Genomic DNA, 144179 nt, shown 5'->3' on the forward strand with positions numbered 1-144179 from the left:
ATTGAATCATAACCCCTTGGCTTTTTGGTCACCTTAATTTTGTGCTCTGAGATCAAGGTAAACGAACCATCACGAGTCCATCACCAAGTGGACCATGACATTTAATTGGCGACGAGGATGGGATTCTGGGAAACAGAGGGCTGTAGGTAGTGTGTGGTCTGCACCAGGGGAAGGATGTTTCGCTTCAGCCGCACCTAGCCTTACACTGATTTATCAGTGGGAAGCGTCTAGAATGCAAGGGAGGCGATTCAGATTTGCCGCACACCATACACGCCTTGTCATAGAGCACCCCAAACTCGAGTTGAAGGTTCTGTTTCCTGGAATCTAACACAAAAGATCTCAAAGTGCAAAAGGGGTATTTTTCTCATGATGATGAGTATTGTCTGCTAGGGAGAGTGAAAGGGCTATCTCGTGTGTCTGCGTAGCTAAGTTTGGTCCTCCCATAGCAGATTTCTAGACCCCTTCAACCACTCAGGAAAGAGAAGGGTGACACAGTTGTTGCTGTGGTTTTTGTAACTGAGTTGTGCCTTCCTAGATTATGTACCGCCCCTTCGTAGTAAGAATGACCAGAAAAGCTGACAATCAGGATTTATGGTTAGTAAAAGATCGGGACTCATTCTACGCGCTTTTAGCAAAGTATGGAGCTCGACCCTCCGTACCCAGAGAAGACTGGGCTTGTGATAATTGGGCTAATTTACAGAGTGTAGTGGACTGAGTGATTTCTTTGCAGACTAAGTCTAAGTTTAGATCAAACAGAGATAAGACAGTTGTCTGCGCTGTTCTAGCAGCGAACTGAGTAGCAGCAATAGAAGATCGCTTTATGCGACGCAGTAATGAAAGTAAAATAAAAGAATCCCTTGAAAATCTGGTCTTGCAAAAAACAACCTCCAATTTAGAACAACCTGGAACCTGGGGTTGTTCCCGCCCAAATGCAGGACTCTACACTTTCCCTTGTTAAATTTCATCAGGTTATTCCCCGCCCAACTCTCCAGCCTGTCCAGGTCCCGCTGGATGGCAGCACAGCCTTCTGGCGTGTCAGCCACTCCTCCCAGCTTAGTGTCATCAGCAAACTTGCTGATAGTACACTCAATTCCCTTGTCCAAATCGTTAATGAATATATCACAGTATCACAGTATCACAGTATGTTTGGGATTGGAAGGGACCTCAAAAGATCATCTAGTCCAATCCCCCTGCTGGAGCAGGAACGCCTAGGTGAGGTCGCACAGGAATGTGTCCAGGCGGGCTTTGAATGTCTCCAGGGAAGGAGACTCCACAACCTCCCTGGGTAGCCTGTTCCAGTGCTCTAATATTGGCCGCAGTACTGACCCCTGAGGCACTCCACTAGATACTGGCCTCCAACTGGACTCCGCACCATTGACCACCACTCTCTGGCTTCTCTGTTTAATCCAGTTTGCAACCCACCTCACTACTCTATTGTCTAGACCACACCTCCTCAATTCAACTGTGAGGATGCTGTGAGAGACTGTGTCAAACGCTTTACTGAAGTCAAGGTAGACCACATCCACCGCCCTGCCATCATCCATCCACCTTGTTACATTCTCATAAAAGGCCATGAGGTTGGTCAAGCATGACTTACCCTTGGTAAAGCCATGCTGACTGCCCCTAATAACCCTCTTATCCTTGATATGCCTTGAGATGACACCAAGGAGAAGCTGTTCCATTACTTTCTCAGGGACACAGGTGAGGCTGACCAGTCTATAATTACCTGGGTCCTCCTTCTTGTCCTTTTCGAAGAACGGATTGACATTTGCTTTCCTCCAATCCTCAGGCACCTCTCCTGTTTCCCAAGACTTGGCAAAAATGATAGAGAGTGGTCCAACAATGGCTTCAGTCAGCTCCCTCAGCACCCGCGGATGCATCCCATCTGGACCCATGGATTTATGGATGTTCAGACTATTTAATTGCTCCCTAACCCAGTCCTCATCGACTAAAGCAAACTCCTCCATTGACCTGGCTTCATCTGGGGTCTCAGGGGTACAGGGTTCCCCAGGACAGCCTCCAGCAGAGTAGACAAAGAAGGCATTCAGCAATTCTGCCTTCTCTGTATCTTCTGCCACCAGGGCACCCACCCCATTCATCAGTGGACCTACATTGCCTCTGGTATTAGTTTTATCTGCTATGTATTTGAAAAAGTTCTTCTTGCTGTCCTTGACCCCTCTCGCCAGCTGTAATTCAAAGGAGGCCTTGGCTATCCGAGCTGCCTTCCTACATCCTCTAACAGCAGCCTTATATTCCTCCCAAGTGGCCAGCCCCTGCTTCCATGATCTGTAAACTCTCCTCTTCTGCTTGAGCATACCCAACAGATCCCTATTCAACCACACAGGCCTCCTGGCTCCCTTCCTCGACTTCCTACGTGTGGGGATGCTCTGATCCTGAGCGTGGAAGAAGCAATCTCTGAATGCGATCCAGCTCTCTTGGGCCCCTTTTCCTTCAAGCAGTCTTGCCCATGGGATTTCCCCCAGCAATTGCTTGAAAAGGCTAAATTAGCCCTGCTAAAGTCCAGGGTTGCAATTCTACTAGCTATTCTGTTCCTGCCACACAAGATGCTGAACTCCACCATCTCGTGGTCACTGCAACCCAGACAGCCCTCAACCTTTACTGCTTCGACCAGACCCTCTTTGTTAGTGAGGATGAGATCCAGCAGTGCACCTCTCCTAGTCGGCGCCTCCACCATCTGCATGAGCAAGTTATCATCAATGCACTGGAGGAACCTCCTGGACTGTGGCTGGCTGGCTGAATGGTCCTTCCAGCAAACATCAGGGAAGTTAAAATCCCTCACAACAATCAGGACCTGTGACTGTGAGGCCACTCTCAGCTGCGCATAGAAGGCCTCATCAACTTCCTCAGCCTGATCTGGTGGCCTATAATAGACACCTACAACAGTATCACCCCTGTTAGCCTGCCCCTTGATCCTGACCCATACACTCTCAACTCGCTCCTCATCCGCTCCTGGGCAGAATTTCGTACATTGCAGTTGCTCTCTCACATAGAGAGCAACTCCACCACCACGCCTGGCTGGCTTGTCTTTCCTGAAAAGGGCGTAGCCACCCATGACCACATTCCAGTCATGTGAACTGTCCCACCACATTTCTGTGATTGCCACCAGAACATAATCTCCCGACCGAACATAGGATTCTAAGTCCTTCTGCTTATTCCCCACGCTGCGTGCATTGGTGTACAGGCAGTTCAGGGAGCGAGCAGAGCACATCAGTTTCTCCCTAGGGGCACAGAAGACCACCTGGTCCTCATCCATTTTAGAATGCTGCCCCACTGGGACAAGTCCAGCTACAACCCCATCCCTCTTTGAGCCTAGTTTAAAACTCTCCAAATGAGCCCTGCTAATTCCTGCCCCAGCATCCTTTTGCCCCTGCGAGATAAGCCTTTCCCGTGTAACACTGTCCGGACTGGAGTCTTATAAAACCAGCCATTATCAAGAAATCTGAAGCCCTGCCTGTAGCACCAGTCTTGGAGCCAAACATTTATAGACTGAATTTTCCCATTCCACCCCACATCGTCACTTGAAGAGGGAAGGAGTGAAGAGAAGATCACTTGAGCCCCTGAGTCTTTCACCATCCTTCCCAAGACCTTGAAATCCTGGCACACCTGATCAATTGTTACAGAATGTACACAAAGCCGCTTGTTTTCAAATGATAGATGAAAGGAAATTAATTCCTGAATGTGAATCTCCAATGATGTTGCCAGTAAATCCAGACATGATGACTCCCTTAATAAGGGGACTTCCAGAGTCACTAAAATCTACTGGAATTAACCTTCAAAGGACAATCACACTAATGAGCCCAGTAGAAAGATTGGAAAATGCGATTAAGAGCCAGGGTAACAGAAGTGAGAGCCAGAGGGAAGGAACTAATACTAGCATGGATTCCCCTTTCGCTCCTCCCTCAACTTACCCCAGTCAACCAAATACTCAAAAGGTATGGACGTGGGTGGAAGTAGCACAAGAATTGATAGATTACAATAGGAAATATGGCCCAATAAAAATCCTAGAAGAGAGGTCGAGAGGAATCCATCATATTGAAATAAAAAAGCTGCCCCTCTCTGCCAACACTGCTGCTGTTACCGGTATCCCAAGAAAGGAACATCCATGCAATAAAACGGTAAAGGGAGAACAGCCTAAGGCCTGACAACAATGGTGGGGTTTGGGAATTAAAAAGGGAGTTCCCAGAGACATAATGGAAGGCTTACCCCTTGATAAACTTAGTAAACTAGCATCAAGGTGGCAAAATCCAAAAAGCCTTCACAGAATGTGAAAGAAATCCTACCTGTTATACCTTCAGCTCCCTCCCCTGTCGAGGATGAAAGTCTCTCCCAGAATCAGAAAAACTAGAACCTCCATTCCTTAGTAGTGGGCAGGGGAATGGGAGATGGATTTATATCTGACAGCTCACACATACCAAAGGGGGAGATTTGTTAATCACAGCTATAGTGGGCCCTAAGCATGCACCTGTAACTTTTTAAATTGACACTGTTAGCAATCAGGACACATAACCACGGGCGTAGTTATATGCGGTGCTTTATTTCAGCGTTGGGAAACCAGGGGTTCGCACCCAAAGCTGGCTTCAGCGGTCAGTTTAAGTTGCACAGTATTTATACAGTCCATTAACATACATTTTCATATATTCATTTAGGATCATTAGAATATGTAATAGTTACTCAACATTTATTGCAACATCGATTGCAACACCTTGGAATTACTTTGATCATGCGCAGTGTCCCCTGGTGGTCTTTCAGGGGGTCTTCAGGATGAAGTAAGTAGTCTTCATCGCTTCTGTCCTTTTCACCTTTGGGTACTGCACATGCGCACTACTCTATAATTGCATAACTTCTGACTAGCTTAATTTCCAGAGATACTGTGTATATTTCTTCTCATTCTAGGCATATTTGGGCTAAGATAAATGCTAGGTTGATAAGATAAGAATATACTCAAATCCCTTATTTGGTAAAACACGATATGCAAAGGATGAATCAGTTTTGCACCTGTTCCAGAAGGGAACATCTTGTAAAATTGATTCTATTACTAACATTTTCCCCCCTTTGAAAATGCTTTTCTATTCTTAGACAATGCATTTTCACCTCAATCAACTACTTAGATTATTGATTCATTTACTACGATTTGATTGGTAATTAGGCAGATGTGACAGTTCGAGTCGCGCTTCTTCATAAGCTGGAGGTTTATCAAATATAGGATGAACATAATTCCTACTCAGGACACTAAAAATGCGATCATTCCTAGCACTTGTTTGACTAATTACACGCTTAATACCTACATACAATAGGCAAAGAAGTACAATCACAATTGCAAGTACAACTACACTTTCTAGTAGTGAATGTAGGTGAAGAAGGCACTTTTCCTACCGAAATTCGGTAAATTGTTTGGGACAGGGCCACTGAATTTGAGAGAAAACTCCAATCCTGGTGGACTTTGGTAAACTTTACCTATAACCCCATCACGAACACAGCCACAACATTTGTGTTAACCGTACATAATGCTTCAACATACATAATTTACCCAATCATTGCATTAGGGCTGAACCACAACGGAACTATACTCTATCCTTTCAAGCATAGAGTATGGGCCCGAAAAGTAGATGAAAAATGGCAAACTGTCAATTTAGAACCTTGCATTGTTTGAGAACAGCGAGGATTCATCTGTGAAAGTAATACAATCAGTGCACAAGACATCTGTCTGGACACTGAGCAGAATGTTTGTCATTTTGAGGTTCATCCTGACAATCGAGAAATGGTATTAGTGTATATTGGCAAAGGTGGTGTGTGCTTGAGGATTGCTTGCAACTCTATATTAGTAGATATCTTTGGTGCCATCTCAAGGCATATCAGGGATAAAAGGGTCATTAGGAGCAGCCAGCATGGCTTTACCAAGGGTAAGTCATGCTTGACCAACCTCATAGCCTTTTATGAGAATGTAACAAGGTGGATGGATGATGGCAGAGCGGTGGATGTGGTCTACCTTGACTTCAGTAAAGCCTTTGACACAGTCTCTCATAGCATCCTCACAGCTAAATTGAGGAGGTGTTGGTCTAGACAGTAGAGTAGTGAGGTGGGTTGCAAACTGGCTTAAACACAGAAGCCAGAGAGTGGTGGTCAATGGTGCGGAGTCCAGTTGGAGGCCAGTATCTAGTGGAGTGCCTCAGGGGTCAGTACTGGGGCCAATATTATTCAATATATTCATTAACGATTTGGACGAGGGAATTGAGTGTACTATCAGCAAGTTTGCTGATGACACTAAGCTGGGAGGAGTGGCTGACACGCCAGAAGGCTGTGCTGCCATCCAGCGGGACCTGGACAGGCTGGAGAGTTGGGCGGGGAATAACCTGATGAAATTTAACAAGGGAAAGTGTAGAGTCTTGCATCTGGGCAAGAACAACCCCAGGTTCCAGTATAGGTTGGGAAATTACATATTAGAGAGCAGTGTAGGGGAAAGGGACCTGGGGGTCCTGGTGGACAACAGGATGACCATGAACCAGCACTGTGCCCTTGTGACCAGGAAGGCCAATGGCATCCTGGGGTGTATTAGAAGGGGGATGGTTAGTAGATCGAGAGAGGTCCTCCTTCCCCTCTACTCCGCCCTGGTGAGACCACATCTGGAATACTGTGTCCAGTTCTGGGTCCCTCAGTTCAAGAAGGACAGGGAACTGCTGGAGAGGGTCCACCGTAGGGCAACAAAGATGATTAAGGGAGTGGAGCACCTCCCTTATGAAGAAAGGCTGCGGGAGCTGGGTCTCTTTAGTTTGGAGAAGAGGAGACTGAGGGGTGACCTTATTAATGTTTATAAATATATAAAGGGTGAGTGCCACGAGAATGGAGCCAGGCTCTTCTCAGTGGCAAACAATGATAGGACAAGGGGTAATGGGATCAAGCTGGAACACAAGAGGTTCCACTTAAATTTGAGAAAGAACTTCTTCTCAGTGAGGGTGACAGAGCACTGGAACAGGCTGCCCAGGGGGGTTGTGGAGTCTCCTTCCCTGGAGACATTCAAAGCCCACCTGGACACATTCCTGTGCGACCTCACCTAGGTGTTCCTGCTCCAGCAGGTGGATTGGACTAGATGATCTTTCAAGGTCCCTTCCAATCCCAAACATGCTGTGATACTGTGATACTGTGAAGAAGCATAAGAGATGACTCCTGAATGGACACTGTGGAGATCTTCCCACCAGAGAATCCCAAACAACGACGGAGGACTGGCAGGACTCAATGGGCCTGGAGACCAGAGGGATGCCTCTGAAGCTCTGCTGGTGATAAACGCAATCTCACTTCTTATCTTTACTTTTTCCCTGTTTTTTTTCCCTTTTCTTACTCTCTATCGCATGCCGCTTTACGGGCAAATTAATAAAGTAACACTGTTTTATTGAATCATAACCCCTTGGCTTTTTGGTTGTCTTAATTTTGTGCTCTGAGATCAAGGTAAACGAACCATCACGAGCCCATCACTGAGTGGACCATGACAGCATACCCTCTCCTACCTATCTCTCGCTGTACAATCCCTGCAGGAGGTGGGATCCCAGCCAATATTGGCTTTAGGACCTTAAAAAAGGCCCTCTCAAAATAATTGGTTGTTGTCTTATGACCTTTTCAGCCTCTTATAGGCTTAAATTGACTGTAAAAAGGCCTTTTTTCACAAATCAAATCTCATTTTTCCGGATCTTTAAAGCTTTGTGAGAAGAAACTGATAGACTGGGTTGGGCCTTCAGGTCCACATTGCCACATGTATATTGACAGCCCATGAATGGCAAAACCCCACTTGACATGGAGAGGATCTGTTGGGTGTATTTGCCCCAAGGCCTGATGTACCCCAGCCTCAAAAATCAATAGTTTTACGCCTTCCTCATGGACAAGTGATCCAATGCCAAGAGGCCCTTTTCCATGTTAGATCATGTAGGGGTTGGGCTATGATGGAGAAATCTGGGATGTGCTTCCTCCAAAACACCAGCAAACCTACCGCATGTTGGAGTTCCTTCTTGTTTTCAGGCATTCTTACTTGTTCAAGGGTGGTCAGAGTTTCGGGGGGAATACACATTGTTCCGCCCCTCTGTTAGCAATCAGGACACATAACCACAGACGTAGTTATATGCGGTGCTTTATTTCAGCGCTGGGAAACCAGGGGTTCGCACCCAAAGCTGGCTTCGAACAGCTGATTCAGACCATACCTTATTATACAAGTTAGTCACATACATATTCATTTCACCCTTGACAACCATTAGCATATTCCACACCTATTCTAAAACAAACTTTCTATCTAAAAGATGCTACAATTATCAGTTATTTTCTACGGTACGTACTTTAAAAGAATATATCGTAAATCTATGTCCACCTGTCACAGAGGCACCCCGAGGCTAATTTAAGGGACAACAGGGTCCAAAACAACTTTTATTAAACCGGTGAGAAACAGGGTTTTAGCACTCCAAAAGTGACTTAAATATAGGTTCGGGTATCAGTTGAGGAAAATTATTAAGGGGCAGCAACTGGTACAACAGGCGGTCCACAGAGTGCATGCACGTGGCTTCACCCAAACCAATGCCGGAACCATCCCCGAGTCCCAGAGGAGTACACACTTGCCTGAACACGGTGCGGGATTATTCTTAATGAGATACAGGTAAAGCGTACACTCGCGATTCCGCGAGGGTAAATTTATAATACACTCGCAATTCTGCGAGGGTTAATTTACTTACACGTGCGAATGTGCACGGAATACTACACGTGTTTATGTGGAAGCACGGGAGGAAAATACACTCGCGATTGTGCAAGGATAAATTTATAATACACTCGCAATTGTGCGAGGAAATAAAGTTACACTCGCGATTCTGCGAGGAAATAATTTAAAGTACGCGTGCAAATGTGCACGGAATATAAATACACTCGCGATTGTGCGAGGAAATAATTTTATACGTGCTTATATTAAGCACAGGAAGTTACACGTGCATATGTGCATGGAATAAAGTTATATACTCGCAATCCTGCGAGGGGTTTTACTCACACACGTGACTGCAAGGCAAGCGGAGTCTCCATCCTGGGGAGGGGGGGTCTCGGCGGCAGCATCTTCCTCGTGCTCCGAGAGACCGGCGACAATGGGCCCAGTCTCGACAAGAGTCCCGTTTTTATACTGGTTGATCAGACCTGACTGTAGGCAATCTAGAAGCTTCTCCGCACCCCCACACCGTGTGTGGGGTGCCCCTGAAGCCTCCAAACATGCCCCACACGGGTCACAGGTGCCCAGCGGCTCACTGGCGCCTCGGCAATCCCTTCTCCTAATGGCCCTGGCCAGGGTGCTCTGGGCCAAACAAAAGAAGCTGTTAGCCTCAAGTAGCAGAGAGAGGGAGATGTGCCTACTCCCTCCACACTGAAGGAGGTGGGGGGAGAGAGGGGGGTTTGCATTCTGCCATACCACCTTAAGAATAAGGCTCGGTTACAGTTACCTGCCTTGTAAGAATATACCATAAATCTATGTCAGCTTTAAGAACAGAGTTTGGTTACTGATTACAAGAGTTCTATGGCTACAGGGCTGGTTGCTATCCTAATGTTAAACCAACTGTAACAAATTCAGCGGCCAGTAAAGGCCTTGTCCTGTTCTTCAGTTAAGGCCTGTCCTGTTCTTCAGTTAAGGCCTGTCCTGTTCCAAAAAGCCAGTGAAGGCCTGTGCCTGTTCTGTTCCATGAAAGAAGACATCTCGTAAGGTTGATTACTAACATTTGCTATCATCTTCCCCCCTTTGAAAATCCTTTTCTTTAGACAATGGATTTTCACTTCAATCATCTTCTTCGATTATTGATTTGATTGATGACTTGGCAAATGTGACAGTTCATAAGCTGGATGGCTGTCAAATACAGGATTAGCATAATTCCTACTCAGGACAGTGAAAATGCGATTAGTCTGAGCATCTGTTTGACTAATCATGCGTTTAATACCTACATAGAATAAACAAAAAAATATAATCACAATTGTAAGTACAACTAAACTTTCTAGTAATGAATGTACCCATCCTCCTAAATTTAAACCAAATGAATCTAGCAGAGCTCCTATCCAGCTCTGTTCTGCATCCTGCTTTTCCTTTTGCAGCTCCATCTCTGTTTGGGTCAGCTGAGAAATGTCCTTCTCGACCTCCAACGTTACATTTGGAATATGGATGCAGCAATGATCAATTCTGTCTTTCAAATATCCACAGACACCATTTTCTTTTAATAACATTATGTCGAGTGCCATTCTATTCTGCAAGGTCATTTTAGTCGTAGCCTCTAATTGAATATTAAGTTCCCGAAAACCTTTCTTAGTTATTCTGGCCAATCGATCCATTTGCCCGATCAATTTATCAATCATTTCTCTGTTTCTGTATGCCGCAATTGGTGCAAAGAAAGATTCTAGTGCCCAGCCGAATTTAACACTGCTTGATGGTTCGTGTCACACATCATCTTCATCTATTTCTCGTTTGTGCCTAACATGTAGAAGTTCTTGCCCATTTTTCAAGGGAGACTTTTTCCAAATAGGACATAGGGTTGGCAGTCCCAAAGTAATTTCCCTTACTGGTCCTGCTATTGGTAAATGCATTGTCCAGGTCCCATCACTTAAGGTCCAAACCAGATGTCCCACACTACCTATAATGCCTCTACAATCAATTCTATCTCCATCGATACCTACCTTGGTTCCTTCCTTTGGATCCAATTGTTTCTGACAAATGCAACCTGCAATTACTGCAACCTTAACGATGGATATAGGTATCTCCCTCATATCTGTCTGACAAGTTATTACTCGTGAACAATTCCACCATGGTACTGTTGTTCCTCCTGTTACATTGGACCACCGTACACACCATGGAAATGCTTCACTATATTGGTATTGTTGTACAATACTCAATGTCCACATGTTACTCCATGATTCAGTTATATTTTTATTACCCTGATCTTTGCATTCCCAGTAGGTCCGTTCAACCGTTCGGTTTACTACTTTGGTGGTCCATGTGTCATAATAACACCAACCTATGTGTTTGAATGGTCTGGTCGTTCGTATTTTAACCCATTTCGCCCCTGGTAATTTTAAACAATCCTCCCTTGGCCCTGGTGTTTTCCATTTTCCTTGTTCTTTTACCTTTTGTTCTGTTGGGACGACTTCTTGTCTAGTGCGGGATTCGCATGCTATTTTACCAGTTCTATTTATTTCTGGTAGGGTGGTAGATATTATTCCCCACTGTATTGGGTCTTCGGCTGATTTTGGAATTGGAAGGCAAGCAGTGATGCTACTGGTATTCTGAGTCAGTGCGAAATCTCAAATTAATACTATCATCAGATTCTCTGCCTGATTCTGTATGCTTTGTACCACCTGTGGTATCTGGGTACTTCCGTTATTGCCTACTGCTCTTCGTGGCCTAATTTGCGATTTCGTTTGAATAGTCTCATTTTCCCACTGTCCATCAGAGGCCTTGTGGAATAGAGTGGCACTTCCCTCTCCAGTTTTCAAAAGTACAAACACTCCAACCAACATCAGAATTCGGTAATGCAAACCAGACATTATTGCGATGTAATCTTGAGCGAGGTAGGACCCACTATCTGCGATTTCCACAGTCTTGGAACTCTTTTCACTCGGGTATAGTGTATCCAGGAGTCTACTCCAGCAACTTTGACTGCGGTGAATGTAGTTAGGAGTACTTGATAGGGTCCGTCCCAACGCTCTTTTAAGGGTTCTTCATTCCAAGTTCTTAGATACACCGTGTCTCCAGGCTCTATATCATGTACCGGATTCTCGAGCACTAGTGGGCGATTCCACACTAGTGCAGATCTGAGTCGATTCAATGTCCTGCCAGGAGACAACACATAATTGTACAAGTCCTGATTTCCTTTCACATGTACCTCTGGGTTTGGGTTTGGTGCTTCATATGGTTTGCCATACAAAATCTCGTATGGACTTACTGACATTCCACTCCTAGGTTTAATCCTAATACGCAACAATGCTATTGGCAAGGCCTGAGGCCATTGAATTTTTGCTTCCTGACAGATCTTGCTAAGTAGCCTTTTTAGGGTTTGATTCATTTTCTCCACTTGTCCACTAGACTGGGGTCTCCATGGGGTATGTAACTCCCACTTAATTCGCAAACATCTGCTGATTTCTTTTACCAATTGTGCAACAAAGTGTGGTCCCCTATCGGAGGATATCCCCAGTGGTACCCGAAATCTAGGGATTATTTCCTTTAGTAACCATTTTACAGTTTCTTTCGCCTGGTTGGTGTGACAAGGGAAAGCTTCTGGCCATCCTGAAAAGGTATCTACCCCAAATAGTATATACCTGAATCCTCGGGTTCTGGGGAGTTCCGCATAGTCTATTTGCCAATAATCCCCAGGTTGTATGCCTGTCTTTATTTTCCCCATTTCTATTTTTCTTCTTACTAAAGGATTATTTTTCAAGCAAATTTCAGACTTAGCTGTAATAGACTTTGCCATTGTTAACATCTGGACCGAAATAATTCATTTTCTTAAATAAGTTACCAATGCTTCTGCACCCCAGTGACACTTCTGGTGTTCCATCTGAAGTATTCCTCTCATAATAGTGGTTGGTACCACAACTTGTCCATTGGTGGTTACATACCACCCAGAATTATTCTTGCTGGCTCTTACTAGACTTGCCAATTTTTCATCTTCTGTAGAATATTTAGGTGGTTCTGAAGGTAATAAATCAATTGCTCTTACCTTCTGGGAGACAAGACCCACCATTGTCCTCACTTGCCGTGCTACTGACCGAGCTGTTTGATCAGCAAGCTGATTTCCCTCAATGATTTTTGATGTTCCACTTTGATGAGCTTTACAGTGCATTACAGCAACTTGTGATGGTTTTGAATGGCCTTAATCAGGTTCAGTATCTCCTCCTGGTACTTAATGTTTGTTCCTTGTGAAGAGAGCAGTCCCCGCTCTTTCCAAAGGGCTCCATGCACATGAACAACTCCGAAAGCATATTTTGAATCAGTCCATATATTAACTTTCTTGTTTTCGCTGAGTTCCAATGCCCTGGTTAAGGCAATTAACTCCGCTTTCTGTGCTGAGGTGTTTGGTGGTAAGGGCTTAGCCTCAATTACTGTCTTGGCAGTAGTAATCGCATATCCGGCATACCGCATTCCGCTCTCCACAAAGCTGCTGCCATCAGTAAAGAGTTCCCAGTCAGTTTCTGCCAGCGGAGTGTCTTTCAAATCAGGGTGACTTGCGTGGGTATATTCGATGACTTCCACGCAGTCATGTTCCAGGTCTCCTTCTTCAGTACCTGCACCCAAAAACTCAGCAGGATTCATTAGGTTAGTAGTTTTTAGAACAACATCATCTTGTTCTGTCAGAATTACCTGGTATTTCATCATTCTGCTTGGGGAAAGCCAATGCCCCCCCTTTTATTCCAGTACTGTTGTCACCATATGGGATACAAACACTTCTGTTTCCCATAGTTAATTTTCGGACCTCCTGGATCAGTATCACTGTAGCAGCTACTGCCCGTAAGCACGCCGGCCACCCAGCACTTACCGGATCTAGCTGTTTAGAAAAATAGCCAACAGGTCTTTTCCAGGATCCCAGTCGTTGGGTTAATACCCCCAAGGCAAGTCTTTGTCGCTCATGTACAAACAACTGGAAATCTTTGCTCAAGGCTGGCAGGCCCAAGGCAGGTGCCTACATCAAAACCTGTTTTAGCTTTTGGAAGGCTTCACGTTGTGGTTTTCCCCACATGAACATCTTATTCCCTTGTGCTTCGTATAAAGGTTTAGCTATCAACCCATAATCCATAATCCAAAGTCTGCACCATCCTGTCATTCCTAAAAAGGATCTTAATTCATGTAAGTTTCGTGGTTCTGAAATAGCACAGATAACATGCACACGGTTTGTACCTAATTTCCGCTGTCCTTGAGAAAGCTCGCATCCTAAATAAATCACAGTCTCGGATGCAATTTGATCTTTACTTTTCGATACTTTGTACCCATTCATTCCCAACTGGTTCAGTATTTCAATCGTTACCTGGATGCAGAGTTCTCGTGTCTCAGTCGCGATCAAAATGTCATCTACGTATTGTAGCAACAGGTACCGTTGTCGAGGGATTACGATGTGGCCTTTCGTAGTCCATTCCTCGAGTTCCTTGGCCAACTGATTTCCAAAAATAGTTGGACTATTCTTGAATCCTTGCGGAAGACGTGTCCAGGTTAACTGAGTTTTCCTTCCATTGTGTGGATTTTCCCATTCAAAGGTAAATAGCTTTTTGCTTTCCTGGTCGAGGGGTATGCAGAAGAAGGCATCTTTTAAATCAAGTACAGTAAACCATTTATATTTCTCCTTCACAGATGTTAACAAGGTATATGGGTTTGCAGCAACCGGATAAATATCCTTAGTGATCTGGTTTACAGCCCGCAAATCTTGGACTAATCGGTAACTACCATCGGGCTTCTTTACTGGAAAAATTGGAGTATTATATTCTGATTCACATTCCTCTAGAATTCCATATCTCAAAAACTTTTCAATTAGAGGAACTATTCCTAACCTAGCTTCTAGTTTCAGTGGGTACTGTCTCAACTGTACTGGCCTGGCATCTTCCTTCAATTCCACTTTTACGGGCTGGGCTGTTTTCGATTTCCCAGGTATGTCAGTCGCCCATACCGTGGGGATCACCGCCTCCTCCACAGCTTGTGGTATTTCTACTTCCGGGTTTTCTTTTAATAGCAGAATTTGTCCTACCTTGGATTCTGGAATTTTCATTACCAGGTTTCCATTCTCAAATGTTATCACAGCATCCAATTTGGTCAATAAATCCCGTCCTAGAAGGGAAACTGGACAATCTGGAACATATAAGAACTCATGGGTTAATTCCTTTTCTCCAAAACACAGATCTAAGGGTTGCAGGAATGGCTGTACTTCTTCTCTCCCTGTGGCACCAACAATCGTTGTTGTTTTATGACCTATTGTTCCCTGTAAAGAATTTAGCACAGAATAAGTAGCCCCTGTATCCACTAAAAATCTCACATCCTGGTCCCCTACTTGTATTGTCACCAGGGGTTCCTTATTCTGGGTATCTGTTCTTGTGCTGCCATATAGTCAGCTGTTATTATTACTATACTCCCCCAACACCACAGTTTGTATTGCATTCCCTGCTGCACTTGGTACCTGACTCGTGGAGCCCGGACGGTTCGGGCATTCATTTTTCCAGTGTCCTTCCTCCTTACAATAAGCACATTGATTTATACCAAGCTTTACAACAGGTGGTCTTAAAGGAGTTCCCTGAACATTCTGAAAAACGCGCCCTCGGTCACCTCTAGTTCCTCTGCCACGGACTTCCATTCCTATTCCCCTACCTTGCCCTTGGACCAGGGCCAACAAGTCTTGCTGAGAACACCTCGACTGTTCCTTTTCTCTATTATTAGAAACTTTCCAAGCTGTTTCTAACATAACATCCAGATCTCGTAATTGTGCCCCCTCCAATTCCTGTAATTTCTTCCGAATGTCATCCTGAGACTGTCCCAAAAAGATTAAAGCCAACTGAACCCTTGCTTGTTCTGTTTCAATATCTAAATCCGTATATCTCTTTGCAGTTTCTTTCAGTCTTTCTAAAAAGGCTGAAGGGGATTCATCCTTTTCCTGCCTAACATTATACAATTTTGACCAATTCATTTGTTTTGGCATAGCAGTCTGAACACCGATCAACAGCCAGTCCTGATACCTCCGGAGGCGAAGCTGACCACCTCCAGTATTATAATCCCACCGAGGATCCTCCTTTGGAAAATTTTCATCAACATTGCCACCCACTATTCCATTCCGAATATCCTCCCTTACTTTATCTCTTGCTACCTGTATAACCATATCCTTTTCTGTAGAATCCATTAAAGTGTCAAGAATCACTTGCAAATCATCCCAATCAGGATTATGTGTTTTAATTATCATTTTAATTATCCTTGCAACTTTGTCCGGGTTTTCCCGGTAAGGATCAGCTGATTGTTTCCAGATCATTAAATCTCCTGGCAAAAACGGGACTTTTACATAAACCAGCTCTCCCCCCACTCCTACCGCTTGTCGCAGGGGTGCTATTACAATTGGCAGTCCACCCCCCTTTTGGTTTTCCTTTCCTCTGTTCCTAGTCCTGTGGGATACTGGTGTAGTTGTTACTCCTTTTACACCGGTTGCTGCCCCCTCATCCCCACTGGAATCGATATCACTTTCAGTAAGACGCACAGGTGCCGAGGGTTTAAGGGATTTAGGTGCAGAGGGTTCAGTTTCTGAAGACGCAACGTCTAAACACGGCAGACCTAAGGCATTACCGCGGCTACTTTCTATTGCCAAACACGTCATGCATTTCTTTTCTGCCGTACAGCCCATACATTTATCATTAGTACCGCTCCTCCGGACTAACATTAACCCACATTCCTTCCTCCAGTCCTGTTTTTGTGCAAGATAGAAAAAGAGATCCACGTACTGTACCTCATCCCATTTACCTTCCCTTTGACAAAACCTCATTAATTTACTAATAGTTCCATGTTCTGAAGTACCCTCCAGCGACCACCATACTTCATTAGGCAAGTCATATTCAGGCCAGCAGCGAGTACAATATTCAATTAATTTCTTTTTCCTCATTGATTGTCCAAACCCAGCCTCCTTCCAATGTTTCAGCAAAGAGTCTAATGGTGACATCTTTCTATCGCTCATATCAACAGAAAAAGCGTAACACACAGACGATTAACACAGAAAGGTAACACACAGATAACTTTATCAGAACAACACTAAAGACGGATCAAATCACCAGTTTCAACAGCAAATACAGATCAAATCGCTAAAACTGTAGACCAGGTCCTGAACAGCATAGATAACCAGATCAGGTGAGCGCAAATAACCAGACCAAACCAGGTGCCGAGTATGCGGCGTAAATAACCAGAACCAGAACCAGAACCAGATGCCGAACCTGCAGAGGTTTCCCTCTGTCTAATGGACGGCTGCCTAGGCAATACCTCGGGAGCTCCCTGCCCAACCGAGCGTGGCTTTCGCCGCGTCTGACCGGCAGGCTACCGGATGCCTGACCAGCAGGCTACAGGACCAGAACAGAACCAGACCAGATTAGTACCCAATAATCCAGGTAAAACAACAGATAAAGCACCTTCTTACCAATCAGAGGTCCGTCGTGAACAGCGGAGAGCCGGTCGCGTCCGATGCACTCCCCAAGAATACCTCGGTGCTGGCCGGAGCAGGATCGAGATGCGATCCGTCTCAACAATGCCCGCGAGGTCCCACCTGGGTTGCCAAAATGTTAGCAATCAGGACACATAAGCACGGATGTAGTTATATGCGGTGCTTTATTTCAGCGCTGGGAAACCAGGGGTTCGCACCCAAAGCTGGCTTCGAACAGCTGATTCAGACCATACCTTATTATACAAGTTAGTCACATACATATTCATTACACCCCTGACAACCATTAGCATATTCCACACCTATTCTAACACAAACTTTCTATCTAAAAGATGCTATGATTATCAGTTATTTTCTACGGTACCTACTTTAAAAGAATATATCGTAAATCTATGTCCACCTTAAGAATAAGGCTCGGTTACAGTTACCTGCCTTGTAAGAATATACCATAAATCTATGTCAGCTTTAAGAACAGAGTTTGGTTACTGATTACAAGAGTTCTATGGCTACAGGGCTGGTTGCTAACCTAATGTTAAACCAACTGTAACAAATTCAGCGGCCAGTAAAGGCCTTGTCCTGTTCTTCAGTTAAGGTCTGTCCTGTTCCAAAAAGCCAGTGAAGGCTTGTGCCTGTTCTGTTCCATGAAAGAAGACATCTTGTAAGGTTGATTACTATCATTTGCTATCACCTCCACCAGATATCCAGGAACTTTACATCTGAGGATGGAGGATGCACTTTTTCTGTTGGGATCTATAGCCCCAAACTCTCCAGATGAGTGATTATTTCTGTTTGTGTCTGCCCCACCACACCAGTGTCAGGGCCACCAATCAGTATATCATCAATATATTGGTATACCTTAATTCCCTTTTCAGGGATAATCTGGGCAAACTCCTCTGCCAGTGTGTAGTGGGCGATGATCATTGAGCGGCAATATCCCTGAGGAAGGCGTGTAAAGGTATACTGCACCCCTTCCCAAGTAAAAGCAAAACGTTCTCTATCCACTTCCTTTAAGGGAATCATAAAAAACATATCTTTCACTTCAATAGTTGCTAAGATTAGGTGGGTTTGCTCCTGTACGGTGGGAATTAGTTCAGTTATGTTGGGCACAGCAACTGCTAAGGGACCAGTATTGGCATTCAGGCACCGATAATCAATTGTTAATTGCCATTTCCCGTGTTGTTTACGGACTAGCCACACAGGGGAGTTATAAGGTGAGTGAGTTGGTGTGGCAGTTACACTTCCCCCTTCCCCCCTCCCCTCCCCCGAGAACTGATGTGGCAGTTGCATGCACATCCCACTCTCCTTCAATGTGGCATGCACATCCCCCTCTCCTTCAATGGGGCAGTTAATGGCTTCTTTTGTGAGACCCCTGAGCCCATTGACCAAGGTGGTTAGGAGAGGAGGGGAGCGCAGAGAAGCCGAGAAGTTTCTGGGGCGCCCACAGCCACAGTAGGGGGGTGCAGAGAAGCCGAGAAGTTTCTGGAATGCCCACAGCCATATCTGATCAGACTATAAAATGGGATGCCCACCGAGGATCCCCTTTGTGTGGTCTTCTCGGAACCACAGGTCTGCCGAAACCAAAGAGCCCTCCCTTTAGACTGGGACGCCGTCTAAGGTAACTTCCCGGGACTGGGAGCACCTCACCTCCTCGTGTGGGTGAGTGATAACTTACTAGATATATCCTTGAATAATTCCTTGCCGGACAGGCAAGTGTACTCCTTGCTGGATAAGCAAGTGTATTCCTCACTGCATAAGCAAGTGTAATTCCTTGCCTAATTCAGGCGAGTGTAGTATCCTGAAGTCAGAGAGCTCTGGCTTTGTTTCTTGTGAGTGTGTGCATGTGCACTGTGGATCTCCGTTATTCTTATTTGCTGTACCCCAATAATTTCCTCAACCGATATACAAACCTGTATTTTATATTACCGGAGTGCTAACTAATTGTATAAACCCTTTTTCTAGTTGGTTGTTTTGCCAGACTCTTCCGGCCAGAATAACAGTCTGTTTTGGACCTTGTTGTCTGCCTAAAACTAATTTTGGGGTGCCTCCATGACAGCTGTGTTAGTAACAGAATCAGTTTTACAACATGTTCCCTTCTGGAACAGGTACAGGATGGGCCTTTGCTGGTTCTACCCTGGAGATCACTGGATCTGTTACAGTTGGATTAACATTAAGATAGCAACCAACCTTGCAACTATAGAATCTTTGTATAAGCAGGTAACTGTAACCAAGCCTTATTCTTAAAGTTGACATAGATTTATGAGAGCTGACATTTGAGCACCCGTGTCAACTAAAAAGGTAACTGGGGTCTTAAAGGGACCGAGAGAGAAGGTGATAGTCAAATCCCCCTTAGCAGTTTCTGTGAATCTTCCAAAATGAATCCACTGGCTATCCCTGGGCTCACTTATCAGGGGCAGCACATCTTGTTTCCCACTCCCAGGTCAATCAGATCTCTCCCAGGAGCAGTAGGTGTCTCAGGGACAATTGCTGTCCCCTCAGCTTGAAGAATCACCTTCATGCTCCCTTGAGCAGGCGGTTCATTTCCATGGAGTGTCTTCCATGTCCCGATAAGCTTTTCCAAGGACATGGTAGGCATTCCATCCATTAAATCTCAGGGAACTCCCATGTGTATTCCCTCAGCCCACAATAGGTTTCTCCTTGTCTCTGAGACACCTAGGGGAGGAGTTCGATTTCCCTGTGGCTCCACTCTCCACACAGCAGCTTTTGTTTTCACCACTCCCCCGATCAGACCCATTTTCCTGCCATAACTGATTAGTTCCTGAGCCACGTCCCCCCAAGTCATGGCCTGGCCGCTTTGAGAACTGCGCCTTCCACCTTCCTGTGGGGTTAGTGTGTCCCTTAAGCGGTCTTACAATTGCACTGCATACAGTTTCAGTGAGTCAGGAAGACCCCAGATCAAGGGGGTCATCCTTTCAGGGTCTGCATTTAACAGCGTTGGGGAAGGCTGTAGGGGAACCAGGCGTCTGGTGTGCATGGCAGGTAGACTTCTGCAAACTTTCAGTTAGGTGATTTATAGTGGGGGTTTCAATGCACACTGGGTCTCCCCTTTCTAAAGGGTCCAGCCCCCCCACCCAATAGGCAGCTCGTTGAGTTAATGACCATGGCTTTCTGTGATCATTAGTTGTCAGAAACACTCCAGGCCCCCAATACCCTTGTGCTTCCTCTTCTGAAAGCTGAATTCGGTGTCCCTGTTAGCAATCAGGACACATAACCACGGGTGTAGTTATATGCGGTGCTTTATTTCAGCGCTGGGAAACCAGGGGTTCGCACCCAAAGCTGGCTTCAGCGGTCAGTTTAAGTTGCACAGTATTTATACAGTCCATTCACATACATATTCATATATTCATTTAGGATCATTAGAATATGTAATAGTTACTCAACATTTATTGCAACATCGATTGCAACACCTTGGAATTACTTTGATCATGCGCAGTGTCCTCTGGTGGTCTTTCAGGGGGTCTTCAGGATGAAATAAGTAGTCTTCATCGCTTCTGTCCTTTTCACCTTTGGGTACTGCACATGCGCACTACTCTATAATTGCATAACTGCTGACTAGCTTAATTTCCAGAGATACTGTGTATATTTCTTCTCATTCTAGGCATATTTGGGCTAAGATAAATGCTAGGTTGATAAGATAAGAATATACTCAAATCCCTTATTAGGTAAAACACAATATGCAAAGGATAAATCAGTTTTGCATTGCATAGATCAGTTTTGCACCTGTTCCAGAAGGGAACATCTTGTAAAATTGATTCTATTACTAACATCCCCCCCCCATTAATGAAATACTCCAAACATATTGTCAAGGTTTGATTGCAGGGTGACAATAAACCATGGCAGATGTTTAGTTAACCCCCTCTTCCCCCCAACCCCCCCCTTTAATCCCCCCTCCCCACTAAATAAAGGTGATTGGAAGGGAAAGAAGGACAGAGAGAAGAGAGTTGGAAAATATTAAAAATGTTTTACTAATGCTACTAATAAAATAGAGAATATAATACAAAATATACAAACACAATCTTGAAAATCCCGACAAAGTTCAGCACTGCTCCAGCAGCAGCAGAGCGTGCTCCCCGGCTAATTTCCAATTCTTTATCTGGGTACAAGGGTTTAAAACCTTGTTTTTCAGCCATTTGTGCTGAGCTGGTAAATCCAGGGTCACTGTCCAGAACAGAGTCAAGTTCGATCTGGTCATTTGAGCCCCGCACATATTCTTCCAATTCAGGCCATAAGATTTTTTTCTCGGTCTCATGCATCTGACAGAGTTGCAAGGAACTGCTGACTGTTAGTGCATTCTACAAACTGGTCCTGTAGGACCTTTATCATTTTTTGCTCGGTTTGTTTGTCCAGGTGCCTGGACCTCTGAGCTGCCACCAGGGCCGCACCCAGCACAGCACATACTATGGCTTTTCACTTCCCTCACCACAGCTTTTTCTCTTTAGCAAGTTTAGTAATTCTTTCCGCCACTGCTTTTCGGTCATGCCAATTACTATCAGCCATGGCTCGCTACTCCTTGAACCTCTCTCAGCAAAAATGTTGAGAGGTCACCTCCAAACTCTCCTCGCCTCTTTCCACGAGGTAGAGAGCTGGTACTCCCTGTTTCCCAAAACTGGGGAAGCAGCCGAGCACAGATATATCACAGATATATACAAGGTAGAGAGTTGGTACCCCCTGGATCTCTCCTGGCTTGTATAGCTGAGAGATCCTTTCCCAGCTCCCCCCGCCTCTTTTTATGAGGTTGGTGACTCCTAGTGGACCTTCTAAGAGAAGGGGACCCTACTTGCTATCCCAAAACGATGTCGTGTCCTGCCCAGAGCCATGAGTTGGGGGGAGGGAGAGGTGACTCAGATTTGTGGGTCCCCCCAATTGGAAAACAGTACACACAGTACTTAAGGTCTATAAAAAAAAAAAAAGCAATTTGCAACGTGGCCCAATTTATAGATGATTCAGCGGCAGAAAGATTTACCTTACTTAGGTCTAATTAGTGAATAGCTTAACAGAGAAGGGATTTACATAAAGGAGTTTGCAGCGCAGGTAGGGTTGTGAGCCTTATGTTATTACACCACTCACAGGAGGAGAGGCAAAGAAATAGGGATATAGGAAGAGAAAAAGAGAAGGAGAGAAGAAAAGAGCAAAGAGAAAGGAAGAAAGAAAAGGTGAGGGATCCAGCCACTCTTAATGCTCCGCAGCATGGATGATGGGACTTGTCTGATGATGTATGGCCTCCGGTGTCCCACGGAGTTTGTAGTTCTGGAGCGTCCTCCAGTGTCTGGTCCAGTTCCCAGGGCAAGGCTGGTGGGTGTAAGGGTCCTCAGGGTAGTGGGTTCTCTGCCAGTGCTGGTTTAGGTGAGCTTTTTATAGCCCTCTGGGTCGCTTGCTTGCATAAGTTTTCTTTTGTCTTCTGCAAAGGTGTTATTGCAAAAAGTCAGGGGTGGGGGGGTGGGGGGTGATTGCGAAAAAATGACAAGTTTTGAGCCATTTTGAAGAGTCTCAGCTTTTCCTTTTATGCCATGCTGGGTGTATCAGAAGGTGGGGCTATGTGCCTTCCGGCACGTCCCCCACCTCCAACTGTCAGCCAGCCAGCATTGTCTGTGGCCCCTTAGTGAACTGTTGGGATGTAAATTCCAATTCACCTTATCACCTTATCCTGAGTGACCCATCTCCTGCTACCATGTTTGAGACATGATTCCTTTTAGCCTTTGACAATCCTGGGGCTGGAGGAACCGGTTTTTGGCACAATGTTTCAGACAACTCTTTCCAGTCTCTGACAGTACTGGAATTGGGAAAGCAGCAGCCAAGTCCCTCAGCCTGATGTTCTATTCCCTAACAGTGGGCAGAGACCAACGGGCACTGAACAGGGTTCCAGCAGCAGGAGGAGTCCCAGGCTGGAGGAGGCAGACACTCCTAACATCCCTTAATAGTTTCATAGCCAACAGGATGTGGTCAAATTGTGAGTACTCCCAAGATTACCCATATATAATTCTTATGTGATGAGGGGACTGATATTTTGCTAATGTGCCTAGCATTAAATTTTTAACCAACATTTTGAACTTTAGTTCAAAAAAGTACCTGGCACCCAAACAGAACCTGTGCTAGTAAATCCTTGGGTTAATTGGATTAATTGGGTTTAAAAGATGTTTACAGAACATTAGAAAGACAATAGGAGGTGTTAATGGCTCAAGCTACAGACCTAGTGACTAGGATTTGTAGTTTGAGAAATGACAAGAGAGGCTTACCAAAGTATGTACAAGACCTCCTGTACGTAACAAATCACTTCCACCTATGAAATAAATAATAATATTGACAATAAAGTAGGAGAAAACCTGAGAGGATCAGGGTAAGGTTGAACTCTCTACAAATCGATTTTCCATTTTTCTGAAAAATCAAGTAGAAAAGGTAAATTCACAGTGTCCCGTCCCAACAGATGGGATGAGGGATGAGTTAACTCTGAACGCAACACATGCCCTGACTCAACAGATGAGATCAGGTGTGAGTTAACTCTGGGTAAATCTGCGCGGCAATGCGAAGTGAATGACAGACAATCACTCCGGGGGTCCGATTATGAATTTACTAAAAGTACATTGTCGTATACAAATTACAGCAATCAGTGACTTGGCAAAAGTATATTATAGTACCACAAAACTTATCAATACATTGACAGCAAAAACCCTTCTAAAAACGATGGATTGACAACAATTAATAACTGTAATGCAAAACTTAACAAGACTTTAGCAGCAGAACTTACAATGATATTACTTTGTATGTTTAAGAAAAAGGAAGAGAGAGAGAGAAGAGGAAAACTAAGATATCAGAAAGAGAAAGGGAGAGAGAGACAGAGACAGAGAGGGAGAGTAAGATATCACCACTCCACAGGTACATCGGTCCCCCGACGACCTCTGGAGGGGGGGACACATTGAAGATTTACACGCCGCCAACCTGTATCATACATGAGGTTGTTTTATAACCCAGTTCATTTACATGCGAGATAGGAGAAGGCGGTTTGTCTCCTCCCTCTGCTCGTTCTTCATGCTAATTAGGAAGACTCTTCTGGAAATGGGTCTGGGGTCTTCAAACTAGGGGAAAGTTCACGGTATTGACCAGAAGTGAGTTGTCTTGCCTGTCAGGGGTAGCTGTTGGTTCGTGTTTTGTTCTCGTAGTTGGTTGTCCGACAGATGGTTCATCTCTATCATCCCAATTAGGCCATGAGACCTTTTACAGCAACACTGTTAATTGCCCTTATCTTCCAAGGTGTCTGCCTTCATGGCCATAAAACTTCGGGAAAGATAAGATGAGGTGTCATCTATCGCTTCCTCCCAAAGTAACAAATACCAGACGTTTAAGACATAACAAGGTCTTTGTTCTGCTAAGCATGGGGGGAGTGCTTCAAGGTTGTCACACACAGTTGCAAAGGAATGGTTTCATCTTAGAGAGATATAAACGTGGTAGAGCTGACTGTTACAAAGGAAATCAGTGAATTATGGGGGAACAAATATCACTTAACTCTGTAAATAATGAATCTAGTGGAAATGCAAATCTCCTTAGACAAAGGCATACCATCCCGCTTGTAAACAAAAGGTGGCTGGACAGGACAGTGTGTCCAGCTCAAGACTCCACCGAAATGGAGCAGAAACGTGAACGGGTCTCTGTCTCTGTCCCCAGGTGGAAAATCCGACTCTCCTTAAATATGAAGCATGACACTAATGGCTTGGAATATTCTTACTGATCAGTCTGGATATCAGTCAAGGTCTACCTCATCTATGCTCCCCTTCCTAGCTGCCTCACACCTGGAGGCAGAGAGCTCAGAAAAGTCCTTGGCTCCCAAACAACAACAACTAAGATAACAGCAAACTCTTACATTATCTTTGTTCCAACTGAAAGACACTGGTCCTTGAGAGAAAGGAAACTCACAAATGAGTTTGCCCCCTCCCAGACTACATAGAGGATTTGCTTGGCAAGGGTCAGATTGATTAGTAGATCCTGCTAAATTTGCATCCCAGTGCTTGAATGTCCACCACCCATCACTCTCAGTATAGTTTTTAACAGTTCATTGTATTGTTAAGTCTTCCAGGAGGTTGGTGTGTGATAGGGGATGTGATCAATGCTGTGTTCTTCATTCCAGGTGTCTATGAGGTTGTTTTGGAAATTAGTTCTGTTGTCTGATTCAGTTCTTTCTGGGGTGACATGTCATCACAGAATTTTCCTTTCTAGGTCCAGGATGATGTTTTGGGCAGCGACATGGTTTGCAGGGTATGTTTTAAACTATCTGGTAGTCACTTTTACCATGGTAAGCACGTAGCACTCACCTTGGCAGGTTTATGTCGATGTGATATAATTGATCTGCCAGGCCTCTCCATATTGATATCACAGCCACCATTCTCTGTGCCAAAGAGGTTTTACCCACTTGACTTGCTTATGGTGCATATTTCACATTCATGGATGACCTGTGTGATGGTCTCAATGGTAAGGTCCACCCCTCTATCACAAGCTCATCTGCATGTTGCATCTCTCCCTAGATGTCCTGATGTGTCATGGGCCCACCTTTACAGCAATGTTTTCTACCCCAGCAGCAATGCAGTGCAACAGCCCAGATGGATTTACCTCTGTGCTGCTGCCTTATCTGCATCCATTGTTGTTGCCACCTCCAACAGGGCATTTGCCACCATCCATTAGTCAATACAGAGTACTGGCCACTTTTCTTGTTCGGCAATCTCTAGGGTCAGCTGGATGGCTTTCACTTCTGTAAAGTTATTCAATTTGCGCTTTCCTTCAAAAGTCTCTGCAACTTGTCATGTGGGGCTCCATACAGCAGCTTTCCACTTCTGATGGTTCTCCCAATACAACAGGACCCATCAATAAACAGAGCATATTGCTTCTCATTTTCTGGTAATTTATTATACAGTGGGGTCTCTTGGGCATGAGCCACCTCCTTGGGCAATGCTCAAAAATTTTCTCTTCTGACCAGTCCATGATCTTTTCCTGAATTCCTTGGTAGTTGGATTTCCCCATTCAAGCCCATCGTGTGATCAATGCTATTCACTCCACATAGTGTTGGTCACATGATGCATAGAGAGGCCCCTTCCTTTGAGCATCCATCACATCACAGGTAGCCAAGGTGCCAAGAGAAGTTGTACCAACCGTTAGAGTAAAATATATCACACTGGATCCAACAGCGTGAGAGAGGCAAGACTGCCACCACTCCATGTGCCCAAGTCCAACCAGTCGTAACACTGAAAATGTATTCCCAGCAGGCACACACTAAAAGCACACATGTATACTACAGATACAGGGATATACAGATACACATGACTGGCCACACAGATCACAGACAGACACTCAGAGCACCCACACGAATACAGACAGCATCAATGGCTTCATCCTGCTCCTCTCGCTGGCTGGACAGGATGGAAGTCCACTAGTGAGAATATATATATACGTATGTACAAGGTGCATGCCTCCAGCAACTGGTCTCAGACACTCAGCCTGCTCAGTGGCTGGTCCCTGGATCCCATTCTCCCCAGTTGCTGGCACCTGGAAATACTAACCCCTGAGGCCACAACCTCACAGTTGCTGGTACAGATATTCTTACACACACACACAGCTGGTCAGGAGGACTTTCTGGGTCCCAACAGCTGATACCCCTCCATGTTTTTGCCCTTAGACACATACAGGCATTCTCACACCCAGAGTTTACCAGGACTTCCCTGGTCCCGTAGTCAGCCTCCCTGTGTTCTCACCCTTAGAAATATACAGGCAGTCTCACACCCAGAACTGTCTCTAAGGGAGACCCCCTCTATCCATTGCTCCCAGACCACTTCACCTATTCACCAGTTTGTCTGGCTTGATCTTTGCTAGCAATCACACACTCGCACACTCACTCCAGTTGCCAGCACCAAGGACACACAAGCTCTCCAACCCGTGGTCTTGTTAGCAATCAGGACACATAACCACGGGTGTAGTTATATGCGGTGCTTTATTTCAGCGCTGGGAAACCAGGGGTTCGCACCCAAAGCTGACTTCAGCGGTCAGTTTAAGTTGCACAGTATTTATACAGTCCATTCACATACATATTCATATATTCATTAGGATCATTAGGATATGTAATAGTTACTCAACATTTAGAGCAACATCGATTGCAACACCTTGGAACTACTTTGATCATGTGCAGTGTCCTCTGGTGGTCTTTCAGGGGGTCTTCAGGATGAAGTAAGTAGTCTTCATCGCTTCTGTCCTTTTCACCTTTGGGTACTGCACATGCGTACTACTCTATAGTTGCATAACTGCTGACTTGTTCAATTTCCAGAGGTACTGTATATACTACTTCTCATTCTAGGCATATTCGGGCTAAGATAAAAGCTAGGTTGATAAGATAAGAGTATACTCGAATCCCTTGTTAGGTAAAACACGATGTGCTTGAACATCCTTTCAGGGACAGTTTACAAAACTGATTCATCCTTTCAGGAACATTTTGTAAAATTGATTCTGTTACTAACAGTCTGACCCTAGTTACTAGCATTCAGATCCCTGTATACACATATGCACACAAACTAGAGAGTCCCTCACGCAGGAAAGAGTTAAAAAGCAATTTAAGAAGAAGATAGGACAGACTGTACTGATCAGACACAAGACATAGCCAGACAAGCTGTAGTGGGTTGACCTTGGCTGGCCATCAGGTGCCCACCAAGGTGCTCTATCACTTCCTCTCCTCAACTGGACAGGGGAGAGAAAATATAATGAAAGGTTCGTAGATCGAGATAAGGACAGGGAGATCACTCAGCAATTACCATCATGGGAAAAACAGACTCAGCTCGGGAAAATTAATTTAATTTATTGCCAATCAAAATCAGAGTAAGATAATGAGAAATAAGAACATATCTAAAACCATCTTCCCCCCACCCCTCCCTTTTTCCTGGGCTCAACTTCACTGAATGGTATATCTCCTCCCCCCAAGCAGCACAGGGGGATGGGGAATGGGGGACTGCAGTCAGTTCATAATGTTTGTGTCTGCTGCTCTTTCCTCCTCACCCTCTTCCCCTCTTCCATCCTGGGGTCCCACCCACGAATTTCTCCAGGTGTGGGTCCTTCCCATGGGCTGCAGTTCTTCACACCTCCACAGGACCACAGTTCCTGCCAGGAACCTTCTATCAACAAGAAAATCAACTAACTTCATAGAAAATTACCTGAGTTCAGCCAAACCAACACAGGAGATCATTCAGGACAGGAAAGATGGCATGCTGTGTTGGCTTGCTGGATGCCAAAACCAACTCAGGTTGGATTATCATTGCACTTGCCTCATTCCTTATGAGGTTCATCCTCCATTGGTTCAGGTGGCTCCTGCTGTGGTACTTTTGACATTCAGTTGAATGAAATTATGCGACAATGGCATTATAGAACTCAAGTCATGGGTTATTTTCCCCCAGGGTTAAACGTCCTGGAGGTACATATCAGATATCCCCATCATCCCTACCAAGTACACCCAGATCCTTGAGCAAAAGCAGTCCCAAGAAAGGATGTGGTGGGTTCACCTTGGCTAGCGGCCAGGTGCCCACCAAGCCACTCCATTGTCAACATGACAGGGGGAAGAAAATACAATGAAAAGCTCGTGGGTCAAGATAAGGTCAGGGACATCACTAAACAGTTACCGTCATGGGCAAAACAAACTCGACTTAGGAAAATTAATTTAATTTATTGCCAAACAGAGCAGGAAGACATGAAAAAAAACCAAACAAAACCAAAAACAAATCTAAACCCACCTTTCCCCCACCCCTCCCTTCTTCTCAGGCTCAACTTCAGTACTGACTTCTCTACCTCCTCCCTCGAGCAGCACAGGGGAATGGGGAATAGGGGTTGCAGTCAGTTCATAATGCTTTGTCTCTGCCATTCCTTCCTCCTCACACTCTTCCCCTGTTCCAGCATGTGGTCCCTCCCACTGATATAGTGAACTAACACTTAAAGAGTTAACCACATAGCAATTGCCTAGCTTAGAGCTTTCTGTAACTTATTGTATGAGAAACAGGGGCTTGCTGACGACTTCACGGGCCTTGCAAAGATAAAAAAACCCAGCTGCATCCTTGGGTGAACAAGATAATGGGAGTCTTGGGTGAACAAGAAGATAAGCCAGTTCTAACCAGTTCATCAGTTTGAGCCCTGGCCAAATCAGCATACCAGGCTGAAGGTTAAAAGTGCAAGCAAGGAAGACTGTGGGCTTTCATCCAAAAGACCCTGGCCCATGATCACCAGGTGGCACTGCACAGGCACAACTAGGAGGGGCTAAAGGTAGAGACTATGAAAATGTTTTCCCGGAACTCATTGTAATAAGAACTGCCTTCTCAGGGACAGGTTATGAATATGTATAGGCGTTCCTATAATTTTAATGAATATGTAATACTTTACAGCATTTAACCAAGTTGGCGGCTGCTGGGGATTTGCCACACTTTGGAGGAATTATCCCCATGTGTGCCCACCACTGAATAAACATACCTTCTTTATAACCTCACAGGTTGTGAAGTGGTTTCCGCGTGTCACCACGGGATACAGTCTTTCATTAACTGCTCCAGCATTGGTCCTTTCCACAGGGTGCAGTCCTTCAGGAATGGACTGCTCCAGCATCGGTCCCCCATGGGGTCACAGGTCCTGCCAGCAAACCTGCTCCAGTGTGCACTCCTCTCCACAGGGCCAAAGTTCCTGCCAGGAGCCTGCTCCAGCGTGGGTTTCCCAGGGGATCACAGCTTCCTTAGGGTTCATCTACCTGTTCCACTGTGGGGTCCCCCATGGGCTGCAGCGTGGATATCTGCTCCAACATTAACTTCCATGGGCTGCAGGGGGACAGCCTGCTTCATCATGGTCCTCACCATGAGTTGCAGGGGAATCTCTGCTCTGGTGCCTGGAGCACCTCCTCCCCCTCCTTCTTCACTGACCTTTGCATCTGCAGAGTTTTGCTCTCACATATTCTCACTCGTCTCTTCTGGCTGCTGTTGCACAACAGCTTTTTTTCCCCTTCTTAAATATGTTATCACAGAGATGCTACCACCGTCACTGATTGACTCAGCCTTGGCCAGTGGCGGGTCTGTCTTATAGCGGCTCTATCAGACATAGGGGAAGGTTCTAGCAGCTTCCCACAGAAGACACTCCTGTAGCAACCCTCACTACCAAAACCTTACCCCGCAAACCCAGTGCTTAGGCTCACCTCAGCCTCCAACAGAGACAACCGTTGGGATCCCCCTGTCAGGATCCCTCTCTCACTCCAGAAATCCAGATGGGTTCCACCTCCTTGTACCCTGATGGCATTAGTGTACACTACACTGGTGTCCACCAGAGCCTTATACTCCTGTGGACCAAATGTGCCAGGCCACTGAATCATCAAGAGTCCAGTAAATCTGGTTGTCGCTTTCCTCTGACTGGCTGGAGTCAGAGACCCTCTGTTCCTGGTCAGAGCATTCATTACCTGACTCCTGTAACTGCAATGCAGAAGTTTCTTCATCAGGACCAGAAGTAGGATCAGCTCTTCTACTGTGTCTGGGGAATTGCTCAACAGGAACCGGAGCAGTAATCTTCCTGGATGGAACCTTTTTGGTCACTATTTTCCTTTGCAATTCATGTACGTGAGCTTCTAGGTTCAAGGTAGGTGCACTGTCCCACTTTCTCACGTCCTCCCTGTGGTTCCACAGACAGAACCATAGAGTGGCATGTAGCATGCGCCCGTGGTTCCCTTTTCCTTGAGCAGGAAAAGGCTGACTCCATATGGTAGTCAATAGCTAAGACACCAGCCTGTAGGGGTGAGGAGGAAGAGTCATTCTCTTTGAGTCTGTGGATCTGTTGGAACAGTTTCTCCACAGCTGAGATGCAGGCCCACAGGTTTGGAGAGGAAGAGAGATCCTCCTCAAACTGCCAGAGCTGACAGACCAGTCTATGCACAGTTGATGCCTTGATGTCTGTCCAGTCCAAGGTGCTAGCATACGACGTTAGCATGTTCCATACAAACTTCCATCACATGGACCACATGCACTGGATTTCATCCGGAACTTTTGAGACCTGATTGTTGATCAGGTTCCTGAAGAACACCTTCACCACTAGTTCCCTCAGATACTGGATGCCTTCCTCAATGGTGATCCGCTTGCCTTGGTAGTTTACAAAATCTTCCTTGACACAATACCTTGATTTCGTGCTTGACAGGAGTTGCCTCCAGAGGCTGAGGATATTTAACTTCTTACTGAGTGGTTATAGAGAAGAAAGAGCCAAGCTCTTATTGGAAATGAAAAGAACAAGGGGCAATGGACACAAGCTGCAGCAAGGGAAATTCTGGTTATATGCAAGGAAAAAAATTCTTCAGAGTGAAGGTAGTCAAATATTGGAACATGCTGCTAGAGAAGTTGTGGGATCACCATTCTTGAAGATATCAACAACTTTATTGGACAAAGACTAAGCAAACTTATCTAATTTTGAATTTGGATCTAACTTCAAAGCTGGCTTCATTCTCCAAAGGCTCCTTGCAGCCTAAAATAATCTATAATTATCTCTGTATTTTCCAGGTAGTTCAAGGGAGTGTATATTATTTACAGTTAAACACGTTAACCTTGCAGTTTACTATGGATTAATAGCTTTGATTGTGTCAGTATAATTATATTAATGGAATTTTCTTAAAGTAATCCAGCATTCAACCCAACAATTGCAGCTAAATGGTTAACCTGTTAGAGTTTTAGTGATTCTTTCAAGTAACCTATGAGCTACAGCAAATTCTTATCCCACGGCCCCATGACCTCTGCTTGAATTACCACCTAGCTTCCTCATCTACTCCAACTGCACAAGGAAGACATTGCTAAACTTGTGGGGTATGAAGACTAGTGAAGTGTTCTGTAGAAGACAACTACTCAGTGTTGACTTCCAAATGTGGAACTTGTGAGTTTTGTGACATCTAAACCGTTCATAGAATGGCTATTTTAAATAATATACTGAATTTTAAAAGAAAATTAAATAAAACCAACCATTATTTCATTTTTGAGAGGAAAGTTGCAAAGTTACTACAAGACTCTTATGGTTTAAACACCTCAAGTTGGTGGTCTTACTGAGAGCTGCAAGTACCATGTGGCATTGTATCCCTGTCCTCAAATTCCTTTATTAGTTTCCTATATCTTGCTTCACTAAATATGCAATCCTCCAAACAAAATTAAAAAAAAAAAATCTAATGGTTTTGATTTTGCTGGGTCTCCTGACCTTGTTTTCTCCAAATTTTCTATTGCTCCTTCCTCATAAAGGTATTCTCTTCCTGCTTTTCCTTCTACTCCCACTATTTTGCACCTCTGGCAATGCTTTTCCCCTAAACATATATGGTATAGAATTACAACGCGCAGTTAATAATAATTCTTTCTTGTTCCTCTTTCATAAATTTACTTCTTTCTTTTTTCCCCTTCATTCCCATATTAAAATTGTATATTTTTCCCTTTAGCTTGTCATATTAATCTTGAATTCAATAACGTACAGAAATACATAAATAGTACTATAATATCTAAATAATATCTAATTGTTAAGCACTGTTTTGATGTATAGAACTGTGTATTTATAATCTTTGTAATCTCTTAATTTTCTTCAACTGCAGCATAGAATTATCTATACATTAAAAAAAAACTTCATTGGGGCCAAGCGATTCTCCCTCCCATGAAATGTGGAACATTAATTATGAGAAAGATGCAATACAGGCTCTTACTGCTTCTGAATTTGTAATGTAATACATTGTCTACTGTTTCATAGGTTATGCATTAGGAACCCTCTTATATCTGTTGTTAACAAATTTAACATGTATTTGCATGTACTTAAAAAGGTATATTCGTGATACAGATTTTTAATGTGACAGCATGATGAACAATTTCCTTCAGATCACAGCAAGCAAGCAAGTCAGATAACAGCCTGAAACTATTTTGTACTTTCCCTGGTACATGATGTGCCTACCATGCCAAGACTGAAATTATGCCATGTAGTAAGAGAATCATAGAATCATAGAATGCTAGGGATTGGAAGGGACCTCGAAAGATCATCTAGTCCAATCCCCCTGCCGGAGCAGGAACACCTAGATGAGGCTACACAGGAATGTGTCCAGGTGGGTTTTGAATGTCTCCAGAGAAGAAGACTCCACAACCTCCCTGGGCAGCCTGTTCCAGGGCTCTGTCACCCTCACTGAGAAGAAGTTTCTTCTCATATTTAAGTAGAACCTCCTGTGTTCCAGTTTGTACCCATTGCCCCTTGTCCTATCATTGGTTGTCACCGAAAAGAGCCTGGCTCCATCCTCATGAGACTCACCCTTTACATATTTATAAACATGAATGAGGTCACCCCTCAGTCTCCTCCAAGCTAAAGACATGCAGCTCCTTCAGCCTTTCTTCATAAGGGAGGTGCTCCACTCCCTTAAATCATCTTTGTGACTTTGCGCTGGACTCTCAAGCAGTTCTCTGTCCTTCTGGAACTGAGGGGCCCAGAACTGGACACAATATTCCAGATGCGGTCTCACCAGGACAGAGTAGAGAGGGAGGAGAACCTCTCTCGACCTACTAACCACCCCCCTTGTAATGTAATCCAGGATGCCATTGGCCTTCCTGGTCACAAGGGCACAGTGCTGGCTCATGGTCATCCTGCTGTCCACCAGGACCCCCAGGTCCCTTTCCCCTACACTGCTCTATAACAGGTTGTTCCCCAACTTATACTGGAACCTGGGGTTGTTCCTGCCCAGATGCAAGACTCCACACTTGCCCTTGTTATATTTCATTAAATTTTTCCCCACCCAACTTTCCAACCTGTCTAGGTCACGCTGGATGGCAGCACAGCCTTCTGGCATGTCAGCCACTCCTCCCACTTTGGTGTCATCAGCAAACTTGCTGATAGTACACTCTATTCCTTCATCCAAGTCATTGATAAATATATTGAATAGTACTGGTCCCAGTACTGACCCTTGAGGCACTCCGCTAGATACAGGCCTCCAACTTGACTCTGCCCCATTGACCATGACTCTCTGGTTTCTTTCCTTCAGCCAGTTCAGAGTCCACCTCACTACCTGATCGTCCAGACCACATTTCCTCAGTTTATCAGCTTCTGCACCCCACAAGGGCATATTGTTTACTCATGGTCGACCTGCTGTCGACCAGAACTCTGAAGTCCTTCTCTGCAGAGCTGCTTTCCAGCAACTCCACCCCTAACCTGAACTGGTGTCTGGGATTATTTCTCCCCAGGTCCAGGACCTTACACTTGCCCTTATTGAACTTCATTAGGTTTTTCTCTGCCCAGTCCTCCAGCCTGTCCAGGTCTCACTGAATGGCAGCACAACCTTCTGGTGTGTCAGTCCTTCCTCCCGGTTCGGTATCATCAGCAAACTTGCTGAGGGTGCACTCAGTCTCTTCATCCAGGTCACTGATGAACAGCTTGAACAGGACTGGACCTAATACTGACCCCTGGAGAACCCCACTAACTACAGACCTCCAGCCAGACTTTACACCATTCATCACAACTCTCTGAGCTCTGCCATCCAGCCAGTTCATGATCCATCTCACTGTGCATTCATCCAGTCTGCACTTCCTGAGCTTGCCTATTGGTATAAGTTCCTGTTGATATAAATGAGATTAGATTTAAGGTCAAATAATACAACTTTATTCAGCTAACTATAAAACAAAATAATTAAGATAAAAATCTTTGGTAGTTAAAAACTGATCTGGACATTTGGGTATGTCCTGGTTTTGTTAAAAACAGGACCGGTTCTCTTTTAGTGATTTTTCTTTCAGCTAAGTTCTTCTAGGTGGCTGTACTTTTCTGAGTTTTAGCCTGCATATGTTTCCTAGGATGCTGTACTCGGTGCTGATAAGAGACCAACGGAATGCTGAAGAAGCTCATGTTTAGATTTATTACTATGGTAGCTAAGAAAAGACTGATAAGTTTTCCCATGTTCCATTGTGAGAGGGGCGTGTTTGAGGAGGGGTGGATGGAACAGGTGACTAGAATTGACCAACGGAAGTATTCCATCCCATAATCGTCATACCCCCTATATAAGAGGATGTTCGCGAGGGTCAAGCTCTCTTCGACCATGGCCGGCATCTAGACAGGACCCTGTCTGTCTGCCTGTGATTCACAGGCCTCAGGCCCTGCATCCCTGCAACCAGGTTCTGGTTTGCTGTGAAGTCACATCCATTACTTCCGGGGGCCTGAGCTGCACCTGCTGGAGCCACGCCAGCTCTGCACACCCGGCTCCGTTGCTGCTGGAGTGATGCCTACTCCACATCAAGCACTTGAAATTGGTTTTGTATATTTTGTATATATATTCTCTATTTATTAGTAGTATTAGTAAAACTCTTTAAAACTCTTCAACTTGAAGTCTAAGTCTCTCTCCTTTCCTCTTATCTTTCTTATCATCTTTCCGATCTAAAGGAAAGGGGTGGCAGGAGGTAAAGGGGATAACAGAGAGCGTCTGCCACGGTTTATTACCGCCTTGCCTTAAACAGTGACAGATTTAATTGGTGGCCCGTACGGGGAAAACGAGACCATACAGAGAGAGTGAGTGTATGGGGATGAGATAAGAGAAACAGTGACAGGTTTTATTGGTGCCATGACTTGGATTTGCGTGAGAAATCATGACAGATTTTATTGCACCGAAGCAGGGATGAGGTTTTGACTGAAACGGGCTATGAGCAGTATCTGAGAATTAATGTAAACAGCTTACCGGGTAGCGTAAGTGAAAGAGCATTGGGCTTTGATGTGTGTGGCCTGTGTTTGAATCCTCTGATGGGAGGAAACTTTGGGAAACGATAGATCTGTGTGCTTTACCGGTCATAAAGTAGACTGTGGTTTGAGTTTGTTTCTGATTTTCAAGGATGTTGTTGCAAATCTATTTGGATTTAATAATGCCTTTTTGGGGGTTAATTCTTCTTGTTTATGTTTTTGTGCAGAACATTACTTTTGGAAGTAAAGATGAAATTGTTATAATAGCTGTGGTCCTGGGTTGTGTATCACTGATTTATGTGATTTTAGTTAAGTCCATGATGTATTTCTACTCATTGTTATCATACTTTGGGAGTATGCATTTTTGGAATTCTCCTGTAGAAGCAGAAGAAATTAAAGAGACCTGTGCCTTTTGTTTTCTCACTTTCAGGAGTGAGATTTTAGGAGAGCTATTTAACTATTCTCTGCCTGTGTCATTAGAGCAAATTACAGATGCTTTTGGGAATTCTGAATATCCATGGACCTTTGAGCGAAGCTTGTTGGTATTATTGGGTCTCTGGAATGTGTGTCAGTCTTTGCTAGTGATAAAACTAAGGACTGTAGCGATTCTAACTCCTGCGGCAGGAGTTACCGCTTTTAAAGCTACAACATCCATGACAGCTAGTGCATCCTCCTTGACAGACTCTGCAGCAGCTCCACTTCCTGACTTTGATAGAGCAGCCACTAAAACTGCAACGTCAGTTTCTGCATCTACTCAGACCCCCACAACATGTAATGTGGCCATTCAGACTTCAGCAGTATTGGTTGCCCCAACAATGAGGAAGCAAAAGAAAGCATAATTGGAATCCATTGTGGAGGAAGATGAGGAAGAGGAAGCAGAGGGTCCTTCTGCCACAGAGCAGGGAGAGGTTGTTTCTGGAATAGAACAAGGTAATGATGAAGAACAATCAGAGGAGGAAGAAGAGGGCCCTTCTACAGCTCCTCCCATAGCCCTTTCTAAACTCCTTCCACCACTATCCCAGGCTACTACAGCAAAGTCACCAGCGGGTCCTTCTAAAACAAAACGACCAGCAAAGGGCAAGCTAATAGAATGCTCCTTATCTCTGAAGGAGCTGAGGACTGTGAAACAAGACTTTAGCTGTCATGAAGGTGAGCCAATTGTCACTTGGCTCATTCAATGCTGGGACAATGGGGCTAATAGTTTGGACTTAGACGGTAGTGAAGCCAGTCAGCTGGAATCCCTGGTCAGAGATGGTGGCATTGATAAGGCAATTGCAAAGAAGAAACAAAGTCAAAGCCTCTGGAGAAGAATTTTGTCGGCAGTAAAATCAGGTACCCTTTCAAAGATGAAATCATATGCCGCCCAATCAAATGAACTACTATGGAGAGAGGTATTAGGTATTTGAGAGAACTGGCTGTGCGAGAGATAATTTACAGTGACCCACAGACAGTTATAGATCCTGATGAAGTGCCATGTACCCGAAGTATAATGCAGAAATTTGTGCAGAGCACACCACCATCTTACACCCGCATTTTAGGGTTACTCACCCTTTCAAAGGACGATCTATCAACTGTGGGTGAAGTAGCAGACATGTTGCGGCAGTATGAAGACACTCTTCTCCCCTACAAGCCTGTGTCGCAGCTGTGGAGAAACTGTGTGACAAACTGTCCAAGAAGGAGGACAGATCCTACTCATCACATACACAGGCCTGAGCCACAGCTGTTGGGAAGAGATACCCTTCTGCAGCATCAGCCCGAGAGAAATGCAACGTCACGAGGTGAATTATGTTTTTTTCTGCATGACCAGGGAGAAGATATGAGTAATTGGCATGGCAAGCCCACTGCTGACCTAGAGGCAAGAGTACATGAGTTGAAAAAGAAAGCTCCGAAGAGAAAAGTTGCTCCAGTTTCCAGTGGGAGGCTTTCCAGACAGAGTAGGAGGGATTCTTGTGTCTCCCTACCAGAAACTGTGCAAAGCACCAATTAGTGGGACCCTGCCTCCAGCCAGGTAGAGGAGAGGGACAATGACAACAGAGCTTATTGGACTGTGTGGATTCGGTGGCCTGGTACATCAGAACCACATGAGTATAAAGCCCTGGTAGACACTGGTGCTCAGTGTACAATGATGCCATCGAATCATAAAGGGTCAGTATCTGTCAGTATTGATGGAGTGACTGGGGGATCTGAGGAATTGACTGTATTAGAGGCTGTAGTGAGCCTAACTGGAAAGGAGTGGGAAAGGCACACTGTTTTGACTGGTCCAGATGCTCCGTGTATCCTTGATATAGACTACCTAAGGAGTGAGCATTTTAAAGACCCAAAAGGGTATCGATGGACCTTTGATATAGCAGCTGTAGAGACTGAGAACATTAAACAGCTGTCTAAGTTGCCTGGTCTTTCTGATGACCCTTCTGTTGTAGGACTGTTTAAGGTCGAAGAGCAACAGGTGCTAATTGCTACCATGACGGTGCACAGACGACAATTTCACACCAACCGAGATTCCCTGATCCCCAGTCATAAACTGATCCAACAACTAGAGAGTCAAGGAGTGATCAGTAAGACTCACTCACCTTTCAATAGTCCTATATGGCCTGTTCCAAAGCCTAATGGAGAATGGAGACTGACTGTAGATTATCGTGACCTAAATGAAGTTACACCACCATTAAGTGCTGCCGTGCCGGACATGTTAGAACTCCAATATGAACTGGAGTCAAAGGCAGCCAAGTGGTATGCCACAACTGACATTGCTAATGCATTTTTCTTTATTCCTTTAGCAGCAGAATGCAGGCCACAGTTTGCTTTTACCTGGAGGGGTATCCAGTACACCTGGAATCGCTTGCCCCAGGGGTGGAAACACAGCCCTACTATCTGCCATGGACTGATCCAGACTGCACTGGAACAAGGTGAAGCTCCAGAGCACCTGCCCCATTGTGGCAGGACATTGCTGCATGACTAGAGAACCTGACTGTAAAAGTACGGCATGTGGATGGCCATGTGCCTAGAAGTCGAGTCACTGAGGAACAACAAAACAACCAGCAAGCAGATCAAGCTGCTAAGATTAAAGTAGCTGAGATGAATTTGGACTGCCAACATAAAGGTGAACTTTTTCTAACTCAGTGGGCCCATGATGCTTCAGGGATTCAAGGACAGGATGCAACATATAAATGGGCTGAGGACCAAGGAGTGGACTTAACCATGGACATTATTTCACGAGTTATCCATGAATGTGAAACATGTGCTGCAATCAAGCAGGCCAAAAGGTTAAAGCCTGTGTGGTATGGGGGGTGCTGGTTGAAATATAAATATGGGGAGACCTGGCAGATTGACTATATTATACTCCCTAGAACATGCCAAAGCAAGCGCTATGTACTTACAATGGTGGAAGCAACCACAGGATGGCTGGAAAAATATCCCGTGTCTCATGCCGCTGCCTGGAACACTATTCTGGGCCTTGAAAAGCAAGTCCTGTGGCAACATGGTACTCCAGAAAGAACTGAGTCAGACAATGGGACTAATTTTAAAAATAGTCTCATAACCAACTGGGCCAAAGAACACGGTATTGAATGGATATATCATATCCCCTATCATGCACCAGCCTCTGGGAATATTGAATGACATAATGGTTTGTTAAAAATTACTCTGAAGGCAATGGAAGGTGGAACTTTTAAAAATTGGGAGAAGAATTTGGCACAAGCCACCTGGTTAGTTAACACCAGGGGATCAATCAATCGAGCTGGCCCCGCTCAATCAGAGCTTTTACATACAATGGCAGGGGATAAAGTCCCTGTGGTGCATGGAAGGAACATGTTAGGAAAAGCTGTCTGGGTTATTCCTGCTTTGGGTAAAGGCAAACCCATTTGTGGGATTGTTTTCACTCAAGGGCCTGGATGTACTTGGTGGGTGATGCTGAAGGATGGTGAAGTCCGATGTGTACCTCAAGGAGATCTGATTCTGGGTGAGAATACTCAGTTTCAAACTGTATGAGGGAAATTGCTGCATGGCACTAACAGTGTTCCATAAGTGTCTTTCAGGTTGATGCAGTGGTGGTGATGAACCCTGAGCTAACCTCATCGAGTGGTGTCCAGTAACTTGCCTGAGACTGATATCTCTGTCTTACAATTCCTAGACACAAACTGCATCAGATTGCACATCATCTCTCCTGCCTAGAGAGAGCGGACTGCTGTGATAGACTTGCACTCATGAACTAGTGATATACATATTTGTGTGTGTGTGTGTATATACATTTGAAGACAGGCAGAAAGCAGTAGTGATTAGGGTATGACTCAAATGGTATGGAACGAGGGGTGGAATGTCCTGGTTTTGTTAAAAACAAGACCGGTTCTCTTTTAGTGATTTTTCTTTCAGCTAAGTTCTTCTAGGTGGCTGCACTTTTCTGAGTTTTAGCCTGCATATGTTTCCTAGGATGCTGTACTCGGTGCTGATAAGAGACCAACGGAATGCTGAAGAAGCTGGTGTTTAGATTTATTACTATGGTAGCTAAGAAAAGACTGATAAGTTGTGAAGGGGTTTCTGTTAGATGGAGATTTATTGTTGAATTAGTCAGGCCCAAAGGAATCTCAAGGCCACTTCAAAAAGCTGAAAACAGGACCTGCTGTTGGAGAGAGGCATTTCTACAATAACAAAACCTCAACATGACGTAAATCAATGGACCTATCATCAGTGAGACTCCAGCGCGTGGACAGCTCATGAACATAGATAATATCCAATCAGTGAATGCATGCTTGAAGCTTGGACGCGTGATCAGAGAATAGTTGCATATATAAGGAGGCTTGTTTCTATAATAAATGGTTTTGCATGATTCACATTGAATCGGAATGCTGAGTCCTTTATCGTTCCAACAATAAGTTTTCCCACGTTCCGTTGTGAGAGGGGTGTGTTTGAGGAGGGGTGGATGGAACAGGTGACTAGAAATGACCAATGGAAGTATTCCATCCCATAATCGTCATACCCCCTATATAAGAGGGTGATCACGAGGGTCAAGCTCTCTTCGACCATGGCCGGCATCTAGACAGGACCCTGTCTGTCTACCTGTGATCCACAGGCCTCAGGCCCTGCATCCCTGCAACCAGTTTCTGGTTTGCTGTGAAGTCACATCCATTACTTCCGGGGGCCTGAGCTGCACCTGCTGGAGCCACGCCAGCTCCGCACACCCGGCTCCACTGCTGCTGGAGTGACGCCAACGCCACATCGAGCACTTGAAATTGGTTTTGTATATTTTGTACATATATTCTCTATTTATTAGTAGCATTAGTAAAACTCTTTAAAACTCTCCAACTTGAAGTCTAAGTATCTCTTCCTTTCCTCTTATCTTTCTTATCATCTTTCCGACCTAAAGGAAAGGGGTGGCGGGAGGTAAAGGGGATAACAGAGAGCGTCTGCCACGGTTTATTGCCGCCTTGCCTTAAACTGTAACAGGGTTTAATTGCAAAAATGAGTATAGTTCATTTTTACAGCAGTAAAACCTATGGGCTGTAATATTTTTTGGCAGATTTAAAAAAATACTACATATTTATCTGTTAAATCCACTTCTATAGACATCGCAATATTCTCCTGATATTGCAGTTCCCTTGCATAAGGTGTGACGGATGCACTCAACCCCCATCCTCCCTGCCCAAACCAGCAGCAGTTTCATACAGACTCCAAAGGAGGCAAAAGCCTGAGCTGTAGCCAGGTCAGGAACTCCTTTTAGGAAATACACAAGGAAGTAGAACAACACACTGAACAATGATAAGTTGTGGGTGCAAGGAGTCTCATGCATACCTTTCCCACTGTATGCAATTTGACTATGAGCCAATCCCTTTTTTTCATAAATGCAACAGCCTGGGTGAGCCTACTTTGAGCTCTCTCTGCTGAACAAGCGTGGCTGTATGGCGATAATCTTTTACTACTCACGGATCACTGGATAAGCTCAATTTAAGTTTCATATTAATCATTTAGCTTAAGTAAATGCATATTAAATAGAATGAATCACTTAGAATTATAAGGTCATGTGATTTTTAATATACTGTCTGCCTCACGTTACTTTTCTGAAATCTTAAACTGTGTGTTGTAAAGTTCTGCTCATATTCATCAAACTTTTATCTACTTAATGAAAACAAAAGCAGCCACCAACCATCATGGATACCTGCAAGATAAGGCTTGTTTTGCACTTTGCTGAGCAAAATAGGATTCATTCAGACAAGACACCACCTTCAAGACTGGCACAAAGTGATTATGGACGATAAACAATGTCTACAGCTAAACAAAACAAAGGCTTGTCTGAGGTCAGAGAAAGGATCCAATGAGAAGCAAGAAGACCCCAGACTCAAATATTGCTATTGGACTGAATTTTGGTGGGAGGGGTGGGTAAATAGTCTGTAAGGGTATAAATACCCAGGGACTTCCATGCTCAGCTCCACACTTCTGCGAAGGCACCCAGCTCGAACTGACGCTGCTGCTGTACTACTCCATTAAATTTTTTATTTCTGCGAACTTCGATGCCTGAGAGTTTGCTTCGAGAGACCTAGGATCCCATCCTCATCATCAATGATCTTCGATGCCTGAGTGCTCACCTTGAGAGAACTAGGATCCAGAATTTGGAGTGACCTAATCCCAGGCCCCTGGAGGTGAGGAAAGCAGGTTGAGATGCGGAATGATGAAACTTTGAAATCCTAGCCAAGGGATATAAAGAATCAGGTGTGCACATATAATCCTTTGGCCATAAACACATATCCCTTACCCTGTATGTCTCTTAGACTGAGCTGTTTATCAAGTCTGGCACTAAGTTTGGATCCAGTTGCACCTAGAGTCCTCTCTGAGAAGGAGTTTAGAAAGCAAGTGGGTCCATTCTGAACGTTGTGACTCAACGGGATAGCCTCCCTCTACCCTTTCACATCTGCTGTCTGTGGGGGACTATGGTGGGTCCTTGGATTCCCTGACAGGGCATGGGAACAGAAATTAGCCTTGAAGATATTAAGGCCTACCCGTGAGAAAGATGGGAGTAAAGGAGTATCTGGAGATGTTAAGGATGTACCCGTGAGAGAGAAGGGAGTAAAAGAGTAACACTGATGATAGCAAAATTAGCCAATGAGATGTTACTGCTGTAACTTGTAACCAATAGTGAAGAGACACATGAACTGGTAAAACTGTATAAAAATGCACTTGTAGCAATAAATGGCATCTACTACTTTCATCCTGGAAGAACTTGGTCTATGTCATTTGTCCGTCTCAACCATGACACCTGTCCCCATAGAAATCACTCTAAAACAACTCTCTCCAGATTCTGCTTGGCATATTGCCTCCAATCAGTAAGTAATAGAGTGAACCTTACCATCAAACTCTGTTAAGTTGCACTTTTCTTTAAGTCATCTAAACACTGCTCTGTGGCAAACAGGACCCTAAATCCCTCATTCACAACAAATTGACTTAGTCGGCAGGATGGCAGGTGATATCACTGGTTACTTACGGCAATATGGGATGAGTCTGAGTCCTAAATTCTCAGAATGGGCTCATGATAATTGGCATGATTGGACTCATCCACGGCATAAGGTAGTTCAAAATGACATATTGTTCACTTCAGTATCAGATAATTGTCAGAATGCACATGAAGTTAATTGCTATTGCTGTGCCCTCAGTCCTCCTTTTCATTCAGACTGATCTTCCGTCACATTTTTCTTGAGTTGAGCCTGGACATTGTAATAAATTTTGGAACTCCTAATATATCTCTTCACTTGCCCCCGCCCAGTGATACTGGTGTCAACCACCTGAGCATCTCTTTTTTAAGCAAAATGAAAACATTCTGTCTTCACTTTTCTCCTTGCAAACAACATTTCAGTAATATTTTTCCTATGATTTTCACCTTCTTTCACTCTTCAGCATGTTGCATATTATTTGCTGTACTTTTATCACTACCTTTGGCCTTGAAATATATGGTATTTGACAAAATAAATATTTTACAAACATCTAAATGTATCCTCTGTCCCCTGCACGACTAGTCATAGAGTTTTACCTAGTAATTTCCTGTCTGGGCTGCATAATTTGTGGCTAAATCAGAACATCTTATTTAGAGAGATGTTCAGACTTGCACTTAGAGGAAAAATCAACCCCCATGTTCTCAGTTTTAAAAGGCTGAGCCTCAGAATCAGTTTGTCAAGTGTCAATTTTCTTTATGTAAAAAGCACACAGCTCTGTTCTTCATAGAATACAGGCTAGAAGCTCTGGTGCCGGCGCATTCCGCAGCAGAGTGCTCTAGTGCAGTGTACAGAGGGGTTTCCTGAACTGGGGAAACCTATGGGGGAGCCAAGAGTCCCGTCAGGAGCCCGTAGCTCCCGTGACAGCAGCTGACAAGACCTGGGTGGGGCCAGGAGCATGTGTAAAAGAAACTCCTAGGGAGCACTAGTAACCAGGAGCACCATGAACAGGGCAGGCAAACAGGGTGTGGCATGACAGCAAGGGCGTTCATGCAAAAGGGTGCTGTAACTCTGCCAACTTGACCAGGAAGCAATCATATCCACGCTGCAGAAGGTCAAGGCCATGGCCTCTCTAAATTCTGCACCCGTCCCTTCTGCTTATGGCTGACATTAGGAGAGGACCTTGCTAGTTGTCCCTGTGAACTGAGGCCTAGTGAGAGACTGAATCCAGCTCCAGGTTGGCTACAGAGTCCAATCCAGGACTTTGGGTGCTGACTCTGCAGTTGCTGAGACTTTCAAGATTGGTTTTGTATATTTTGTATTATTTTCTCTATTCTTATCACTAGCATTAGTAAAACATCTTTAATTTTTTTCAACTCTCTTCTCTGTCTTTCTTTCCCTCCCGATCACCTGTCCTTAGTGGGAAGGGGGGAGAGGGAGGGGCAAAAGGGGGAAGTGGGGGGGGGAGAGGAGGTTAACAATACATCTACCAGGGTTTTATTGTCACCCCACAATCTAAACCCTCGACACGCAGCTTCCCAGACAGAGCTCTGATGGGAACATGCTGGCACCCAGGTGTCAGGCTGCAGGGTATGCCCTACTATTATGCCAGTACTGGATGGCAGTAGTGAGTACTTTGTGCAGGCACCTGTGGGAGGTGCACCCAGATAGAAGAACTCCTCTGCTTAGTGGCAGAGCTCTGGAAGGAGGTGGGTAGGTTGAGGAGTATCAGGGAGTCTGAGAAGGAGATACACTACTGGAATCACATCCTACCTTCCCTGAGAAAGGCACATCAGGAAGATAGGATGCACAATACAGGATTCCCTATCCTCTCTCCACACGGCTGAATGTGGTGACTCAAGGGATAGGGGGGGAATGGTGATAAATTCCTGTCCCACAGAACAGCCACATCTCCTCTGTGACTACCTCACCTTTCCAGGTGCCCTTGCATAATAGGTACGAGGCTCTGCAAGTGGAACCAAACAGTGACAAGGAGGACTGTCCATCTAGGTCGGAGGTGTCGCCAAGGTTAAGTCAGCCTACGCCCTGCATCAAACTACTTCCATAAAGAAAAACAGGTCATTGCCATAGAAGACTCTCTTCTGAGGGAAACAGGAGGCCCAGTATGCTGACCTGACCGACTTCTTAGGGAAGTCTGCTGCCTCCCAGAGACCCAGGTTAAAGATGGGAAAACTTCCTACCCTGGTACGACCCTTGGATTATTATCCATTATTGATTTTTCAGGTAGGCAGCAATCAAGTTGCAACAGGAAGTCCAAGGGCAATCAAGAGGGACTTCAGCGCCTTGGGATGACTGGTTAAGGGATCAAGAGCACAAGTAGATTTCTCCTTTATCCTTCCAGTTGCAGGGAATAATAAGGGAAGAAACAGGAAGACCCAGCAGATCAATACCTGCCTTCTAGCCTGAGTCTCATGGGCAGAATTTTGGGTTTTTTGAACATAGGTCAGTCTACATGACACCAGGTCTGCTGGCAACAGACAGGGTACAACTTTCTCAAAGAGGGAAAAGGATCTTTGTGCAGGAGTTAGCAGGGCTTATTGAAAAAATCTTTAATCTAGATTTGAAGGGGAAAGGGATAAAACCAGGCTCACTAGAGATAAGCCTGAAGGTGGCACGCCAATGTCTGAGGGACGGTGTGCTAGCGAGGTCCTTCAGTCTTATTGCAGTTTAACCTGGGCAATCTAACCACAATAACCTCTTGCTCACTCCACCCAACCCCCAAACAGGGGAGACAATCAAAAGGCAAGGGAGAAACTTGTGGATTGAGATAAACACAGTTTAATAAAATAAAAAACTAATACTAATATACCACTACTACTACTACTAATATATTTAAAATGGAAATAGCATATAAAATAAAAGATATGCAATGCAATTCCTCGTGAACTCCTTTGGCACCGAGCAGCCAGTCCCAGGAAGAGAGCACCCTGATCCTGAACAGCTGTTCCCAGGGGAAGAGAGGAAAAAAAGTCAAAAAGGCAGAAAGGTCCACTGCAAAACAGTAGAACAGCAAAAGGCCAAACTAAAGGAACTCTCAAATGGAACTCAACCAGAATGAAGCAGAACTAGAATGGGTCTCTGTCTCCATCCCTCTAGCCAGAAAGTCCCGACTCTCCTTAAATACGAATCATGACACCAAGGGCATTGAATATTCTTATTGATCAGTCTGGATGTCATTCAAGGTCTGCCACATCTATTTCCCCCTTCCTAGCTGCTTCACACCTGTCAATGTTTATTGCAGGGTGACAATAAACTGTGTCAGATGCTCTCTGTTAACTTCCTCCCTCCCCAGACCCCCCCCACACTAAGGAAAGGGAATAGGAGAAAAAGAGAGAGAGAGAGACTTGCAAGTTGGAAAAAGTTAAAAATGCATTACTAATGCTACTAATAAAATAGAGAAAATAATACAAAATATACCAAACCAATCTTGAATTTTCCGGGGCAGCTCAGTGTTGCCCAGTGGAGCCGGCTGATCCGGCAGCTGCAGGGCAGGCACCCGGAATTCTTGGGCTGGACTCCACAGCAGACCGGAACTGGATCCAGAGATGCAGGGTCTGGAACCAGGCCTTGGATCTCAGGGACATCAGGCAGGGTCCTCTTTAGATGCTGGCCATAGTCAAAGAGAACGGGACCCTTGTGATCTCCCACTTTTATAGAGTGTATGATGTGGATGGGATGGAATACTTACTTGGTCAGTTTTAGTCACCTGTTCAGTTTGCCTCTCCTTGCAAATACGCCTCTTTCACTTATGGGACGTGCGTTTTTATCAGCGACCTTGCATACCATTGATTCTGTTTATCAACTCCTCTCTGCAAAAACATGCAGCCAACTTCAGAAAAGTGCAGTTACTTAGAAGAACTTAGCTGAAAGGAAAATTCACTAAAAGAGAAACTGGTCTTGTTTTTAACAAAACCAGGACAACACCTGGAGGGAGAGAGCTCAGAAAGACCTTGTCTCCCAGACAACAACTAAGATAACAGTAAGCTCTTACATTCTCTTTGTTCTAACTCAAAAACACTGGAAAGTTATTTGAAGAAAAACATGAACTCTGTTCTGGGGTGTTATCTTCTTGTTCTCAAACTAAATTCAAACAATTACCATGCTATATATGAAAAAGAAAAGTTTCTAAATGCATGAAGAAAATTAACTCGCTTTCAGTCAAACCAGCACAAGTCTTCTCCATGATGTGTTGATTACACTGAAACACATTTGATATGTCCTTATATTAATGCACACAGCATGAGGAATAAACAAGAGGACCTGGAAGCTTTGGCCCAGTCCCAGGGCTATGACACTATTGGCATAAGCAAAACCTGGTGGTACAAGTCCTGTGACTGGGGTGCCATGACGGATGGTTATAGACGCTTCAGGAGGAATAGGCAGAACAAGAGAGGCAGGGAGGTGGTGCTGTATGTTAGAGTTGGATTCTATGGTGCTTAGAGTTGGTGACAAGAAGGTTGAGAGCCTTGACTTCCCCAAGGATAGTGGGACTGGCTGTTCGGTGCGAACAGAGTTCATGAGGAATTGCACAGAGTATTTTTCCTTTTATATTACAGAATCACAGAATCACAGAATGTTAGGGATTGGAAGGGACCTCGAAAAATCATCTAGTCCAATCCCCCTGCCAGAGCAGGACCACCTAGATGAGGTTGCACAGGAAGGCGTACAGGCAGGTTTTGAATGTCTCCAGAGTAGGAGACTCCACAACCTCCCTGGGCAGTCTGTTCCAGTGTTATGTCACCCTCACTGTGAAGAAGTTTCTTCTCATATTTAAGTAGAACCTCCTGTGTTCCAGTTTGTACCCATTACCCCTTGTCCTATCATTGGTTGTCACTGAGAAGAGCCTGGCTCCATCCTCATGACACTCATCCTTTACATATTTATAAACATGAATGAGATCACCCCTCAGTCTCCTCTTCTCCAAGCTAAAGACACCGAGCTTCCTCAGCCTTTCCTCATAAAGGAGATGCTCCACTCCCTTAATTATCTTTGTTGCCTTACACTGGACTCTCTCCAGCAGTTCCCTGTCCTTCTGGAACTGAGGGGCCCAGAACTGCATAACTGGACACAATATTCCAGATGTGGTCTCACCAGGACAGAGTAGAGAGGGAGGAGAACCTCTCTCGACCTACTAACCACCCCCCCTCTAATACACCCCAGGATGCCTTTGGCCTTCCTGACCACAAGGGCACAGTGCTGGCTCATGGTCATCCTGTTGTCCACCAGGACCCCCAGGTCCCTTTCCCCTACACTGCTCTCTAACAGGTTGTTCCCCAGCTTATACCTGAACCTGGGGTTGTTCCTGCCTAGATGCAAGACTCCACACTTGCCCTTGTTATATTTCATTAAATTTTTCCCTGCCCAACTTTCCAACCTGTCTAGGTCACGCTGGATGGCAGCACAGCCTTCTGGCGTGTCAGCTACTCCTCCCAGTTTGGTGTCATCAGCAAACTTGCTGACAGTGCACTTTATTCCCTCATCCAAGTCATTGATGAATATATTGAATAGTACTGGTTCCAGTACCGACCCCTGAGGCACTCCACTAGATACAGGCCTCCAACCTGACTCTGCCCCATTGACCATGACTCTCTGGCTTCTTTCCTTCAACCCATTCACAATCCACCTCACTACCTGATTGTCCAGACCACACTTCCTCAGTTTAGCAGCAAGGATGCTGTGGGACACTATGTCAAATGCTTTACTGAAGTCAAGGTAGACCACATCCACTGCTTTGCCATCATCTATCCACCTCATTATGTCATCAGAAAAGGCTATGAGTTTGGTTAAGCATGACTTCCCCTTGGTGAAACCACGTTGACTGCCCCTCTATTTCTATTTTATATATATATATTTACTAGTAGTGTATTAGTATTTTGTATTTTATTAAACTGTGTTTATCTCAGTCCACATTTCTCCCTTTCCTTTTGATTCTCTCCCCTTTTTGGGAGGTGGGGAGGGAGTGAGCAAGCAGCTATCGTGGTTATATTGCTGTCTCAGGTTAAACCACAACAGGTTTGTGTGGTGCCCAACATGAGGCAAAAGATGCTAAAATTTGGCACTAAAAAGTGGTAAAATTTGGATATTTTGGTGTTTTTACTGCTGTGATGCAGGTTCATTTTTCTTGGACTGGTGCCAATTCATAGGGTTGAGATACTCACGGGTCTGTGTGCTTCGGACATTATCTGGTACTATTAAAGCAGATCAGATTGCATTATATTGGTTTAAAAATGATGCAGTATAAGTTTATCAGCTATTCTGTACAGTTTGTTCTGCAGTACATGATTTGTGCCAGGTGTATTTCACTAATATGTTTGTGCAGTGTATCACGTTTGGAAATAGGTCTACAATGATGATGTTGCTATGTGGTTTGGTATTGGTTTACCTAATCATACTCCAGCCAATAGTGAATTTATATTCATTACTGTTGCACCTAGACTGACCTCCAGTAGAGAGTAAAGAGAACTACACCTATGTGTTTTCCAGTCAGACGAGCCAATCTATAGAAAAGATAACTCACAATATCTTTCCTTTTGCGTTAGGACAGATTATGGATGTTTTTGAGAATTTTAAGTATCCTTGGGGATTTGATCGTACCCTGCTGGTATTGTCAGGTCTGCTGAATGTGTCAGTTCATGCTAGTGACAGGAGAGATGAAGCTAAATAGGAGGACTACATTTGTTAGAACTCCTGAGACATACGATGTGTCTGCTCAAACCTCAACAATAGGCACGGCAGCTACGGGAACTCCTAAGGCAGCAGCTGCAACTGCTGCCCCCCCGCCCCAAGATGGCGCAAGGCAGCCAAGGCAGATCCAGATTCTACACAAAGGCAGCCAAGATGACTGCTCCAGACCCCTACAGCCGCTGCCTACCTGAGAGTGGGGACTGCCGCTTCTCCAGCTTTAGCGACTGACAAGGCAGCTACTGCACCCCGGTGCACCGGGCACTGCTGCTGCTGCAACTTCCACGCCAGTCACTGCAACCATACAAACTGTAGAATCATGGAATCACAGAATGTCCTGAGTTGGAAGGGTCCAAAAAGGATCATTGAGTCCAACTCCTATCCCTGCATATGACAGCCCCACAGTTCACACCATGTGTCTGAGGGTGTTGTCCAGTCTCTTCTTGAATACTGTCAGGCTTGGGGCTGTGACTGCCTCCCTGAGGAGCCAGTTCCAGTGATCCACCACCCTCTGGGTGAAGAACCTTTTACTAACATCTAGCCTAAACCTCCCCTGGCACATCCTCCTGCCATTCCCAAGGGTTCTGTCGTTGGTCACTAAAGAGAAGAGTTTGGCACCTACCCTTCCTCCTCCCCTTGTGAGGAAGCTGTAGACCACGATGAGGTCTCCCCTCAGTGTCCTCTTCTCCAGGCTGAACAAACCAAGTGAGTTTAGCTGCTCCTCATACGGCTTCCTCTCCAAACCCTTCACCAACTTCATAACCCTCTTCTGGACACTCTCCCGTAGCTTTATATTCTTTTTATACTGTGGCACTCAAAACTGCACACAGTACTCCAGGTGAGGCCGCACCAGTGCAGAGTAGAGTGGGACAATCACCTCCTTCGAGTGACAGGCAATCTTGTGCTTTATGCACCCCAGGACACCGTTGGCCCTCTTGGCTGCCAGGGTACACTGTTGGCTCATGTTCAACTTGCCGTCGACCAGAATCCCCAGGTCCCTCTCCACGGAGCTGCTTTCCTGAACAATGACAAGGCTTTGAAAAAATTAAGTGTGAGATAACTCACGCGGTGGCCCTTGGACCAGTTCGGAATGGACTAGATGTTAAAAATGTGCTCTACACCGCAGCTGGAGATAATGGACCTACCTGTAGCCTCTGGCAAAAAGCACCAGGAGAAACCCGAGGTCGACCCGTAGGTTTTTGGAGTCAAGGATACAAAGGATCTGAGACCAACTATACTCCAACTGAAAAAGAGATACTAGCAGCATATGAAGGGGTCCAAGTTGCTTCAGAAGTGATTGGTACTAAAGCACAGCTTCTCCTGGCACCTCGACTGCCAGTGCTGAGCTGAATGTTCAAAGGGAAGGTTCCCTCTACACATCATGCAACCGATACTACATGGAATAAGTGGATTGCATTGATCACACAACAAGCTCGAATAGGGAGTCCCAGTCGCCCAGGGATCTCAGAAGTGATTACAGAGTGGCCAGAAAGCAAAGATTTCGGGATGCCTCCAGATGAGGAGGAAGTAACACGTGCTGAAGAAGCAGCACAGTATAATAAATTTTCAGAGACTGATAAGCAGTATGCACTGTTCACAGATGGATCCTGCCATCTTGTAGGAAAACATCGAAAGTGGAAAGCTGCTGTGTGGAGTCCCACACAACAAGTTACAGAAGCCACTGAAGGACAAGGTGAATCCAGTCAATTTGCAGAAGTGAAAGCCATCCAGCTGGCTTTGGACATTGCTGAACGAGAAAAGTGGCCAGTACTCTATACTGACTCATGGATGGTGGCAAATGCCTTGTGGGGGTGGCTACAGCAATGGAAGAAAAGCAACTGGCAGCGCAGAGGTAAACCCATTTGGGCTGCCACACTGTGGCAAGACATTGCTGCTCGGCTAGAGAGCCTGCCTGTGAAAGTTCGTCACGTAGACGCTCATGTGCCTAAAAGTCGAGCCACCAAGGAACATCTAAACAACCAGCAAGCAGATCAAACTGCTAAGATTAAAGTAGTTGAGGTGGACTTGGACTGGCAACATAAAGGTGAACTTTTCCTAGCTCGGTGGGCCCATGATGCTTCAGGGCATCGAGGTAGAGATGCAACATACAAATGGGCTCGTGATCGAGGGGTGGATTTAACTGTGGACACTATTTCACAGGTTATTCATGAATGTGAAACTTGCGCCGAAATCAAACAAGCACAGTGGTTAAAGCCTGTATGGTATGGGGGGCGACGGTTAAAGTATAAGTATGGAGAAGCTTGGCAGATTGATTATATTACACTTCCACAAACACGCCAAGGTAAGCGTTATGTACTTACAATGGTGGAAGCAACTACCGGATGGTTGGAAACATATGCCGTACCTCATGCTACAGCCCGAAATACTATCTTGGGCCTTGAAAAGCAAGTCCTTTGGCGACACGGTACGCCAGAAAGAATTGAATCAGACAGTGGTACTCATTTCAAAAACAGTCTTATAGACAATTGGGCCAAAGAACATGGTATTGAGTGGGTATATCATATTCCATATCATGCACCAGCCTCTGGGAAAATTGAAAGGTACAATGGTTTGTTAAAAACTACACTAAAGGCATTGGGTGGTGGAACCTTTAAAAACTGGGATTCACATTTAGCAAAAGCTCCTTGGTTGGTGAACACTAGAGGATCAACCAATCGAGCTGGGCCTGCCCAGTCAGAAATTCTACGTACTGTAGAAGGAGATAAAGTCCCTGTAGTACACATGAAAAATATGTTAGGAAAGGCAGTCTGGGTTACTCCTGCCTCAGGCGAAGGTAAGCCCATTCGTGGGATTGTTTTTGCCCAGGGACCTGGCAGCACCTGGTGGGTGATGCTTAAGGATGGAGAAGTTCGGTGTGTACCTCAAGGGGATTTGATTTTAGGTGAAAATATTCAATACTGAACTGCATGATGTGAATTACCATACTAACAGTGTTTAATAAGTGTCTTTCAGATCAAGACAATGGTGATGAAACCAGAGCTAACTTCTTCGAGTGGCGCCTGACAACTTCTTTGAAGTCGATGTCTTTAACCCACAGTGGTCCTGAGATGCATTAGATGTACCATTTTTCCTGCCCTGAGAGACTGTTGTGATAAATGAACTTAATGAACTTTTCAAAGGATGGTCCATGGACTAAGAGAATAATGAATTACACCTGTGTATATATGTACATATGTGTGTGTGTGTGTGTATATATATATAGTAGTAGTGATTAATTAGATTGTATTGATAAGGTCTAAGTATGTTGTGAATGGTATGTTATAAGGGGTGGAATGTCCCAGTTTTGTTAAAAACCAGTTTCTCTTTTAGTGAATTTTGCCTGTCAGCTGAAGTCTTCTTACTAAACTGCACTTTTCTGAAAGCTAGATACATGTTTTGGTAGACATAGCAATGGAATGCAAGGCTGCAGATAAGGATGCATGTCCCGCAAAAGGTGCAATGAGGAGTAGTGAACTGAAACAGGTGACTAAAACTGACCAGCTAAGTATTCCATCCCATTCACATGATACAGCATATAAAAGTGGGAGATCATGAGGATCTTGCCCCTTCTCCCTGTGGTCGACATTAGGAGAGGACCTTGCGAGTCGTCCCTGCGAACTGAGGCCTAGTGACAGACTGAATCCAGTTCCGGTTGGCTGCAGAGTCTAATCCAGGACTTCTGGGTGCAGGCTCTGCTGCTGCTGGAGCAGTGCTGATCTTTGCCGTGATTTCCAAGATTGGGTTTGTGTATTTTGTATTATAGTCTCTATTTTATTAGTAGCATTAGTAAAACATTTTTAATATTTTCCATCTCTCTTCTCTCTGTCCTTCTTTCCCTTCCAGTCACCTGTATTTAGTGGGGAAGGGGGGTAAAAGGGGGGTTGGGGGAAGAGGGCGTTAATTAAACATCTGCCACGGTTTCTTGTCACCCTGCAATCAAACTGTGACATACCTGTTGTATACAGGCACCTGGGAAGGTGGGGCAGGCTGAAGGTGTGTTCGCCTATCAGCCCGAAAGGTAACCTCTTTCCATTCTCCCCCATCTTCTGGGTCAGCCCTTGCAGTCTGGTGGTGAGAGGGTAGGGGGTCCTTTGTATCTGGTGGTTGGTTTCTGCTCCTGTGCCAGGGATGGTAGACTGCGAGTCCACCAGTCAGTCTCATTTTCTGACTCTCTGATGCTCCTCAGCCTGTACATCTCCTCTCGAAGCTCTGTCACCAGGCTGAGCAGCTCCTTCACTTGGGCACATTGCCCATACATGAGCTCGCTGCTATCTTGGGCCTTGAAAAGCACGTCCTATGGTGACATGACACACCAAAAAGAACTGAGCCAGACAGTGGGACTCATTTCAAAAACAGTCTTACAGACAATTGGGCCAAAGAGCATGGTATTGAGTGGGTAAATCACATCCCATATCATGCACCAGCCTCTGGGAAAATTGAAAGGTACAATGGTCTGTTAAAAACTACACAAAGGGCAATGGGTGGTGGAACCTTTAAAAACTGGAATTCACATTTAGCAAAAGCCACTTGGTTGGTCAACACTAGCAGATTAATCAATCGAGCTGGGCCTGCCCAATCAGAAATTCTACGTACTGTAGAAGGAGTCCCTGTAGTACACATGACAAATATATTAGGAAAGGCAGTCTGGGTTACTCATGCCTCAGGAAAAGGCAAGCCCATTCATGTTTTTTTTTTTACCCAAGGACCTGGAAGCACTTAGTGGGCAATTCTGACAAATGGAGAAGTTTGGTGTGTACCTCAAAGGGATTTGATTTTAGGTGAGAATACTCAATATTGAACTGCATGATGTTAATTGCTACTGCTATATGCCATACCAGCAGTGTTAAATGTGTGTCTTTCAGATTAGTACAGTGGTGATAAAACCAGAGCTGGCTTCAATAAGTGGTGCCTGACAACTTCTTCAAAGTTGATGTCTTTAACCCCCAAATTATGGGCGTGAACTGCACTAGATACACCATCTTTCCTGACCTGGGAGACTGTTGTGATAAGTGAAGCTTAGCATCATTAAGTAAATGGACTTAACAAACATTTCAAAGGATTGCCCATGGACTCAGAGAATGATGAATTATATCTGTGTATATATGTATATATGTGTATATGTATATATGAATATATATAAGTATTAGTAATTAACTAGAATGTATTGATAAGGCCTAAGCATGCCGTAAATGGTATGGAATAAGGGGTGGAATGTGCTGGTTTTACTGAAAATGTATTAATTTTCTTCATGCAGTTAGAAACCTTTATTTTTCATAGCTAGCATGCTCATTATTTGGACTTAGTTTGAGAACAAGAAGATAACATCTTGGGACAGAGTTAATGTTTTTAACTGATCTGTTCTGAGAGTCAAGGACATTCTGAGCACTCTGCCCACAGGTGTGAGGCATTGAGGAAGGGGGGCACAGATGGAGCAGACCAGACCTTGACTGACATCCAGACTTCAGTAAGAGTATTCCATCCCTATAGCATCATGTTTAATATTTAAGGAGAGTTCGGATCTTCCAGCTTTTCTTCATTTTCTTCGCTCTCTTTGTCGGAGCAGGGGGAGTTATGTTCGGGACTTTCGTTAGTTTGACCTTTTGCCATTCTGCCGTTTGCAGAGGTCTCTGGGCCAATCCGCCTTTGCCCTCTTTTCTCTCTCTGGGATCAGCTGTTTAGGACCAGGGTGCTGGGACTGGCTGTTTGGTGTGGATGAAGTTTGTGAAGAATTGCACTGAGTATCTTTTATTTTTTATTATATTCTATTTCTATTTTTTATATATCTTTACTAGTATTGTATTAGTATTTTGTTATTTTATTAAATTGTTTTTATCATAATCCAAGTGTCTCCCTCCCCTTTTGATTTTCTCCCCTCTTTGTGGGGGGAGGGGAGTGAGCGAGCAGCGATCATAGTTACATTGCTACCTCAGGTTAAACCACAACACTTACTGAACTGTGTCTGTCTAGGATGGAGTTAACTTTCCTCATAGCAGCCCATATAGTGCTGTGCTTTGCATTTGTGACTCAAACAGTGTTGATGACGCAGTAGTGTTTTGGATATTGCCAAGCAGTGCTAGCGCAACATCAAGACTGTTGCTCCAACCCCTCCTGCCCCCCTCACCCCTCTTGTCCAAAAGCAAGTAGGCTGGGGGTGGGCAAGAGGTCAGGAGGGGACATAGCCAGGACAGTTGACCCAAACTGACCAAAGGGATATTCCATACCATATGATGTCATGCACAGCAATAAAAGCTGAGGGAAAGGAGGAGGAAGGGGGCGTTTTCATTATGAAAGTGTTTGTCTTCTGAAGTAACGGCTTTATATACTGAGGCCTTGCTTCCCAGGAGGTGGCTGGATATCTGCCTGCCGATGGGAACAAGTGAATAAATTTCCTCTTTTTGCTTTGCTTCTGTGTATGGATTTTGTTTATTGTATAATACCCCATCTGCAATCCTTTTTTTCCCATCCTGCTTCACTGCAAGTCACTAGATGTCCTGAACTTAGGAGGTTTCTAGCCAACCGTAAAATTGCCATTTTACCAACAGCTATTTCTTTCTTCCTTTCCCTTTGACAGCAGAGATCTTCTCAGTCTTCTAGATTCTGTCCTCATCAGGATTCAGAAACATTTAAGATCTTCAGGGTAAAATGCCCCCTCAATTGCTTCATAATCATAGTTTCTTAAGCAGTATACAGGTATCTGTCCCCTTCTCACAGTTTCAGATACTATGAAAAATTCATCTGTGAATGTCTGCTCATAACCTTTCTCAAATCTCTCTTTTGTTCTAGACACCCTGATGTGTTCTCCTTTTTTGAGCAGATTCTTTCATTTTAAACACACACCCATATATAGTTTTCTAAACATCCACAGGCCTGGCTCTGACAGCTCTGTGGAAGCTATAGTTATAGCTCTTTATAAACTATGACAGCACATCAGTGTTGTGTGCTGTAAAATATCTCCACATCTTGGATTTCAGCTTTTACTTCATTTTTAGTAACAAAATGGTGAACATTATACTGCTTTAACAGCTTGCTTCGAGGTTCGGTTAAAAATTATTTTCCCAGGCATGCTTGGATGATATATCACCATTCAGATGTACTTAACATCATTGTTGTGACTGGAAATCTGTTTTAAATCCACCAAGCCTGCCTGTCATTGTGCACCCACTTCTGCCACAATCACCTTCTTTCTTTTGAAGTCCTTTCTTGTGTCCTCGTGTAAGCTGAAAGCCACTTGGTTTCTGTTCAGATCAGCAATTTGCCTTTTAGCAGCTTCAAAAAGTGGATTTATACCCCAAAAACTTCCCACCTCCCCAGGAGCATAGTAAATATCTTTTAGCAGAAGGAGCAGTGTAGACATGCTGCTACTTCACACATGGACAAAATGAAACACTGGACAACTAATTTAACTTAAATAAAGATAAACTTTGCTAGCAGGTTATGAGGAGAGTTGTTTACCAGTCAGACTTCTTAAGACTTTTTCCTTGAACGCTGTTGCCACTTCCATTCATGTTCTCATTTCTTTGGATGCCGCAGGCCCATACAGGAATGCAGACAAGTCATGACACACTCCTGACTTCTCCCTCCTCAGTCAGTCAGTTGGAGCTTTTTGAAACATACTATAAGGTCTGTGACCTAAGGAAACACATATAGCACCAGCCTGTGCCCCATAATGGTCTTACAGGTAGCTCTTTTTCTCCCCACAGCAATAGGCAAAGGCATCTGCCCTCCCACTGCCACCTTCTCTCTATAACACTGACCTTGAAATCCAGTTTGCAGTTAACAGGTCCATTGGCAAGTTCTTCTGTTTTGTGTGGTCTTCTTTGGGATCCCCTTAGAGTCTTTTTATTTATTTTCCCCTCACACTTGTTTTTCTGAAGTTGGCATTTTGTTCTAGTTTTCCATTTTCACAGACAAAATTGCTTGTGTCTTGTAGCAATGTGCAAGGCCTAAAAGTCTTCCCCAGTAATACTGCATGGTCATATTGTTGGGCTCAGACTGAAAGGAGGGGCCTCTCAGTGCCAGGGCCAGTGGCCCTCCTAGGAGGGATACATAACCCTCGGGCATGTTTCAACTTGTGTACCACTCCACTTGAGACTTTTGGTGCCCTTCTGCAATCTTGAAGTACATCTAGTGTAATGTCTGGGGTTCATCAAGAAGATAGGGTTACAAACAGGGCCAACCAGACACAGGATCTCAGACATGGCCACCTATAATGTGGTTCCTGGGGTTCATCCAGAAGGAAGACCTACCTATGACATGGGGGAAGGGGAGAAAACCAGGCACAGCAGACACAAATCCAAGGGTAGCATGCCAATGTTTGAGGGATGGGGTACTAGCGAGGCCCTTTGGTCTGCCATCTCAGTGGAGGCAGGTGATGGAGACCCATGCAGCAGCAAAGACACAAGGGTTATTGCTGTGTTAGAAACCATGGAAGTGCCTGAGAATGGTCATGTAGGAATTAAGACTTCTCCCCACAAAAAGGTAGCGTGATCAATAGCCTGACTGATGTGCATCTATGCCAATGCATGCAGCATGGGTGACAAACAGGAGAAGCTGGAAGCCATTGTGAAGCAGGAAAACTATGATATAGTTGCCATCAAGGAACCATGGTGGGATAACTCGCACAACTGGATTGCTGCATTAGATGGCTATAAACTCTTAAGGAGGGTTAGACAAGGAAGGAGAGGAAGTGGGGTAGCCCTGTATGTTAGGGAGTGTTTTGATTGTCTAGAGCTTGATGATGGCGATGACAGGGTTGAATGTTTATGGTCAAGAATCAGGGGGAAGGTCAACAAGGCAGATATCCTGGTGGGAGTCTGTTACAGACCACCCAACCAGGATGAAGAAGCAGATGAAATATTCTGCAGGCATCTGGGAGAACTCTCACAATCTCTAGTCCTTGTTCTTGTGGGGGACTTCAACTTACCAGATGTCTGCTGAAAATACAACATAGCAGAGAGGAAACAGTCTAGGAGACTTCTGGAGTGTGTGGAAGTCAACTTCCTGACACAGCTGGTCAGCGAGCCAACTAGGATAGGTGCCCCACTGGACCTGCTGTTTGTGAATAGAAAAGGACTCGTGGGCGATGTGATGGTTGGAGGTCATCTTGGGCATAGGGATCATGGAATGATCCAATTTTCTTTTCTTGGAGAAGTAAGGAGTGGGATCAGCAGAACTGCTGCCTTGAACTTCCCAAGGGCAGACTTTGACCCATTTAGGAGGTTGGTTGACAGAGTCCCTTGGGAGGCAGTCCTGAAGGACAAAGGAGTCCAGGAAGGCCAGTCGCTCTTCAAGAAGGAAATCTTAGAGGTGCAGGACTAGGCTGTCCCTGTGAGAGTAAAGATGAGCTGACAGGGAAGAAGATCAGCCTGGCTGAACAAAGAGATTTGGCTGAAGCTCGGGAATAAAAGGAGAATTTATAACCTTTGGAAGAAGGGGCAGGCAACTCAGGAGGACTACAAGGATGCCATGAAGTTATGCAGGGAGAAAATTAGGAGGGCCAAATCCCAACTAGAGCTAAGCCTGGCTACTGCTCTGAAGGGGAACAAAAAATGTTTCTATAAATACATTAACAACAAAAGGAGGGCTAAGGAGAATCCCTGGATGTGGGTTGGGGAACGTAGTGACAGAGGATGAGGGAAAGGCTGTGGTACTAAATGCCTTCTTTGCCTCAGTCTTTAATAATAAGACCAGTTGTGCTCCAGGTACACAGCCCCGTGAACCAGAAGACAGAGATGGGGAACAGAATGAAGACCAAATAATCCAAGGAGAAATTGTTTACAACCTGCTGTACCACTTAGGCACACACAAGTCTATGGGGCCAGATAGGAACCATCCAAGGGTACTGAGGGAGCTGGTGGAGGTGCTGACCAAGACACTTCCAAATATTTATCAGCAGTCCTGGCTAACTGGGGAGGTCCCAGTTGACTGGAAGTTGGTAAATGTGGCGTCCATCTACAAGAAGGGATGGAAGGAGGATCCAGGAAACTACAGGTCTGTCAGTCTGACCTTGGTGTCAGGGAAGGTCATGGAACATATAGTCTTGAGTACCATCAGCACATACAGGACAACCAAGAGATCAGGCCCAGTCATGAAAGGCAGGTCCTGCTTGAATAACCTGATCTCCTTCTATGACAAGGTGACCTGCATAGTGGATGAGAGAAAGACTGTGGACGTTGTCTACCTAGACTTTAGTAAAGCTTTTGATACTTTTTCCCACAGCATTCTCCTGGAGAAACTGTTCATGGCTTGGATGGACATACTCTTACTGGGTAAAAAACTGACTGGATGGCCAGGCCCAAATAGTTGTAGTGAATGGAGTCAAATCCAGTTGGCAGCCACTCATGAGTGGTGTTCCCCAGGGCTCAGTATTGGGACCAGTTCTGTTTAATCTCTTTATCAATGATCTGAACAAGGGGATCGAGTACACTCTCGCTAAGTTTGCAGATGACACCAAGTTGGGTGGGAGTGTTGATCTACTTGAGGGTAGGAAGGCCCTACAGAGGGATCTGGACTGGCTGGATTGATGGGCTGAGGCTAGTTGTATGAGGTTCAACAAAGCCAAGTACTAGGTCATGCACTTGGGTCACGACAACTCCATCCAGTTCTACAGGCTTGGGGAAGAGTGGCTAGAAAGCTACCAGGTGGAAAAGGACCCGGGGGTGTTGGTTGACAATCAGCTGAATATGAGCCAGGAGTGTGCCCAGATGGCCCAAAAGGCCAACAGCATCCTGTCATGTATCTGAAATAGTGTGGCCAGCAGGACTAGGGAAGTGATCATCCCCCTGTACTCAGCACAGGTGAGGTTGCACCTTGAATCCTGTGTTCAGTTTTGACCCCCTCACTACAAGAAAGACATTGAGGTACTGGAGAGAGTTCAGAGAAGGGCAACAAAGCTGATGACGTGTCTAGAGCAAAAGTCTTGTGATGAGAAGCTGAGGGAACTGGGCCTGGAGAAAAGGAGGCGGAGGTGAGACCTTATTGCTGTCTACAACTACCTGAAAGGAGGTTATAGCATGGAGGGTGCTGGTCTCTTCTTCCAAGAAGGAAGTGATAGGATGACAGGAAAGAGCCTCAAGTTGCACCAGGGGAGGTGTAGATAGGACATTAGATAAAATTTCTTCACAGAAAGTGTTTTCAGGCATTGGAACAGGCTGCCCAGGGAAGTGATTGAGTCACTATCTCTGGAGGTGTTTAAAAGATGCATAGATGAGTTTCCTAGGGACATGGTTTAGTGTCAGTGCTTGGTTGGTAGTTGGACTTGGTGATCTTGAGGGTCTCTTCCAACCAACATGATTCTATGATTCTATGGATTCAGGGGTCCATCCAGGAGACAGGGCTGCAAACAGGGCTACCTATGATCTAGATATGGTGGGATGCAGGGCTGCCAGCAGGACCGCCTGTGACATACATCTGTGGTGCATGAGCAGACACCACTGCCTACAATATGTGCCTGGGGTTCACCCCAAGCAGACAGGGTTGCAGACAGGACCACAGTCAGGGGTGCCTATGATGTGTGTATATGGTCCAACGGATATTGAAAGGATACAATGCCACAGACTGAGTTGCCTATGACATAGACAAGTGCTGCATCAGGGAGACAAGACCGTCTATGACAAGGGTCTAGGGTCCATCTAGGAGGCAGGGCCACTGACAGGGTCACCTATGACATGGGTTCATGGTCCATCAAGTAGGCAGAGTAGGCTGCAAGGATGCAGACTTGTCACCTATGATGGGTCCATGATGCATCCAGGACACAGGCTGGCCTATGATGTGGGTCTGGTGTCCATCTAGGACTGCTTATGATGTGGGTCCTGGGGTTCCTCCAGCAGATAGGGTAGCCTACAAAATGGGATCAGGGTCCCTTCAGCAGACAGGGCCACAGATAGGACAGGAATAAGGGAGGCATAAAGGGCTGCCTATGATATGGATCAGGGGTTGTGACGCATGCACTTGACCCCCCCCAGCCAAACCAGCAACAGTTTGGTACAGGATCCAAAGGAGGTAAAGGCCTGAGCTGTACCTGGGCCAAGAACTCATTTTAGGAAACCCACAAGGAAGTAGAACAACACAGTGAGCGCCAATAATTTGTGGGTGCAAGGAATCTCATGCATACCTTTGCCACTGTATGCAATTTGACCATGAGCCAACCACTTTATTCCATAAATATGACATCCTGGGTGAGCCTACTTTGAACTCTCTCTGCTAGACAAGTGTGCCTGTATGGCAATGATCTTTTACTAATCACAGATCACTGGATGAGCCCAATTTAAGTCTTATATTAATAATTTAGTTTAAATAAGTACATTTTAAATAGAACTAATGTGCTGGGTTGGATGAGATAAGGTTAATTTCCACAGGTAGCTAGGGAGACAACACAGCCAGGATAGCTGACCAAAACTAGCCAAAGGTATTTTCAATACCATATAAGGTCATGCTCAGTTTAAAACTGGGGCTGTCTGGGCAAGGAAGCTCTCTCTCTCTCACTGCTGGGGAGCTTGGTGGTCTGGGGTGCTCTTTGTTCTCCGGGGCCACACAATTCAGTGCTATTGTCTTTTGAGAACAAGCTGCTGTCCAGGACAGGAGTGGGGAGGTTTCTGTGTGAGCTGTGGTCTGGAGTTTACAATCACCGCTCAAGGTAATCGGTACTCAGAAAACAAGCAGGATATTGGTGTTGCCACATGGTGAGAGATTGCGTTGTGTATCCCTCACTTTGTATATTCTTTCATTACTATTTTATTATTGTGTTGTTTGTTTGTTTCTTTCCCTTTCCTTTTTGCTGTTCCATTAAACTGTTCTCATCCCAACCCATGACTTTTTGGCTTTTGTTTCCTGATTCTCCTCCCCATTCCACTTGGGGTAGAGGAGAGGTGAGTGAGTGTCACAACCTGCCAAGAGGGAGGGAGAGGTAACTCAGATTCACTGATCCCCTTGGTTGGAATAGAGTATACACAATAGTTTAGGTCCGTAAACAAAGACTTCTATTTTGTGGCTCAGCTCAACTGGTAAATAATTTGGTAGCAGAAAGATTTAAGATGTGGGATTTATACTTTATGTTACTTATTACTTATAAAAAGGAGAGCAAAAGAATAAAAAGAGAGAGAAGAGGAAAAAAGAGAAAGAGGGAGAGAGAGAGAGAGAGATATTACCGCCCTTGGATCCCACAATGTGCATCTTCTGGTGCTCGATTCCTGCGATGAGAATGACAGGCGGAGTAGTCCTCAGGTGGTGGATATGCTGCTGATGCTTGTACGTCTGTGCCTTATATAAGTCAAGTTCCCGCCTCTCAATTGCCTGCGTACGTAATCCTTGATCTTCTGCACAGGTGTCACTGGTGGGGGATGGTTGTGAAAGGCCGAAGGGTCTCGAAGGGTCTTGAGCAGTCTCAAGTGGTCTCAGATCTTCTCCCTTAGTGTCATGCCAGGCCTATCAGAACACGGAACTGCATGTCCTTCGACATGCTCCTCGCCTCCTGTGGCAGCTGACCTTTTACCTGCAGCTTGTCGTTCTCATGCAACTTATGTAGTCCTATCTCCTGTGGCTCATTGCTGCAGGACTTGTCTTGCCCCAGTGTTTGAGACATTAACATACATTATCCTTTCAGTCTCTCACAGCTAGAGGCAAGTGGTTCTAGTTGCTGGCTGGAGGTGGGGCTGGGGCTAAACCATGACAATTAATCACTTCAAATTATGAGATTGTGTGATTTTTAATATATTGTCTGTTTCACATTACTTAATAGCTAAATTTGCTGAAATCTTAATCTGTATATTGGAAAGTTCCACTCATATTTACCAAACTTGTGTCTACTTGAGCAAAGCAGAGCAGCTGCAGACCATCAACAACACCTTCAAGATAAGGCCTGTTTTGTACCTTATTGAGTGAAACAGGATCCACACGGACAAAATAATGCCTTCAAGGCCAGCACAAATTGGCTAAGAACTATCAATATCTACGGCTAAACCAAATAAGGGCCTGTCTGAAGACAGTGAAAGAATCCAATGAGAAGCAAGACCCCAGATTCAAATATTACTATTGGACTGAATCATCACGTGAGGGGTGGATAAATAGTCTGTAAGCGATAGTAATCAACCTTACAAGATGTTTTTTTCCATGGAACAGGACAGAATGGGTCTTCCATGAATATCGCTGGATCTGTTACAGTTGGATTAACATTAGGATAGCAACCAGCCCTGTAGCCATAGAACTCTTGTAATCAGTAACCAAACTCTGTTCTTAAAGCTGACATAGATTTATGGTATATTCTTATAAGGCAGGTAACTGTAACCGAGCCTTATTCTTAAGGTGGACATAGATTTACGATATATTCTTTTAAAGTAGGTACCGTAGAAAATAACTGATAATTATAGCATCTTTTAGATATAAAGTTTGTGTTAGAATAGGTGTGGGATATGCTAATGGTTGTCAGGGGTGTAATGAATATGTATGTGACTAACTTGTATAATAAGGTATAGTCTGAATCAGCTGTTCGAAGCCAGCTTTGGGTGCGAACCCCTGGTTTCCCAGCGCTGAAATAAAGCACCGCATATAACTACGTCCGTGGTTATGTGTCCTGATTGCTAACATTTTGGCGACCCAGGTGGAACTTCGCGAGCATTGCTGAGATGGATCGTGTCTCGATCCTGCTCCGGCTAGCACCGAGGTATTCTTGGGGAGTGCATCGGACGCGACCGGCTCTCCGCTGCTCACGACGGACCTCTGATTGGTAAGAAGGTGCTTTATCTGTTGTTTTACCTGGATTATTGGGTACCCATCTGGTCTGGTTCTGGTTCTGGTAGCCTGCTGGTGAGGCATCTGGTAGCCTGCCGGTCAGGCATCTGGTAGCCTGCCGGTCAGACGCGGCGAAAGCCACGCTCGGTTGGGCAGGGAGCTCCCGAGGTATTGCCTAGGCAGCCGTCCATTAGACAGAGGGAAACCTCTGCAGGTTCGGCATCTGGTTCTGGTTATTTAAAGCCGCAGGCTCGGCACCTGGTTTGGTCTGGTTATTTGCGCTCACCTGATCTGGTTATCTATGCTGTTCAGGACCTGGTCTACAGTTTTAGTAATTTGATCTGTATTTGCTGTTGAAACTGGTGATTTGATCCGTCTTTACTGTTGTTCTGGTAAAGTTATCTGTGTGTTACCTTTCTGTGTTAATCGTCTGTGTGTTACCCTTTTTGTGTTGATATGAGCAATACAAAGATGTCACCATTGGACTGTTTGTTGAAACACTGGAAGGAGGCTGGATTTGGACAATCAATGAGTAAAAAGAAATTAATTGAATATTGTACTCGCTGCTGGCCTGAATATGACTTGCCTAATGAAGTACGGTGGCCACCGGAGGGTACTTTAGAACCTGGAACTATTAGTGAATCAATGAGGTTTTGTCAAAGGGAAGGTAAATGGGATGAGGTACAGTACGTGGATCTCTTTTTCTATCTTGTACAAAAACAGGACTGGAGGAAGGAATGTGGGTTAATGTTAGTCCAGAGGAGCGGTACTAATGATAAATGTTTGGGCTGTACGGCAGAAAAGAAATGCATGACGTGTTTGGCAATAGAAAGCAGCTGCGGTAATGCCTTAGGTCTGCCGTGTATAGACGTTGCGCCTTCAGAAACTGAACCCTCTGCACCTAAACCCCTTAAACCCTCGGCACCTGTGCGTCTTACTGAAAGTGATATCGATTCCAGTGGGGATGAGGGGGCAGCAACCGGTGTAAAAGGAGTAACAACCACACCAATATGCCACAGGACTAGGAACAGAGGAAAGGAAGCCCAAAAGGGGGGTGGACTGCCAATTGTAATAGCACCACTGAGACAAGCGGTAGGAGTGGGGGGAGAACCGGGTTATGTAAAAGTCCCATTTTCGCCAGGAGATTTAATGATCTGGAAACAATCAGCTGGTCCTTACCAGAAAAACCCGGACAAAGTTGCAAGGATAATTAAAATGATAATTAAAACGCAGAATCCTGATTGGGATGATTTACAAGTGATTCTTCACACATTAATGGATTCTACAGAAAAGGATATGGTTATACGGGTAGCAAGAGATAAAGTAAGGGAGGATATTCGGAATGGAATAATGGGTGGCAATGCTGACGAAAATTTTCCAAAGGAGGATCCCCGGTGGGATTATAATACTGGAGGTGGTCAGCTTCGCCTCCGGAGGTATCAGGACTGGTTATTGATCGGTGTTCAGACTGCTATGCCAAAACAAATGAATTGGTCAAAATTGTATAATGTTAGGCAGGAAAAGAACGAATCCCCTTCAGCCTTTTTAGAAAGATTAAAAGAAACTGCAAAGAGATATATGGTTTTAGATATTGAAACAGAACAAGCAAGGGTTCAGTTGGCTTTAATCTTTTTGGGACAGTCTCAGGATGACATTCGGAAGAAATTACAGGAATTGGAGGGGGCACAATTACGAGATCTGGATGTTATGTTAGAAACAGCCTGGAAAGTTTCTAATAATAGAGAAAAGGAACAGTCGAGGCGTTCTCAGCAAGACTTGTTGGCCCTGGTCCAAGGGCAAGGTAGGGGAATAGGAATGGAAGTCTGTGGCAGAGGAACTAGAGGCGGCCGAGGGCGCAGTTTTCGGAATGTTCAGGGAACTCCTTTAAGACCACCTGTTGTAAAGCTTGGTATAAATCAATGTGCTTATTGAAAGAAGGAAGGACACTGGAAAAATGAATGCCCGAACCGTCCGGGCTCCACGAGTCAGGTACCAAGTGCAGCAGGGAATGCAATACAAACTGTGGTGTTGGGGGAGTATAATAATAATAACAGCTGACTATATGACAGCACAAGAACACATACCCAGAATAAGGAACCCCTGGTGACAATACAAGTGGGGGACCAGGATGTGAGATTTTTAGTGGATACAGGGGCTACTTATTCTGTGCTAAATTCCTTACAAGGAACAGTAGGTCATAAAACGACAACGATTGTTGGTGCCACAGGGAAGGAAGAAGTACGACCATTCCTGCAACCCTTAGATCTGTGTTTTGGAGAAAAAGAATTAACCCATGAGTTCTTATATGTTCCAGATTGTCCAGTTTCCCTTCTAGGATGGGATTTATTGACCAAATTGGATGCTGTGATAACATTCAAGAATGGAAACCTGGTAATGAAAATTCCAGAATCCAAGGTAGGACAAATTCTGCTATTAAAAGAAAACCCGGTAGTGGAAATACCACAAGCTGTGGAGGAGGCTGTGATCCCCACGGTATGGGCGACTGACATACCTGGGAAACCGAAAACAGCCCAGTCCGTAAAAGCGGAATTAAAGGAAGATGCCAGGCCAGTACAGTTCAGGCAGTACCCACTGAAATTAGAAGCTAGATTAGGAATAGTTCCTCTAATTGAAAAATTTTTGAGATATGGAATTCTAGAGGAATGTGAATCAGAATATAATACTCCAATTTTTCCAGTAAAGAAGCCCGATGGTAGTTACCGATTAGTCCAAGATTTGCGGGCTGTAAACCAGATCACTACGGACATTTATCCGGTAGTTGCAAATCCATATACCTTGTTAACATCTGTGAAGGAGAAATATAAATGGTTTACAGTACTTGATTTAAAAGATGCCTTCTTCTGCATACCCCTCAACCAGAAAAGCAAAAAGCTATTTACCTTTGAATGGGAAAATCCACACAATGGAAGGAAAACTCAGCTAACCTGGACACGTCTTCCGCAAGGATTCAAGAATAGTCCAACTATTTTTGGAAATCGGTTGGCCAAGGAACTCGAGGAATGGACTACGAAAGGCCACATCGTGATCCCTCGACAACGGTACCTGTTGCTACAATACGTAGACGACATTTTGATCGTGACTGAGACACGAGAACTCTGCATCCAGGTAACGATTGAAATACTGAACCAATTGGGAATGAATGGGTACAAAGTACCGAAAAGTAAAGCTCAAATTGCATCTGAGACTGTGATTTATTTAGGATGCGAGCTTTCTCAAGGACAGCGGAAATTAGGTACAAACCGTGTGCATGTTATCTGTGCTATTTCAGAACCACGAAACTTACATGAATTAAGATCCTTTTTAGGAATGACAGGATGGTGCAGACTTTGGATTATGGACTATGGGTTGATTGCTAAACCTTTATACGAAGCACAAGGGAATAAGACGTTCATGTGGGGAAAACCACAACGTGAAGCCTTCCAAAAGCTAAAACAGGCTTTGATGCAGGCACCTGCCTTGGGCCTGCCGGCCTTGAGCAAAGATTTCCAGTTGTTTGTACATGAGCGACAAAGACTTGCCTTGGGGATATTAACCCAACGACTGGGATCCTGGAAAAGACCTGTTGGCTATTTTTCTAAACAGCTAGATCCGGTAAGTGCTGGGTGACCGGCATGCTTACGGGCGGTGGCTGCTACAGTTATACTGATCCAGGAGGTCCGAAAATTAACTATGGGAAAAAGGATAGAAGTGTTTGTATCCCATATGGTGACAACAGTACTGGAACAAAAGGGGGGCCATTGGCTGTCCCCAAGCAGAATGATGAAATACCAGGTAATTCTGACAGAACAAGATGATGTTGTTCTAAAAACTACTAACCTAATGAATCCTGCTGAGTTTTTGGGTGCAGGTACTGAAGAAGGAGACCTGGAACATGACTGCGTGGAAGTCATCGAATATACCCACGCAAGTCACCCTGATTTGAAAGACACTCCGCTGGCAGAAACTGACTGGGAACTCTTTACTGATGGCAGTAGCTTTGTGGAGAACGGAATGCGGTATGCCGGATATGCGATTACTACTGCCAAGACAGTAATTGAGGCTAAGCCCTTACCACCAAACACCTCAGCACAAAAAACGGAGTTAATTGCCTTAACCAGGGCATTGGAACTCAGCGAAAACAAGAAAGTTAATATATGGACTGACTCAAAATATGCTTTCGGAGTTGTTCATGTGCATGGAGCCCTTTGGAAAGAGCGGGGACTGCTCTCTTCACAAAGAACAAACATTAAGTACCAGGAGGAGATACTGAACCTGATTAAGGCCATTCAAAAACCATCACAAGTTGCTGTAATGCACTGTAAAGCTCATCAAAGTGGAACATCAAAAATCATCGAGGGAAATCGGCTTGCTGATCAAACAGCTCGGTCAGTAGCACGGCAAGTGAGGACAATGGTGGGTCTTGTCTCCCAGAAGGTAAGAGCAATTGATTTATTACCTTCAGAACCACCTAAATATTCTACAGAAGATGAAAAATTGGCAAGTCTAGTAAGAGCCAGCAAGAATAATTCTGGGTGGTATGTAACCACCAATGGACAAGTTGTGGTACCAACCACTGTTATGAGAGGAATACTTCAGATGGAACACCAGAAGTGTCACTGGGGTGCAGAAGCACTGGTAACTTATTTAAGAAAACGAATTATCTCGGTCCAGATGTTGACAAAGGCAAAGTCTATCACAGCTAAGTGTGAAATTTGCTTGAAAAATAATCCTTTAGTAAAAAGAAAAATAGAAATGGGGAAAATAAAGACAGGCATACAACCTGGGGATTATTGGCAAATAGACTATGCGGAACTTCCCAGAACCCGAGGATTCAGGTATATACTATTTGGGGTAGATACCTTTTCAGGATGGCCAGAAGCTTTCCCTTGTCGCACCAACCAGGCGAAAGAAACTGTAAAATGGTTACTAAAGGAAATAATCCCTAGATTCGGGGTACCACTGGGGATATCCTCCGATAGGGGACCACACTTTGTTGCACAATTGGTAAAAGAAATCAGCAGATGTTTGCGAATTAAGTGGGAGTTACATACCCCATGGAGACCCCAGTCTAGTGGACAAGTGGAGAAAATGAATCAAACCCTAAAAAGGCAACTTAGCAAGATCTGTCAGGAAGCAAAAATTCAATGGCCTCAGGCCTTGCCAATAGCATTGTTGCTTATTAGGATTAAAACCTAGGAGTGGAATGTCAGTAAGTCCATACGAGATTTTGTATGGCAAACCATATGAAGCACCAAACCCAAACCCAGAGGTACATGTGAAAGGAAATCAGGACTTGTACAATTATGTGTTGTCTCTTGGCAGGACATTGAATCGACTCAGATCCGCACTAGTGTGGAATCGCCCGCTAGCGCTCGAGAATCCGGTACATGATATAGAGCCTGGAGACACGGTGTATCTAAGAACTTGGAATGAAGAACCCTTAAAAGAGCGTTGGGACGGACCCTATCAAGTACTCCTAACTACATTCACCGCAGTCAAAGTTGCTGGAGTAGACTCCTGGATACACTATGCCCGAGTGAAAAGAGTTCCAAGACTGTGGAAATCGCAGATTTGCCCTCACCCCACTGAGTGGGATGGAACAGCCTTGCCATATTTCTATCCCAGCCAATTTCCCTCTGTTCCAGGAAGACTTTACTCACATGACTCACTTGATGGTAGCACGTTTCACATTTATGAGTGACCTGTGTGATGGTCTGCATGGTCAGGTCTACCCCTCGATCATGAGCCCATCTGTATATTGCATCTTTCCCTAGATGTCCCCATGTTTTGTGAGCCCATTAAGTTACAAATAGCTCACCCTTACACTCCCAGTCCAAGTTCATCCAAGACACTTCAGTTTTGACAGCCTTGTCTACCTGTTCCTTGTTCTGATGTTCTTCAGTGGCACAGTCCTTGGGCACATGAGCATCTATGTGACATATTTTTGCCATCAAGTTCTCTAACCAGGCAGCAATATCTTTCTACCATGTGACAGCCCAGATGGTTTTACCTCTGCACTGACAGTTGGTCTGCATCCATTGCTATAGCCACTCCTACAGGGCATTTGCCACCATCTATGAGTCAGTATAGAACCCTGGCCATTTTTTTAGCCCAGCAATCTCTAGAGTCAGTTGGATGGCTTTTACTTCTGCAAACTGACTCGACTTACCTTCTCCTTCAAGGGCATCAATGACTTGTCATGTGGGACTCCACACAGCAGCTTTCCACTCCCGATGGTTTCTTACTGCTTTCTGCTCCCAACATAGTACCTTTCACCTTCTGATAACTCATACTATGGGGCCTCTTGGGCACAAATAACCTTCTTGATCAATGCTCTGAAGTTTCTGCATTATGGCCAGTCCATGATCTCTTCCAAGATTCCTGGGTGGTTGGGGTTTCCCATTGGAGCCCATTGCATTGTCAACACTACCCACTTACTCCACCTAGCATTAGTTGCATGATGTGTAGAGAGGACTCACTCTTGATAATAGCCATCTCTAGAGACTGTGGATTACTGCCTCTTTTCCAATTCCTCTGTCAATTCCCCAGTCCCTAGTGATGGATCCTAGCTGCTGGGTTTCCTTACCTTCTAATTCCAGACTGCTGGCCCTACTATCCCAGCATCGGAGCAGCCAGACAACAATCTGCTTACTGGCTGGTGGCTGTGGCAGTTACACACCCCCCCTCTCTCCCTCCCCCCTTCCTTCCATATGGAAGTTGCAAGCACATCCCCCTCTCCCTCAACACATCCCCCCCCCTCCTGCAATGGGGTTAACAACTTCTTTTGTTTGACCCTAGAGCCCATTGGCCAGGGTCCTTAAGAGAGAAGAGGAGGGGGTGCAAAGGCGCCAAGGAGCCAAGAAGTTTCAGGGCACCCCACAGCAAGAGCGGGGGTGCAGAGAAGCTTCTGGAATGCCCACAGTCAGATCTGACACGGCTATAAAACGGGATCTGCCAAGGCTGCCTTGTGTGTGGTCCTCTCGGAGCGCAGGCCAAATGCTGTCCTCGAGAGCCCTCCCCTTAGGCAGGATTGCTGCCTAAGGTAATCTCCTGGGACTGGGACTGCCTCCTGAACCATGTGGGTGAGTGATAACCTACTTAATATTTCCTCGCAGAATTTGCGGGTGTTTCCTTTTTCCTCACTAGCCAAAGTGAGGATATTCCATGCCTAAATACGAGCACATGTATTTGTTTCCTGAAGTCAGGGATGGCTCTGACATCGTTTTTGTGAGCCATGTGTATGCACACTGTGGATCTCCATTGTTATTATTTGCTGTACCCCAATAATTTCCTCAACTGATATTCAAACCTGTATTTAAGTTACTGGAGTGCTAAAACCCCGTTCTTTACCAGTTAATCTACTGCACCTTTTTGACCAGAATAAAAGTTTGTTTTGGACCTTGTTGTCCGCCTAAAACTAACTTTGGGGTGCCTCCATGACAGTGGTTGTAATCTTTCTGCATATCTTGAAGTTCATCCAGAGTTAGGGACCAGGTACGTTCTGCCTCTTGGGTTATTTCTCCTACTTCTTCCCATTTATTTGCCAAAAAGGACCAGGTCCCAATACAGTGCTAGGAGCTTCTGTGTTTCATTGGGGTGGCAAGACACCCTTCCATCAGGTGGTGCATCAATTTACCAGGGTTACTTGCGTGTTCAGGTGTAAAATCCCAGGCTATGGGAGGTGATAAGCACCCTAGGTACCTGCCCAAATACTTCCACACACCCTGCCACCCATGGATCAGACACTTCAGGGTACGTTTCAGTATCGCCTCACCAAAAAGTTGTCTCCTTTTATGCCAGAATGAAACCAGATTCCATAAACCTGACAATAAGCCAACAGTGTTAAACAGAAGGATGTAACAGCTTATATAAGGATGCACAAGAACCTTGGGAGCATGTGTGACACAACTACCCACATCAGTCCCAGAGGAGAAAAGGGAAGTGTATTCCTTGATTCTCTCTTCAAGGTAGCTCACCCAGAACAACAAGAACATCAATGCCAGGGCCAAGTGTGTAGCCATTTTTTGTATCAAAATGTTCCCAAGGCCCAGCAAAATAGAGAGATAAGCAGTGCAGCAAGCAGCAAGACCTGAAAGCAGTCACTAACAAGCTGTAGCCTCTTTTATACAGTGAAGCAAGCAAACTTGGTAACCCACAAAGAAGTCTGCCAATTAATAACTACTACAGCAATAGCATGCTCAATTCAAAACTGATGTCTCAAGCCCCATGTTGGGTATCAACAAGAACTCAATAATTGGTGAGTAATCTCCCTGTCATTATCTTGATCCGTGAGCTTTTTCATCTTATTTTCTCCTTCTGTCCAGTTGAGGAGAGGGAGGGAGAGAATGGCTTGGTGGGCACCTGGCAACCAACCAAGGTCAATCCACCATAGTCTATTCTCTCATAGTCCTCAGAACAGTGCAAGGTGCTGTGGAATGGGGGTTGTGGTCAGTTCATAACACTTCATCTCTGCTGCTTCTTCCTTCTCGCTTTTCTTCTCTTCCAGTGTAGGGTCCTTCCCATGGACTACAGTCCTTCCCAAACTGCTCCAGAGTGAGTCCTTCCCATGGGTTGAAGTTCTTCAAGACATGGAGGCAACTCCTGATCTCCTCTCACAGAGGCCACCCCTGTAGTCCCCCCAATACCAAAACCTTGTAATGTAAACCCAATACAGATATCCATGATGTGAGTCCAGGGCCCATTCAGGGGACAGGATCCCATGTACACGTGGTTGGCAACACAGAGAAACACAGACACAGAGCACTCAAATGAATACAAAGAACAGCAATAGCCTCATCCTGTTCCACTTCCAGTAGTTCAAGATGAAAGTCCACTAATGGGAATAATGTACAATGTGGAACCTTCCAGCAGCTGGGTTTACACAGTCTACCCAGTAGCTGGTCCTTGGATCATCTGGTCTCCCCAGTCACCGGGATCTGGACGTAGAAGCCCCTGAGTCTTACAGCACCACTTCAGTTGCTGGTACAGACCACTTCACACATGCAAACACACAGAGAGCAGTCTAGGACTCCCCTTGTCCCCTAGGAGCCAATCCCCCATTGTCTTGTCTTTAGAGACTTAAGCATGTGGTTCCCAGGCCATTTCACCTACTCATTGGTTAGTCTTGATAAATTGCTATCGATCACACACCTGCACTTGCTCTAGTTGCTGGCACCATGGACAAATGTCCCATTTGCAGCCATGACATGGGTAGTCCAGGGCTCCAGTCCTATCTCAGGCCTCCCCAGGCTCTAGCCCCAGCATAGGTGGCTCTGGAGCCTAAATCTGTCTGAGCAGGGGCTGGAGCCAAGAGAAGCACAAGTCAGGGCTAGAAAAGAGGTTTCCATGATCTGGGATGGAGGTCAGATCTGCCTGAGCCAAGGCTGAAGTCAAAAAAGGTGCCAGGATGGGCTGAAGCCCAGAGCATCTCAAACTGGGGCAGGAGCCTACAGTTACTTCAGCCTAGGGCCAGGGTAAGAGATGTTACTCAACAAGTCTCCAAGCTGGTAAGGTACTCTGACTGTTACCCACTATTGGTTCTTAATGTTGGCATGGAAGAAATAAGAAAAAGAAGTCTTAAGGCAATCAAAAGGGATTTCAGAGCTTTGGGGTGGCTGGTCAATGGCTCAGGTGCTCAGGTGGTTTTCTACTCCATCCTTTCAGTTGCAGGAAGGAATATAGAATAGAACAAGCAGGCTGAACTAATCAACACGTGGCTCCATGACTGGTGTAATTGACGGAACTTCAGGTTTTTCAACCATGGGATGGTCTGTTCTTCACTGGGTCTTCTGACACTTGATGATATGCACCTGTCGAGGGTTGAGATTGCAGGGTGACAATCAAACCCTGGCAGATGTATTGTTAACCTCCTCTCTCCCCCACTTCCCCCTTTTGCCCCTCCCTCTCCCCCCTTCCCACTCAGGACAGGCGATCAGGAGGGAAAGAAGGACAGAGAGAAGAGAGTTGGAAAAGTTAAAGATGTTTTACTAATGCTACTAATAAGAATAGAGAAAATAATACAAAATATACAAAACCAATCTTGTAAGTCTCAGCAACTGCAGAGCCAGCACCCAAAGTCCTGGATTAGACTCTGTAGCCAACCGGAGCTCGATTCAGTCTCTCACTAGGCCTCAGTTCGAAGGGACGACCAGCAAGGTCCTCTCCTAATGTTGGCCATAAGCAGAAGGGAAGGAAAAAGGGACGAGATCCTCGTGATCTCCCACTTTTATATGAAGTATTCACGTGAATGGAATGTTATACACCATTGGTCAGTCTCTCAGTCATCAGTTTTCTCGTTGCCCCTCTCGCGAGATGTCCATCCGTGCTTATCAATAAATTTGCATTCCATTGCTAGGTTTAACCAAAACATGTGTTGGGTTCTCCAGGAAAATGCAGTTAACATGAAGGCTTTAGCTGACAGGCAAATTCACTAAAAGAGAAACTTGTTTTTAACAAAACCAGGACATTCCACCCCTTATAATATGACATTCACTGAATACTTAAACCTTATCAATACAATCTATCAATACAATCTAATTAATCACTACTACTATATATATATACACATATGTACATATATACACAGGAGTAATTAATCAGTGGACCATCCTTTGAAAAGTTCATTAAGTTCATTTTGTCACAACAGTCTCCCAGGGCAGGAAAAAATGGTACAAGTGCATCTCATGACCACTGTTTGTGGGTTAAGGACTCCAACTTCGAAGAAGCTAGCTCTAGTTTCATCACCATTGTCTTGATCTGAAAGACACTTATTAAACATTGTTAGTGTGTTAATTCACATCATACAGTTCAGCATTGCATATTTTCACCTAAAATCAAATCCCCTTGAGGTACACACCGGACTTCTCCATCCTTAAGCATCACCTACCAGGTGCTGCCAGGTCCCTGGGCAAAAACAATCCCACGAATAGGTTTGCCTTTGCCTGAGGCAGGAGTAACCCAGACTGCCTTTCCTAACATATTTTTCGTGTGTACGACAGGGACTTTATCTCCTTCTACAGTACGTAGAATTTCTGATTGGGCAGGCCCGGCTCGATTGGTTGATCCCCTAGTGTTGACCAACCAAGTGGCTTTTGCTAAATGTGAATTCCAGTTTTTAAAGGTTCCACCACCCAGTGCCTTTAGTGTAGTTTTTAACAAACCATTGTACCTTTCAATTTTCCCAGAAGCTGGTGCATGATATGGAATATGATATACCCACTCAATACCATGTTCTTTGGCCCAATTGTCTATAAGACTGTTTTTCAAATGAGTACCATTGTCTGATTCAATTCTTTCTGGCGTACCGTGCCGCCAAAGGACTTGCTTCTCAAGGCCCAAGATAGTATTTCGGGCTGTAGCATGAGGTACGGCATATGTTTCCAACCATCCAGTGGTTGCTTCCACCATTGTAAGTACATAACGCTTACCTTGACGTGTTTGTGGAAGTGTAATATAATCAATCTGCCAAGCTTCTCCATACTTATACTTTAACCATCGCCCCCCATACCATACAGGTTTTAACCGTTTTGCTTGTTTGATTTCGGCGCAAGTTTCACATTCATGAATAACCTGTGAAATAGTGTCCATAGTTAAATCCACCCCTCGATCACGAGCCCATTTGTATGTTGCATCTCTACCTTGATGCCCTGAAGCATCATGGGCCCACCGAGCTAGGAAAAGTTCACCTTTATGTTGCCAGTCCAAGTCCACCTCAGCTACTTTAATCTTAGCAGCTTGATCTGCTTGTTGGTTGTTTAGATGTTCCTCGGTGGCTCGACTTTTAGGCACATGAGCATCTACATGACAAACTTTTACAGGCAGGCTCTCTAGCCGAGCAGCAATGTCTTGCCACAGTGTGGCAGCCCAAATGGGTTTACCTCTGCGCTGCCAGTTGCTTTTCTTCCATTGCTGTAGCCACCCCCACAAGGCATTTGCTACCATCCATGAGTCAGTATAGAGATAAAGTATTGGCCACTTCTCTCGTTCAGCAATGTCCAAAGCCAGCTGGATGGCTTTCACTTCTGCAAACTGACTGGATTCACCTTGTCCTTCAGTGGCTTCTGTAACTTGTCGTGTGGGACTCCACACAGCAGCTTTCCACCTTCGATGTTTTCCTACAAGACGACAGGATCCATCTGTGAACAGTGCATACTGCTTATCAGTCTCTGAAAGCATAGTATATGGTGGTGCTTCTTCAGCACGTTTTACTTCCTCCTCATCTGACACATCCCAAAGTCTTTGCTTTCTGGCCAGTCTGTAATCACTTCTAATATCCCTGGACGGTTGGGACTTCCAATTCAAGCTCGTTGCGTGATCAATGCAATCCATTTACTCCATGTAACTTCGGTTGCATGATGTGGAGAGGGAACCGTCCCTTTGAACATCCAGCTCAGTACCGGCAGTCGAGGTGCCAGGAGAAGCTGTACTTCAGTGTAGATCACTTCTGAAGCAGCTCGAACTCCTTCATATGCTGCTAGTATCTCCTTTTCAGTTGGAGTATAGTTGGCCTCAGATCCTTTGTATCCTCGACTCCAAAAACTTAAGGGTCGACCTCGGGTTTCTCCTGGTGCTTTCTGCCAGAGGCTCCAGTTAAGTCCATTATCTCCGGCTGCGGTGTAGAGCACATTTTTAACATCTAGTCCAGTTCGGACTGGTCCAAGGACCACCGCATGAGTTATCTCACGCTTAATTTGTTCAAAGGCTTGTCGATGTTCAGGGCCCCACTCAAATTGGTTCTTTTTACGAGTCACTCGATAGAGAGGGCTCACAATGTGGCTGTAGTCAGGAATATGCATTCTCCAAAAACCTACAACGCCCAAGAAAGTCTGTGTCTCCTTTTTATTAGTAGGTGGAGACATTGCTGCAATTTTGTTGATCACATCCATTGGGATCTGACGACGGCCATCTTGCCATTTTATTCCTAAAAACTGGATCTCTCGTGCAGGTCCCTTGACGTTGCTTCGTTTTATGGCAAAACCAGCATCCAAAAGAATATGAATTATTCTCTCACCTTTCTCGAAGACTTCTTTCGCTGTGTCGCCCCATACGATGATGTCATCAATATATTGCAAGTGTTCTGGAGCTTCACCTTGCTCCAGCATGGACTGGATCAGTCCATGGCAGATGGTAGGACTGTGTTTCCACCCCTGGGGCAAGCGATTCCATGTATACTGGATGCCACAATAGTCTACTGTTAGTCTCCACTCGTCAGTAGACTTACGCACTGGCCAGATTGGGCTGTTAAAAGGTGAGCGAGTCTTACTGATCACACCCTGGCTTTCCAATTGACGGATCAGCTTCTGGATAGGAATCAAAGAGTCTCGATTGGTGCGATATTGCTGGCGATGCACCGTCGTGGTAGCAATTGGCACCTGCTGATCGTCAACCATCAGCAGTCCTACAACAGAAGGGTCATCTGAAAGACCAGGCAAATCAGACAGCTGTTCAATCTTCTCAGTGTCCACAGCTGCTATACCAAATGCCCACCTATACCCTTTTGGGTCCTTAAAATACCCTCTCCTGAGGTAGTCTATACCAAGGATGCACAGAGCATCTGGACCAGTCACAATGGGATGCTTTTGCCAGTTTTTTCCAGTTAGGCTCATCTCAGCCTCTACAACAGTCAGTTCCTGGGATCCCCCAGTCACTCCAACAATATTGATGGATTGCGTTCCTTTATAATTAGAAGGAATTATTGTGCACTGAGCAGCAGCGTCCACTAAAGCTTTGTACTCCTGGGGGTGTGTTGTACCAGGCCATTGTATTTGTACAGTCCAATAAACTCTGTTATCCCTTTCCTCCACCTGGTTGGAGGCAGGGCCCCTCTAATTCCTGTTTTGCACAGTCTCTGGGTGTGAATTAGAGGTTCCTTCAAGAGCATCAGAATCTCTTCTGCTCCTTTTGTAAACTGGAGCAGCCACCTTCCTAGGAGTTTCTCCTTTTATCTCACGTACTCGTTCTTGAAGTTCTGAGGTAGGCCTTCCATGCCACTTATTCATGTTTTCTCCCTGTTCATTTAGGAAGAACCACAGTGAACCTCTTTTTGTGGGCTGTCTCTGCCCTCTCTCTCGAGGTTGGAAACGCCTTCTCCTAACAACTGAAACATAGGTTTGTGCAGGTCATGAACGGTACGAGTCTTCTCTGAGTTCTTTGATTTTCTTGCAACAGCTTTTCAAACCGGTCATCAGATTTTTCACACAGTTTCTCCACAGCGGAGACACAAGCCCATAGAGAACCAGCAAGGCTGTCCTCAAAGTACCGGAGCTGCTCAATCACTTCATTAATTTCTTGTGCACCTCTAGCTGACCAGACCATTCCTGCCAATGACTTAGCATATGCAGGTGGTGCACTTTGTACAAATCTGCACCACATAGATTTTGTACAATTGATTCTATCTGGGTCTGTCCCCTCTTGGCTGTTTGGTCCTAGACAGATGATCTCTCGCACAGCTAATTCTCTCAGGAACTGGATACCTCTCTCCATAGTATTCCATTTCCCTAACTTGGATATACAATCTTCCTTGTAGGGAAATCTGACTTTCATAGCTGCCAGGAGTCGGGTCCAGAGAGTAGCGGCATTAGACTCTCTTGAAATTGCCCTATCAATGGTGGAATCTTTTGACAGAGATCCCAGCCGCCTGGCTTCACCACCTTCTAATTCAATTGTTTCTGCCCCATTGTCCCAGCATCGCAGTAGCCAGGTTAAAATATTCTCGCCTTCACGACGACTAAAGTCTTTTCGCAGATCTCTCAGCTCACCTGGAGAAAAGGACCGAGTGGTGGTCACTTCATCTCCACCCTGTCCTGATGATGCCTCTTGGGTTGATGTTGGCCCTGTGCCATCACCTGCTGCACGGGTAGTCTTTCTAGTGACTTTCTTACAACCAGCAACTGATGCTGATATGGGTTCACCATAATTTGATTCATTTCCAGAGTCTGAATGACTGTCACAGTGATTGCTGTGGTTACAGCAGCAACAGTGCCCAGTGTGTGAAGACGGGGGGGCTGCCTTGTTAGCCTTTGAGGCTGGAGAAGTAACGTTATCTGCAGCGACCTTGGCAGAGGAGCTCTGCGGAGGAGCTGTAGCTTCAGCCTGTGAAGCCGCGGTTGGGGGGGCAGTGGCTGCAGCAGCAGCTTTGGCTGTTTTGCCTTTTCTCGAGCGGCTAGGAGTGCTTTTTGCTAAAGCTTCCGAAGACGCACTGCAAATCTCAGGACTAAAAAGAGACGCAAACCTCCTATTGAATCTCATTTCTCTTAACAGTAACACAAACTGACACACATTCAGCAAACCAGATAACACCATCACAGTTCTATCAAGGTTCCAAGGATATTCAAAGTTCTCTAAAACATTTGCAAACTGTCCTAGCGAAAACACAAAAGTATTGTTAGTCAGCCTTTCTAAAGATTCGCTTGACCAATTAGCAAATATAGAGCCATTCTGCTCTTTAATCTCTCCTGGAGGTTTTTCAAGGTAAAGTAAAAACGAGTAAAAATACATTAGCGGCTGCAGTATAATTAAATAAACCAGTGCCAAATCACACAGGATCATCGTCACGACTAAATAATATCCGAATCAAACAGACGTGCGAGTATCACAACTCTATGAGGTGGCACCGTGCCAAGAAAATTGAAAGGTACGTCAGAGCAGTAGAAAAGCCAAAAATCTCCAAATTTACCCCTTTCTCTGGCCCCACGTTGGGCGCCAATTATCTGTCGAGGGTTAAGATTGCGGGGTGACAATCAAACCCTGGCAGATGTATTGTTAACCTCCTCTCCCCCCCACTTCCCCCTTTTGCCCCTCCCTCTCCCCCCTTCCCACTCAGGACAGGCGATCAGGAGGGAAAGAAGGACAGAGAGAAGAGAGTTGGAAAAGTTAAAGATGTTTTACTAATGCTACTAATAAGAATAGAGAAAATAATACAAAATATACAAAACCAATCTTGTAAGTCTCAGCAACTGCAGAGCCAGCACCCAAAGTCCTGGATTAGACTCTGTAGCCAACTGGAGCTCGATTCAGTCTCTCACTAGGCCTCAGTTCGCAGGGACGACTAGTAAGGTCCTCTCCTAATGTCGGCCATAAGCAGAAGGGAAGGAAAAAGGGACGAGATCCTCGTGATCTCCCACTTTTATATGAAGTATTCACGCGAATGGAATGTTATACACCATTGGTCAGTCTCTCGGTCATCAGTTTTCTCGTTGCCCCTCTCGCGAGATGTCCATCCGTGCTTATCAATAAATATGCATTCCATTGCTAGGTTTAACCAAAACATGTGTTGGGTTCTCCAGGAAAATGCAGCTAACATGAAGGCTTTAGCTGACAGGCAAATTCACTAAAAGAGAAACTTGTTTTTAACAAAACCAGGACAGCACCTCTTGCAGAAGGGGAAAAAGGTGTTTGCTCAGGGGCTAGCAAGGCTGATTGATAGGGTTTTCAACTAGATTGGAAGGGGGAAGGAGGCAGTACCAGGCCAGTCAGTGATGAGGAGAGGGATGGCACAGCAAAGCTTGAGGAGGTGCATGACGGTGAGGTCCCTCAGACTGTGCCACGAGGTGAAGGGCACAGTCAACCACACTTGAAGTGCTTCTATACTAATGTGTGCAGCATGAGCAACAAGCAAGATGAACTAGAAGCCTTGGCCCAGAACCAGGGATATGATATAATTGGCATTAGCTAAACATGGTGGGATGAATCCTGTGCCTGGTGTGCCATGATGGATGGCTACAGGCTATTCAGAAGGGATAGGCAGGGTGGGAGAGGCGGGGATGTGGCACTGTATGTAGTGGAGGGACTGGAGTGCATGGAGCTGGCAGTTGGTGATGGCAAAGTTGAAAGCCTCTGGATTAAGGGTCAGACAAATAAAGCAGATGTCATCGTGGGTGTCTACTATAGGCCACCCAGTCAGGATGACGACACTGATGAGTTATTCTTTAAGGAACTTACTGAAGCCTCCAAGTCATCTGCCCTTATCCTTATGGGGGACTTCAACTTGCCAAATGTCAACTGGGAATATCACACAGCTGGCAGTAACAGGTCCAGAAGATTCCTAAAGCATTTGGACGATAATTCTTGGTACAACTGCTAAAGTAGCCAACCAGGAAAGGTGCTTTCCTAGACTTCCTACTCACTAACTATGAGAGTCGGTCCGAAGATGGAGCAGTATTTGCCTGAACATCGCCATCAAGAACTTAGAGAACTGAAGCTGAGACCAAAAGAACAGATGGACAATGACTTGGAGAGAGACCCGAAGAGAAGCATTGTGTTGCACTGTTTCTCCGATACGGGGTGGTTCCTGCTAATAATGGCTGTTGTGTGGACTTCGCCTGCTTCTCCAGCCAAACCAGCCCCCGCCTCCTGAAAGCTATTGTTATGAGGGTCTCTTCAACCCAGAAACAATAGCCGTCATCCAGAAGAACGTGTTCTCACCTGCTGCCTCAGTTACACGTGTCCCTCACCTGTTCCCTCAAACAATGACCAACAAAAAGGAGCATGCCCAGAAGCTCGCCAAGGGTCCTGAGGTCACCCAATGGACCAGAGAAAGACCCCTGAATGCTGGACACATAAGCGTTGGCAAAAGAAAGCGTGAATCTTTCGAGCCTGTGCAGTACAAGCCTGGATTGCGAAATCAAGGCGGAGACTGGCCTAAAACAACGGGAGCAAGGAGGGGTGAAGAAGCATAAAAGGTGACTCCAGAATGGACACCATTGAAGATCTTCCCACCAGAGGATCCCGAACCATGACGGATGACTGGCCGGACTCCACGGGACCTGGAGACCAGAGGAACGCTTCTGGAACTGGAGTGGTGATAAACGCAACCTCATTTCTCATCTTTTCCTTTACTTTTCCCCCTTTCCCCTTTCTCTTTCTTACTCTCTCTCTCTATTGTGTTCCGCTTTATGGGCAAATTAATAAAGTAACACTGCTTGATTGAATCATAACCCCTTGGCATTTTGGTCGCCTTAATTTTGCGTTCTGAGATCAAGGTAAAAGAACCATCATGAGTCCATCGCCGAACGGACCGTGACACTAACAGAGAGAGTGTCATGAGAAAAGTGGTGACTGGTGGCTGCCTTTGCCATAGTGACCACAAAGCAGTCAGGTTTAAAATCTATGTTCATGGGAGGAAAACTACCAGCAAGACCTCAACTCTAGACATGAGGAGAGCAGAATTCAGGTTGCTCAGGGAACTATTTAGTAAGATTCCCTGGGAAGAAGCTTTTGGAGGTGCTGGGGTCCATCAATTTTGGTCATTTTTTAACTACCACCTACTAAAAGCACAGGACCAGGCAATTCCAAAATGCCAAAAGTCAAGTAGGCGAGGCAAAAAGACAGTTTGGTTGAACAGGGATCTTCTTCTTGAAATACAGCGAAAAAATAAATTATATGGTCACACTAAGTTGGGAGGAGCTGTTGACACTCCTGAGGGCAACTCTCTGCACTGCAGAGGGATCTGGACAAATTGGAGAACTGGGCAATCACCAACTGCATGAAGTTTAACACGGGCAAGTGCCGGGTTTTGCACCTAGGACACGGCAACCCTGGCTATACATAAAGAATTAGGAACGAGATGCTGGAGACCAGCTCTGCGGAGAGGGACCTAGGGGTTCTGGTTGACAGTAAGTTGAACATTAACCAGCAGTGTGGCCTGGTAACCAAGAGGGCCAACCATGTCCTGGGATGCATCAAGCACAGCATTGCCAGCCAGGCGAGGGAGTTGATTGTACTGCTCTACTCTGCACTGGTGCGGTCTCACCTGGAGTACTGTGTGCAGTTCTGGGTGCCACAGTATAAAAAGGATATGAAGCTATGGAAGAGTGTTCAGAAGAGGACTACAAATTTGGTGAAGGGTTTGGAGGGGAAGCCATATGAGGAGCAGCTAAAGTCACTTAGTTTGTTCAACCTAGAGAAGAGGAGACTGAGGGGAGACCTCATCATGGTCTACAGCTTCCTCACAAGGGGAGGAGGAACGGCAGGTGCTCATCTCTTCTTTCTGGCAACCAGTGACAGAACCCGAGGCAATGGCAGGAAGATTTGCCAGTGGAGGTTTAGCTTAGACATTAGGAAAAGGTTCTTCACCCAGAGGATAGTGGAGCAACGGAACAGGTTCCCCAGGGAGGTAGTCATGGTTCCAAACCTGGCAGTTTTCAAGAAGTGACTCGACAACACCCTCAGACACATGGTGTGAATTGTGGAGTTGTCATATGCGGGAACAGGACCTGGACTCCATGATCCTTGTGGGTCCCTTCCAATTCAGGACTTTCTATGATTCTGTGAGTAGGGGCAACAGAGACACCAGAGTGAGGAGACACCCAAGGAGAAGCAAGATTGACTTTGGAACAGGGCTGCCCAAGCAGCACTGAAGCAAAGGGCTTCCCAAGCAGGGTCCGAAGTAAAAGACTGCCACCTGAGCAACAGCAGAGGGAAAAGCTGCTCAATCAGGGCTGGATTATGGAGCCACCCAAGCAGAAGCAAGAGAGAAACATAGAATCATAGAATGGTTTGGGTTAGAAGGGAGCTTAAAGATGATCCTGTTCCAACCCCCATGACATGGGCAGGGACACCTTCCACTAGACCAGGTTGCTCAATGCCCCATCCAACCTGGCCTTGAGTAAGGACACACTTGAGTGCGGTCGGTGCCAAGAATCACTCAAGGGGGGTTGAAGCCAATAGCAGCCCAAGCATGGGCAGATCCAGTAGCAACCAGAGCAGGTGCCTGAGTGGGGCTGGAGCCAAGAATCACCAGAGCAGAGGCTAGAGCTAATAGTCATCCAAGCTGAGCTGGAACATAGAACCACTTGAGCATGGGCAAGAGAAACACCAGAGAGCAGAGCTGTATGAGCAGTGGATGGAGCAAAGGGTCCAACAAACAGGGGCTAAAGCCAAGAGCCACATGAGTGGGGATGAGAGAGACACTGGAGAAAAGACCTGCCCAAGCAGGGGCAGAAACAAAAAACCTCACAAGTAAGGGCAGAGTCAAGAGCTGCCAGACTAAGGGATGGAGCAAATGGCTGCCCAAACAAGGGATGGAGCCAAGAGCTGACCAAGCAGGAAATGCCGAAGCATGGGCAAGAAAGACACTGGAACCAAGCGGCATCTGAGTAGGGACTGAAGCAACAAAGCACCTGAGAGAGAAAGAAGCAAAATAAGCACCTAGGCAGGGGAGGAGATGTACCTTAGTAAGGAGATATCCAAGCATGGGCAAGAGACAGAATAAAAGAGACACCTGAAAGGTACTAGAGCTAAGAGCCGCCTAGCAGGGGATGGAGCAAAAGGCCACCTGAGCAGGGGCAGAACCAAGAGTTGCCCAAGTGGGGCTGAAGCATAGAGCTACCCAAACATAAGCAAGAGAGACACTGGAGCACAGAGCTGCCCAAGGAAGGGCAAGAGCAATACCAGGGAAAAGACCCACCCAAACAGGAGTAGGAAAAGGTCTGCCTGAACAGGAGCAGAGCTAAGGGCTGCCCAAGCAGAAGAGGGAGCCAAGACATACCTGAGCCAGGACTGGAGCCAAGAGCCACCCAAGAGTGTGCCAGCTGAATATGCCCAAAAAGGCAAATAGCATCCTGGCTTGTATCAGAAATAGTGTGGCCAGCAGGATTAGGGAAGTGATTGTCCTCCTGTACTTGGCACTGCTGAAGCCACACCTTGAACTTGCCTTAGTCTTCACTGGTAAGCTCTCTTCCCACACCTCTCGAGTGGATGAACTGCAACAAAGAGACTGGGGGAGCAAAGTCCCTCCCACTGTAAGATAAGATTAGGTTCAAGACCAAACGAGGAACCTGAACATACATCAAATCTATGGGACCTGACAAGATGCATCCCAGAGTCACGAGGGAATTGGCTGATTTAGTTGCCAAGCCATTTTTAAAAAGGGTAGAAAGGAAGACCCCGGGAATGACTGACCTGTCATCCTCACCTCTGTGCCTGGGAAGATCATGGAACAGATCCTCCTACAAGCTATGCTAAGGCACATTGAGGAAAGGGAGGTGATTTGAGACAGCCAGCATAGCTTCACCAAGGGAAAGTCCTGCCTGACCAAGCTAGTGGCCTTCTACAATGGAATAACTACGTCAGTGGACAAAGGGCAGGCTACGGATGTCATCTATCTGTATTTCTGTAAAGCCTTTGACATGGTCCCCCACAGCATCTTTCTCTCTAAACTGGAGAGGTATGGATTTGATGGGTGGACTGTTCAGTGGATGAGGAACTGGCTGGATGGTTGCATGCAGAGGGTAGTGGCAATAGCACAATGTCTGGATGGACACCAGTGGCAAGTAGTGTCCCTCAGGGGTCTTTATTGGGATCAGTACTGTTTAACATCTTCATCCATGACATAGACAGTGGGATCAAGTGCACCCTCAGCAAGTTTGTGGATGACACCAAGATGAGTGGTACAGTTGGCACACTAATAGGAAGGGATGCCATCCAGAGGGACCTTGACAAGTTTGCAAAGTGGGCCAATGCAAACCTCATGAAGTTCAACAAGGCCAAGTGCAAGGTCCCTCACCTGGGTCAGGGAAACCCCCATTATCAATACAGGCTGGGGGATGAAGGGACTGAGAGCAGCCCTGCTGAGAACACCTTGGGGATGCTGGTGGATAAAAGATAGGACATGAGCTGGCAATGTAGAAGGCAAATCGTATCGGGCTGCATCAAAAGGAACATGGCCAGCAGGTCGAAGGAGGTGATTCTGCCCCTGTACTCTGCTCTGGTGAGGCTCCACGTGGAGTACTGTATCTGACTCCGGAGCCCTCAGTACAGGAAAGACATGGACCTGTTGGAGAGGGTCCAGAGGAGGGCCACCAAGATGATGAGATGAATGGAACACTTCTATGAGGACAGGCTGAGAGAGTTGGGGTTGTTCATCCTGGAGAAGAGAAGGCTCTGAGGAGACCTTATTGCCACCTTTTAATACTTAAGAGAGGCCTATAAGAAAGATGTGGACAGACTATTTAGCAGGGCCTGTTACAATAGGACAAGGGGTAATGGTTTCAAACTAAAAGAGAGGAGATTCAGGCTAGACATGAGGAAGAATTTTTTACAATAAAAGTAGTAAAACACTGGAACAGGTTGCCCAGAGAGGTGGTATATGCCCCATCCCTGGAAGCATTCAACACCAGGCTGGACAGGGCTCTGAGCAATCTGATCTAATTGAAGATGTACCTGCTCATGGCAGGGGGGGTTGGACTAGATTACCTTTGAAGGTCCCTTCCAACCCAAACTATTTGATGATTCTATGATGATTCTATGAATAGTGTGTTCAGTTTTGGGCCCCTCACTATAAGAAAGACTTTGAGGTGCTGGAGAGTGTCCAAAGAAGTGCAACAAAACTGGTGAAGGGTCTAGAGAACAAGTCTTATGAGGAGAGGCTGAGAGAACTGGGGCTGTTTAACCTGGAGAAAAGGAGGTTCAGGAGAGACCTTATCTCTCTCTACAACTACCGGAAAGGAGGTTGTAGCGAGGAGGGTGTCAGTTTCTTTTCACAAGTAGCAAGTTATAGGACAAGAGGAAATGTCCTCAAGTTGTGTCAGGGGAGGTTTAGATTGGGTATTAGGAAAAACTTCTTCACTGAAAGGGTTGTCAGGCATTGGAATTGGCTGCCCAGGGAAATGGTAGAGTCACCATTCCTGGAGGTGCTGCTCAGTTGGGGAGGAGGTAGAAGAGTCATGAATGAAGGAGTGAATCTGAGCCTGGGAAGAAGGAGGCAGTGTTTTTAGTTTTGTCTTTGTTTCTCACCATCCTACTCTATTTTTAATTGGCAATATATTAAATTAATTTTCCCCAAGACAAGTTTTTTGTGCTCATGAAAGTAATTGGTAAGTGATCTCTCTGTCCTTCTCTGAAAGCCCAGTCTTTTCCACATTATTTTATCTTCCTGTGCTGTTGAGAAGGAGGAGTGAGACCCCAGCTGGGTGGGGGTCTGGCAGCCAGCCAACCTACCACACACACTGCTAGATAAGAGTATGCACAGTGTGATTACTGTGGAATGCATAACGTGTTAGAAACACTGTTCCACAGTTGCCTTTGTGGCCAAACTTTCAGAGTTATATCTGAATTAGAGAATCTATATGTCCTGTGGAGTCCTCACAGGTGTGAATATGTTGTGGATGGTTTACAGGGGCCTTGTGCAGAATGCGCAGGTTGAGGTTTTACTCCGGTAGTTCTCTCTGACATTCCCAGAACAGATCACAGTATCAGAGTATCACAGTATGCTTGGGATTGGAAGGGACCTCAAAAGATCATCTAGTCCAATCCCCCTGCCTTTTAAACCTCCAATTTCCACGACAGAGTAGAAGGAGTCACTGGATAAGAATTGGACAACAGAACTGTGTGAAAGATCAGATCGGCTATTAGCGAGTGAATCCAACAGTCGGCAATGCAGTCATGATGATCGTGATGGGAAAGGGGGTGCTCCTGGGGACTCAGGTTATATGAATAATTTTGATGCTAGAAAGTATTGGCGAGAATGTGCACTGTTCCGAACCCCCCTGTTACCAACGATTCTCCAGCACCACTCAAGTCCGCATTATCTGACGACTCCGATGAGGATGAGGGTCTGCAGCATTTTTTTTTTTAAAAGTTAACAGGAAAAAGAGTATGTGTACATGTTGCCCCGAGATCAGATAAAAACTATGAAAGACTCAAGCCAAATTAGACCTATGCAATGTAACAGCTATAGATCATTTAGAACAGAACGATGGGGATTTGTTGAAAGGGGCAGGTATCCCACAGCTCTTGGAACAGACACTAATTGACACACCACAATTACAGGCACCATTAGTTTCTGAAATCCTGAGGCAGTCAACAGATCTTGCATATCAAGCTATAGTAGAGGTGTCTGAAACCAACAAAGCGGCCAAATCTTTTATAACCACTATCGGGGTCCCAGTAAGAATTACATGCAATTTATTGACCATCTTCAAGAGGCTATCAATAAGCAGGTTGAAAACTTGGAAGTTAAGGAAGCACTGGTGTTGAAATCAGCAGTAGAGAATGCTAATGTTTGCTATCAACGTGTTATCTGCGGGTTTTACAGTACATATTACGTGCTTCTGTGTATTGCCCCTCTGAAAATCAAGCAGCTTGTCAGGAACGTGAGTGAATTGTTTGACTGGTTGTTGTTAGAATTGTTTCTTTGTGGTATAAGTACACCGTAAAACTTTCTCCCCACTTTTCCCACTCGAGCTGCAAGCAGCCCTGTGCTTCCCCCCCTCCCTTCCTCTTCTCATAGTTTTTACTTAAGAGATGGGGTCAGGAATTACTGTTTTCAGTCTTGTTCCTAAGAAATCAGTATTGGGAGGTGTTTTAAAACATAGGGAAGCACTTGGAAATATGAGGAAGGAAGATCTTGTGAAATATTGTAATTAATGGTGGCTGCTGTATAAGTTTAATGATTGGGAAAAGTGTCCGGAGAATAGAATCTTGAAGTATAACACTTTGTTGCAGTTAATGTTGTTTTTAAGGCGAGAAGAGCAGGACAAAATAAATCCCTACAAGAGATTGTTAGATCATTACAGACAGTTTTACAGGCAGAACGGTTTGAACTTCAACAAGCTGAGAGAGAGTTAACTGATAACACACAGGTCACAGTAAACTTGCTGAAGTCTGCAAGATGCTTTCCTTATTAACCTGTTTTCTTTGTAGGTATCTCTTTAAGCATATTATAGTCTTTGCCTGTTATATGGAACAACAAGTTCACAGACTGTTAAATCATGAGAATCCGTTAACTCAAAAAGTGTGTTTTGTGATATTACAGAAGATCATGAGTAACTTAGTTCCTTACTGCGTGACCGTGATGTTAAGATTTTGTGTATAATAGCTGTTACTTTTCTTTCTAGCACACTAGCTTTATTTCAGTATCCAGACCTGTGCAACTCTGTGATAGGCTGTGTCTCATCTCGATGTGCTGGATTTGGCTCTTTTGTATGCACACCAAGGAAAGAATCCTGGTTTTGGGATAACAGTTGTAGTGCACCAGATGAGATACTGTTAAAAGCCTTGCTGAGTCCAGCTTGCTGCGGCAGCAGGGGGGCAGGTGCCGGTTGGGCTCCAGTGCACACTGACCTCTTTTGTCAGGGAGACCGAGCGGCACCTCCACCTGGTTGAGCAGTAGGCGGCCCAAAGGTGCAATGCTAAAATTGAGATATTGGCTTGAATAAGTGTAGCTCTGATATATCTGCATATTTGAACTTGGTGTTTGGTTTTCATATCTGAGCTCAGTATTTTAATTTGCATATTTATATTTGGTACCAAAATAATTTTGTTTGGGGAGATAATTACAAAATGGCAACTGGTTCCACTGCTAAAATTTCACTGCTAGAATTCCACCTTGCTCCCCCTTAGGATGCATCCTTGCGCATTAGAGTAATTGCTTATATTGTTAGCTAGTAATTTTGAGACCAGAAAAGAATTTAAATTGTTAAACTCTGCTTTGCATTGAAAAAAAAAAAAAAAAAAAGAAATAAGAAAGGGAAAAAAGGAAAAAAAAAAAGAAAAAAAAGGAAAGAAAAAAAAAGAAACAAACAAACACCTAAATGCTATGATGGATGTGAACTTGGTATTGTATGAAGTTGTATTTAAAAGTTGCTGGAATGTGAACTGATTTGGATCTAGGAAAATGGAATAATGGATTGATGTTTAATATTCTGTATTTTGACATCTGTAAATTGTGAAAGGTAAATGGGGCTGAGGAATGTAACAACACACACTAAAGAGCCAATTGGTTACACATTTGCATATTGCATTACATAATCCTTTTAGCGGATAATGAGCAACGTTCAGCTAAAAGACACTTTATCCAACAGTCTCGAGATATTTGTTAAAGCAAGACTCAACTAATTGTGTGGACTTCAAAAGGTCTAAAGCTCTAAGGTCAGTAGTGTCTGTAGTTCATGATTAGGTGTTTTGCAAGCCCCTCTTATTTTTGTTAGAGGAGCAGACTGACCTAAAACTGAAAGGATTTCTATATCTTTAGGTTAGCACTTGTAGACAGGATTCATTCTTTTAAGTGATGACAACTATTTGACCCAATGGGTTTGAGGAATCCATTTCTTGAAGATTTTTCTCCATAACTGCTCATTATTAGCCATTAAGTCACTCTGAGCTTTATTTTGTTGCATATTGATATATGTCTGCAACGTACACCTTGTCCAATTAATAATCTGACTAATGTTGTTATCAACTGCTTAATTTGAGTCCTATTAAATAATGTTAAGAATTCCTTATCATATTTCAGTGATCCAATTTGTGGGGTTAAAGTGTTTGGAAGCCACTGAGCCTGTAACCTAATCCCTTCTGCTGCATCATGGCTGGCATTCTTTACTTTTTTGGTTAAGGTTTCAATGTCAACAGAATTCAGAACTCCCATTCCTGCTCCAACTCCTCCTAACATGGTATCATACCATGCCCTTTTCCATCTACATGTTAAAATGAATTACATACTTCTGATATGATTGAGCAACTTGAATACGAGTAGATGGAATACAATAAAAATGATTGTCAGAAATATGTGGTTTAGATTTTAGCACACTAAAATGTCTCCCCAACATGATTGATTTTGAATTACTGACTTATTATGACATATTAAGGTTTCTATCTTTTCCAAGGGAATGGTCATTGTTTGGGTAGCATTTATCACATAACCATCTATTTGACTGACACATTTATAAAAATCTTTCCATCTGAGTAGGCCTGATATGTTACAACATTTAATGGATACTTTACTAGATACTATATATACATTCCATTTGTCCATGGGACAAGATATGAATGCACATCCATGTTCCCTCCATTGTGACAAAGGCCCTGACGGTACCCTAAACATACAAGTTTCATTATCTTGAACCGCAAATGTAAAATTTATTATAGGGCAGTTCATATTTGTTTGACATTTGAAATCATCCTGTTATCTCATTTTAGCATCCGTCTTCCAGCTCCAGACAAGAGGTGTGGACCAAGGTCCTTCCAAAGGCCACCCTGGTGTAAAAGCCTTTCCTAAATGGACCATGACCATAAACTGGCAGGTCCATATTAGGAGGACCTGAAAGATAAGATCTTGAGACATCTAATTGTTCTCTCAGATAGCAGTTACAGGGGCATATTCCCATTTTTCCTGTCCATAATCTTTTTCCCCATACTTCCTTGGCATGTATTTTCCAATCTTTGGCTACCCACGTTGGCAGCCAAGTAGCTAGCCCATTAGCTACTGACCAGGAATCAGTATATAGTATATATATTAGTATACATTCTCCCAGATCTTCTTGTTTCAAAGCTGCATATAATTCAGCATATTGCCCTCTCCTGTTGTCTCTCAAAAAATTCTCTGAATGAGGATGATGAGCTACCATTTTCCAAAACGTCTTTCCTCTTATATACTTAGCTGATCCATCAGTGAACCAGGCATGTTCTTTTTCAAGGGGCGTTAATTGGTCTAAAGTTCACGGAATCATAGAATCATAGAATGTCCTGAGTTGGAAGGGATGCACAAAGATCATCGAGTCCAACTCCTGTCCTTGCACATGACAACTCCACAGTTCACACCATGTGTCTGAGGGCATTGTCCAGTCTCCTCTTGAATACTGTCAGGCTTGGGACCGTAACTACCTCCCCGGGGAGCCTGTTCCAGTGCTCCACCAACCTCTGGGTGAAGAACCTTTTCCTAATGTCCAGTCTAAACCTCCCCTGGTACATCTTCCTGCCATTCCCTCGGGTTCTGTCATTGATCGCTAAAGAGAAGAGTTGGGCGCCTGCCCTTCCTCCTCCCCTTGTGAGGAAGCTGTAGACTGCGATGAGGTCTCCTCTTAGTCTCCTTAGTCTCCAGGCTGAACAAACCAAGTAACTTTAGCTGCTCCTCATACAGCTTCTTCTCCAAACCCTTCACCAACTTCGTAGCCCTCTTCTGGACACTGTCTAGTAGCTTAATATCTTTTTTATACTGTGGTGCCCAGAACTGCACACAGTACTCCAGGTGAGGCTGTACCAGTGCAGAGTAGAGTGGGACAATCACCTCCCTTGAGCGACTGGCAATGCTGTGCTTGATGCACCCCAGGACACAGTTGGCCCTCTTGGCTGCCAGGGCACACTTTTGGCTTATGTTCAACTTGCCGTCAAACAGAACCCCCAGATCCCTCTCCACAGAGCTGCTTTCTAGCATCTTGTCCCCTAGTCTGTATGTACAGCCAGGGTTGCCGTGTCCCAGGTGCAAAATCTGGCACTTGCCCTTGTTGAACTTCATGCGATTGGTGATTACCCAGTTCTCCAATTTGTCCAGATTTCTCCAATTTGTCCAGAGTTCTCAAATTTGTCCAGATCCCCATCATACTGGGGATTCCCATTCAACTGTAAAATTGGTGTTTACTTCTTGATCCCTCATGGGGGCAGTAGCTACTCGCCCATGGAGGGTAGCTACTCTGCTGACTCCTACCTTGGTCCTATCCTAAATACACCATTTCCACTTTATGACACTTGATTCCTGAGCATGCCCAATCTGACGGGTTTTCAGGGAGCTTTTAACCTATTGCATGATAAGAATTTCAGGATGAAGAGCCACTTCATGTTCTATTGTAAGTTGTTCTGTTTCTACCAATGCCCAATAACATGCTAACAACTGTTTCTCAAAAGGTGTATAATTGTTTCCTGCCTCAAGCAGTTTTCTTCCCCAAAAGTCCAAAGGGGAACCTTTTTCTTTCTCTGTTTTTGCCATAGGCTCCAATTGGCATATAATCCATTTACTGACACATTCGACTTCACTTCCCCTTTCTGCACGGGTCACAAATATAGAACCTTTTGAACAGCTTCCTTTGCTAACTCAAAAGCAGTCTGCTGTTCATTCCCCCATTCAAATTCATATTTTTCCCTTGTTACTTTATATAAAGGTGTGGAGAGTTTCTGGCTGTGTGCTGTGAACAAGCCAGAGCTTGATGTGGCTGTGCTACATGGAAGGATTTCCCTGAGACACCAAAGACAGAAGGAAAGTAAACAGAAGCTGGTCTGCCCTCGACCCAGGCTGCAGGAGGGGCGTCGCCGCTGCGCATGAACAGTCTGTGAACAGTGCCCTGCAGCTAATCACCATAGTGGGGGGGGATGAGTGACTGTAAGTGTAACCAATTGTAACCTGCACTTACCGCATGGCCTTTTGGTATAGAGTATATAAGGTTTGGAAAAACGTGGTCTCGGGGACATTGATATTCAGTGTTGTTAAGAGTTCATTAAAGAGTACGGATGTTAAATTCATATTGAATTAGACTCCCTACTCTCGCCCGGCCCGCCCGTGCGATCAAAGAGCTTATCCCAGCGTCTGCATTCATCGAATTAATTATTACTTCAAATGGTAGCAGAAGGATGGATCGTTAGCAAAGCATAAGACTCCGGATCGCCATTACTGCGGCAAGCAGCGTCCATAAAAACGGAGCGAAGCCGGGGTGCTGGAGTGTGTGCTCAGTCCGAGATAAAAAAGACGAGCACCAGACGAGCTGGCCACTCGCCTCCTGCTTTAAGACTGCACTGATAAGATAATGGATATTGAAACAACCGCGGCACTGCTGATGACTATTCTCTCTAAGAGAGGTATTGAATCGTCACAGGAAAAGCTAATCACATTGATTTTTTTAGCTCAGAAGTGGGGACACTTTGGAGAAATTCCACTTTTGTTTTCCCCAACGGAATGGAGATCAGTGGGGGACACTATGTGGGACAAAACTATCAGAGGGGAAGAAGAGAAAGAAATTAAAGCTTTGAGAGAATTGTGGAAAAACATATTAGAATCATTAGAAGTTATGAAGTCGGAACAATGCGCCGCCCTAAGAGCCACACAGGCGCTTGTCCCAGAACAAACCTGGACTGATAAAACTTGTCATCCAAAAGAAAAGAGGGGCCTGTGGGCTACTCTGTGGGGTCTGCCTGCCGTTCGGGGTGGTCGTGGGGTCCTGGCTCAGCCAATACTTTCACAATCCGATCTGCAGCACGAATTAGAAACTTTGCAGCCGGTAAACAAAGAACCGGAAGTTTCCCCCTCCGAGTCTCTGGGGCAATGTGCCAAGAAAGTGGAAGTGCAACTAGTCGACTGTCTGGACCTGGGAGGCCCTGAGTGCCGCCCTCCTCCTACCGCTCCGCCTCTGCCCTGCCCCGAGCCGGACACCCCCCCTCCCTACCAGAAAAGCGTGGGGGCCGGGCCCGGACCGGCCGGGCCGCCGCTGCCGCCGGGCCAGGACCGCCTCAAACTTTGCCTCCGCAAGCACCCGCGGAAGTTTTTTGTGAGCCTCCTTCTACATCATTGGGCTCACCCCAAGCAGTAGAACAGTTACTGCAAGTTATTACCAACAAGCTTGAATAACTTATCTTGAGAGTGTCAAATGTAGAGAAAAATAAGGAACAAATTGAGTTTCAAAAACCAGCTTGCCCTTCACAAACAATGCAATCAAAGGTACCTATAGATTCTACTGACCAGTCACAGCCCCAACGTGGCAGATGGTCAGGGGTCATCAAAGATGCCATCCTAGAAGGTGATTGGTCTCCAGCAAAATTAGCCCTACCAGTAATTCAAAATATGAACACTCAGACAGTGGTATGGGAACCACACGACTGGAAAATTTTGCAGCAAGCAAAACAAACAATCACCAACTATGGTATTCGTTCAGAAGCTACCAGACACAAAGAACATCTCCGAACCTGTATCACAATCAGCAACCAACCGTGAACCAGGCTTCTTTCACCTCAACAAGCCAAACACCGCAGGAAGCCTCGGAGTTGATGTGGAGACAGCAGTAGATATAACATTGACCAATACTGCAGTTCATAGAATACCAACTAATGCTAAAGGACCTTTATTTAGACAAGATAGTCTCATTGGAGGCCTATTGATTGGCCGTTCTTCTGCTAGTATCAAGGGTCTTATAGTAATACCAAGTATAATTGATGCAGATTTCACAGGAACTGTTCAAATCCTGGCCTACACTCTGCATCCACCAATTTTTATTCCTTCTGGGAGTAGAATAGCTCAGGTAGTAGCATTGGAAAACTGCCTACCAATGCTTCCAGGAGTTCCTCCAGCATCCTCAACAGAAAGGCGTGATAAAGGATTTGGATCGACAGGTCCTGCAGTTTGCTTCACCTCATCAATGACTCAGCGTCCCATGTTATGTGTGCAACTATTTCAATCTGATTCTACTGTTGTTGTAGATGTAAATGCAATGCTTGATACTGGAGCTGATGTCTCCATCATTAGTCAATTCAAATGGCCACGAAACTGGAAACTTCAAAAATCAATCTCTTCCACTGTAGCTGGAGTAGGGGGTCAAACTACTCCAAAGATAAGTGTTGATCCCATTTCCGTCAGTTTCCCTGAAGGTCAATGTGTTACCCTTAGGGTGTATGTAATGGAACTGCCAAGCAGTCTTGAGGCGCTTATTGGCCGTGACATCTTGGGGCAACTTGGTGCCATGTTAACTACTTCACCTTTTCCTTAGTGGTCACTGGAAAGCAGTTGCCCAACCCTCCATTGACCTGGTTAACAGATAGCCCAGTTTGGGTTGACCAGTGGCCATTAACGGAAGAGCGACTGCAAAAAGCATGTGAATCAGTAGAAGAGCAATTAGTTGCAGGCCATATCAAGCCTTCTACTAGTCCATGGAATACCCCGATTTTTGTAATACCAAAAAAGAGTGGAAAGTGGCGATTATTACATGACTTGCAAAAGGTAAATGATCAAATGCAAGCCATGGGTGCTTTACAGCCTGGATTACCATCACCTGTAATGTTACCAGAAAATTGGCATATTCTAATTATAGATTTAAAGGATTGTTTCTTTACCATTCCTTTACATGAACAAGATACACAGCGTTTTGCATTTACACTGCCTTCTGTAAACAAAGCGGAACCAGCTAAAAGGTATGAGTGGGTAGTGCTACCACAAGGTATGAAAAATTCTCCTACACTGTGCCAAATGTATGTTGCATGGGCACTTCAACCTATTCGTGCATCATGGAAACAAACAATTATTTATCATTATATGGATGATATTCTGTCAACAAGCTGAGTTCACAGAAAGTTCCATAGTCCAAATTACGATCAAACTCAAAGAAAAGGGGTTGGTCATAGCTCCAGAGAAAGTTCAAAAGTCTTCACCTTGGAAATACCTTGGTTGGTCCATTTGTGATGCACTGATTCGTCCACAAAAAATTGAATTACATACTGATTTACAGACATTAAATGATGTCCAAAAATTGTTAGGGGACATACAATGGATTAGAAATTGCGTATGCATTACTAACAATGATATAGCACCTCTTACTTCACTTCTAAAAGGAGGTGATCCAGCTAAGAAAATAAGCTTAGAGTCCGTGCATCTCAAATGTCTTTCTGATGTTATACAAAAGGTACAGACAAATTGGTCTAGCCGAAGACTTTCTGATCGACCAATTTCCCTCCTTATTAGCAATCTAGAACATCCGTGTGCAATCATCTGCCAGTGGCAAAACAAAGACGCGGAATTCCCCATAGATCTTACTACAGATTCTTCCTTTTGTGCCACTGTCAGATTGAAAACAGAAAATGATTTACGATTATTAGAATGGATTTTTCTTAGTGTCCAACCAAAATTCAGTATTCAAACAAGACCAGAAGCAATTGGAGAATTGATTCGAAAAGGAAGATCTCGAATATTAGAAATTAGCGGTCAGGAACCAGATGACATCGGTATTCCAATAAATGGAACCGATTTAGAATGGTGGCTGAGACATTCGATGCCTATTCAGAATGCATTATTAGGATTTATAGGCAAGGTACATTCATGACAACCAAAAGGTAAACTATGGCAATTCCTTAGAAGAAATCAGTGGTTAGAGAGAAGCAAAGTAAAAGCAAAACCTGTTGAAGGCCTTACAGTATATACAGATGCAGGAAAACGAAGACACCAGGCAGCATGTGTCTGGCAAAAGAATAGTCAATGGAAACAGCATCTAATTGAAGGTTCAAAAGAGGATTCATTGCAGACTTTAGAGCTCACGGCAGTAATATGGGCCTTAAATAATTGACTGAAATCTGCTTTAAATGTTGTCACAGATTCTTTGTATGTAGCAGGTGTAATACCCAGAATGGAAAATGCTCTGCTAAGACAATCGAATAATCCTCGATTAGGAAAATTGTTTGTACAACTGAGAGCCATTTTAAATCAAAGAAAAGAACCCTGCTGTGTGATTCACATCCGCAGTCATCAATGGAATCTTGGTCTAGGTGAAGGAAATCAAATTGCAGATAGTTTAGTAAGTTCAGTACAGTACATGCCTCCAACAGATAAATTCCAACAAGCGAGACAAAGTCATGAGAGCTTTCATCAAAATGCCAGAGGTCTCCAAAGACAATTCGATTTAACTTTAAATGAAGCAAGAAGTATTGTACAGGCATGTCCTCAGTGTGGAAGCCAGATGTTAGGTATAGGAATCGGTGTCAATCCTCGAGGTTTAAAAGCCTTAGAAGTATGGCAAATGGTTGTGACACATGTGCCAGAGTTTGGAAGACTTAAATATGTGCATGTCACAATTGATACCTTTTCAAAAATGGTATGGGCTACTGCTTTACCAGGGGAAAAAGCACAACATGTATGTAAACATCTCACAGCTTGTTTTGCTGTAATGGGTGTCCCAGAAAAGATTAAGACAGACAATGGCCCTGCCTATGTTAGCCAGAAAGTTAGAACTTTTCTAATGAAATGGGGAGTGAAACACGTTACAGGTATACCTCATTCCCCAACGGGCCAAGGAATCATCGAGAGAGCACATCAAATGATTAAAGGGTATTTGAGCAAACAGAAGCAGGAAGAGTTAGATTGTCAACAGCGTTTAGCAAAGGTGTTGTTTACCTTGAATTATTTATGTTTAACTGGAAACCATGAGGAGTCTCCTGTGATCATTCATCATTATCAGATCAGACTAGGAAGGAAAAACACTTTACCGGAATTCATGGTGAGATATCGTGATCCCACCACTGGATTGTGGAAGGGACCAGTACCTGTTATTTTTAATGGTAGAGGGTATATGTGTCTCTCCACAGATCAAGGTCCATTGTGGGTTCCAAGCCGAGCAGTAAAGCCAGAGTTGAAACAAACTCAACCAAATCAACTCCCTGCAACAGAACCTTTGGAGGTCACAGAGTGAGGTGTAACCTTTGCACTGATTTAGCTGTGACATGTATGTGTACTATAGTTATATAAGTAGATCTTTAAACACCACTACCTCTTGAGTAAGTTTATCGACACTCAGCACATCGTTTGTTATAAGTTGAGTACCTTTAAACCAAAGTTCTTGGAATTTGTTTAATCAATCCATTGTGATATTTAAATGGCAATGGAATATCTCAGGTTTATTGCAAAGTGCACTGTTTATGTTGATTGTTGTTGTTATTTATATGTTATGTATAAGTTGTTTTTTTATCACATCTCAAAGAAGGATTAGAACACATAGCTAATCAAGCCTGGCTTGTCCAAAAAGAAAAAAAGGAGGAATTGTGGAGAGTTTCTGGCTGTGTGCTGTGAACAAGCCAGAGCTTGATGTGACTGTGCTACACGGAAGGATTTCCCTGAGACACCAAAGACAGAAGGAAAGTAAACAGAAGCTGGTCTGCCCTCGACCCAGGCTGCAGGAGGGGCGTCGCCGCTGCGCATGAACAGTCTGTGAACAGTGCCCTGCAGCTAATCACCATAGTGGGGGGGCATGAGTGACTGTAAGTGTAACCAATTGTAGCCTGCGCTTACTGCATGGCCTTTTGGTATAGAGTATATAAGACTTGGAAAAACGTGGTCTCGGGGACATTGATATTCAGTGTTGTTAAGAGTTCATTAAAGAGTACGGATGTTAAATTCATATTGAATTAGACTCCCTAGTCTCGCCCAGCCCGCCCATGCGATCAAAGAGCTTATGCCAGCGTCTGTATTCATCGAATTAATTATTACTTCATAAAGGGGTCAAAATCTGTCCTAAATGGGGAATATGCTGTCGTCGGAAGTCAAACAGCCCAGTAAATCTTTGTGCCTCATTCTTATTTTGCAGTACTGCAAAATCCAAAATTTTCTGTCTAGCTTTAGGTAATATTTCCCAATGACCACAATGCCATTGAATTCCTAAACCTTTTACCATTTGGGTCGGTTCTTGAATCTTGCTAGGAATAATTTCCAAATCTGTTTCATATGGTCTACCACCAGTTCAAGTATTTGTTGCACTGTCTCCTCATTATTTCCTTGGATCAAGATATTTGCATATGAGGAGGCAGCTTTACCTCATCCAGATGCTCAGCCACTGTGATGGCAAATGGTTGAACTGTGCAACCATCCCTGAGGTAATCTGGTAAAATTATACTGTCGTTCCTGCCATGTGAAGGCAAATTGGTCCCAATGTTCCTCTGCAATGGGGACACTGAATAAAGTGTTAGCTAAATATGTTATAGCATACCAAGTTCCTGGATGCTTCTGAACTCTTTGTATTAAACTGATAATATTTGTTACGGCTGCTGTAAGAGGGGTGTGTTTATTCAATACCTTAAAATCTACTGTCATTCTCCATGACCCATCACTTTTCTTGACGGGCCGTACTGGATTGTTCCAAACTGTGGTAGTTGGTTTCAATACTTCCTCATCTAATAAATCTTTAATTGTCTGTGATACCTCCTCATGCCCTCCTGGAATTCTATATTGTTTCATAGTCACTAGTTTAGGAGCAGCAGGAATCTGCACGGGAGGCATTTTTACTTTTCCTACTAAAACTGATCTAACGCTGATATAATTTTTCACCAAACCTGTACTGACCATCCAGGACATTCAAAGTTAGCCCCTTTAAAATGTCTATTCCTATTATATATTCAGGAACAGGGACAATCACGACTGAGTACAGTCGTTTTGGGAGGTTTCCTAATTTCATTTCTATTTGTGTTTGTGTGGCTTCAATTTGTTTCCCTCTCAAACCTGTAATAATTACAGATTGACCTTTAAATTTCTTGGGATTTCCATATATCAGGGAGGCCTCCGCTCCTGTGTCAATTAAGGCTTTTACTATTTGTGGGGACAGTTTTTTCCAAAATATTTGGAGCTCCTCATGGTGTCCTTCCGTGCCCATTGCACTGGAGCCTGGCCGTCATTTCAATCTTGTTTACTACGCTGGACTGTTTCCCTAATCTTCTTCTGTGGGTATAAGTCAGAATATGGCTCCCAATCCTTCTTCTTCTCCAGAACAACTGATCTGCTCATGGAGGACAGATGTGGAATCCCGTTGAGGTTTGAGAGGAGGTGCCGTAGGCTGAGTTACCCCTGGATCCTTAGGTTTAAAGCTTTGCACTTTCTTACTATGTTTATTCAGCCCTCTCTGTTTATATATTCACCACAGTTCATTAGTTGGAAAACCATCAATTTTTTCACGAGACATGCCATCCTTTAATAAAGCTGTAAACATCTCACTGGGAGAAATTCTGTTCTAACTGCCTTTAGCGATGTCTCAAGTATCTCAATTTCCTGCACTTCCTTAGGGGGCCCACTCTTCAAGGTTGCCTAGCGGCTGTATTTTTTCAACTACCTCATCGAGGAGATTTTCTGTCTCATCAATCAACAGAGTTGTGATTACATTTTTGTACGCCTGCGGAACAGTTTTAATCAATCGATTTCTATGAGTGATGGACAAAGTATTTTGCATCAGCGTGTCAGATTGCCAATTTCATCCCCTCCTCCTTTATTCATTGTATACAATCTCGCAAAGTGTACCATGGACTTTCTCCACCTGGCCAATCATTCTCTTTGGGGTATTTTTTATAGCACACTTGGACAGCCAAGGCTAACAAATTCATATCCTGAACATTATTTCGGAATGGTTCCTGCATGAAGGAGTCCGGACTCAGGATTAAAAACTTCTTAGAGTCCCCTGAATCTAGGGTTACCCCTGACACCCCCTGGTCATGCAAACATACCATCGAAGAGAGTAGGGGTCCCCCTGGTCTTTGTTAAAATTTCTCAGTTATATCATTTACCTCATGATGAGTATAATCTTCTACCACGTCCTTCCTCACATGCTGTCTATTATTATCTAATTCTGCTTTCCATCTCCACACTGGTTTCACATCCACACGTTCATCTGGGGAACCAGCCTCATCAGAATCCATAGAATCCCAAATATTTCCATCCCGTTTCTCTGGATCCCACTGCATCCCTGCTTCTGCAACCACTGCATGCACCTTCTTGTGATTTACTCGTCCCCTTCTTTTCTTATATTTGTATTGCACAACCTGCACTGCAGCTCTTTCAGCTATAGTCTGATAAGAATCCAACTTATCGGCAAGCAACTTATTCTGACACTGTAACATTACAATTGGATTCTGCAAGTCACACGTCTGTCTCTCCATCTGGAAGCATTCTAACAACAATTGTTCTTTCTGTTGGTGCTGCATCCAATATGCTGATAAGAAAATCCATCCTCATCTTCCCAAATCCACAATTTCTTTTCCTTTTTCAAAAGACAATTTTTGGATACATTTTACTATATCCACCGGTTTGGCCACTTTCAACTGACATTGTTCGCATGGTCCTCTGACCTTAGGCCACTCAAGAGCCAACAAACTATAGGGAAGAGATTTGCATCCGGGAATTTCAAACGGAGCCCTTTCCTTATGTTTGGGTTTAAAAAGAGACGTTTTGTTCTGATCCTGTCCGTGATGCCAAATTTGTTTTGCCAGTGGACGAGGTCAGCACAAAGGACACAGACAACAGGTTCAAAAGATAAGCTTACTTTTACTTCAGTTTAAAGCAGCAAAAAGAAAGAAAGCAAGGCAATGCACCTAATCATTACTACATAGAATTAAGTATAGCAATTAAGAAAGATACATCACCAATTGCCCTAATACTTTACCATCATCCAGATCTGTGCTTCAACTAGGGAGCCCCTGTCACAGCAAAGGATCAGAGAACCACTCCCAGCAATTGGGAAATCCTATGCAGCATGTCCACTTGTAGGTGAGGTCTCCATCGTCTCTGTGAGAGGGTCCTGCTTTTATACAGGTTAACAAACAAATCTATGTATCAAAATGCACAGAAACATCTGGTAGATAGACTTCCTCACTCAGATGCATCCCAGATCTGGCCAGGATCCCGGGCGCGTCTGAGGAGTTCCTGTTTTGACTAATCTATTTCTAGTTTGACAGTTTCCAGGGATGATTTCCATGGTCATATTTCATGATGATATGATCCTGATTGAGCAGTTCACTCAGAAGTCGACTTTGGTTCGAGGCATACAGTTTAGGTCTTTTTATATCAATATTCTTCCCTGGCAGGGTGACACGTAGGGCCCAATTTTAAAATTTGTCTTTCATTATCCCAGACCTGTGTACCTGTTACAGATATAATTGCTCTAATTACAGTTTCCCTAATAACATATGTAATTTGCACAGCACAAGACATTAGCTTTGAACATTTCTCTTGAAACATTTGAAGAGTTTCTTAATGAACATCACCAAGGCATTATGTCAGAATATTCTTTCTTGTTTTAAAAAAGGGACAAATTGTGTTTGGTTATTTTCTTTTTCATTTGTTTGTTGGCAGCTGCACACAAATGGCGTAAATTCAGTATGTAAAATGACTCTGGCACCTTCCATAAATTAGTTGCAATTTTCCAAAGAGATGGTTCCAGCATATCAGTTCGCTTACTAACGGAAATTATAATTTCTCTACCTATTAGTGCTATTACTTTTTGCATAGATGGTAATGATATTAAGCTTCTCTACCCGATGAGCATATACATGTCTAATTCTCTGAGGTCATTTGCAAATATTTCTGTACCATCTATCTTTGTTGAGAAGCTGTCTTTGACACCCACAGGAGACAGTCCTTCATGTACTTCTCCAACGTGGGTCTTTACCACGGGCTGCAGTTCTTCACAAACTGCTCCAGCATGGGTCCTTTCCATGGGGTGCAGTCCTTCAGGAATGGACTGCTCCAGCATGGGTCCCCCACAGGACCACAGATCCTGCTAAGAGTCTGCTCCTGTGTGGGCTCCACTCCATGGGGCCACAGGTCCTGCCAGAAAACCTGCTCCAGCACAGGATCTCCATGGGATCACAGCTTCCTTCAGGGCACATCCACCTGCTCCAGCATTGGGTCCTCCACGAGCTGCAGAGGGACGATCTGCTTCACCATGGTCTTTTCCATGGGCCACAGGGGGATCTCTGCTCCCGTACCTGGAGTACCTCCTCCCCCTCCTTCTTCACTGACTTTGTTGTCTGCATCATTGTTTCTCTCACATTTTTCTCACTCTTCTCTCCCTCAGCTGGGGAGCTGTGCAGGGTTTTCTACCCTTTCTTAAATATGTTTTCACAGAGGTGCTACCAGCATCGCTGATTGGCTCAGCTTTGGCCAGCGGTGGGTCTGTCTTGGAGCTGGCTGGAACTGGCTCTCTCTGACAGGATAGCCCCTGTTCTCTTCTCAGAGAGTCCACCCCTGCAGCCCTCACCCGTGCTACTGAAACCTTGCCACATAAAGCCAGTACAGTACCCAGACGCATTAATTCTTGAGTATTTAAGTGGGCACTATCTTCTCCAGAGTCCCATACTCGCAATAACCCCTGTCCCAGCCTTTCTCCCATCTTTGGCTGTTATAGAATAGAACAGTTCCAGTTGGAAGGGACTTAAAATGACCATCTAGTCCAACTGCCTGACCACTTCAGGGATGGCTAAAAGTTAAAGCATATTATTAAGGGCATTGTCTAAATGTGTCTTAAACACTGACAGGCATGGGGGATCGACCACCCCTCTAGGAAGCCTGTCCCAGTGTTCAACCACTTTCTCGATAAAGAAATGTTTCCTAACTTTCCACACCAGTGATGATTACCCAATGCTCCAATCTATCCAGATCCCTCTGCAAGGCTTCTTGTCCCTCAAGAGAGTCAACAGCACCTCCCAGTTTAGTATTGTCAGCAAACTTAGCAATGGTGCGTTTGACTCCTGCATCCAGATCATTGATAAAAATATTGAACAGAACTGGCCCTAGAACTGAGCCCTGAGGAACACCACTAGTTACTGGTTGCCAACCATATGTAGCTCCATTCGCTACAACCCTTTAAGTCCTGCTGTTCAGCCAGTTCTTCACCCAGTGCACTGTGTACCAGCTCATCTCACAGTTGGAAAACTTGTCCAGAAGAATGCTGTGAGGGACAGTATCAAAAGCCTTACTAAAATCCAGAAAAACTTCATCCACTAGGCAGGTGACCTTATTGTAGAAGATTACATTTTCACCACTGAGACAGTATGCTGGCAGGCCCCCCAGGGACCCCTTTGCTTTGTTAAGCACTGACAGACAGATGAAAATGCTGTTGCTGCACTCATCCTCCAATATGCTGCCAATATGATTCGAGGCTGGAGCACATGACATATGAGAAGAAGCTGAGGGAGCTGGGTTTGTTCAACCTTAAGGAGAGAAGATGAAGGGGAGATTTAAATGCTTTCTTTGAATAACCAATAGGAAGGTGTAGAGAAGACAGATTCAGACTTCTTGGAGATGCACTGGCATAGGAAGAGAGGCAATGAACACAAGTTGCAACATGGGAAATTCCAATTAAATACAAGCAGAAAATTTTTCCTTGTGAGGTTAGTCAAATACTGAAACAGGGTCACCAAGAGTCTCTGGGATCTCCACCCTTGGAGATATCAAAACTTTGACTGGACAAGGCCCTAAGCAACCTGATCTTGTTGACCCTGCTTTGAGGGGGGTGTTGACTAGACATCTCTAGAGATTCCTTCCAACATATATAATTACGCGATTCTATGGCAAAGTAAGTTGCACTTAATTTGGTCTTAAGAGTTTCTAAAGTTTTCATGCCAGATAACTATCTTCCGAATTTTGCATTGATGAAGACCACTGCTGGACAGGTCTCTGAGCAACCTGATCTAGATGTCCCTGCTCATTGCAGGAAGTTTGGACTAGATGACCTTTAAAGGTCCCTTCCAACCCAAACTACTCTATGATTCTGTTCTATGATTTCCTGGGATTGGTCTTCCCTTTATACTGGCTATTAGCAAATATACAGAAAACTTCGTACAGCAATGGCAGCCATTCCAGACAGGCAAGCCACACTGCTGCATCAGGCCAGGTCATTGCTGCTGTTCCTGTGCTGCTGTACTAGACAGGCTGGAACTCCAGTGTGAACTCGAGTCAAAGGGACTGTGACCTGTGGATAAGTCCACGTGGGAGCAGGTGCACCCCAAAGTGTCTTTGGCCGTGGATATGTCCACAATGCAGCAGGTACACCTTGAAGCATCAGTTGCTGTGGATAAGACCATGCCAGAACACCTTGAAGTGTCTGTGTCTGTGTCTGTGAATAAGTCCATGACACAGCAGGTACACCCCTGAAGGGATTGTGGCCCATGGATAAGGGCCATGCCAGAGCAGGTACACCTCGAAGCAACTGTGGCTAAGTCCAGGCTGCAGTGTGTATATCCCTGAAGAGACCATGGTCTGTGAATAAGTTCACGCCAGAGAAGGTAAACCCCCTAATGGACTGTAGTCTGTGGATAAGCCCATGCCAGAGCAGGGTCAAGGGGAGGAGTTTGTTGCAATGTGGCCTGATCCAAAGGGACCAGGGGTGGAGATTGTAATGGATATACTTTTAAACTGTTGGAACCCATTATTTGAGTTGCATGTTATAGAAAGTACTATAGTGGGAACCACCCGGACCAATGGAGGACAAGCCTCACAAGGAGCAGTGCAAGTGCAGCAGTGACCTGACATGAGCTGGCTTTGGTGCCAAATAACCCCAGGGGTCCATGCAACACACCACTTCTCCTGTCCTGAGTGACTACCATAACAGATGGAGCCCAAAGTCTAATGAACCTAGGACTAAATGAACTCAAGGGACATTTTATGGACATTTTACAGGGGTGGCCCATAGACTACGGGAATGATATTTCTATATATATCAAAGGATGGGAAGGAGGGTGGTAGTTAATGAGGATGTATTGGACAGTGTGGGACCTGAGCATGACATAAATGGTATGGAATAAGGGACGGAGTTAATTTTCTTCACAGTAGCTTGTTATGGGGCTATGTTTTGGGTTTGTGACCAAAACAGTGTTGATAACACACCCATGTTTTAGTTATTGCTGAATAGTGCTTACACAGTGTCAAGGTCTTCTCCATTTCTCACACTGCCCTGCCAGCAAGTAGGCTGGGGGTGGGCAAGAAGTCAGGAGGGGATGCAGCCAGGACAACTGACCCCAGCTGACCAAGGGGATACTCCATACCATATGATGTCATGCTCAGCAATAAAAGCTGTGAGGAAGAAGGAGGACGGGGAGATGTTTGGAGTTACGGTGTTTGTCTTCCCAAGTAACCGTTACATGTGATGAAGCCCTGCTTTCCTGGGAATGGCTAAACATCTACCTGCCGATGGGAAGTAGTGAATTAATTCCTTATTTTGCTTTAATTGCACGTGCAGTTTTGGCTTTACCTATTAAACTGTCTTTATCTCAACCCATGAGTTTTTGCACTTTTACCCTTCTGATTGTCTTCCCCATTCCACTGTGGGGGGAGTGAGCAAGGAGTTGTGTGATGCTTAGCTGCCTACTGGGGTTAAACCACAACCCAGGCCATCCTCTATAAAGTTGCAACTGGCATGTTTAAAACCAAGCCACTATATGCACTGTTTATCCAGAAACGGTATTTAAAATGTGGATTGTCAAAGTGCTGATTTCATTCTAGTGCTATAATAAATGGTGGTAGGTGCACTGAATGACATACTGGAGTAAAAGTTTGTTTCTGAATTTCAAACATCACTGGCTTTTCATTTCCAGCCTGTACTTAGCCATACTTATAGGATTTATCCTATGCATTGTCCAAAACGTAAGACTACATTGAAGGTTGTTAGGGGTTCTTTGATATTGGCATCAATATTAAGGTTACCTTTTGAAATAGACTGGCTACCTTTCGTTTCCCCTTGTGTATAGTTGGTGCAAACCTCAGTATTGCTCTGGCAGCATTTTTTCATATCATCGGAAGTCTCTAAAGGTCTGGGCTGCAGACCTCCAGTTCTTTTCACTTCTCAAGGGGGATGAGAACCTCCCCAGTGGGTTCCACTGAACATTCTCCAAGGACTAGACAGCTCTGTGCTGAAGACACAGGAATTGGTCCCGGGGTATCTGAACTCAAACCTGCTTTCTGGTCTGCCTGTATTTCTTCAGCTATGTACATGGGTGGGGAGGGAAGTTGCCCAGGTGTGTGATTATTCCCCTCTCCTATTACCTAAAGTACATGTAGTACATGAGTAGTACAAATGGGCTAGGGAAGGAGATAGAGCCACCTTCCCTTCCCTGCTGTCTTCCCTACCAGCAGGTCTGCTTGTGAAGTTATGAGGCTGAATATTTTTTCTGTTGGTGAAATGTTCTGATGTTACATTGATCTGTTAGATGTGCCTATAGTAAACTGAGTAACTCCAGACTCCTTCAGTGGAGAGTGAACACACCTCCTTTCTGTAGAACAGGAGGAACACACAAAGGCTCCAGAGAAAGGTTCTGCACCATACAAACTCACAACCCAGTGGGGATGGGCTGAGAAGTTAAGTGGCTACTGGGAAGCAGTGTTCTGCACTCCCATTTTTACACTCTCTTGCTTCCATCCCTGGCCCTGGCAAGCTCCTACTCCACTACTCTCAAAAGGGGAATGAGCCTGACTCCATCTTCTTGATAACTTCCACATGGATATTAGAAGGCTGCTTTTAGGTTCCTCCAAAGCTTTGTCTTCTTGTCAATTAACTGTGAAGACCTTTTCTCATGTTATGATCAGCCAGAAAATTAATGGAACACAAGAATCATCTTAGTGGTAACATTCGATCATTGACTGACAGTTATGTTTTTATATGTCACTGATCATAAGGACCTATGAAAATAGTCTTATAGAGTAATACAATGTTGTTTCCGGATTTTTATTTTTCTGCAAAATTAAAATGCACCCAATTAAAAATACTTTTTACTATAATAAATATGATACTTCAGCTATTTATGGTGGGTTTTTTTAAAGGAACCTGTACAACCTCTGATTTCACAAATGAAGTGATACAGCAATACAGAATGGGTTTATTACTTGAATTTGGCCCTGTACATAGCAGTGAAACCCACAGAAAAAAAAATTTGTCTTGCATTTGTTCTAAAAAGCGGATTGACTCTAATCTCAGAGTTTCCCACAAATTTCCATGCCCTAAGTGTGCCCTAGTGACACGAGCTCATTTTGATTGTTTTTGTCATACTCTATGTGACAGTTGCACATTCCCCTGAGATCCTGAGCTTTCAATGGGGCTATTGATGGCTCTTCAGGACCTTTTGTGCCCCACTGTGCCTGTCCCCACCTACACACCTAGGGTGGTACCAAGGTGCTGACAGTCACATCCTCCCCTACCCCGGGACAGGGTGACTTCACCTCCACCAGCTGGTGGGGCAGGAGGGGTGGGATCCTCAGTCAATTGACAGGGTCATTAACAAAGGAGGTTCCCAGAGTAGCTGTGAAGCTTCTGGACTATGTTGTAATGCCCACAGCCAGATCTGACCAGGCTATAAAACGGGGTCCCTGCCAAAAACCCCCATCGAGTGGTCTTCTCGGAGCAGCAGGTCTGTGAACTGGAGTCCTCCCTTTAGACTGGGATGCCATCTAAGGAGACTTCCCAGGATTTAGAGTGCCTCACCTCCTCATTTGGGTGAATGGTTATTTTTCTCTACTGGATATATCCTTGAATGAGTCCTTCCCTAACCCAGGCAAGTGTTAGCCCTCACCTAACCCAGGCAAGTGATTATTTTCTTGTGGGTACCCTGGAGTGAGAGGCCTCTGGTTTTTCTTGTGAGTGTATGCGTGCACATTGTGGATCCTCATTATTCTTATGTTGTCGTACCCCAATAATCTCCTCAACTGATATCCGAACCTGTATTTTATGTTGTCGGAGTGCCAAATAATTGTATAAACCCCTTTCCTAGTCAGTTTATTGGCTACACTTTTCCAACTAGAATAAAGTCTGTTTTGGAACTTATTGTCCGTCTAAAACTGACTTTGGGTTGCCTCTGTGACACTCTACTAACATAATTTGTGAAACTGAAGTTGACTTTTAAATCATAAGACAGGTATGTAATAGTGTTTTTCAGTTCTCTTTGTGAAAATTATTATTTTTTTTAATTATTTTTGGGAAGATGTATTGCACAAACTCACTGTTTCTTTTGTTCTGATTTTGTTTGCTTTGGTTTTTTTTTCCTCCTTCTTCTTTCAGACCAGGATGAGAAAGCAGTGGAGCTCAGCAGAGAACAGAATGAGAAGACCATTCACAGCACACAGACAGCTCTCTGGAACTTCTGAGAGTTCCTCATTTCCAAGTACCCCTCTGAGACCTGAGAAATCTATATCATTCCCTGCAAAGAGCTCGATGCTTACCTTACTTCCTTGTTTGTGGATGCTAGACAGAAAGATGGTTCTGAATATGAGCCAAACAACTTGGCCAACTATCAGCGTGGGCTGGAGTGGTATCTCAAAGAGCACAGGTATGGATACAGTATTACCAGGGATAAAGAGTTCAAAAGGTCCCAAGAAGCTCTGAAGCAAAAGCAGATAGAGCTAAGGTGTAAAGTGAAAGGAAACAAGCCACACAAATCCATGAAGCTTACCTTTCCTGATGAGCTTATTCTGCACAAAGGAGGTTTGTTGAGCCAATACAATCTTGAGGGGTTGCTGAACCTTGTCTGGCTAAATAACACCAAGGCGTTTGGAATACTGCATGGGTTTGCATGGATCCACCCTCAAATGGGGAGACATTCGGCTCCAGGTGACGGAGACTGGGTTGGAATATTTGGAGTGGATGGGGCCAGACAACAGTGATATGAATGCTAAAAGAAAGAGAGAAGGGACTGATTCCAGGGCATACACCACCCAGCACTCCTCACAGACCTGACCAGTGCAAGACTTCAAGGAATACACGCAGCAGCAGCCCCCAGTGATGTGATATGAAGATGCTCCTTTTTATATCTTCATCAAACTAGTTGTCAACTTGGCTGCACTTCACTGGTACAATTGTCAAGCTCCGGGGAAAAACAAGCTTGCCAAGATGGTAAAGACAATGTGTGAGAAAGGCAGGAAGACCAACTTCAGTGTCTACCAGAGATGTAGTACCCTGTCAGAAGCATAGAGCAATCAGCTGGTGCTGATCTGTAATAAATTGAGCCAGCAAGCTGCCCAGTCCATGGCAAACCACCCCAATACTGGGAACTTGATAGTGTCTGCTTCCTATGAGTCTTCCTCTGACACAGCTTGAAAGGAGGATTTAACTTGAATGGTGTTTTCTTTTCCTTTTTGTTTCAAGCATTGAATTTGTGCCTGTGGGGGGAATAACGGAAGATTGGCAAGGAGGAAGATTGGCTCAAGTGACAGCAGCTGGGGTGTAGAGAAACACATAAATCACGCTAATTGTTGGTTAGCCTTGTGCACTTCACAAGTAGAACCTCTGTGTTTAGATAACATAGGCCTGTGAAAAACGTCTTAAAGGCACCTTATACATTCTTGAAATTCCTGCAGGCAAAGATCAAAGCAGTGTGGTAAACTGCGCCTGCGTGAATCCCTATATACAGGCAAAACCAGCAGGCTCATTGATCTTCTAGTAAGGGCTGAATTCTGCAGCGTCTGCGTCTTGGCTTTGTGACCTCTGCCTGGGAAGCTTAGGTGCTTTTTCAGAGATTCCCCCGGTTTGTGAGGTAACAAAAATAAATTTACTATTTGCATTGCATCTGTGGCTTGTGGTTGTTCCTGCAATCTACAGAAAACAGAGTGTATAATTATAATTTTATTTTTACTACAGGAAATGAAAAATCTGAACCATTAAAGTGCTGGAAAATACATTGAGCTAAAATCAACTGCACACAACCTATTTCCACTGGAGACAATGGAAACTGTTTATGTGAATCTGATGGCAGAATGTGATCCTTGAGGACTTGAAATAATGACTGTTATTTTTTTCAGCCAAACAACTTTGTGGGATAATGGTTCTCTTAAGTTCAGGGAAGACACTAACAAACTTGCCATTATAATTTTTGACCTTTAAAATGAAGTATGATAATTTCTCCAGTAACTGGACTGAGTTTATTCAACATTACAGATTAAAATACCCCACTAAATTATTCTAGGACTGTAAAGATGAGAATTTTAACAAATCTGCTGAGGTGATCTGCTACCTGTTTACATCAATGAGAGAGTCAACCTTAGCTGAATTCCAATGGCTTTTGGATCAAACTAGAACTGAGGATATTTTTCCGTTCTGTTTTGGTTTGGTTTTCCTTCTTGCTTATTTGTTTCTATTACTTTCCATTCTTTAGATGCACAGCTCTGTGGGCAGTTTATCACTAACAGAAAAGAAAGGGTGCTCTTCAGTGATGCTGGATGAGAGCTCAGCCATAATCCCATAGCTAATCCCATAGCTTCCCCACAGCAGCTATTGCAGGATCTGCCTAGTTCCCCATCATCAATTTTCCTGTGCTGGGTCTCTGCTTGCCTTTATGGTAGTGTCACTCTTTCTCCTTCTTTTGCCCACCCACCCCACTTTGATGGGGAGAATTACTATTGAACTTGTCTTGTAGAGAAAAAGAAGCCACCCCATGGTGTAGACTCCTTGCTTCTTTCCTCAAGATCCACAGAGCAGAAATCCATGCCTTCTAACCAAATTGTTTCTCCCATAGTTGCAAGTCTTGGGACTTGGCATTGGTACAGAACCTGTGTGGGTAGGGCCTAGCTGTATTGCTTCAGATGAATCTATTTAGTGTGGTAATCTCCTCCTCTTCCCACAGTTTCCTGATAGGGTTCTGCTTCTGGCTCCTGCTGAAAATTCCTTCTTGTCTTTGTCCTCTTGATCAGCCCCAGATCACTGGCTGCAAATATACAATGCCACAAGCAGGTTTGGAAATGCTGTTTCACATCAGGGCTATATGTAACCGAACCTCCCTGCAGATCTTTACTCCATCCAACAGGAACCAAAGATGCTCAAGGGTGGCTTATAAAGCAGAAAAGGTGCACTTTTAATCTGTGAGGGAGTAAAAAGCATTTCCGTTATTTCTGGGTTCTCATCCCACATAACTATCCCTCCAGCCTTTTTCTACAGGTTGCAGTGGCTCAGTTGACAGACAGTAATGCAATTGCCTGTAATTGTCTCTCCATGCCCTGACCTAAGGTATCAGAACATGCTCCATAAGTAGAGGTGCAAGCTTTTCAGTAGTTGATTTTATTGTTGAATTAAGTGTATGTTACCACCATGGTGGTGTGAAGCTTCCCTGTTGATAAAGCAAAAGAGCACAGTCAAAAGATAGATATGCAAACTCTTACAAGCCTTTTAATTTTTCCTCTTGTGGCGGATGCACTCGACCCCCCCCTCCCAGCTAGGCTGGCAGCAGTTTGGTCCGGGCTCCAGAGGACTTGGGGGCCTGAGCTGTGACCAGGCCAAGAACTCCTTCCAGGACACCCACAGGGAAGTAGAACAGCACACTGAACGCCAGTAACTTGTGGGCACAGGGAGTCTCGTGTATACTTTTCCTACTGTATGCAATTTGACTACGAGTCAACCACTTCATTTTATAAATACAACAGCCTGGATGAGCCCACTTTGAGCTCTCCCTGCTAAATAAGTGAGCTGTATGACAATGGTTTTACTACTCAATAGTCAGTGGATAAGCCCAATTTAAGTTTAATATTAATCATTTAGCTTAAGTAGATGCACACTAAATATAATAAATTATTTAGAGATATAAGGTTGTATGATTTTTAATATACTCTTTGCTTCATGTTACTTGGTAAGCTGGATTTGGTAAAATTTTAAGCTGTAAAGCTCTGCTCATATTTACCAAAAGCAACTACAAACTACATTGAACACTTGTAAGATAAGGTCTAGTTTGCACTTTGCTGGGAAAAATGAAACTGACTGGGAAAACAACGATCCAAGACTAATGCAAGGCATCTGCAAAATGGGTCTTATTTTGCACTTTGCTGAGAAAAAGGATTTATCCCGACAAAACAGTATCTGCAAGGCTATGGACCAAAAACAATGTCTACAGCTGAACAAAACAAAGGCTCACGTGGAATCAGCGAAAAAGATCCAATGAGAGGCAAGAGGGTCCCAAAGTGGGATATTGCTATTGGACTGAATCATGGTATGAATGGGCTGTAGAGTTATAAAGGTTTGTGGTTTTCTGTGTTCAGGTGGGAACCTCTGCACAGGTACCCAGCTCAAGCCAGCCCTCCTGCTATTCTACTCCATTTAATTTTTTTTTTTTTCCTGAGAATTTTGTCTCCTGAAAGTCTGCTCTGCATATGGTTACAGGTCTTACCTGAAAGTTTGCCACTGGAGCTTTAAATATAGGCTGCAGAGCAAACGGCTGTCAGGGAGGGAATGCCTGAAAGTTTGCTTTTGCGAACAGCTACAGACCTCCCCTGAAAATTTGCTTTCGGAGCTCTAAATACAGAGTCCAGAGTGAACAGTTATCAGGGAGAGAAGAATCCTGAAAGTTTGCACCACAACAGATACAGGCCTCACCTGAGAGTTTGTCTCCGGAGCTCCAAGACGCAGCCCCCGGAGTGAATGGTTATCAGGGAGGGAAGACGCCTGAAAGTTTGCTTTGTGAATGGATACATGTGCCTGGAAAGAAGGTAAGCAGCATTTGGCTTGGCCTATCTCCCCCATGCAGTAAATAATAGAGTAACCTCCCACCGAACTCTTTTAAGTCATACTTCTCTTTAAGAATTCTAAACATTGTTCTGCAGCAAGCAGAACCTTAAATTACTCCCCCGCGATACCTCTGTCTAAAAAGGGGGCTGGGCTCTCCTACCATTACACTAGATGATTGTTATCTTTTCACATGGGATCAAAAGGGCAACTTGCAAAACCCCATACTCCTCCTGTCCAACGGTGTCATGGTTTAACCTGAGCTAGCAATACAACCACGATAGCCGCTCACTCACCCCCTCCCCCACCCCCCCCAATAGGGGAGAGAATCAAAAGGGAAGGGAAAAACTTGGATTGAGATAAACACAGTTTAATAAAATAACAAAATACTAATACACTGCTAGTAAATATATATATATATAATAGAAATAAAAGATACTCAAGGCAATTCCTCAAGAGCTCTGTCCACAGCTGAGCAGCCAGTCCCAGCAAGCCACACCTGGTCCAAACAGCTGATCCCAGAGAGGGAAAAGAGGGGGGAAAAAAAGCAGAAAAGCCCAGAGGTCTCTGCAGGATGGCAAAAGGCCGGGCTAAACGTCCTGACCAAACTTCCTGGTTACCCCCAGAGAGAGAGAGAGATAGCGGAAGAGCAGCGCAAAAAAGGGTGAGAAACTGGAAAACCCCACTCTTAAATCTGAAGCATGAAGCCAATGGGATGGAATACTCGGACTGATCAATCTGGATGTCAGTCAAGCTCTGCCCCATTTCTGCTTCCCTTCCTCTATGCCTCATACCTGTAAGCAAGGCACTCAGAATGTCCTTGGCTCTCAGACCAGAGCAATTAAAAACATTAACTCTGTGCTGGGGTGTTATCTGCTCGTTCTCAAATTAAGTCCAAATAATGAGCATGCTAGCTTTTAAGTAGAAAGGTTTCTAACTGCACAAAATAAATTAACCCATTTTCAGTCAAACCAGCACAAACAGACAGTATATAAGCTGGCGGCTGGCTGGGATCACTTGTAGAGATACACTGAGCGTGGTTGTCTCTTCTCCTGACTAATTCTGCTCTGATGTAAAAGCCAGGCATTTGCCCCACAAAAGATGTTGTTATTTTCATAAGACGGGGGTAGCTTTCCCCAAAAGGGGAGAGGAATGGGAAGTCCTGCTCCCTTCCCTTCTTCCTACTACTTTTCCCCTGTGATTTTCCCTTACCTTTCCCCTGCTCATCAGACCCCTTCAGTGAGCAAGATAAACTGATTAGCCCACCAGAAAATTATTGCAGAAAAAAACAAACAAACAAAACCAAACAAAAACAAACAAAACCCCCCCCAAACAAACAAACAAACAAACCGGATAAAAAAGAGGTGACAGTTTTCTGCAAAGTTATTGAGTTGAATATGCTCAAAGAGACCAAAATGAGATCCAGCATTCTGGTTCTCATGAAGGAGAGAACCAGGTTGACCCCAGATGGCAGCTAAGCACTACAAAGCCATTCGCTCACTCTAGAGTGCATGATAGAGGATGTGATACACCCAATCAGTGCTGTGTTCCGTGGCCCAAGAGTGTATGAGGTTCTTTCAGAAATGAGGCTCCTTGTCTGACACAATTTTTTCTGGGGTTTCATGTTGCCACATGACTAGCTTTTCAAGACCCAGGATGGTGTTTCGGGTCGTGGTGTGGGTCACAGGGTATATTTCCAACCATCCGGTAGTCACCTCCACCATTGTAAGCCACATGGCGCTTGCCTAGGCACATTCATGGCAGTGTTATAATTGATCTGCCAGACCTCCCCACACTGATCTCTCAGCCACCATCCTCCATGTAGGAGAGGCTTTAACGGATTGGAATTCAAGGATAATTTGTGCAATGGCATTGGTGGGCAAGGCCACCCCTTGGTCACAAGCCCATCTCGTGAGCCTCAAGCAGCCCAGATGGGTTTACCTCTGTGCTGTCAGTTGATCTATTTCCATTGTTGCAGCCACCTCCACAGGGCATTTGCCACCAGCCATGACTTGATATAGAGATAGAGCACTGGCCACTTTTCTCATTCAGCAATCTCTAGGGCCAGCTGGATATCTTTCACTTCTGAAAATTGGCTCGATTTGCCTTTTCCTTCAACAGTTTCTGTGACTTGTCATGTGGGACTGCATACAGCAGCTTTCCACTTTTTCAGTGGCTTCCCAAAAAACAACAGAACCCAGGGCATATTTTTTTCTCATTTTCTGGTAATTTATTATACAGTGGGTTCTCCTCGGCATGGCTCACCTCCTCACGTGATACTCCAAAATCTCTGCCTTCTGGCCAGTCCATGATCTCATCCAGGATTCCGGGGTGATTTGAGTTCCCCATTTGGGCCCACTGCATAATCAGTGCTACCCACTTACTCCACAAATTGTCTGTTCCACGATGGGTAGAGGGGATCCAGTGTAGCACAGGCAATTGTCATGCCAAGAGGAGCTGTGCTCCTGCACCAACAACTTCTGAAGCAGCTTGAACCCCCTCATATGGTGCTAATATCTCTTTTTCAATTGGACTGTAGCGGGACTCAGATCCTTGATAACCCCAGTTCCAAAGCCCTAGAGGTGGACCTCAGGTCTCTATGTGTATTTTCTGCCAGAGGCTCCAGGTCAGGCCATGCTCCCCAGGTGTGGTGTAGAGCATACTTCACACATCTGGTCCTGTATGGACTGGCCAAAGTTGTACTGCACACGTCATCTCTTGTTTGATACATTCCAAGGTTTGTTGCTGCTCAGGACCCCGTTCAAAATAGTTCTTCTTTCTGGTCACTCAATAGAGAGGGCTCACAAGATGACTGTAACCTGGAATATGCACTCTACCAGAAACCCCAAAAGCCTATGACAGCTTGACTTTCTTTTTTTGTTAATTGGTGGGGACATGGTTATTATCTTATTGACCGCATCCATTGGGATATGATTATGATGTCAGAGACTGGAAAGAATTTTCTCAAACCTTGTGCCAAAAACCGGTTCCTCCAGCCTCAGGATTTTCAAAGGCTAAAAGGAATCATGCCTCAAACATTGTAGCAGGAGATGGGCCACTCAGAATAAGGTGATAAGGTGAATTGCAATTTACATAGCAACAACACGCTAAGGGGCCACAGGGAAAGGCCGTCTGCCTGACAGTAAGAGGTGGGGGACTGTGACAGACACATCTCCCCCCACCCCCTCCTGCAATGGGGTTAACAGCTTCTTTTGTTTTAACCCCGAACCCGTTGATCAGGGTCGTTAAGGGAGAGAAGGGGTGGGGGTGTAGAGGCGCCAAGGAGCCCCTGGGTGCCCACAGCCAGAGTGGGGGTGCTTAGAAATTTCAGGACACCCCACAGCCAGAGTGGGGGTGCAGAGAAGCTTCTGGAATGCCTACAGTCAGATCTGATCGGGCTATATAAAATGGGATTCTCGTCGAGGCTCTGTCCCTTGTGTGGACTTCTTGGTTGCTGAGATTAATGAATGATGGAGACCAGGGAAATCTTCCTCAGCAGAAACCCTTGGTCTGAATTAAACTGGGGGAAAGATCAGAGGTTGAATGTCTGGTAGATACTGGAGCCTCATATTTGATTTTGAATACTAAGAATTCATACCTAGATTTGGTATCCCAACTGGAATGTCTTCTGATTGAGGGCCACATTTTGTTGCAAAAAAATATTTCAGAAATAAGTAGAATCCTCCTCTGATAAAAGAAAATTTGAAACGATATCGTACTTAATTGTGGCTTTTGTATAAATTGGATAATGAGGAAAATGGCCCGGATATGGGATTCTAAGTTATAGAACTATACTGCAATTAATGTTGTTCTGCAGAAGTTTGGAAAAATGGGATGAAGTACAGTACTGTATGTTATTTTGTTCTTACTGCTATGTAATAATTTTGAGACAAGAAAAGAATGCGAGTTGTTAAACTCTGATTCTCATGGAATTTATGCGCTAGTTGGAGAAATTAGAAAGAAAACAAAATGCTGTCATGGGTGTGAACTTGGGAGAGGTTGTATTTCAAAGGCGCTAGAATATGGACTGATTTGGATCCAGAAAATGAAAATAATACCTTGATGTTTAATGTGTTGTTTATTGTCATCGTAAGAAATTGCAAAAGGGAAATGGGGCTGAAGGAATGCCTATTGCTCAACTAATTGGAATTGCATATAAAGTGTATAGTAGCAGGAATGAAATGGAACAAAGAAGCAAAAAGAGTTCAAAAACCCAGGCCTGTGCTGTACAGCTTCAACATAAATTACAGGCCTGTGTCAAGCTGCAAGATAAACTCAGCCAGCTCATTGTAACTGAGGACCCTGCCAGGGCCCAGCAGCTCCCACTCGGTACCAGTGATTATACCACCTGTATGGCCTCGCCTGTATCTAAACTGCAGCGAGAAGAAAAAAAGAAGAACACAAAAAACAAAACACAAAACCCACCACCACCAACAAAAAACAACAACAAAAAAACCAAACCAAAACAGAAAAAAACAAAACCAAAACAAAACAAAAAAACCACCAAAAAAAACCCACGAAAAAGCTGACTGCCTACTGCTAAAGTGGCAAAGGGGGGAGGGCACTTTCTCCCTCTTTTCTCCCGCTTTTGTCGCTGCAGTGATATTGCTGCTAGAGAACTGTAATACTGAATGAAGGGGACTAGGGGTGAATTTAAAGGCATCTCCAGCAGATCCATGGTACCAATGAAGATGAGAAAGTAAATAATAGCATCTTTTTTTAATATAGAATTATTCTGTGGTAACTAGTTGTAAGGGACCTCTTAGTAAATTCACCATGATAGTTGCTGGGGTCATGGGAAAGAGAAGAGAGAAAAGAGAAGAGAAAAGAGAAGAGAGAAGAGAAGGGAAGGGAAGGGAAGGGAAGGGAAGGGAAGGGAAGGGAAGGGAAGGGAAGGGAAGGGAAGGGAAGGGAAGGGAAGGGAAGGGAAAGGAAAGGAAAGGAAAGGAAAGGAAAGGAAAGGAAAGGAAAGGAAAGGAAAGGAAAGGAAAGGAAAGGAAAGGAAAGGAAAGGAAAGGAAAGGAAAGGAAAGGAAAGGAAAGGAAAGGAAAGGAAAGGAAAGGAAAGGAAAGGAAAGGAAAGGAAAGGAAAGGAAAGGAAAGGAAAGAAGAAAAGAAAAGAAAAGAAAAGAAAAGAAAAGAAAAGAAAAGAAGAAAAGAAAAGAAAAGAAAAGAAAAGAAAAGAAAAGAGAAAAGAAAAGAAAAGAAAAGAAAAGAAAAGAAAAGAAAAGAAAAGAAAAGAAAAGAAAAGAAAAGAAAAGAAAGAGAGAGAAAGAGAAAGAGAGAAAGAGAGAAAGAGAGAGAAAAAGAAAGAAAGAAAAAGAAAGAAAGAAAGAAAGAGAAAGAAAAGCCATTTTGGAAACCGACGGAATGCCAAATTTGGATCAAAGTTTTAACACATGAATTCTTGTATATGCCAGAAAGTCCTATACCTCTCTTAGGTCGAGATTTGTGAAGTAAATTGTAAGCTCAATTAACATTTTCTGAGAATTCTGTTCAGCTGCATATCCCACAAGAAAATGCTTGGAAGGCGGAGATCTACTTGCTGCAATCAGAACAGGTGAAGCGAGAAATCTCCAAGGAAATTTTGGATGCTGTATTTCCACTAGTACGGGCAGCTGAAATACCTGGTAAAACTAACACTACACTGATAGAGGTAGAACTGAAATAGAACCTCGAGCTGGTAAGGAAAAAACAATAACCAATAAACATGGAAGCCAAAACGGGATTAGAGACTTTGACGAACAAGTTTATGCACTATGGACTTTTGCGAGACTGCCAATCAGAATACTCCCATTTTGCCAGTAAAGAAGCTACGTTCTATGGAATACCAGTTGGTACAAGACTTGAGAGTCATTAATCAGACTGTGATAAATGTGCACCCAGTAATGCCAAAACCCATACACTTTTGACTAATATAGCAGGAAATAACATTTATTTTACTGTTTTAGACTTGAAAGATGCCTTTTTTTGTATACCATCGGATTCAGAGAGCCAGAAGCTTTTCACCTTTGAATCGGAAAGACCTACTGTTGGAAGAAAGATGCAACTTGCTGGACCGTTTGCCAAAAGGACTTAAGAACCATCCTGCTTTGTCTGGTAACATACTGGTGAAAAAAAACTTAGAAGCTTGGCAGGTATCTGTGACTGTATTGTGCCTGTGCCTGTGTTGCTGATTCAAGAGGCAAGGAAACTAACTTTAGGACAGCAGATGAATGTATTTGTGCCACATGCTGTGGCCTCAGTGTTGGAACAATAAGGACACCATTGTCTGTCACCTAGCAGAGTGGTACAGTACCAAGCAGCATTACTGGAACAGGATGATGCAAGTTTAAAAACAACAACATCTCCGAATCCTGTTAGTCTGTTGCCTGTACCTAATTTGGAGTGCGATCGTACACTAACTATTAAACAAGTCTTTTCTAGCAGACCAGACTCAAAGGATACTCCACTGGAAGATCCAGAGTGGACTCTGTATGCAGATGGGAGTAGTTTTGATCTGAGTGGGGAACGATCATCTGGGAACGCTGTGGTAACTCTAGAGAACATAACTGAAACACAACCATTGCCATCAAATACCTCGGCACAGAAAGTTGAGCTTATTGTTTTGACTAGAGCCTAAGAATTGTCACAAGTGAGTTAATACATGCAGACTCTAAATATGCTTCTGGAATTGTAAAGGTACATGGGACAATATGGAAAGAAAGAGGACTTTTGATGTTACGAGCATCACCTATCAAACATGAGCAAGGAATGTTGCAGCTATTAGAAGCTGTTCTGAAACCTAAAAAGGCTTGCCAATTTGGACAAATGTTAAAAGATATGCAATTGGACCTAAAATGCAAAGTTGTACAATATGGTTAAAGCCTCCACCTGGAGAGGTGAAAAGGGAACTTTCTGGGACAATATTGGTAAATTGATTTCTCTGAATTAACAAAGTGTGATTAGTAGATACCTTTTCTGGATGGCCTGAAACTTTCCCGTGCCGGACCAACAAAGCTAGAGAAGTGGCAAAGAAATTATTGAATAAAATCATACTAAGGTTTGGCTGTTCCACATTTTACAGCAGAAATAATACAGACTATTTTTACTCTTCTGGGGGTAAGATGGGATTTGCATACCCCTTAGAGACTTCAATCTAGTGAAAAGGTAGAATGAATCAATCGATAAAAAGGCAATCAGCTAAATTGTGTTAGAGAACTCGTAAAATGAATAGATGTATTGCTAATTATTTTAGTGAGAATTTGCATTACTTAAAGAATAAGAGAAAAAGTAAGCCCTTTTGAAATATTGTATGGGAGACCCTACCCCGAATGGTATTTGTTAAGGTAAGTGGGAGAAGGTTAGGAGACAATGCGCTTGCTCCTAGAAGATAAGGTGGCGAGACCAGTGCACGACTGGTTCATACTGTCTTTGCGGTTACGAGCCAAATAACAAAGGGACTGCGCTTCCCCAAGGGCTTAGGGTCAAACAGCAAGTTCTTCCTTGGGGGATACCTTACCTTCACACTTGATAGGAGCTGCTTCCAGAGGCCCCTCTTCTGATCCCTTTGTCAATTCCATGTTCCTTAGAGAGGGACCCCAGCTGCTGAGCTTCCTTGCCCTCCAGTTCCAGACGGCTGGCCCCAGTATCCCAGCACTGGAGTAACCAGGTAGCAATTCGTTCACCTGGCTGACAGCCATAATCTTTCCGCATATCCCGCAGCTTGCTCAGGGATAGGGACTGGGTAGATTCTACCTCGTTTATGATTTCTGTCTCCTCCCTCTCCTGTTCTTGAGGTTGCTCTGCTGCAGAGCAGGATGCCTCTTCTGATTCTTCCTCCTGCTCCCTCTGAGAAGAAGCTCCTTCCTCTTACTAACGAGGCTGGCCTACACTTCCATTGTTTCTTCTTGATTACCAGAGCAACTATTATATTTGAGGGTTGGGTTGGGTCTCTGGTTTAGCTACAGTGTGGTCTCAGATCGAGAGATCAACTTCCACATGAATTACAGGAATGTGTCAGGAGGCAGCAAGGGATGGGGAGCCAAGCATGATAACAAGGACAGACAGGTCCAGACAGGACCCAGCCCCACAATAATGGAGTGAGGTGAGCAGGGCAGACCCAGGGGTAGTAGTCAGGTTCAGACAAGAGTACAGCTCATCAGGGAAGTTCATGGTGATGAGGCCAGGAATGGTCTAAGGTCAAGCCAGGAATGCATATCAGGAAATCAGGATCACATGCATTAAGGGTAATCAGGTCCAGCATCAGAAAGCTTTACAGAGGGATTTGGACCAGCTGGATTGATGGGCTGAGACCAGTTGTATGAGGTTTAACAAGGCCAAGTGCCGGGTCCTGTACTTGGGTCACAACAACCCCATGCAATGCTACAGGATCAGGGAAGAGTGGCTGGAAAGATGCCTGGCTGAAAAGGACCCAGGGGTGTTGGTCGACAGCCAGCTGAATATGAGCCAGCAGTGTGCCCAGGTGGCCAAAAACGCCAGCAGCATCCTGACTTGTATCAGAAATAGTGTGACCAGCAGGACTAGAGAAGACCCCCTGTACTCGACACTGGTGAGGCCCCACTTCAAATATTTTGTTCAGTTTTGGGCCCCTCGCTACAAGAAAGACATTGAGGTGCTGGAGCTAGTTCAGAGCAATGAGGCTGGTGTCACAGAGGAGTAATTTAAGGTTCTGCTTACTGCAGAACAATGTTTAGATTTCTTAAAGAGAAGTGCAACCTTAAAGAGTTCGGTGGTGGGTTTACTCTATTATTTACTGCATGGGGGAGATATGCCAAGCCAAATGCTGCTTACCTTCTTTCCAGGTGCATGTATCTGTTCACAAAGAAAACCTTTGGGCGTCTTTCCTCCCTGATAACTGTTCGCTCAAAAAATTCTCAGAAAATAAATGGAGTAGAATAGCAAAAGGGCTGGCTCAAGCTGGGTACCTGCACAGAGGTCTGCCCAAGCATAGAAAACTACAAACTTTTATATCTTTACAGACCATTCACACCAAGGTCCAGTTCAAGAGTAAAATTTCACCACCAGGTCCTTTGCTCCCTATTGCACCCTTTTTCTCTGACTCCACATGGGCCTTTGTTTTGTTCAGTTGTAGACATTGTTTTTTCTCCATATCCTTGAAGGTGCTGTTTTGTCTGGATAAATCCTTTCTTCTCAGCAAAGTGCAAAATAGGCCCCGCTTTGCAGATGTCTGTAATGTCTCTGTGTTAGCCTTGGATCATTGTTTTCCCAGTCAGTCCCATCCTTCCCAGCAAAATGGAAGCCAGACTTTATCTTGCAAGCGTTTAATGTAGTCTGCAGTTGCTCTTGGTAAAATTTTAGTAAATACAGCTTACCAAGTGTCGAGGGTTAAGATTGTGGGGTGACAATCAAACCCTGGCAGATATATTGTTAACCTCCTCTCCCCCCCACTTCCCCCTTTTGCCCCCCCCCTCCCCCCTTCCCACTCAGGACAGGCGATGAGCAGGGAAAGAAGGACAGAGAGAAGAGAGTTGGAAAAATTAAAGATGTTTTACTAATGCTACTAATAAGAATAGAGAAAATAATACAAAATATACAAAACCAATCTTGAAAGTCTCAGCAACTGCAGAACCAGCACCCAAAGTCCTGGATTAGACTCTGTAGCCAACAGGAGCTGGATTCAGTCTCTCACTAGGTTTCAGTTCGCAGGGACGACTAGCAAGGTCCTCTCCTGATGTCAGCCATAAGCAGAACGGAAGGAAAAAAGGGCCGAGATCCTCGTGATCTCCCACTTTTATATGAAGTATTCACGTGAATGGAATGTTATACACCATTGGTCAGTCTCTTGGTCACCGGTTTGTCGTTGCCCCTCTCGCGAGATGTCCATCCGTGCTTATCAATAAGTTTGCATTCCATTGCTAGGTTTACCAAAACATGTGTCTGGTTCTCCAGGAAAATGCAGCTAATATGAAGGTTTTAGCTGACAGGCAAAATTCACTAAAAGAGAAACTTGTTTTTTAACAAAACCAGGACACCAAGTAACATGAAGCAAAGAGTATATTAAAAATCATACAACCTTATATCTCTAAACAATCCATTATATTTAGTGTGCATCTACTCTTCTGATTTTTCCTCCTGCTTCCTCTCTGGAGGGTCTTCTTCCTTTCTTTCTAACTGGGTTGACCTCCACCTCCATTTGTGGTGGTAAAATTATTAATAATTAATATGAGAGGTCCAGCTAAGAAGTTTATCCTAACTAAAAGAATTTTGCTTTTGACTAAAAGCTAACAGTCTGTGATTGTTTCCAACTTCCCACTTCTAAGCTAAGATAATACTGGGTGTGCCACTCCTATAGGCTCCGCTAAGAGCCATGAGCCATCTCTCCATATTATCACATTATTTACTGTTTAATTCCTTCTTAGAATTGTGGCAGTTAGAAATCTACTTAAGGAGTCCATACTTCTCAGGGATGGATACCTGGCTTTGTTAACATTGAAATTATTAAATGACTGTTTTCACCTACCTGTTTTTTTGGTTTTTTTTTCTTTTTTCTTCTGAAATATTATATAGGTCGGGTCTCTGCAATCACTTGGCAGAGAACAGGGGAGCAGAGGGGGACATAGCATCCAAATGTTCTCTCACTATGATCATAGTTAATAAAGCTTCTGTCTGATCTGTCCTCCTAAATTGTATCACATACTTGGAGGCCCCAGATTCTCTGACAATTATGGTGAACATGACTTGGATGGTTCGTTTTGTGCTACAACTTGTAGGAACTGCAGACTGTCCCCTCTGAACCCCAAGTGCCACACTGAAAAAAGGTAAGGGACCATTAAAAAAAAAATCCTTATCAGTGTTTCAGTGTGGATTATTTGTAGGCTCTTTGCTGTGCTTGGACATTACCATTTTGACTTTAAATACAGGTCAGTCCAGAACCTTAAAGCTGGCTAAAGTAAATTTAATTGAAATTGAAAAATTTGGTTGAAAAATCTTGTTTATTTGGGTAGGCATAAGGTCTTAATTTGTTCAGGAATTTTATTCCATTTTGTCTGTAATTGTCTGACTGTCTGGTTAGGTTTATGTCTGTGAATGAGAGAAACCCTGTCTAGTAGACATAAACCATGTCTGGGACTAGGACCAAAACCATCCACACCTATGCCCCAAAAGGAATCACAGAATCACAGAATGACAGAATGTCAGGGATTGGAAGGGACCTCGAAAGATCATCTAGTCCAATCCTCCTGTCGGAGCAGGAACACCTAGATGAGGCTACACAGGAAGGCGTCCAGGCAGGTCTTGAATGCCTCCAGAGTAGGAGACTTCACAACCTCCCTGGGCAGCCTGTTCCAGTGTTCTGTCACCCTCACTGAGAAGAAGTTTCTTCTCAAATTTAAGTGGAACCTCTTGTGTTCCAGTTTGTACCCATTACACCTTGTCCTATCATTGGTTGTCACCAAGAAGAGACTGGCTCCATCCTCGTGACACTCACCCTTTATATATCTGTAAACATTAATGAGGTCACCCCTCCGTCTCCTCTTCTCCAAGCTAAAGAGACCCAGCTCCCTCAGCCTTTCCTCATAAGGGAGATGCTCCACTCCCTTAATCACCTTTGTTGCCCTATGCTGGACTCTCTCCAGCAGTTCCCTGTCCTTCTTGAACTGAGGGGACCAGAACTGGATACAATATTCCAAATATGGTCTCACCAGGGCAGAGTACAGGGGAAGGAGAACCTCTCTTGACCTACTAACCACCCCCCTTGTAATGTAATCCAGGATGCCATTGGCCTTCCTGGCCACAAGGGCACAGTGCTGCCTCATGGTCATCCTGTTGTCCACCAGGACCCCCAGGTCCCTTTCCCCTACACTGCTCTCTAATAGGTCATTCCCCAACTTATACTGGAACCTGGGGTTGTTCCTACCCAGATGTAAGACTCTACACTTGCCCTTGTTATATTTCATTAAATTTTTCCATGCCCAACTCTCCAGCCTGTCCAGGTCCCGCTGGATGGCAGCACAGCTTTCTGGCGTGTCAGTCATTCCTCCCAGCTTCGTGTCATCAGCAAACTTGCTGATAGTACACTCTATTCCCTCATCCAAATCACTGATGAATATATTGAATAATATAGGCCCCAGTACTGACCCTTGAGGCACTCCACTAGATACAGGTCTCCAATTACACTCCGCCTCATTGACCACAACTCTCTGGCTTCTTCCCTTCAGCCAGTTCGCAGTCCACCTCACTACCTGATCATGCAGACCGCACTCCCTCAGTTTAGCTGTGCGTATGCTGTGGGAGACTGTGTCAAATGCCTTACTCAAGTCAAGATAGACCACGTCCACTGCTCTGCCATCATCCATCCATCTTGTTATGTCCTCATAAAAGTCTATGAGATTGGTCAAGCATGACTTCCCTTTGGTGAAGCAATGCTGACTGCCCCTAATGACCATCTTATCTCTGACATGCCTTGAGATGGCATCAAGGATAAGTTGTTCCATCAGTTTCCCAGGGATGGAGGTGAGGCTGACCGGTTTATAGTTACCCGGGTCCTCCTTCTTGCCCTTTTTGAAGACTGCACTAACATTTGCTTTCCTCCAGTCCTCAGGCACCTCTCTCATTTCCCAAGACTTGGCAAAGATGATGGAGAGCGGTCCAGCAATGACCTCAGACAGCTCCCTCAGCACCCGTGGGTGCATCCCATCCAGACCCATGGATTTATGGATGTCCAGATTGCCTAATTGCTCCCTAATCCAGTCCTCATCAACTGAGGCAAACTCCTCCATTGTCCTGCCTTCCTCTGGGGCCTCAGCGGTACGGGGCTCTTCAGAACAGCCTCCAGCGGAGTAGAGAGAGACAAAGAAGGCGTTCAGTAACTCTGCCTTCTCTATATCTTCTGTCACCAGGGCACCCACCTCGTTCATCAGTGGGCCTACATTGCCTCTGGTGTTAGTTTTATCTGTCATGTATTGGAAAAAGCTCTTTCTGTTATCCTTGATCCCTCTTGCCAGGTTTAATTCTAAGGAGACCTTAGTTTTCCTGGTTGCCTCCCTACACCCTCTAACAACAGCCTTATATTCTCCCCAAGTGGCCAGCCCCTCCTTCCATGATCTATAAACTCTTCTCTTCCACTTGAGCATACCCAGCAGCTCCCTGTTTAACCACGCAGGTCTCCTGGCTCCCTTCCTTGACTTCCTATGTGTCGGGATCTCGTGCCCAGTAGAAACAGTCCCTGAACACTAATCAACTATCTTGGGCCCCTTTACCTTCAAGCAGTCTTGCCTATAGGATTTCCCTTAGCAATTGCCTAAAAAGGCCAAAGTTTGCCTTGCTGAAATCCAGGGTTGCTATTCTGCTTGCTATCCTGCTCCTACCACATGAGATCCTGAACTCCATCATCTCATGGTTGCTGCAACCAAGGCAGTCCTCAGCCTTTACTGCTTCAACCAGACCCTCTTTATTAGAGAGGATGAGGTCCAGCAGTGCACCTCTTCTAGTCGGCTCCTTCACCCTTTGCATCAGAAAGTTATCATCAACGCACTGGAGGAACCTCCTAGACTGCGGCTGGCCGGCCGAGTAGTCCTTCCAACAAACATCAGGGAAGTTAAAATCCCCCACCACAACCAGGGCCTGTGACTGCGAGGCTGCTCTCAGCTGTCTGTAGAAGGCCTCATCAGCTTCCTCACCCTGATCAGGTGGCCTGTAATAGATGCCCACAATAGTATCACCCTTGCCAGCCTGCCACTTAACTTTCACCCACAGACTCTCAACTTGCTCCTCATCCATGCCTGGACAATACTCAGTACATTGTAGTTGCTCTCTCACATAAAGAGCAACTCCACCACCACGCCTGGTTGGCCTGTCTTTCCTGAAAAGGACATAGCCATCCATGACCACATTCCAGTCATGTGTGCTGTCCCACCATGTCTCCGTAATTGCCGCTAGGTCATAATCTCCTGCCCTAACACAGGTTTCTAACTCCTCCTGCTTATTCCCCATGCTGCACACATTAGTGTAGAGGCATTTCAGAGAGCAAGCTGAGCACTCAGGGGTATGGGGGGCCTCCCAGCCTTCATGAACTCTAGAGTGATGCCCTACTGATGCTAAAACCCCATCCCCCTTTGAGTCTAGTTTCAAGCTCTCCAAATGAGTCCTGCTAATTCCTGTCCCAGCATCCTTTTGTCCCTGTGAGATAAACCTTTCCCACGTATCACTTTTTGGACTGGTGTCTTGTAAAACCAACCGTTATCAAGGTACCCAAAGCCCTGCCTGTAGCACCAGTCCTGTAGCCAATTGCTTAGGGACTGGATTTTTCCTGTTCCCTCCCATATCATCACCCAAAACTGGAAGGAGGGAAGAGAAAATCACTTGAGCCCCAGACTCTTTTACCATCCGTCCCAAGGCCTTGAAATCTTTTTTCATTCCCATCAGACTGTGGGATGCAGCTTCCTCCCCATCTGTCTGGAAGATCAGCAGTGGGTAGTAGTCTGTTGGGTGCACGAGGTTAGAGAGCGTCCTGGTGATGTCCCCGATCCAGGCTCCAGGTAGACTACATACTTTCCTGCGATGAGGGTCAGCTCTGCAGATTGGGCCCTCTGTCCCTCTCAGAAGGGAATTGCCTACTACAGTTATCCTTCTTTCTTTCTTATCTGAAGCGAACTTGAGGCGTGGGGTCAACTGCCTCTTTCTATGTGACCTCATAGGTGGGCCTTGCACCACATCCTCACCTACCTCCTCTTCAAGATCCAGGGCCTCAAACCTATTACAGAGGGGCACCTGGGACAGCAAAGCTGGTAGGGAGGGGGGTTGCCCACGGCCCCAAACTGGAACTAGCTTCCAACCCTCGTCATCTTTTCTGTCTCCTACCTCTGCCCGACAGCGACAGGGCAGGGACTGTCTCAGGTCTTCCCACTCTGCCTGACAGGGCCAGGGGTCCATCGCCTTTTGAGGGTTATCCCCCTGGAGCCTCTCTGAGTGGCACGCCAGGGAATTACTCCACCAGTCGATTTCCTTTTCATACTCCCTGATGGTGCTCAGCATCTCAATCTCCTCCTTAAGCTTTGCAACCATGTAGAGCAGATCTTGCACCTGCTCACACCTCACACAGGTGGGATGCTGGCCATCGTCATCCAACAGCAGCAGGCTCTGGCACTCCCTGCAGCCAGAAACCTGAATAGCCACGGTTCGGGGCAGACAGTCTGTCTGAGTTGCTACAGTCTTCTTGAGACAAGCTCTCTTTCTGATCGAGACCATGGTCAGCAACAGTATGAGACAGTAGCAATAGGTGAGAGTCTACTCAGTAAAAGGTGACAACCTCTGCGCAGTAGTGCACGAGTTACCACACCCACTGCTGCAGCACAGCGTGGGTGCTACTCACCCGTGTCACAAGCCGATTGCCCCTTCCAGTACCTAGTGGGCAGCGACACATCGCTGCCCTCCCAGAGGCCTTTTCAAGATGAGGGGCAGGGGAGTTATCGCCCTTGCCGCGGTAACGCCCACTCCATGTCAGCTGCTCTCACAAGGGCTGCCAGGTGCTTCCGCATCTCTTGAGAATGAAAGTGCCCGATTGAGAGAAAAAAAAAATAAAAAAAGGCTTCTTTGTACCTCGAAGATTTCGCTTAATCAGGACCCGCCGAGCTGCCTCCGATCAACTGATCTCAGGAACTGAGTGTTGAGAAAGGAGTCGATAAAGCAAGGGGCTCCCGTCTGAAACTCATGACTCAATGGGAGGGTCCTCTTTACCCCTCATGTCTCTGGTTGCTGCATGAGCTGCTCTAGCTCCACAGCCAGAGAAGTCTGACCTTGTCCAGAATGGGCAGATTGGGTAAAGGTTTCTGAGATTTTAGCGGACCCCTATTGTGTATTGTCTCCTTCCCTACCCTGTACTCCACTGTATAAGTCATCTTAGCATGAGTAAAAACACAGGCTGGGATTTGAATAGCAAATCACCATCTCAGCGTAAAAGTAAGTCTTGCAAGCAATTAATCAGTAAAAAGTACCTTTGAAATTGAGAGCTGACATAGATCATCTTGGCAAGGTTAATACACAGGCTGGCATTCCCTGAAACTTAACCCTGTGTCTGTGTTTGAGTGAGACTGAATACAGATGGGCACCTGAAAGTCCAAAGTGAGCAAGGTTCCACTTAAGGGGAGCCCAGCACAATTTATGTACAAAAACTACTCTCCTAAAACTCGAAAGTGTTTGGAAAAATGGAATTGCTATACTCAAGATGATCCCCCCTAAACAGTTGTTGTGGTTTAACCCGAACTATCAACAGCCGGATGAATATGAGCCAACAGTGTGCCCAGGTGGCCAAAAAGGCCAACAGCATCCTGGTTTGTATCAGGAATAGTGTGGCCATCAGGACTAGAGAAGTGATCATGCCACTGTACTCGGTGCTGGTGAGGCCCCACCTTAAATACTGTGTCCAGTTTTGGGCCCCTCATGATAAGGAAGACATTGAGGTACTAGAGAGAGTGCAGAGGAGGACAATGAAGCTGGTGAGGGGCCTGGAGCACAAGCGTTATCAGGAGTGGTTGAGGGAACTGGAGCTGTTTAGTCTGGAGAAATGGAGGCTGAGGGGAGACCTTATTGCTCTCTACAACTACCTGAAAGGAGGTTGTAGCATGGAGGGTGTTGGTCTCTTCTCCCAAGTAGCAAGTGATTAACTTGTTTTCGGTCAAACCAGCACAACAGTTTCCCTTAGAAGGTATCTTCAATTTTGATAAAATCATGCACTTAAGAGCAGCCTTGGGAAACAAAAAAACCCACAAGGTACCCCAGACACAGTGGGATGCCTTTTTTAGTTGGTATGATGAGGCATCTAAGCGATGCACTGAGTCACAAACTTGGAGCCTAAAAGACTCCCAGGAAAAGCTAAAACAAGAAGTTAAAAATTTGAAAGATAAATTGGCTGATCAACAAACTAAACCTCCTCAACATTTATATCCTTCTTTCACTCATGCTACTGTCCCGGTGCAGCTGGATATTGTGGATGACCTTATAGATATAGGTTATTTTTCTCAACCACCACCATATCTTTCAGATAACCTGGATGAACAGAAGGAGGAAATTGATTCCACAACTAGCCCTGAGTCTGCACCCTCAGTCCCTCCTAATTACAATACCAAGGAACTTGAGGGCCCCAGCATTCAACAACAAAATAAAACTGTTAAGAAAAATGACAAGAAAACAGTAAAAACTACACAAAATTACCCACATCTGATGTAAATCTTGTCTAAAAAAAATCCCAAGCATCCAGGAAGAACCTGAGAAATCTAAGGAGGAGCTTCAGATGATTAACTGTGTTAACCCAACCTGGGCTGATATGGATCAGCTTCTTGGAGCTGCAGTGCCACAAGAAACCTTAATAAGGCTGTACGACACAGCCAAGTGGTCAGCACAGCCTGTTCAAAACACTGATATTAAACAGCAAAGAGATGATATTTTTAATGCTATTTCACAAGTATGTCCTAGGAAAACAGATTGGACTAAGGTTTATGCATGCAAACAATTCAAGGATGAAAATCCAGCAGATTACTTGGATAGATGTTTAAAAGACAAGCAGGAATAGAAAATCCTATGGAGTGAGCAAGACCTGCACTTGTTTCAGTTTTTGTTCAAGGCTTGGATTCTAAAATTTTGAAAATATCCGAAATACCGTAATTGGCTTGAAGGGAAAAAGTGCAGAGGAAGTGCAGAGCCAGCTGCTCAACATTTTTATAACAAATCTAAGAAAGCAAAGGAATGCAGGGAAGCTAAATTAATGGCTTTACCAATTCAGCAATTAGAAAATGCCTATACTGCCTTTAGGAAGGGTGGGAGGAGAATATCTGCCTCCCCCCACCCTGAGGGTGACTAAGTTGTTCAAAACCTATTCAACCTGTGGTGCATGCTGACAATCAATGATATCTTTGCAAGTAGCCAGATCACTGGAAATCAAAATGCCCTCAATGATTTCACAACACTAGCCCACATTTTTCTTCTAGTACTCACAGAACTGATACCTTTGGGCCACAATCACATCACTCATCACCATAGGACGGCCTGAGGGACTGTGACATTATCACCCATCTTTTCTTTAGACCCTTCTGTACCCAATCTGGATTGCCCTATTGCAGGAAAAACTGTAACCTGTCTCATTGATAATGGGGCTTCTCGTTCCACTTTCCATGACTCTGATTTCCCACATGTTATGTTGTCTTCTGAAGTTGTAAATGCTGTGGATATTGAAGGACAATCCATTTTACATCCTGTTACAACTCCCCTAAGTGTTTCAATTGGTCCTATTTCTGATCATCATGCTTTTCTTTTAATCCCTACTGCTCCTGTTGACTTGTTGGGCAAAGATCTCTTGTGTAAACTAGGACGTACCATCTACTGTTCCCCAAAATGGGAATGTTCCCTGATGTCCCAGAGATGTGGCAGGAAGAATTAATTTCTTCACCTCCTGCAGGATCACCTGCATTGACACCTATAAGCATCATTAATTTTTAATTTTAAAGCCTTGCATTTAACACAGAAAGATCAGGCTTGGGAATTAAGTATCTTAAAAGATTTATATCCTTAGATGCAAGTTTAATTTCATTGTAGGCTGAAATGAAAACGAAATTGTTTGAAGGGCAGACCTTGCTATAGAAATCCTAAATAAATCCTAAATTAAACATTTGAAGCCAAAATATGCCTTGAAATTAATGTAAACCAACTGCAGGTTTAGATTCAGGAAAAAATCTTTACTTCAAAAAGGCCCTTAGGATGTAGGCTTTCAATCTTAATCAAGTTTAAATTAACTAAGCATACGGTTAGCCAATCTCTTAAGTGCATTCCTGAACAGGGACTTAAGAAATTGCCTGAATGTTTTCCTGAATCAGGGCCCTGAAAGTTAAAAGGGGAAGGACAGCAACTATTTCTTTATGTGCATATTTCTACTTTGCCGTACAAAATGTTTCACAAGACAATGGGAAATTTCTAACTATGCTGATGTTCATACTTGGAAAAACATGAAAGAGTGCTGGGCTCTTTTCTATACACCTAATTACAGACAAAATATTGTGAATAAACAATGCACTTATCACAGATAACTACCAGTTAATTACTTTTGAAATGGTCTTTCTAATGCTATAAGTTTAAGTCTGTAACAATGCAGTTATTTAACAGCAATCAGAACTAATATTACAGTAGTAGTAAACATTTTGCAGACAGTGAAACCAATTTGTTATGCAGCAGAACCAGACTTTTTAAAGTTTATCATAAGGGGAATAACAATGGAGCTGAAGTGCGCTAGAGATCAGGATGTCTCTGGAATTTGAAGATCAATAAAAGGGAATGTCTTACTCCAAGTAACACACAACCAAATGCATTCTTCTGGAAAAACAATTATCTGAGAGCTGAGCAAAGGAAGACATTCAGATACATAAAAGCCTCAGCAAGAGCTGGCCTGCCCCCGCTTGGTTCCTTTGCTTGGGAGCTGCATTTAAGCTTGGTCCCTTGCCCTTGGTCCTTGTCCGAGCTACATTGCAGCTATGCCCGTGCCTGGCCATGTACCCCACTGATCTGGACTTTGACCCATGGATTTGGCCTTGGACCTGTCTTGTCACTCTGACCTTGCCTGACTATCAATGGAGTGTAGCTGACTCTGGTCACTGTCACTGGACTTGCCCAGTTCTCCTTTGGGTGCTGTGGGATTGTGCCCCTTGTTGGTCAGGCCAATGGGTCTTCCCTTTCTGCAACCCTTAGCTCCTAGTTTACCTTCCCTTGCAAAGCAGTGTTGCTCCCTTGTTGTTCCCTAATAATCTTCCCTCCCACCCAAAACTGAGGCTTGGCACAAGAGCTCATGATCCCCAGGTGTAAGAAATCAGGTAAGGAAGGCAAGAGGCCACCATGGCTGAGTCGAGACCTGCTGGTCAAGCTAAAGGGCAAGAAGGAAATGCAAAGGCAGTGGAAATAGGGACAGGTATCCTGGGAACAGTATAGGGACACTGCTCGGTTATGTAGGGATAGGGTCAGGAAGGCCAAGGAGCAGCTGGAGCTGAACTTGGCAAGGGATGCAAAGAATAACAAGAAGGGATTCTACAGGTATGTCAAGCAGAAAAGGAAGGGCAAAGAAAGTGTACCACACCCCCACCACACCCCCAATGAGCAAAAATAGCAAACTGGCAACAACGGAAAAGGAGAAGGCTGAGGTACTCAACAACATTTTTCCCTCAGTCTTCACTGGCAATCTGTCTTCCCACACCTCTTGAGTGGATGAACTGCAAGACGGGGACTGGGGGAGCAAGGTCCCTCCCACTTCAAATGAGGATCTAGTTCATGACCACCTGAGGAACCTGAACATACATAAATCTATGGGACCTGATGTAATACATCCCAAAGTCCTGAGGGAATCGGCTGATGTAGTTACCAAGCTGCTCTCCATGATATTTGAGAAGTCATGGCAGTCAGGTGGAGTCCCTGGTGACTAGAAAAAGGGAAACATTGCACCCATTTTTAAAAAGGGTAGAAAGGAGGACCCCGGGAACTACCGACCTGTCAGCCTCACCCCTGTGCCTGGGAAGAACATGGAACAGATCCTCCTAGAAGCTATGCTAAGGCACATGGAGGACAGGGAGGTGATTTGGAACAGCCAGCGTGGCTTCACCAAGAGTAAGTCCTGCCTGATCAACCTAGTGGCCTTCTACGATGGTGTCCTGGTTTTGTTAAAAACAAGACCAGTTCTCTTCTAGTGATTTTTCTTTCAGCTAAGTTCTTCTAGGTGGCTGTACTTTCCTGAGTTTTTGCCTGCATATTTTTTCCTCCGATGCTGTACTCGATGCTGATAAGAAGACCAACAGAATGCTGAAGAAGCTCATGTTTAGATTTATTACTATGGCAGCCAAGAAAGACTGATAAGTTTTCCCACGTTCTGTTGTGAGAGGGGCATGTTTGAGGAGGGGTGGATGGAACAGGTGACTAGAACTGACCAACTGAGGATCAACTGAGTATTCCATGCCATAATCGTCATACCCCCTATATAAGAGGGTGATCACGAGGGTCAAGCTCTCTTCGACCATGGCCGGCATGTAGAGAGGATCCTGCCTGTGATCTACAGGCCCTGCATCCCTGCAACCAGGTTCTGGTTTGCTGTGAAGTGCCCCCCATGACTTCCAGAGGCCTGAGCTGCACCTGCTGGAGCCACGCCAGCTCCGCACACCCAGCTCTGCTGTCGCTGGAGTGACGCCAACTCCACATTGAACACTCAAGATTGGTTTTATATATTTTGTATATATTCTCTATTTATTAGTGGCATTAGTAAAACTCTAAAACCTTCCAACTTAAAGTCTAAGTCTCTCTTCCTTCTCTTTTATCTTCCCTATCATATTTCCGATCTAAAGGAAGGGGGTGGCAGAAAGTGAGGGGGTAACAGAGAGCGTCTGCCATGGTTTATTACCGCCTTACCTTAAATTGTGACAGATTTTAATTGGTGGCCCATACGGGGAAACGAGACCGTATGGGAATCGAGACCGTACAGAGAGTGAGAGCGTATGGGGATGAGATAAGAGAAACCGTGACAGGTTCTATTGGTGCCATGACTTGGATTTGCATGAGAAATCATGACAGATTTTATTGGGTCGGTGCAGGGAGGGGGTTTTGACTGAGATGGGCTAAGAGCAGTATCTGACAATTAATGTAAACAGCTTATCGGGTAGCGTAAGTGAGAGAGTATTGGGCTTTGATGTGCGTGGCCTGTGTTTGAATCCTCTGCTGGAAGGAAACTTTGCGAAATGCTAGATATGTGTGCTTTATGGGTCATAAAGCAGACTGTGGTTTGAGTTTGTTTTTGATTTTAAAGGATGTTGCAAATCTATTTGGATTTAATAATGCCTTTTTTGGGGTTAATTCTTCTTGTTTATGTTTTTGTGCAGAACATGACTTTTGGAAGTAGAGATGAACTTGTTATAATAGCTTTGGTCCTGGGTTGTGTTTCACTGATTTATGTGATTTTAGTTAAGTCCATGATGTATTTCTACTCATTGTTATCATACTTTAGGAGTATGCATTTTTGGAATTCTTTGGTAGAAGCAAAAGAAATTAAAGACACCTGTGCCTTTTGTTTTCTAAGTTTCAGGAGCGAGTTTTTAGGAGAGCTATTTAACCATTCTCTGCCTGTGTCATTAGAGCAAATTACAGATGCTTTTGGGAATTTTTAATATCCCTGGACTTTTCAGCGAAGCTTGTTGGTATTATTGGGTCTCTGGAATGTGTTTCAGTCTTTGCTCATGATAAAACTGTTTAGGAGGATTGTAGTGATTCTAACTTCTGTTCCTGAGATCAGCTGATTGGAGGCAGCTCGGTGGGTCCCGATTAAGCGAAATATTCGAGGTACAGAGAAGCTTTTTTTGGTTGTTTTTTTTTCTCTCAATCTGGCACTTTCATTCTCGAGAGACACAGAAGCGCCCAGCAGCCCTTGCGAGAGCAGCTGGCGTGGAATGGGCATTATCACGGCAAGGGTGATCACACCCTCGCCCGTTGCCCACCAGGTGCTGGAAGGGGCAATCGGCTGTGACACAGTTGAGTAGCACCCACACTGTGCTGCAGCAGCGGGTGTGGTAACTTGTGCATTAGGGTGTAGAGGCTGTCACTTTTTGCTAGTTAGACTCTCTCACCTATTGCCACTGTCTCATACTGCTGCCGACCATGGTTTCGACCAGAAAGAGAGCTTGTCTCAAGAAGACTGTAGCAACTCAGACAGACTGTCTGTCCCGAAGCATGGCTGTTCAGGTTTCTTGCTGCAGGGAGTGCCAGACCCTGCTGCTGCCCAGTGAGGATGGCCAGCATCCCATCTGTGTGAGGTGTGAGCAGGTGTAAGATCTGCTCTACATGGTTGCAAAACGTAAGGAGGAGGTCAAGATGCTGAGGACCATCAGGGAGTGTGAAAAGGAAATTGACTGGTGGAGTATCTCCCTGGCGTGCCGCTCAGAGAGGCTCCAGGGGGATAACCATCACAGGGGGATAACCCTCAAAAGGTGATGGACCCCTGGCCCTGTCAGGCAGAGGGGGAAGACCTGAGACAGCCCCTGCACTGTTGCTGTCAGGCAGAGGTAGGGGACCAAAAAGATGACGAGGGTTGGAAGCTAGTTCCAGTTTGGGGCCATGGGCAACCCCCCTCCCTACCTACTTTGCTTCCCCAGGTGCCCCTCTGTAATAGGTTTGAGGCCCTGGATCTTGAGGAGGAGGTAGGTGAGGATGTGGTGCAAGGCCCGCCTACGAGGTCACATAGAAAGAGGCAGTTGACCCCACGCCTCAAGACTGCTTCAGATAAGAAAGAAAGAAGGGTAATTGTAGTAGGCAATTCCCTTCTGAGAGGGACAGAGGGCCCAATCTGCAGAGCTGACCCTCATCGCAGGGAAGTGTGTAGTCTACCTGGAGCTCGGATCAGGCACATCACCATGGTGCTCTCCAGCCTCGTGCACCTGACGGACTACTACCCACTGTTTATCTTTCAGACAGATGGGGAGGAAGCTGCATCCCGCAGTCTGATAGGAATGAAAAAAAAATTCAAGACCTTGGGATGGATGGTAAAAGAGTCTGGGGCTCAAGTGATTTTCTCTTCCCTCCTTCCAGTTTTGGGTGATGATATGGGAGGGAACAGGAAAATTCAGTCTGTAAACAATTGGCTACAGGACTGGTGCTAGAGGTAGGGTTTGGGTTCTTTGATAACGGCTGGATTTACAAGATACCAGTCCAAACAGTGATACGTGGGAAAGGTTTATCTCGCAGGGGCAAAAGGATGCTGGGACAGGAATTAGCAGGGCTCATTTGGAGAGTTTTAAACTAGACTCGAAGAGGGATGAGGTTGTAGCTGGGACTACATCAGTGGGGTAGCACTCTAGAGTTCATGAAGGCTGGGAGGCCTCCCATACCTCTAGGGTGAAATGGGAGTGCTCAGCTTGCTCTCTGAAATGCCTGTACACCAATGCGCGCAGTATGGGGAATAAGCAGGAGGAGTTAGAAACCTGTGTTCAGGCAGGAAGCTACAACCTGGTGGCAATTACAGAGACATGACGGGACAGCACACACGACTAGAATGTGGTCATGGATGGCTATGTCCTTTTCAGGAAAGACAGGCCAGCCAGGCATGGTGGTGGAGTTGCTCTTTATGTGAGAGAGCAACTACGATGTATTGAGTATTGTCCAGGCACGGATGAGGAGCGAGTTGACAGTCTGTGGGTGAAATTTAAGGGACAGGCTGGCAAGGGTGATACTGTTGTACGTGTCTATTATAGGCCACCAGATCAGGGTGAGGAAGTTGATGAGGCCTTCTACAGACAGCTGAGAGCAGCCTCACAATCACAGGCCCTGGTTGTGGTGGGAGATTTTAACTTGTCCTCAGGAGCCCCGTGCCGCTGAGGCCCCAGAGGAAGGAAAAACAATGGAGGAGGTTGCCTCAGTTGATGAGGACTGGGTTAGGGAGCAGTTAGGCAATCTAGACATCCATAAATACATGGGTCTGGATGGGATGCACCCATGGGTGCTGAGGGAGCTGGCTGAGGTCATTGCTGGACCGCTCTCCATCATCTTTGCCAAGTCATGGGAAATGGGAAAGGTGCCTGAGGACTGGAAGAAAGCAAATGTTAGTGCAGTCTTCAAAAAGGGCAAGAAGGAGGACCCGGGTAACTATAAACCAGTCAGCCTCACCTCCATCCCTGGGAAACTGATGGAACGACTTATCCTTGGTGCCATCTCAAGGCATGTCAGGGATAAGATGGTCATTAGGGGCAGTCAACATGGCTTCACCAAAGGGAAGTCATGCTTGACCAATCTCATAGACTTTTATGAGGACATAACAAGATGGATGGATGACGGCAGAGCAGTGGACGTGGTCTACCTTGACTTGAGTAAGGCATTTGACACAGTCTCCCACAGCATACGCACAACTAAACTGAGGGAGTGCGGTCTGCATGATCGGGTAGTGAGGTGGACTGCGAACTGGCTGAAGGGAAGAAGCCAGAGAGTCATGGTCAAAGGGGCGGAGTGTAATTGGAGGCCTGTATCTAGTGGAGTGCCTCAAGGGTCAGTACTGGGGCCTATATTATTCAATATATTCATCAGTGATTTGGATGAGGGAATAGAGTGTACTATCAGCAAGTTTGCTGATGACACAAAGCTGGGAGGAATGACTGACACGCCAGAAAGCTGTACTGCCATCCAGCGGGACCTGGACAGGCTGGAGAGTTGGGCATGGAAAAATTTAATGAAATATAACAAGGGCAAGTGTAGAGTCTTACATCTGGGTAGGAACAACCCCAGGTTCCAGTATAAGTTGGGGAATGACCTATTAGAGAGCAGTGTAGGGGAAAGGGACCTGGGGGTCCTGGTGGACAACAGGATGACCATGAGGCAGCACTGTGCCCTTGTGGCCAGGAAGGCCAATGGCATCCTGGATTACATTACAAGGGGGGTGGTTAGTAGGTCAAGAGAGGTTCTCCTTCCCCTGTACTCTGCCCTGGTGAGACCATATTTGGAATATTGTATCCAGTTCTGGTCCCCTCAGTTCAAGAAGGACAGGGAACTGCTGGAGAGAGTCCAGCATAGGGCAACAAAGGTGATTAAGGGAGTGGAGCATCTCCCTTATGAGGAAAGGCTGAGGGAGCTGGGTCTCTTTAGCTTGGAGAAGAGGAGACGGAGGGGTGACCTCATTAATGTTTACAGATATATAAAGGGTGAGTGTCACGAGGATGGAGCCAGTCTCTTCTCGGTGACAACCAATGATAGGACAAGGTGTAATGGGTACAAACTGGAACACAAAAGGTTCCACTTAAATTTGAGAAGAAACTTCTTCTCAGTGAGGGTGACAGAACACTGGAACAGGCTGCCCAGGGAGATTGTGGAGTCTCCTACTCTGGAGGCATTCAAGACCTGCCTGGACGCCTTCCTGTGTAGCCTCATCTAGGTGTTCCTGCTCCGGCAGGGGGATTGGACTAGATGATCTTTCGAGGTCCCTTTCAATCCCTGACATTCTGTCATTCTGTGATTCTGCGATATCAGGCTTTGTCGGGCTTTTTTGGGGCATGTCGGGCACTGTCAAACTGTGTCATGCCCTGTCCTGGTCTGTCAGGGTTTGTCAAGCTCTGTTCAAGTCTTTTAGGCCATGTCGGGCTCTGCCTATCTATGTCAAGGTCTCTAGGGTATTTTCAGGCTGTGATTGGCTCTATTGGGCTCTGTCAGCTTCTGTCTGACTTTGTGGGGACTGCTCGGGCTCTTTCAGGTTTTGTTGGGCTCTGTCAGGCTTTGTCATACGTTGTTGTCAGTGTTGGACTTTGTGGGGCTTTTTTGATCCCTCTCGGCCTTTAGGTCTCCTAAAGCTTTAGCAACTGATAGACTAGGGAGAAAGAGTGCAGTAGATACTATGGTAGGAACGCCCCATAATTTTACCTCATTTTTGCATTGATTACCTAAGTGTAATATCGCCCTTTTGGCTCTCCCGCTGTTTGTTCAAATTGCCATTCTCTACAGAAGGTACACCACCTGCTTGCTAATGGGCTTCTAGACTACCAGATTTGTGAGCATCTATAACACTGAGTTAGGATTTACGGTTTACACCTGAAACCGTCCTCACAACTTATCTCCCTCCTGTCTGTCTCCATCCGTTGAATCTTTGTTGTCTTTATTCAGCCATGGCTTGACCCATTTTGCGGGAATCCGCTTTGATCCTTGCCCTGTAATGACACAAGCATAACCTTTTCCCAAAGTTATTAATTGAAAAGGACCTTCCCATTCACCCATAATACCATTGCGCACTTTGACCTGACACTGATTTTTCTTAAAGTCTGTCAGATGGCCTTTTAAACTTGTTCCATGGCAAATCATAGGTGGAATATCGTACCCTTGGGGGAGGCGTAAAAAGTTCAAAACACACAATGCTTTGCTCAGTCTGTCATATGGAGTAGTACAGTCACTTCCCCCTTTTTGTTTTGTTTCTTTTTCTTTTTTTTTTTTTTAAACAGAACAAAACAAATAAAACAAGCAAAAAAGAAAAACACCCAAAAAAAAAAAAAACCCAAAAATCAGTTTTGAATCAGATTAGTGCGCTGGACCATGACTACATACTCAGAATCACGTATCGACTTTAGGTGTTCCTCCTTAAAAAGCTCTAAGTAATGTAAAGCTACCCCAAGCTCTGCTAATTGGGTTGAACCTTCAATAATTTTTACAGAATGACGCCATTTGTTATCTTCACACCAGACCACTACAGCTTTATGAGACTTCCCAGAACCATCAACAAAAACTGTGCAAATATGTAGGATCAGATCAGATACAAGTATGTCTGTGACCTGATGTTAAAGACTTGCAGGTTCTGCAGCAATTTACATTTAGGCATGCCAAAAGGTATGCTGTTAAGAAAACCAGCTAGTGCAATTTACAAGAACATAGATTACAAATAAAAGAATCAAAATTAAATTTCACAATTGGTATATACATGACAAAAGGATCATGACCTATTAAGTCTTAAATTCATTCCCTGCATTTTCTTGATCAGAGTGACAACTGATATATCAGTCTGTTAGCATTCTCATCATACTGTCCCACAATAGCCACAGGTTGTTTCTATGTTGTAGCTATAGACAGACAAATCTGCAAGTCCAATTGAATGCAGTCAGCCTGTAAGGTTGCCATAAATTTATTCCACAAAGTTTCTAACTCTATTTTGGCTGTCATATTTATTGGATATTGTTTTCCCTTACTGGACCGAAGTCCTGTTTCAGTTCTGTCAGTGTAGTGTTTGCTTTATCGAAACATTGGCTGTTAATACTAGTGGAATACTGCATTCAAATTTCCTTGGAGATTTCTCACTTGCAGCAAGCAGATCTGCACCATCCAATCAGCTTCTTGTAGGACATGCAACTAAACAGAATTCTCAGAAAACATTATTTGAGCTTACAATTTATTTAACAAATCTTGACCCAAGAGAGGTATAGAGCTTTCTGGCAAATACAAGAATTCATATGGTAAAACTTTGTTCCAAATTTGGCATTCCATTGGTCTCAAAAAATGGTCTTTCTTTCTTTCCCATGATCTCAAAAACTATCACAGTGAATTTACTAAGAAGTCTTTTACAACTAGTTACCACAGAATAAATCTATTAACAAAATTTTGGTTTAATTTCCCAGTTTCATTAGAACTACAGATCTGCTAAGGATGCCTTTAAACTTCACCCTCAGACTGATCTTTAAAAGCAGACAGCCAGGTTTTTCCATTTTTTTTTTTCTTTTTCTTCTCGCTGCAGTTTAGATATAGCCAAGGCCACGCAGGTGGCGTAATGGCTGGTACAAAGTAGGAGGCTCTGGCAAACTCCTCAGTTACAATGAGCTGAGTTTATCTTGCAGCTTGACACAGGACTTGGATATTTTGCTTTTTTGTTTTCCCATTTTATTCCAAACATAATACACTTTATACGCAATTCCAATTAGCTAAGCAGTCGTTACATTCCTCAGCCCCATTTACCTTTTACAATTACAGATGTCAAAAAACAGTGTAATAAACATCAATCCATTATTCCATTTTCCTAGATCCAAATCAGTTCACATTCCAGCAACTTTTAAATACAACTTCATACAATACCAAGTTCACATCCATCATAGCATTTAGGTGGTTTGTTGTTTCGTTTTGTTTTGGTTTTTTCTTTTTTCTTTTTTTTTCGTTTTTTTTTTTCCTTTTCAATGCGAATCAGAGTTTAACAATTTAAATTATTTTCTGGTCTCAAAATTACTAGATAACAATATAGGCAATTACTCTAATGTGTAAGGATGCATCCTAAGTGGGAGCAAGGTGGTATTATAGCAGTGGAACCAGTTCCCATTTTGTAATTATCTCCTGAAACAAAATTATTTTGGTACCAAATATATAAATATGCAAATTAAAATACTGAGCTCAGATATGAAAATCAAATACCAAGTTCAAATATGCAGATGGATCACAGTTACACTTATTCAAGACAATATCTCAATTCTTGCATTGCACCTTTTGGTCGCTTACTGCTCAGCCAGGCAGAGGTACTGCTGGGTCTCCCTGAAAAAACAGGTCAGTGCGCGCTGGAGTCCAATCGGCAGCCCCCCCTGCAACCACAGCAAGCTGGACTCAGCAAGGCTTTTATTAGTGTCTCATCTGGTGTGATACAACTGTTATCCCAAAACCAGGATTCTTTACTTGGTGTGTATACAAAAGAGCGAAATCCAGCACATCGAGATGAGACACAGCCTATCACAGAGTTGCCCAAGTCTGGATATTGGAATAAAGCTAGCATGCTAGATAGAAAAGTAACAGCTACTACACACAAAATTTTGCCATCACATTCACACAGTAAAGAACTAAAATTACTCATGGTCTTCTGTATTATCACAAAACGCACATTTTGAGTCCATGAATTCTTATTATTTAACAGTCTATGAACTTACTGTACCATATAACATACAAAGACTTACTAAAATGTAATATATTTAAACAGATACCTACAAAGAAAACAGGTTAATGAGGAAAGCATCTTGCAGACTTCAGTAAGTTTTCTATGACCTGTGTGTTATCAGTTAATTCTCAGCTTGTTGAAGTTCAAACCGTTCTGCCTGTAAAACTGTCTGAAATGATTTGATGATGTCTTGTAGAGATTTATTTTGTCCTGCTCTTCTTACCTTAAAAACAACATTAATTGCAACAAAGTGTTATACTTCAAGGTTCTATCCTCCAGACACTTTTCCCAATCATTTAACTTATACAGCAGCCACCATTAATTACAATATTTCACAAGATCTTCCTTCCTCACATTTCCAAGTGCTTTCCTATGTTTTAAAACACCTCCCAATACTGATTTCTTAG

At 44.6% G+C, this 144179-nt stretch overlaps 1 pseudogene; it reads left to right on the forward strand.

Annotated features, from left to right (window-relative positions):
* The first annotated feature begins 37464 nt into the window (after positions 1 to 37464).
* Positions 37465 to 110994, forward strand: LOC136114497 (uncharacterized; annotated as a pseudogene).
* Positions 110995 to 144179: the final 33185 nt, after the last annotated feature.

This window comes from Patagioenas fasciata, chromosome W, assembly GCF_037038585.1.
Source record: "Patagioenas fasciata isolate bPatFas1 chromosome W, bPatFas1.hap1, whole genome shotgun sequence".
Classification (NCBI taxonomy): Eukaryota; Metazoa; Chordata; class Aves; order Columbiformes; family Columbidae; genus Patagioenas; species Patagioenas fasciata.